At 44.6% G+C, this 144179-nt stretch overlaps 2 protein-coding genes across 4 annotated transcripts in view; one reads left to right on the forward strand and one right to left on the reverse strand.

Annotated features, from left to right (window-relative positions):
• The first annotated feature begins 8843 nt into the window (after positions 1 to 8843).
• On the forward strand, positions 8844 to 74104 carry cog4 (component of oligomeric golgi complex 4). Its single transcript, XM_068049778.1, has 19 exons — positions 8844 to 8983; positions 11761 to 11843; positions 14592 to 14706; positions 22475 to 22649; positions 23837 to 24030; positions 26453 to 26558; positions 30763 to 30920; positions 33859 to 33917; positions 41211 to 41344; positions 42621 to 42739; positions 48459 to 48625; positions 54349 to 54514; positions 55396 to 55458; positions 56401 to 56517; positions 58545 to 58637; positions 59642 to 59725; positions 60994 to 61095; positions 62457 to 62585; positions 70422 to 74104. The coding sequence occupies exons 1-19, from the start codon at positions 8858 to 8860 to the stop codon at positions 70554 to 70556; spliced, it is 2325 nt and encodes a 774-aa protein (XP_067905879.1). The 5' UTR covers positions 8844 to 8857; the 3' UTR covers positions 70557 to 74104.
• A 22573-nt stretch (positions 74105 to 96677) lies between these two features.
• LOC137379101 (L-fucose kinase) overlaps positions 96678 to 144179 on the reverse strand; it is a 322051-nt gene continuing 274549 nt past the window's right edge. For all 3 annotated transcript variants that reach the window (XM_068049779.1, XM_068049780.1, XM_068049781.1), the window contains exons 12-24: positions 144152 to 144179; positions 138306 to 138476; positions 132460 to 132533; positions 125809 to 126173; positions 124050 to 124260; positions 122032 to 122198; positions 119989 to 120216; positions 115252 to 115395; positions 113521 to 113640; positions 105186 to 105373; positions 102679 to 102778; positions 99308 to 99531; positions 96678 to 96898 (exon numbers count right to left, since the gene is read on the reverse strand). The exon at positions 144152 to 144179 is cut by the window's right edge and continues 74 nt beyond it. In XM_068049779.1, coding sequence (XP_067905880.1) covers positions 96815 to 96898; positions 99308 to 99531; positions 102679 to 102778; positions 105186 to 105373; positions 113521 to 113640; positions 115252 to 115395; positions 119989 to 120216; positions 122032 to 122198; positions 124050 to 124260; positions 125809 to 126173; positions 132460 to 132533; positions 138306 to 138476; positions 144152 to 144179 — 2104 coding nt within the window. In that variant the 3' untranslated portion in view covers positions 96678 to 96814. The remainder of the gene's footprint in view (positions 96899 to 99307; positions 99532 to 102678; positions 102779 to 105185; positions 105374 to 113520; positions 113641 to 115251; positions 115396 to 119988; positions 120217 to 122031; positions 122199 to 124049; positions 124261 to 125808; positions 126174 to 132459; positions 132534 to 138305; positions 138477 to 144151) is intronic.

The raw sequence follows: 144179 nt of genomic DNA on the forward strand, positions 1-144179 counted from the left end.
AGTCCAGCATCTCCTTAGGTATTTTCCACTGTCTTTTAAACACAAGTCCTCAAAAAATATTAACAATGGAAGCCAGTTAATGACAATGTTAATACTGGGGATTGGAACACTTTCCATTTGAACCACACTAGCATCAGCGTACTCCCAAGTCAGGTTCAGCATGATAAGATGCAAAGCATTCTTCTCCCAACCATGTGTCTCAGCATCTCCCTCACAATAGCACTATTACACCAGTACGGCATTTTCCTTTGTCCACTTTGAGTGAGATTGTCAATTCAGTACCTGATAGGGTCAAACATAAAGCTTTCCCAACATTACAACTGTGACTACACTTCAAAAGTACTACATTGATTATAAAGCATTTTGAGATGTCCTGAGAGGCTGTTTACAAATGCAGGTTCTTTCCTTTTGATTAAACACCAAATCTTTTTCATCCAGTTTTTATAATTAAAAAATTATAGAAAGCTTTCTTAAAACCTAGGTGTGCAGTCCGAATAATGGCAAACCTAATTGAAATGCAGACCTTCCTCCAATAGGGGATTCAATAGCACAATGTGCATGTTGAAACATTGCTGAGAGTTGTTATTCAGTAGCTTGCAAAGTAATGGGAAAGAGAATTGGTAAAGTTCACTCCAGAGAGGTGACTTTAACTTTAGAGCTAAAGCACTATCACTGATATATTTATTTCAACTAGAAGGTTACATCACATAATTATCCAGGTAAATATTGTTGATATAAGACATAAATTCAAAACACAAATTCAAACTTAAACGTTTGAAGCATTCCGGAATTCCAGAGTCAGCAAGATTTGTAAAACATGGGTCACAAATGTCCTGCTTTCAAGCTTAACTTATGCAATACAAAATATAAACATGTAAAGCTTAAATTCTGCTTTGGAGGTTACACCAGAAAAATTATTAATTTTGAATGTTACATTGAATCTTGAAACAATCTGCAAAAATGCACGGTGAAGTGGTTCCATTTTCATAAATTATTGGGTTTAAGACATTTTTTTCAGTGGGTGGAGGAAGTTTGAAAACAGTCTGTTTGTAAAACATAAATAGTAAAAGGTCGGGTCAAGTCTGTTCTGGAATTGGTAATTCACCTGATCAGACCTGTACTGTACCTGGCAGGAAGATCTCTGATAGCCTCGCACTACTCAGGGATACGATCACCTATGTGCAGGACAGGGGGTGAACACCTGTCTCATCAGCTTGGACCGGGAGAAGGCTTTTGACAGGATATCGCACACCTACATGACGGACGTGCTCTCCAAAATGGGTTTTGGGGAGGGAATCCACAATTGGATCCAACAGCTCTACACAAACATCAGTAGCGCAGTCTCAATTAATGGGTGGGAATTGGAAAGTTTTCCAATCAAATCTGGAGTCAGACAGGGCTGTCCTCTCTCCCCTGTCTTGTTTGTTTGCTGTATCGAACCTTTTGCTGAGTCCAACAGGAAGGATGCAGGCATAAGAGGAGTGACAACCCCTGACAGCGGAGACGTGCAGTTGAAAGCCTCCCTGTAAATGGAATATGTTGCCGTCTTCTGCTCAGATCCACGGACTGTGCGCGGTCCACGGTCTGGCCTATACCCCACTCCTGCGTTCTGGCGATCACCCGAGCCATCTTCTGCTTTATCTGGAGATCAAAAATGGACCGTGTCCACAGGGACACAATGTTCAAACCACTGGATAAAGGGGGAAAAAATGTACCAACGTTGCCCTCATCCTGATGATCAACTTTGTGTGCGGCTGCATCAAGCTGCGTGTAGAACCCCAGTAGGCAAATACCAAGTGTCAGCATGTGCTGAGGTTTTATCTGTCCCTGGTGTTGCGAAGGAGGCGTCTGACCACATTGTCGCGGAATGCTCCATTCAGTTGGATTGTGCCGCACCACCTTTCCTTCGTGGGAAATTTTGTGCAGAAAAACACCTTTGACCACAAATCCATCATGCAGTACTCTGCACAGAATATCCTTAAGGCCCTACGGAAAAAGGAGATGGTGAATCCTGTCGAGTGATTCCCCGAGCAGACTGTCAAGGTCATTTGGCAGAATGCCTCATCACCAGAACTTTCAAACAAGCACCAAGACATAGCTCGACTGGTAGTGAGAAGGGACCTCCCCATCAGATCCTTCCTGTATGCCCGGCGTCTCACTGCCTCCGCATGCTGCCCACGTGGTGGCTGTTGTGAGGAAGAGACCATCGTCCACCTCCTTCTAGAATGTGCCTTTGCAAAGCAGGTCTGGAAAGAGATGCAGTGTTTTTAGTCAAGGTTCATCCCAAGCAACTCCATAACACAGGACTCAGTGTTGTACGGGCTGTTCCCAGGGACGCACACCGAGATAAACATTAACTGTTGCTGGAAGACCATCAACACAGTGAAAGACGCACCTTGGTCTGTCTGAAACCTGCTGGTCTTCCAGTGCAAAGAGTTGTCCACGTCCAATAGTTGCAGACTGGCACATGCCAAGGTCCACGACTACGTGCTGAGTGACGCACTAAAGCTTGGGGCAGTGACCGTAAATGCTTAAAGGGGAAAGGCCGCTGGGCAAGGCCATCTCGCCATAGCAGACGCAGGGGTTGGAATCCATGTAAAACCCCTCGGGCTGTGTGCACCAAAAATATTTTTTCTATGTAATGCAAATGTATATTGCACATAAAATGGAATGGCAAGAGCTGTGAGGCACCTCATGTTCTGCATCGGAGGAATCTGATCTCTATTGTATTTTCCGAAATGTCAAATTTGAACTGTTTTGCAATGTTTTTTTTGCAAATTTTTATGACTAAAGTATATTTTTGGAAAAAATAAATAGTAAACTTCATTAGAAGTGCTGATGTTGCATTAAAAAAATCAGAGTTATTTGGAACTGCTTCAGTTGACTTCGAAGAGATTGAGTTGAGATACTTTTTTGTGGGCTGTGGATAAGGAGGACCAGCTAATTGATTAGGCTAAACTAAATCGGGCTGCAGTTGAGTTGAGCAGAGTTTATGGAATTCATTCCTGCAGCTGTCCCTGCTTTGGACTATTGACAATGTGTGATTTAGGGGTAGAAGCAGCAATTGGCAATGCTGATGTCACTATACATGTCCACCGATTTGGTCTTGGTTAGATACAACAGAATTTAGGTTGTGTTAGGTTCTGTGGGTTTGTTTTTTTATAAACTGTAGTTGAGATGTCTCAATTCATTCCATCTTCGCTGCCTCCGGAGAATACTTGGCATCAGGTGGCAGGACCATATCTCCAACACAGAAGTCCTCGAGGTGGCCAAATCCCCAGCTTATACACACGACTGAGTCAGCGGCGCTTGAGATGGCTTGGCACGTGAGCCGCATGGAAGATGGCAGGATCCCCAAAGACACATTGTACAGCGAGCTCGTCACTGGTATCAGACCCACCGGCCGTCCATGTCTCCGCTTCAAAGACGTCTGCAAACGCGACATGAAGTCCTGTGACATTGATCACAAGTCGTGGGAGTCAGTTGCCAGCGTTCGCCAGAGCTGGCGGGCAGCCATAAAGGCGGGGCTAAAGTGTGGCGCGTCAGTCTTAGCAGTTGGCAGGAAAAAAGACAAAAGCGCACGGGGAGAGCCAGCTGTGTAACAGCCCCGACAAACAAATTTTTCTGCAGCACCTGTGGAAGACCCTGCCACTCTAGAATTGGCCTATATAGCCACTCCAGGCGCTACTCCACACACCACTGACCACCTCCAGGCGCGTATCCATTGTCTCTCGAGATAAGGAGGCCAAAGAACTTGAGATGTGCAGAGTTAGTGGGCCTGCTTTCCCCCTGGTTTGGTTTTGATAGTTTGTAGCTGGGTTCAGCAGACTCAGTGGGATTGGTTTTGATAGTTTGTAGCTGGGTTCAGCAGACTCAGTGGGATTGGTTTTGATAGTTTGTAGCTGGGTTCAGCAGACTCAGTGGGATTGGTTTTGATAGTTTGTAGCTGGGTTCAGCAGACTCAGTGGGATTGGTTTTGATAGTTTGTAGCTGGGTTCAGCAGACTCAGTGGGATTGGTTTTGATAGTTTGTAGCTGCGTTCAGCAGACTCAGTGGGATTGGTTTTGATAGACTGTAGCTGGGTTCAGCACTCTGGGTTTAGTTTTGATAGACTGTAGCTGGGTTCAGCACTCTGGGTTTAGTTTTGATAGACTGTAGCTGGGTTCAGCACTCTGGGTTTAGTTTTGATAGACTGTAGCTGGGTTCAGCACTCTGGGTTTAGTTTTGATAGACTGTAGCTGGGTTCAGCACTCTGGGTTTAGTTTTGATAGTTTGTAGCTGGGTTCAGCACTCTGGGTTTAGTTTTGATAGACTGTAGCTGGGTTCAGCACTCTGGGTTTAGTTTTGATAGTTTGTAGCTGGGTTCAGCACTCTGGGTTTAGTTTTGATAGTTTGTAGCTGGGTTCAGCACTCTGGGTTTAGTTTTGATAGACTGTAGCTGGGTTCAGCACTCTGGGTTTAGTTTTGATTTGATAGACTGTAGCTGGGTTCAGTACTCTGGGTTTAGTTTTGATAGACTGTAGCTGGGTTCAGCACTCTGGGTTTAGTTTTGATAGACTGTAGCTGGGTTCAGCACTCTGGGTTTAGTTTTGATAGTTTGTAGCTGAGTTCAGCACTCTGGGTTTAGTTTTGATAGACTGTAACTGGGTTCAGCACTCTGGGTTTAGTTTTGATAGACTGTAGCTGGGTTCAGCACTCTGGGTTTAGTTTTGATAGACTGTAACTGGGTTCAGCACTCTGGGTTTAGTTTTGATAGACTGTAGCTGGGTTCAGCACTCTGGGTTTAGTTTTGATAGACTGTAACTGGGTTCAGCACTCTGGGTTTAGTTTTGATAGACTGTAGCTGGGTTCAGCACTCTGGGTTTAGTTTTGATAGACTGTAGCTGGGTTCAGCACTCTGGGTTTAGTTTTGATAGACTGTAGCTGGGTTCAGCACTCTGGGTTTAGTTTTGATAGACTGTAGCTGGGTTCAGCACTCTGGGTTTAGTTTTGATAGACTGTAGCTGGGTTCAGCACTCTGGGTTTAGTTTTGATAGACTGTAGCTGGGTTCAGCACTCTGGGTTTAGTTTTGATAGACTGTAGCTGGGTTCAGCACTCTGGGTTTAGTTTTGATAGACTGTAGCTGGGTTCAGCACTCTGGGTTTAGTTTTGATAGACTGTAGCTGGGTTCAGCACTCTGGGTTTAGTTTTGATAGACTGTAGCTGGGTTCAGCACTCTGGGTTTAGTTTTGATAGACTGTAGCTGGGTTCAGCACTCTGGGTTTAGTTTTGATAGACTGTAGCTGGGTTCAGCACTCTGGGTTTAGTTTTGATAGACTGTAGCTGGGTTCAGCACTCTGGGTTTAGTTTTGATAGACTGTAGCTGGGTTCAGCACTCTGGGTTTAGTTTTGATAGACTGTAGCTGGGTTCAGCACTCTGGGTTTAGTTTTGATAGACTGTAGCTGGGTTCAGCACTCTGGGTTTAGTTTTGATAGACTGTAGCTGGGTTCAGCACTCTGGGTTTAGTTTTGATCGACTGTAGCTGGGTTCAGCACTCTGGGTTTAGTTTTGATAGACTGTAGCTGGGTTCAGCACTCTGGGTTTAGTTTTGATCGACTGTAGCTGGGTTCAGCACTCTGGGTTTAGTTTTGATAGACTGTAGCTGGGTGCAGCACTCTGGGTTTAGTTTTGATAGACTGTAGCTGGGTGCAGCACTCTGGGTTTAGTTTTGATAGACTGTAGCTGGGTTCAGCACTCTGGGTTTAGTTTTGATAGACTGTAGCTGGGTGCAGCACTCTGGGTTTAGTTTTGATAGACTGTAGCTGGGTGCAGCACTCTGGGTTTAGTTTTGATAGACTGTAGCTGGGTTCAGCACTCTGGGTTTAGTTTTGATAGACTGTAGCTGGGTTCAGCACTCTGGGTTTAGTTTTGATAGTTTGTAGCTGGGTTCAGCATTCTGGGTTTAGTTTTGATAGACTGTAGCTGGGTTCAGCACTCTGGGTTTAGTTTTGATAGACTGTAGCTGGGTTCAGCACTCTGGGTTTAGTTTTGATAGACTAGCTGGGTTCAGCACTCTGGGTTTAGTTTTGATGGACTGTAGCTGAGTTCAGCACTCTGGGTTTAGTTTTGATAAGACTGTAGCTGGGTTCAGCACTCTGGGTTTAGTTTTGATAGACTAGCTGGGTTCAGCACTCTGGGTTTAGTTTTGATGGACTGTAGCTGGGTTCAGCATTCTGGGTTTAGTTTTGATAGACTGTAGCTGAGTTCAGCACTCTGGGTTTAGTTTTGATAGACTGTAGCTGGGTTCAGCACTCTGGGTTTAGTTTTGATAGACTGTCGCTGGGTTCAGCACTCTGGGTTTAGTTTTGATAGACTGTAGCTGGGTTCAGCACTCTGGGTTTAGTTTTGATAGACTGTAACTGGGTTCAGCACTCTGGGTTTAGTTTTGATAGACTGTAACTGGGTTCAGCACTCTGGGTTTAGTTTTGATAGACTGTAACTGGGTTCAGCACTCTGGGTTTAGTTTTGATAGAATGTAGCTGAGTTCAGCACACTGGGTTTAGTTTTGATAGACTGTAACTGGGTTCAGCACTCTGGGTTTAGTTTTGATAGACTGTAGCTGAGTGCAGCACTCTGGGTTTAGTTTTGATAGACTGTAGCTGGGTTCAGCACTCTGGGTTTAGTTTTGATAGACTGTAGCTGGGTTCAGCACTCTGGATTTAGTTTTGATAGACTGTAGCTGGGTTCAGCACTCTGGGTTTAGTTTTGATAGACTGTAGCTGGGTTCAGCACTCTGGGTTTAGTTTTGATAGACTGTAGCTGGGTTCAGCACTCTGGGTTTAGTTTTGATAGACTGTAGCTGAGTTCAGCACTCTGGGTTTAGTTTTGATAGACTGTAACTGGGTTCAGCACTCTGGGTTTAGTTTTGATAGACTGTAGCTGGGTTCAGCACTCTGGGTTTAGTTTTGATAGACTGTAGCTGGGTTCAGCACTCTGGGTTTAGTTTTGATAGACTGTAACTGGGTTCAGCACTCTGGGTTTAGTTTTGATAGTTTGTAGCTGGGTTCAGCACTCTGGGTTTAGTTTTGATAGACTGTAGCTGGGTTCAGCACTCTGGGTTTAGTTTTGATAGTTTGTAGCTGAGTTCAGCACTCTGGGTTTAGTTTTGATAGACTGTAACTGGGTTCAGCACTCTGGGTTTAGTTTTGATAGACTGTAGCTGGGTTCAGCACTCTGGGTTTAGTTTTGATAGACTGTAACTGGGTTCAGCACTCTGGGTTTAGTTTTGATAGACTGTAGCTGGGTTCAGCACTCTGGGTTTAGTTTTGATAGACTGTAACTGGGTTCAGCACTCTGGGTTTAGTTTTGATAGACTGTAGCTGGGTTCAGCACTCTGGGTTTAGTTTTGATAGACTGTAGCTGGGTTCAGCACTCTGGGTTTAGTTTTGATAGACTGTAGCTGGGTTCAGCACTCTGGGTTTAGTTTTGATAGACTGTAGCTGGGTTCAGCACTCTGGGTTTAGTTTTGATAGACTGTAGCTGGGTTCAGCACTCTGGGTTTAGTTTTGATAGACTGTAGCTGGGTTCAGCACTCTGGGTTTAGTTTTGATAGACTGTAGCTGGGTTCAGCACTCTGGGTTTAGTTTTGATAGACTGTAGCTGGGTTCAGCACTCTGGGTTTAGTTTTGATAGACTGTAGCTGGGTTCAGCACTCTGGGTTTAGTTTTGATAGACTGTAGCTGGGTTCAGCACTCTGGGTTTAGTTTTGATAGACTGTAGCTGGGTTCAGCACTCTGGGTTTAGTTTTGATAGACTGTAGCTGGGTTCAGCACTCTGGGTTTAGTTTTGATAGACTGTAGCTGGGTTCAGCACTCTGGGTTTAGTTTTGATAGACTGTAGCTGGGTTCAGCACTCTGGGTTTAGTTTTGATAGACTGTAGCTGGGTTCAGCACTCTGGGTTTAGTTTTGATAGACTGTAGCTGGGTTCAGCACTCTGGGTTTAGTTTTGATAGACTGTAGCTGGGTTCAGCACTCTGGGTTTAGTTTTGATAGACTGTAGCTGGGTTCAGCACTCTGGGTTTAGTTTTGATAGACTGTAGCTGGGTTCAGCACTCTGGGTTTAGTTTTGATAGACTGTAGCTGGGTTCAGCACTCTGGGTTTAGTTTTGATAGACTGTAGCTGGGTTCAGCACTCTGGGTTTAGTTTTGATAGACTGTAGCTGGGTTCAGCACTCTGGGTTTAGTTTTGATAGACTGTAGCTGGGTGCAGCACTCTGGGTTTAGTTTTGATAGACTGTAGCTGGATGCAGCACTCTGGGTTTAGTTTTGATAGACTGTAGCTGGGTTCAGCACTCTGGGTTTAGTTTTGATAGACTGTAGCTGGGTGCAGCACTCTGGGTTTAGTTTTGATAGACTGTAGCTGGGTGCAGCACTCTGGGTTTAGTTTTGATAGACTGTAGCTGGGTGCAGCACTCTGGGTTTAGTTTTGATAGACTGTAGCTGGGTGCAGCACTCTGGGTTTAGTTTTGATAGACTGTAGCTGGGTGCAGCACTCTGGGTTTAGTTTTGATAGACTGTAGCTGGGTGCAGCACTCTGGGTTTAGTTTTGATAGACTGTAGCTGGGTGCAGCACTCTGGGTTTAGTTTTGATAGACTGTAGCTGGGTGCAGCACTCTGGGTTTAGTTTTGATAGACTGTAGCTGGGTTCAGCACTCTGGGTTTAGTTTTGATAGACTGTAGCTGGGTGCAGCACTCTGTAAACTTGCTTTTCCCCTGTCTGGCCTGCTCTGGATTGTCGAGCTTTGTCAAGTGGATACCGGGTCGTCCTGGGTCCTCGAAGCTGCCCCGGAAGTGGTTACCAGAGGTGACGGAGGAAGATGGCGGCGGGTTCCACGTCTGTTGGCGGCCGGAGCAGCTGCTCGAGTCTTTCCATGGAGTTTCTGGAGGGGCTGACGGAGATCGCGGAGCTACAGGAAGCTTATAGCAAACTGTGCGGCGAGGAGGTGCGGCGCGGGGCGGTGGAGAGGGGGAGCGGGTGGGTGGTAGGGGGCTGGCACTGGGAGCGAGGGTGGGTGGGTGGTCGGTCAGCAGGAGTGGGCGGGGCCGCAGTAACAAAGGGGGTAAATTCAGTTAGATTGGCAGAAAATAAAAACAGAAAGTGCTGGAAATACTCAACAGATCTGGCAACATCTGTGGAGAGGAAAACAAAGTTCTGATGAAGGGTCACTGACCTGAAACGTTAACTCTGCTTCTCTCTCCACAGATGCTGTCAGACCTGCTGAGTATTTCCAGCATTTCTTGTTTTTATTTAAGTTTTCCAGCATCTGCAGTATTTATTTCAGCAGTTAATATATATGTATATGTGTGTGTCGAAGAGACTTAGCAGTTGGCAGGAAAAAAGACAGAGGCGCAAGGGGAGAGCCAACTGTGTAACAGCCCCGACAATCAAATTTTTCTGCAGCACCTGTGGAAGAGTCTGTCACTAGAATTGGCCTTTGTAGCCACTCCAGGCGCTGCTCCACTGACCACCTCCAGGCGCTTACCCATTGTCTCTCGAGATAAGGAGGCCAAAGAAGATACGTGTGTGTATATAAAAACATACACATTTCCGTTGTACATTTTGTATAAATAGTTTACTCTTCAATTTTCTTTTATTCCTTCCTCCTCCTTTGTGCCCTGTCTGCCGTGGCTTAGTCGCTGCCTCAAAGTCAGAAGTTCTGAAGAAGGGTTACTGACCTGAAACGTTAACTCTGCTTCTCGCTCCACAGATGCTGCCAGACCTGCTGAGTATTTCCAACGTTTCTTGTTTTTATTTCAAAGTCAGAAGGTTGGGATTTAAATCCCACTCCAGAGACTGGAACACAAAAATCAAGGCTGACACTCTGGTGCAGAACTGAGAGGTTAAACTTGGAGCCCCAACTTTGCTCTCAGTTGGGTATAAAAGATTCCATGGTACTATTCAGAAAAGAGAACAGGAGTTCTCCCTGATGTCCTGGTCAAAATTCATCCTTCAGTTGACATCACAAGAACAGATTATCTGATCAATATCACTTTGTTGTTTGTGGGAGCTTGTGTCCAAATTGGCTGCTGTGTTTCCTACATTACAATAGGGATTACACTTCAAAAGTACTGCATTGGTTGTGAAGTGCTTTGGGACGTCCTATGTTTGTGAAAGGCGTGATAGAAATGCATGTTTTTCTTCTGGTGGTATTTCCTTATGGGATACAGTTCTGAGAGCCTCTTGTGATTGCTCAGCCGATGGTGATTATTTCACACGTGTAGTTTAATAGTGAATGGCAGCAGGCTATTTTACCATGGAGGGCATCATAACTGAGACTGAACGCATCTAATGTCCAGACACCAACACTTTTCAGCAGCAGATACCAGATGGTGATCAGGAGCAAGAACCGTGGCTGAGTTTTCTTTTGTTCTTCTCCCTCCCTAACTTGGGAGCATAAGTTTAATTGTTGCAACCCAACTGTCACTGTAATCATGTAACTCACCACAGAACTGGAATCAAACTTAGGACTTGCATGGTTTTTATGGCTCAAGTCTTCTTTGGCCTCCTTATCTCGAGAGACAATGGGTAAGCGCCTGGAGGTGGTCAGTGATGTGTGGAGCAGCGCCTGGAGTGGCTATAAAGGCCAATTCTAGAGTGACAGGGTCTTCCACAGGTGCTGCAGAAAAATTTGTTTGTCGGGGCTGTTACACAGCTGGCTCTCCCCTTGTGCTTTTGTCTTTGTTCCTGCCAACTGCTAAGTCTCTTCGACTCGCCACACTTTAGCCCCACCTTTATGACTGCCCACCAGCTCTGGCGAACGCTGGCAACTGACTCCCATGACTTGGGATCAATGTCACAGGACTTCATGTCACGTTTGCAGACGTCTTTAAAGTGGAGACATGGACGGCTGGTGGGTCTGATACCAGTGGCGAGCTCGCTTTGGGGATCCTGCCATCTTCCATGCGGCTCACATGGCCAAGCCATTTCAAGCGCCGCTGACTCAGTGGTGTGTATAAGCTGGGGATGTTGGCCGCCTCGAGGACTTCTGTGTTGGAGATACGGTCCTGCCACCTGATGCCAAGTATTCTCCGGAGGCAGCGAAGATGGAATGAATTGAGACGTCGCTCTTGGCTGACATACGTTGTCCAGGCCTCGCTGCCATAGAGCAAGGTACTGAGGACACAGGCTTGATACACTCGGACTTTTGTGTTACGTGTCAGTGCACCATTTTCCCACACTCTCTTGGCCAGTCTGGACATAGCAGTGGAAGCCTTTCCCATGCGCTCAAGTATTCACTGAATAAATCTTCTGAGCCACAAGGGCACCATTAGTTCCATCAGATCCCCAGTTCAGTTTCTGCTCATTTAACTAATGATTCTGAGAGCATGATTGGTCTTGCTGTGACATTATGGTCATTTGACAGCTTACGGACACTGTCTTGACTTACCAATGCAGAATGGCTACTTAGGTGGAGAGCCAGAGAGCAGCTGTTGGCAGTAGAACTGACTCAAGCAAAACTCAGTGCATTTGGCAAAAGGGAGAAATTTGGGGAAAAAAGACTTGTGGTGAAAGAGTGCTACTGGGCATCTTCGCTCAGTGAGGAGTGTTGTGCATTTCTGTGCCTTTGGAAAGAGTATTAATTGTAAAGGATGTGCATGCCTGTAATCGGTACATATCTGTCAGGTATGTTTATACAGTGCATGTTTGCAATGTCATTCTGGGCACCTGTAAGGTGCTTTTATGCTATTGGCTGATTGGTTTCTTCTGCTCTTTCTGCAGAAGGAGGTTGAAGCAGAGCTTGAGGTTCTCATTGGGCAGCAGAGCAGCCTGGACAGTAAGATGATGGCTCTGCACCGCATGGGGTAGGTACCAATATGGAGAAACAGTGATTAAAGAACTGGAATGCAACAGATTACTGTCAGAGGTTGTGATAACATTTTTTTGGGTCAGAGTCTCAATTTCACTTATTGGATGGGACAAATTGTTTACAAACAGCGTGCTTTGCAGATTTGTCCTTGGATCTATTTAGTGTGCTAGAGTGATAGAGTTATACAGCACAGAAACAGGCACTTCAGCCCATCGTGTCTGTGCCAGCCATCAAGCACCTATCTATTCTAATCCAATTTTCCAGCTCTTGGCCCGTAGCCTTGTATGCTATGGCGTTTCAGGTGCACAGCTAAATACTTCTTAAATGTTGTGAGGATTCCTGCCTGTACCACCTCTTCAGGCAGTGAGTTCCAGATTCCAACCACCCTCTGGGTGAAATATTTTTTTCCTCAAATCCCCTCTAAACCTCCTGCTCCTTACCTTAAATCTATGCCCCTTGGTTATTGACACCTCTGCTAAGGGAAAAAGTTTCTTCCTAGCTACACCCTTCAATCAGGTCCCCCCTCAGCCTTCTCTGTTCCAAGGGAAACAACCCTAGCCTATCCAGTCTCTCTTCACAGCCCAGGCAACATCCTGGTGAATCTCCTCTGTACTCTCTCCAGTGCAATCACATCCTTCCTATAGTGTGGCGACCAGAACTGTACACAGTACTCCAGCTATGGTCTAATTAATGTTTTATACAGCTCTGTCATAACCTCCCTGCTCTGATCTTCTTTGCCTCGGCTAATAAAGGCAGGTATCCCATATGCCTTCCTAACCACCTCATCTACCTGTGCTGCTGTCTTCAGTGATCTATGGACAAGTTCACCAAGGTCCCTCTGACTCTTCTTCCTAGGGTCCTACCATCCATTGTATATTCCCTTGCCTTGTTAGTCCTCCCAAAATGCATCACCTCACACTGCTCAGGATTAAATTCCATTTGCTACTGCTCTGCCCATCTTACCAACCCATCTATATCGTCCTGTAATCTAAGGCTTTTCTCCTCACTATTTGCGACACCACCAATTTCCGTGTCATCTGCGAACTTGCTGATCATACCCCCTATATTCACGTCTAAATCATTAATGTACACAACAAACAGCAAGGGTCCCAGCACCGATCCCTGCGGTACACCACTGGTCACAGGCTTCCAATCGCAAAAACAACCCTCGACCATCACCCTCTGCCTCCTGCCACTAAGCCAATTTTGGATCCAATTTGCCAAATTGCCCTGGATCCCATGGGCTCTTACCTTCTTGACCAATCTCCCATGCGGGACCTTATTGCTATTGCACACATAGAGTGTAGATACCAACATGGACTCATTAGGCTGAACAGCGTTTTTCTATGTTACAGGTTCTATATCATAGTATGTAATACTTTACTTGTAAGAGGAAGTTGTGCTAAACTGATAGAAATCACAGTTAGGTCCCAGCTGGAGTATTGTGTTCAATTCTAGACACCACAGTTTAGGAAGGATGTCAAGGCCTTGTGGAGGGTGCAGAGGAGATTTACTAAAATGGTACCAGAGATGTGGGACTGGAGAAGCTGGGATTGTTTCCCTTAGAGCAGAGAAAGTTTAAGGGGAGGTTTAATAGCAGTGTTCAAAATTGAGAGGTTTTGAGAGAGTAGATAAGGAGAAACGTTTTCCACTGGCTGGAGGGTCGATAACCAGAGGAGACAGATTTAAAATGGTTGCCTAAGAAAGGGGACTGGGGGAGTGAAATTTTTTATGCGATGGGCTGTTATGATCTGGAATGCACAGCCTGAAAGGGCGGTGGAAGCAGATTCAGTCATAACATTCAAAAGGGAATTGGATATATTCTTGAAATGGAGAAATTTGCAGGGCTATGGGTGATTAAGCATGAGAATGAGACCAATTGGATAGCACTTTCAAAGAGCTTGTACAGGCACCATGAGCCAAATGACCACCTACTGTGCAGTATGATTCTGCGATGCTTTAAATTCATCCTTTCAAATTGTTCCCACCACCAGTATAAACATTTTGGTGTTGTGCAGTTCCAAATGATTCTCCAGACACAACTCAAGTATATATTCTTATTAACATCCTGCTGGGTGTTCTTCACAGTTGAAATAGTGATATTAGAACATTTTATTTGCACACCACTATGTCTTACTGAATCCTACTGACAGTGTTGCAAATGGAGAAACCTATGAAGCATAGTTTAGAGGCTTTCAGGAAGATGCAGGAAACTGTGTTTGCTGATTTGAGGCACTGTGTCACCACAGCAAATACTGTTGCTGTATGTTTGTGAGCAACTGGTGGAATTTCATTTAGCTGTCCTAGAGGACAGACAGCTTGATGTTAACACTGGGTTTCTGAAGTGCAATATTGTCCATTTCCTGGTGGTGGCAGTCGTTTACTTTGATCTGAAAATTAACACTTAATTACGAATCCAGTAAATGTAATACTAATTGATTTATGTGTGTGTTGAAATATTTAACTATGGCATTAAACAGGAGAGGAACGTGATGTTATTTGAGGGTTCCTCAGTGCGTTGTAAAAATAAACTACCAAAGTGCTTATTTATCTTTTAGTTTTTGGTTCTTTTGAAGGATATACTTTTGAGATTCTAACTTGTCCTTTCTCATTACTGATGCTGTTTGACCTGCTGTGTGTTTCCGGCATTTTCTGTATTTAATGTGAAGTATTACATTCTGTATATACTTCCTGATATTTACATCGTTCCTTTTTCATGGTTCCTTATTGCTTTCTTCCCCAGTCCGAACTTGCAGCTGATCGAGGGGGATGCCAAACAGCTTGCAGGGATGATCACATTTACATGCAATCTGGCTGAAAATGTAAGCAGCAAGGTTCGGCAGCTTGACCTGGCCAAGGTACAGCAATTACTTTTTAACCCAAGTGCAACTAGTGTGGAAAGTACAGCTGTTAAATTCCTAAATAGTAATGGGACAGTGTCAGTTTTTGAGATGTTTTCCTTGTTGTTTGGTAGTCCCAGCTCCATGCTAAATCTGCCATATTGACCAGTAGATGCAGTAGACGTTCTGTTTTCTGGAGTGCCAGATGTAGGCTCACACTTGAACCCATTTATCCCAGTTTTCTCCCCCTCCCCTCCCCTCTCCTTCTGAATGCGTTGACTCATGTTAGGGTATGACATCATGGCAGAATATTCAACCATGAAGGATATCACAGCCATCTACATTTTCACAATTTCAAGCTAGAGTTGCTCGATAGTGATCAGGTACAGGAACAGAGACTGACATTTTTTTTGAGAAGAATAGACTTATAACAATGGGAGCAGGGACACAAAGCAGCTGGGGTGAGTATACAGGTAAGCTTTTAATTTCATTTAATTTCAATCAAATATAGAATAAGATTTGAATTTATAATGGAGTGAGCAAGAGAGACCCGTAGGGAGTGTATTAGTTCAAATTGGGACAACTTAATACATAAGCTGTATTAAGTATTATTAGCGTTTATCCGTATTTGTAAGGATTACTAATAGTAGTAAGGCTTATTAGTATTGGCAAAGCTTTATTATCATTGGTAAGGTCTATTAGACTCACGGTGTGCAGATTACAAGCTGAGTGTGGAGATTCGAGTTTGGTGAGTGGCGAGTTTGGTGAAGGGGGCTCCATTTTTCTTTATTTTCCTACTTTTTTTAACCCTCCAGTATTTGGTTCTTGCTTCGCTGCAGTGGAAGGAGCTGTTTGGTGAGTACTTGGTAAGTTATTCGACTTATAATAAATCTGTTAAGGTCTGGCAGGGCAGCTCTGCCGAGTGGAATGGACAGCCTGTGGCATGTGGGAAGTCATGGACGCCATGTGTCCAAGACAAATACATCTGCAGGAAGTGTCACCGGCTGCAGAAGCTTGAGCTCCGGGTTTCGGAACTCGAGCGGAGGCTGGAGTCACTGTTGTGCATTCGCGAGGCGGAGGACTACGTAGATAGCACGTTTAGGGAGGTGGTCACACCACAGATTAGGAGCATTCAGGCAAATAGGGAATGGGTGATCACCGGGCAGTCTAAGAGAGCCAGGCAGGTAGTGCAGGAGTTCCTTGATATGATCTCACTTGCTAATCGATTTTCCATTTTGGATACTGGTGAGGGTGATAGTTCCTCAGAGGAGGGCAGTCAGAACCAAGTTTGTGGCACCACAGGTGGCTCAGCTGCACAGGAGGGGAGGAAGGAGTGGAAGAGCAGTAGCAATAGGGGATTCATTAATTAGAGGAACAGACAGGCGTTTCTGAGGCACTAAATGTGACTCCAGGATGGTGTGTTGCCTCCCTGGTGCCAGGGTCAAGGTTGTCGCGGAGAGACTGCAGGACATTCTTCTGGGGGAGGGTGAACAGCCATAGGTCGTGGTCCACATTGGTACCAATGACATAGGTAAGAAGGGGGATGAGGTTCTGAAAGCAGATTTTAGGGAACTGGGAAGGAGATTAAAAAGCAGGACCTCAAAAGCAGTAATCTCAGGATTACTCCCAGTCTCCCGTGCAAGTGAGCATAGGAATAGGAGAATTGAGCATTGAACATGTGGCTGGAGAACTGATGTAGGAGGGACGGCATCAGATTTCTAAGACATTGGGACCAGTGGGACCTGTACAAGGTGGGTGAGTTGCATCTTAGCAGGACTGGGTTGAATATCCTTGCAGGGAGATTTGCTAGTGCTTTTGGAGAGGGTTTAAGAACATAAGAACTAGGAGCAGGAGTAGGCAATTCAGCCCCTCGCGCCTGCCCCGCCATTCAATACGATCATGGCTGATCTCATTGGCCTCAACTCCACTTTCCTGCCCATTCTCCATAACCCTTTAACCCATTACTAATTAAAAATCTGTCTATCTCCTCCTTAAATTTACTCAATGTCGCAGCATCCACCGCACTCTGGGGTAGTGAATTCCACAGACTCACGACCCTTTGAGAGAAGTAATTTCTCATCTCTGTTTTAAATCCGCTACCTGTACCCTAAACTATGACCTCTCGTTCTAGATTTCCCCACAAGAGGAAACATCCTCTCTACGTCTGCATTGTCAATCCCCTTAATCATCTTATATACCTCAATTAGATCTCCTCTCACTCTTCCGAACTCCAGAGAGTAAAGGCCTAAACTGCTCAATCTCTCTTCATAAGACAAACCCCTCATCCCTGGAATCAATCTATATTGTCAAGGGGATGGGAACCTGAGAGGGAGCTCAGATTGGAGGGAAGTAAAACTGGTAACTAGACAGGGGCGTGGGAACCAGGAGCAAGTATTAGAGGAATACCAAGGTGAACAGAATAGTGGGGGAGAGAGATAGCATGGGAATAGTACGGTAGGGTCAAAGTAAGGGAGAAAGTAATAAAGTCTGAATCCGGGTTAATGTGCATGTATGTGAATGCACGGAGTGTGGTTAACAAGACTGATGAGGTACAGGTGCAGATTGCCTTGTGGAAATATGATGTTGTGGTGATAAGAGATCTGGCTCAAAGAAGGGCAGGACTGGGTGTTAAATATTCCTGGATACAAGGTGTTCAAGAAAGATAGGAATAGGAAAAAAGGGGGAGGGGTGGCAATATTGATTAAGGAGAGCATTTCTACCTGGCATCTGTCATAAGCACACTTTTTCTTTTTTATCTTAATCTCTACCTCTTTTGTCATCCAGAGAGCTCTGGATTTGTTTGCTCTACTTTTCCCCTTCAAGGGAACATACCTTGACTGTGCCTGGAAAAGGACAAGGAGCAATCCAGGGTAAGAGTAATTAACTGGGCAAAGCCAACATCGATGGGGCGAATAAATTGGAATCAAAAGCTGGCAGGAAAACTGGTAGATGAACAATGGGCTACCTTCAAAGAAGAGATAGTTCAGGCACAGTCAAGGTATGTTCCCTCGAAGGGGAAAAGTAGAGCAAACAAATCCAGAGCTCCCTGGATGATAAAAGAGGTCGAGATTAATATAAAGAAGAAAAAGTGTGCTTATGACAGATGCCAGGTAGAAAATACTATTGAGAACCAGGCTGAGTATAGAAGGTCCAGAGGGGAACTGAAAAAGCAAATAAGAGAAGCGAAGAGAGAGCATGAGAAGAGACTGGCAGCTAGCATTAAAGGAAATTGCAAAGTTTTCTACAGGCATATAAATAGTAAAAGGGTGGTAAAAGGAGGGGTGGGGCCGATTAGAGACCAGAAATAAGATTTACACATGGAGGCAGAGGGCACAGCTGAGGTATTAAATGAATACTTTGCATCTGTCTTTACCAAGGAAGAAGATGCAACCCAGGAAATGTTGAAAGAGGAGGTAAGTCGGACACTAGAGGGGTTTAAAATTGATAAAGAGGAAGTATTAGACCGGCTGTCTGAACTTAAAGTGGATAAAGCACCAGGGCGGCACAGTGGTTAGCACCGCAGCCTCACAGCTCCAGCGACCCGGGTTCAGTTCTGGGTACTGCCTGTGTGGAGTTTGTAAGTTCTCCCTGTGACCGCGTGGGTTTCCGCCGGATGCTCCGGTTTCCTCCCACAGCCAAAGACTTGCAGGTTGATAGGTAAATTGACCATTGTAAATTGCCCCTAGTGTAGGTAGGTGGTAGGAGAATTGTGGGGATGTGAGAGGGAATATGGGATTAATATAGGATTAGTATAAATGGGTGGTTGAGGGTCGGCACAGACTCGGTGGGCCGAAGGGCCTGTTTCAGTGCTGTATATCTCTATGAATCTAAACCAAGGCCGGATGAGATGCATCGAGGGAAATGAGGGTGGAAATCGCAGAGGCACTGACCATAATTTTTCAGTCTTCCTTAGACTTGGGGATGGTGTCAGAGGACTGGTGAATTGCAAACATTACACCCTTGTTCAAACAAGGGTGTAAAGATAAGCCCAGCAACTACAGGCCAGTCAGTTTAACTTCGGTGGTGGGAAAACTTCCAGCAAAATAATTCGGGACAAAATCAATAGTCACATGGACAAATGTGAGTTAATTAAGGAGAGCTAACATGCATTTCTTAAGGGAATATCATGTTTAACTAACTTGCTGGATTCTTTGAGGAGGTAACAGAGGGTTGATGAGGGCAATGCTGTTGATGTGGTGTACATGGACTTTCAAAAGACATTTGGTACAGTGCCACACAACAGACTTGTGAGCAAACATGTAGCTCATGGAATAAAAGGGACGGTAACAACATGGATATGAAAATGGCTGAGTGCCAGGAAACAAAGAATAGTGGTTAATGAATGTTTTTTGGGCTGGAGGAAGGTTTGTAGTGGAGTTCCCCAGACATCAGTGTTGGGACTCTTGCTTTTTCTGATATACATTAATGACCTAGACCTTGGTGTACAGGGCACAATTTCAAAGTTTGCAGATGATACGAAACTTGGAAGCATTGTGAACTGTGAGGAGGATAGTGTAGAACTTCAAAAGGACATAGACAAGTTGGTGGAATGGGCAGACAGGTGGCAGATGAAGTTCAATGCAGAGAAATATGAAGTGATTCATTTTGGTCAGAAGAATATGGACAGGCAATATAGAATAAAGGGGGTGCAGGAGTAGAGGGACCTGCGTGTATATGTGCATAAGACATTAAAGGTGGGAGGACAGGTTGAGAGAGCAGTTAATAAAGTATACAGTATCCTGGGCTTTATTAATAAAGGCATAGAGTACAAGAGCAAGGAAGTTATGTTGAACTTGTGTTAGATACTTGTTCGGCCTCAGCTGGAGTATCGCGTCCAGTTCTGGGCGCCGCACTTGAGGAAAGACGTGAGGGCATTGGTGATAGTACAGAGGAGATTCACGAGAATGGTTCCAAGGATAAGGAATTTCACTTATGAAGATAGATTGGAGAAGTTGGGACTGTTTTCCTTGGCGAAGAGAAGGCTGTGGGATGATTTGATAGAGGTGTTCAAAATCATGAGTGGTCTGAACAGAGTAGATAGAGAGAAACTGTTCCCACTCGTGAAAGGATCGAGAGCAAGAGGGCATAGATTTAAAGTATTTGGTAAGAGAAGCAAAAGTGACAGAGGGAAAATTTTTTTCCCGCAGCGAGTGGTTAAGGTCTGGAATGTACTGCCTGAGAGCGTGGTGGAGGCAGGTTCAATTGAAGCATTAAAAAGGGAATTAGACAGTTATATGAAAAGGAAGAATGTGCAGGTGGGGAGAAGGCAGGGGAATGGAACTGAGGGAATTGCTCTTTCAGAGAGCCAGTGGAGACACAATGGGACGAATGGCCTCCTTCTGCACTGTAACAATTCTGTGATTCTGTGATCATATGGTCTAAAGTTTAGCCGGTTTGCGAGACCCGGGTAGTGTGTAATTTTCCCTATCCTTGAGTCATTAACCAGGGATGTTTGACAAGTCTGAGTTCCTTATTGGACTGTTCAAGTCTGAGAATGCATCCACAGGCTTTAGTTTTGGCTAAAGATCTAAACTCGGGAGGTGGGCTGGGAAATTCTTACTACTCCCGTGCAAAGTTGAATCTTATGTATCTACAAAAGACTTGTGTATCAAACTGCAAGAAATATATTGCCCGAAATGGTATTTTAATTCATCATGGATGATTTTTGGATTGCTTTTAATTGTTTATTATTTGTTAATTATTTATTATTCGTTATCCAGAGAGTGGTTAGAATTTGGAACTTGCTACCACATGGAGTGATGAGATGAATAGTGTAGATTAATTTAGGGGGAAGCTAGATCAGTAAATGAGGAAGAATAGGCTGATAGGATGAGATGAAGTAGGTTGGGAGGAGACTTGTTTGGACCATCAACACTAGCATAGACAATTGGGCCGAATGGCCTGTTTCTATGTAGCTGTTGCACTCTCAACATCTATCTTGTCTCACTGCTGTGTATTATTCAACCTGAAATAAATCTTGCTATTATAAGAACAGAAAAAGTGCTGGAAATAGTTGGCTGATCTGGCAGCATCTGTGGAGAGAGAAACAAAGTTAATGTTTCAGGTTGATGACCTTTCATCAGAACTGGCAAAAGCTAGAGATGTAACAGGTTTTCAATAAGTACAGTGGCAGGGAAAGGGGTGAGGGGAAGGAAGGTCTGTGATAGGATGGAGGGCAGGAATGATTAAATGACAAAAGGGATGATAGTGCAAGGCAAAAGGGGGCGGCAGAAATGGGACAAGTAAAGAAACAAAAGATTTCAGTTACAAAGGCATTGCTTATAATGTAGTAAACAGGCCGGATAGTTTGGGTTGTTCAACAAGTACTTATCAATTTAAAATGCTCTGCTGATTTCAGGCAAAGTTTGGTGTTCAAGCAGTTTCAAGTCAGCAGTTCACACCTCATTAAAGTACGATTACCTTAGTGATGAGTGTCTGAATGCAGCTGCTAACAATTTGGAGAGGCAGTCACTCAGTGGGCTTTCTGGGTTTTTTAAACTGCACGTTGGCTATTTTGCTATTTGGTTTTATCGTCAATTGTGTTAACACCAACGTGCTCACTGTACGCACTGTTGTCTGTACTGTTCAGCATAGTGCTGAACATTGAGCTAATTACTGTAACAAAAACAAGAAATGCTGGAATCACTCAGCAGGTCTGGCAGCATCTGTGGAAAGAGAAGCAGAGTTAACGTTTCGGGTCAGCGACCCTTCTTCGGACCACTAATTCGGAGCTAATTACTGTGTTGCTTACAAGCCATGCAGGAGCATGAAGCCTTTTAAATGCACTGTGTGTAAATGGGGCTCTTTGTCTGCTCAGATTTTAAAACTTTTACTGGTATTTTGGAAGTTAGGTTTGGTGAAAACCAGAAATCACTGAGCTTGTTTGCAAGATTTTATCCTTCCTTTCCTTTCAATAAGAGATTGTAAAAGGAGCGCAGTATATGAACCTTGCTATAGAATGCTGCCTTGCAGGTATAGGTAAGTTTAAAAATAATTTTGTGCAGGAAAATCCATCAAGGCTCACACCAAGAATCAGCTCAAGCATCCATTTAACATTTTGGATGTTGAATGATTAAAAAAAAAATAGCATAATCTTGTTTTGACACAAGTACTTTAACTTATTACTCCCATGAGGACATTGTCTTCCTGGGACACCATGCCATGGGTGCGGACAGCCTTCAAGTGTCTATTCAATAGCTCTATGAATGCTGTCAGACAGTTACTCCTGGGATATCATCAATATTGACCTTACCCAACGCCCATGTACATGTACTTTCTGTTAATGGGATGGCAATCAGGAGTGGAAATGCTGGCTGGCTTTCTTCAGTGCCCTCCCTTGCCTGGGAGCATTGTGGCAAATAGCAACACTTCAGCCCCCTTTCCCCCGCACCCCCCCCCCCCAACCATTCTCCAACCCAGCTGAGATTCACACATTTGGGATCCTTTCGGAGTTTTCCTAGTCTGTGTGGCCCAGTACCACACCAGGCCATGCTGCTAGTTACTGAGCATTCACAGGAACTACTTTATTTGTTTAAAAACAATGTAAAAAAAGAGGTGAACATGAAGTTCTGAATTAGATTAAGAGCAAACATCTTGGCAGTATTGCAGGTTGAAGACTCAATCATTGTGTTGGTAGAGGCCAGGGAAGTGAGCTTGCCAGTCTGTCTTTTGGGTCAGAGGCTGGAGTGTGATTCAGAGTTGATGAGCACATGAGAGAAAGGGAGGAATAGTAAAAGAGGGGCCGCAGACCCAGTGTAGTAATCATGATCTTATCCATGTGTTGCAGAACAGGATTTACCAGGCCATTCAGCGAGCAGATGACATCTTGGATCTGAAATTCTGCACTGACGGAGTGCAGACTGCTCTGCGCAATGAGGACTACGAGCAGGCGGCCGCACACATCCATCGCTACCTTTCACTTGACAAATCAGTAATTGAACTCAGCAGACAGGGTAAAGAAGGTGAGGACTTAAAATACTGACTCACTTAAACCTCCAGCTATGAGACTACAACGTATTACCCTTTTCACCTCTGGAATCTAGGTTAGAATCTTGCTCAAATTGATTGGATTTAAATTCCCCCCTTCCCTGCGATACACGTTTTTTTACATGAAATATTTTTGTGCAGTATTAATCCAGCTCCTAATGTTGGACCCACAGTTGCTTAGATAGCAGGCAGGTAAAGACACTGTCTGGCTTGAAGGGAGCAAGAGCTTGTTTATGGAAATAGACTTTGGTGCTGAGATGCAGAAAATATGAGAACGTAACAGTTTCTATGTTGCATGACTGCAAAGTCTTGTAGAAGCAACAAGATCCTCCTATACTTGATAAATCCAGAAGGCAAACACAGTCCTCAATCAGCAGTGAATATGCATGAAGATTGCTGAGCCTCCCTGCACAGGTTTTATTTTGTTCCAAGTGTGCATCTGTACTTGTGAGATAACAACATCATTTGCATTTATTTATGATGTGAAGAAACAAAATAATGTGTCAGGAACTTCTACAGTATGTACCCTGCAATTGTGCTGCAGGTGCAGGGTAACTATTGCACCAGCTAATAGTGCTGTGCTACAATGGTCAAGCACTGAGCTAGTCTCAATAAAAGCAGCAGAAGGAGAAGCCTGGAAGCAGGTGACCCACCCTGTATTGTCATGATTTAAAATGCAAAATGGGTGAGTGACATGTTTCCACTGTATCTGCTTGAGCTATAGTACACTTGCAAATTTCACCTGAACTTGGTTTGTGCATGGAGACAGTATCTCAGTTATGTAACAGTGGAATTGTCAATCGGTCACTTTGGTAGGAGCGGATTAAGGCTGTCGCACAAATAGTTATTTGCGTAATACAAAAATATATTGACATATTTGTGATTTTTTTTTCTGCAATATATTGGTACAAGTTCACTAAATAAGCCAAGTGACAATACTTAATTCTGCCCTGGCTCTTGAATGACTGTCTACACATGGCTTGGCATACAGAGATCATCTTGATTGATGAACATAGAAGTTCATTGCAGTCAGTGGCAAGCTCTGTTAGTTAAACTTGAGCATACGGCTGCCGAGCACTTTTTTAAATGGGTATAGTTGAATAAATGCAAAATAGGCATCAGAGGCCCTTCCTCGACTAATTGTAGCTAAATCTCCCAACAGCCAACATCATCGATGCAAACCTAAACCTTTTGCAAGAGGCAGAGCAGCGGTTAAGAGTAATTGTGGCTGAAAAGTTTGATGTAGCCATCACAGAAGGTGACCTGCCACAGGTGGAGCGTTTCTTCAAGACCTTCCCATTGCTGGGATTACATGAGGAAGGGCTGAGCAAGTTCTCGGAGTACCTTTGTAAGCAGGTAAGGAGACCAGGATGACAGAAGGGTTGTCTCTGTTCAGTTTATGGTGTCGGGATTGATTTTCATTTTCAGTTGAGCATTTACATCAACATCTATACCTGAAGCTTCAGATGCGCCATCCCCTATGTCACAGACCGCTGTCCTTTGTCCACTTCTCGTGCTGAAATCGAGACTGAGCATATTGTCTCCTGCTCTAACGCACTTTTTGCTCGAGTGGAAAACTGTGGAACTTTTCTGCTCCATCTTTCCACAATCATCAGGCCTTTAAAACCCTGGGGGTAAAATTGGTTTGCACCATTCACTGGAAACAGGCTCATTACGAATCAGCAGCTCGTTTTTACTGCATGCCCAATTTTTCTTTTCTGTTGAAGTCAATGGAAACGAGAATTAGGTGTGATGTAAATCAGGCTGCTGATTCACTGAGTCTGTTTCATGCTCCTGCTCAAGACCGATTTCACCCTCACCCGATGTCATCCTGGCTGAGTTAGTAGCACTATTGCCTTTGGCTCAGAATATTGTGGGTTCAAGTTCTACAATCTATAAACTGATGCTCAGTTGCAATGCTTGAGAGATTGATGTATTGTTGAAGGCTCTTTGTATGAGACTTTAAATCAAGATGCAGATTGTCACGATCACGTGAAGTGCAGTGATTGAAAATACAGAACACAAATTGAAGAGTTATAAAAATTGACTTTGCTTTTAAAAAGTGGATAATGTGCTGTAAAATGGCTGCTGAAGGTCAAACTGTCTTACTGTCTGGTAAAGACAAAAGGATATATTACAAGCTATGAGTATCAATTATACCCATCCTGAACCCATCAAGAGACATTTTTGAATTGAATGGGTTCTTTTGAAACAAAGAAGGTATGAAGTAGCAGCATCCTGGTCTATTGGTCACCACAGGAAGAGAGATCTGTGTCTCCCAACAGAGGCACCATTTGACCTTAAAAAGTAGCTCTCAGGAGAGAGGAGAGAGAACCAGGACAAACATCATGAAAGCCCGTCCAGCTGAGAGCTGGGATAAAATCCAGCAAAAGCCAAAGAAGGTACCCTGCTGTGAATTCTACATTTCGACTTGTGAAGCAAAGAACTGGAAGTGAGCCCTCATCTCTAGATTGAAGTCTCGGCTGCAAAGAGATCTACAAAACCCAGGCCTGCAACTTTAAAAGAGAAATTGATCTCCGAGAACAGGTTTATCATGATTTCAAACCACTTACCCCTTTTCCTCTCTATCTGTCTCTTCTCTGTGCTCGTGTGTGTGGTTGCGACCATTTCGGGAATGAATATTGCTCAATAAATAGTTAATCTTCTGTTTTAAACCTGCAAGAAAACCTGTTTCAGTCTGTTTATTTAGCAAATAAAACAAAAGGGGTTAAAACCCAACTAACAAAAACACTTGCTGCGGTCAGTTGGAGTTGAACAGTGGGAACCACACACACCCCTTACCATGTGGCCGTAACAAGATAGTAACAATCCCATGGCATCATTGGAAGCAGAGTAGGGAATGCTTCTGGTGTCCTGGCCAACATTCCTTCCTCAACCAGTAGTAATGTAAACTGCAAAGACAACTGATCTTTCATTCTTTGCTGCTGTGGTGCCTTGTTCATTCAGAATGGCTGCAGTTGTCTATAAAACAAAAATTTATTCCTTTGGCCTGTTGCCTGAGCCATTATTTATTCCCCCATGAGAGAAACATTTGCCTAACTTAAATTCTAAAGAGAAAGTGATGGATTGGGAGAAATTTATTTAAATTTCTTTTCTAATAAAAAGATCCTTTTGCAAATGATACTTGCACAACATCCTTCCATACTAGCCATGGCTCTTGCCTCTGGGTCTGAAATTTATTGTTCAAACCCCACTCGAGAGACTTGAGCGCAAAATCTAGGCTGAAATTCCCTGTGCAGTATTGAGGGACTGCTACACTGTCGGAGGTGCTGTCTTATGGATGCGACATTAAACCGAGGCCCCATCTGCACCCTCAGGTGGGCATCAAAGACCCCATGGCACGATTCAAAGAAGAGCAGAGCACTTCTCCCCAGTGTCCTATTCCTCAAACAACATCAATAGAGTAACAAATTGTCTGCTCATTTATCTCATTGCTGTTTGTGAGATCATGCTGTGCACAAATTGGCTGCCATGTTTTGTACATTTCAACAGTGAATACAGTTCAAATTGGCTGTAAAGGGCTTTGGGACGTCTTGAAGTTATGAGAGTTGCTATATAAATGCAGGTTTTCTTTTTTCCTTTCTCGTGCTGTATTGTAGTAAAAAGGTCTGTTATGTCTGCAGTTGGTTGGGGGGGGGGGGGTGGTTTACAAATGGTACAGTGACTGAGGGAACTTGTTGGCGTATCACTGTTTTCGATGTAAATGTGCTTTAGTTAAATCTTTGGTACCAGTCTGATCTGTTTTCTGTTACTGAAGATTGCAAACAAAGCTGAAGAAAACCTTCAACTGGCACTGAGCACTGAGATGAGTGATCGCAGGGCAGCTGTTACCTTTGCTGACACCCTCACGCTACTCTTTGAAGGTAAGACCGTCTCAGTCAGTCTAATTAAATAGTGGCATTAACACAAGGGGTTAGAACAGTGCCTGCCACTGCCTAATTCTAAGTTTGAATCCTGTCAATTCTATGGCATGAAAGTCCTCTTTTTTGCTGCTTCGCTAGCCTGGTGGCTACACCTCGTTTAGAATTAGTGTGCTTGAGCTGAAAAATTTTGAAAAATTCATTCGGGTTTTGGACGACTCTGGCAAGGCTGGCATTTAATGCCTGTCCCTAGTTGCCCTGTGAAGGTAGTGGTGGGCTGCCTTTTTGAGCCACTGGTACCGGTTTCATACAATTGAGTGGCTTGCTAAGCCAATTCATAAGTTAGTTAAGAGCCAGCTGTTTTGCTGTGAGAATGGAGCCACATTTGTGCCAGACCAGATAAGGACGGCAGGTTTCCTTCTGTAAAAGGGCATTAGTGAATCAGTTGGGTTTTCAATGACAATCTTCATCGTCACCTTCACTTGTACTAGCCTTTCCAGATTCGTTTAATCTAGAGTTCAAATTTTCAAACTGCCAAGGTGGGATTTGAACTTGCTTTCTCTGGTTCACGCTAGTCCAGTAACATAACCACAACACTAGCCCAACATTTTGGGATCAGATAATGTCTTGAGTTGGGGTTCAGATACATTGTTGTGGAGAAGCCATTTCAGCTCTGAAACCCTAGGAAGATCTGTTGCCTTGGCTAACCACAGCAATAGATTGGTCAGTGAGCAGGTGGCTCCATAGTAACCGCATGGATCTGTGTTCTTGGTTCTGGATTGTGTCAGAAATCTAATGATCCTGTACTGCATGGGTACTGGTGTGTGTCCAGCAAGCAATAAATTGTGGTGTCTGGTACCAAGAAAGATGTTCAGGTTTAAAACAAAAAACTATAATGCTGGAAATCTGAAATAAAGACCGAAAACCAGGAAATCACACAGCAGGTATGATGCCATCTATAAGGGGAATTTGAAAGTTTCGGGAGGGACCCGTCTGTTCTGGTGATGGGTCTTGCACAAAATGTTAACCTACCTTTCCTCGCTCAGATGCTGATGTGCTCCTGCTGTGTGGGGGTTCATAGAATCATAGAAAGTTTAAGGCACAGAAAGTGGCCACTTGGCCCATCGTGTCTATGCCAGCCGAAAAAGATCCACCTATTCTAATCCCACCTTCCAGCATTTGGTCTGTAGTCCTGCAGATTACAGCACTTGAGCTATATATCCAGACTCATTTTGAATGAGTTGAGGGTTTCTACCTCAACTACCCTCTCAGGCAGTGAGTTCCAGTCCATCACCACCCTCTGGGTGAAAATGTTTTTCCTCATCTCCCCTCTAATCTTTCTGCCAATCACTTTAAATCTATGCCCCCTCGTCACTGACCTCTCTGCTAAGGTGAATAGACCCTTCACCTCCACTCTATCCAGGCCCCTCAAAATTTTGTACGTTTCAATCATATCTCCACTCAGCCTTCTCTGTTCCAAGGAGAACAATCCCAGCCTATCCAATCTTTCCTCATAGCTGCATTTTTCTAGTCCTGGCAACATCCTCGTAAGTCTCCTCTGTACCCTCTCTAGTGCAATTACATCCTTTCTGTAATGAGGTGACCGGAACTACACACCGTACTCAAGTTGTGGCCTAACCAATGAGTTATACAGTTCCAGCATAACCTCCCTGCTCTTATATTCTATACCTCATCTAATAAAGGAGAGGATTAGAGGATTCCATATGCCTTCTTAACCACCCTATCGACCTGTCCTGCTACCTTCAGAAATCTATGGACATTCACCCCAAGGCCCCTTATTTCCTCTACACTTCTCAGTATTTTCCCATTAATCGTGTATTCCTTTGCCTTGTTTAACCACTCCAAATGCATCACCTCACATTTCTCCAAGTTGAATTCCATTTGCCACTTTTCTGCCCATCTAACCAGACTATCAATATTTTCCTGCGGTCTACAGCTATCCTCCTTGCTATCTACCACACGGCCAATCTTTGTGTCGTCCGCAAACCTCTCGATCATGCCCCCTACATTTACGTCCAAATCGTTAATATATACCGCAAAAAGCAGGGGACCCAGTACTGAGCCCTGCGGAATGCCACTGGAAACAGCCCTCCGGTCGCTAATACACCCGTCAACAATTACCCTTTGTTTCCTGCCACTGAGCCAATTTTGTATCCACCTTGCTGCATTTCCCTGGGTCCCATGGGATTTTATTTTTTTAACCAGTCTGCCATGTGGGACCTTATCAAAAGCCTTGGGAAAATCCATGAAGATCACATCAACTGCACTACCCTCATCTACGTTCCTTGTTACCTCTTCAAAACATTCGATCAAGTTGGTCAAACAAGATCTTCCCATAACAAATCCATGCTGACTATCCTTGATTAACCTGTGCCTTTCTAAGTGACAGTTTATCCTGTGTCTCAGAATAGATTCCAATAATTTTCCCACTACTGAGGTTAGACTGACTGGCCTGTAATTATTCGGTCTATCCTTTGCTCCCTTTTTAAACAGAGGTACGACGTTAGCAATTCTTCAATCCTCCGGTACCACACCTGTATCAATTGGGGACTGGAAAATGATGGTCAGACCTTCTGCTATTTCCTCTCTCGTTCCTTTTAACAGCCTAGGGCACATTTCATCTGGCCCTGGTGATTTATCAACTTTCAAGGATGCTAATCCCATGAATACTTCCTCTCTCCCTATGTTTATCACATCCAATACTTCACACTCCTCCTCCTTAACTACAATATCTGCTTCGTCGCCCTCTTTTGTGAAGATAGACACAAAGTATTCATTAAGAACCATACTAATCTTCTGCTGCTACACATAGGTTACCTTTTTGATCTTTTATGGGCCCTACTCTCTCCTTAGTTATCCTCTTACCTTGTACACCAGTCGCTGAAAGCAAGCATTCAGGTGCAGCAAGCAGTTAGGAAGACTAATGGTATGTTGGCCTTCGTTGCAAGAGGATTTGAGTACAGGAGCAAGGATGTTTTACTGCAGTTATACAGGGCCTTGGTGAGACCACATCTGGAGTATTGTGTGCAGTTTTGGTCTTCTTATCTGAGGAACGATGTTCTTGCCATGGAGGGAGTGCAAAGAAGATTTACTAGGCTGATTCCTGGGATGGCAGGATTGATGTATGAGGAGAGATTGGATCGACTAGGCCTATATTCACTAGAGTTTAGAAGAATAAGAGTCAGTCGGTCAGTTCATAGAAACCTATAAAATTCTAACAGGACTAGTCAGGCTAGATGCAGGGAGAATGTTCCCGATGACTGGTGACCAGGGGTCACAGTCTCAGGATATGGGGTATACCATTTAGAACTGAGGTGAGAAATTTCTTCACTCAGAGGGTGGTGAACCTGTGGAATTCTGTACTGCAGAAGGCAATGGAGGCCAAGTCATTAAATATATTCAAGAAGGAGATAGATATATTAATGCCAAAGGGATCAAGGGATATGGGGAGAAAGTGGAAACAGGGTACTGAATTAGATGATCAGCCATGATCTTTTTTGAATGGCGGAGCAGACCCAATGGGCCGAATGGCCGCCTCCTATTCCTATTTTCTATGTTTCTTAATGTATTGATAAAACATTTTTGTTTTATCCCGCTGTGTGGGGAGGGGATGTATCTCACACTGAGAGTACTCCCGCTGTGTGGGGGGGGGGGGGCGTATCTGACACTGACAGTGCTCCCGCTGTGTCGGGAGGGGGTGTATCTCACACTGACAGTGCTCCCGCTGTGTGTGGGGGGGGTGTATCTCACACTGACAGTGCTTCCGCTGTGTGGGTGGGGAGGGGGGTGTGGTGTATCTCACACTGACAGTGCTCCCGCTGTGTCGGGAGGGGGTGTATCTCACACTGACAGTGCTCCCGCTGTGTCGGGAGGGCGTGTATCTCACACTGACGGTGCTCCCGCTGTGTGGGGGGGGGTTGTATCTCACACTGACAGTGCTCCCGCTGTGTCGGGAGGGGGTGTATCTCACACTGACGGTGCTCCTGCTGTGTGGGGGGGGGGGGGTGGTGTGTGTATCTCACACTGACGGTGCTCCCGCTGTGTGGGGGGGTGTACCTCACACAGACGGTCTCCTGCTGTTCAAGTAGAGAAAGGTTTACTTTCCATTTACGCTGCAAAAGGGATTCAGAACTTTGAAGGGTGGTTTTGAAGGTGTAAGGCTTGTATTGTGTGATCTGTCTCACAGGGATCGCTCGAATCGTGGAGACTCACCAGCCCATTGTTGAGACATACTATGGGCCTGGACGGTTGTACACACTTATTAAGTACCTACAGGTGGAGTGTGATCAACAGGCTGAAAAAGTGGTGGATAAATTCATTCAGCAGAGGGATTACCACAGAAAGGTATGTCAGAGCTCCTTTATCTTTGTATACTCTAATATTTTTGCCTCATGTTGTTTTGTGGGGTACCCTCTTTGTCTGCTACTGGCCCCTTAAGGAAGTAATGATAAGTTAATACAACAGAGAAGGAGGCCATTCAGCCTCTGAAAGAACAATGCAATTAGTCTCTCTCCTAGTTTTTCCTTCCAGTATTTATCCAGTTTCCTTTTGAAAGTTACTATTGAATCTGTTTCAGCCCCCTTCAGGCTGTGCATTCCAAATCGTAATAACTTACTGCACACAAAGAATTCTCATCTTCTCACCTCTCCAAAACCAAAACTAGATCAGCCATGACAGTAAGTGGTGTGGGGCCCAGTAACATAGTGCTGGCCAAAGTCAAACCACAGTGGTTGAGTTGAGGGGTAGCAGCAGGTCAGTGAACAGCATCTGTTCAGGGTGAGCATGAATCTGAGACTCAGAATTAGATTTCATGAAAGATCGGAAACTGAACTGTCTGTCAATGATGTATAGGAATGAAGATTCTTTCCTTAGACTCACGATCTACCTCCCTTACTTAAAGCGTAATTTTCCTTTTTAAATCCCAGATTCTCAACCTTGACCTTGGGGCTGGAAGGATATTCTGTTCATTGCCAGCCCAGGATCTGTTCTGATCTAAGTAGTATGAAAAATGTTTCTGTCAGAAACAACATAGGCAAACATTCAAGTGGGCTATTTCTATTTTTAGATAATTTCAATCAATTGACCATGAACTAAAACTTCAAGGCCAAAGAGTGTGACAGCCATCTCCCCCTCACCAGTTTTCTCCCCTCCTGAGTGCAATTTCACAGGTACTATCAATATTTCAATACCTTGCCTGATGAGGTCATTATTTATGTGGGATGCCACTTCCGATTGCTAAGTGATCGCCCCTGCTGAGAATTGTCCATTAGGGTTGACTAGGGTTGTCCAACATATGGTCCACTGGCCAGGATCTGGTCCGCCAAATGTTTCGATCCGACCCACAGATATAAACTGTACTGGGCCTTTTCTCATCCTCACCAGGGGTCCGTGACTGGAGATGAGAAATTTTCCACTCACTTCTTCTTGCAGACCAGCTTTTTAAAAAATTCGCGCTGTCAGTTTCACAGCTGATGGTTGCTAACAGCGGGAACAGTGGTTTCCCAACTGTAGACAGATTGGGGTGTTCCAGCAGGTTCTGTCTTTTTTGCAAAAGGCTCGTTGGAAAACCAAGAATCCGTCTGAGGTTGGGGAACCGCTGATCCTGCTGTCAGCAGCGGTCAGCTGTGAAACTGACTTGAGATTTTTTTTTAAAAACACTGACCAGTCATCTGCTGAGTGTTCCTGCTTTCTGCAACTGTCAGAGAGGGAGGAGGAGTGGGGACCTGAAGAAGGGAGGAAAGCAGAGCAAGAGAGAGAGAAAGGGGGCGGGGGGGGGGGGAAACAGAGCGAGGACGACACAGAGTGGGGGAGAGAGAGAGAGATCAAGATCGCTGCTGACATAATGACGTCTTTCCAGAATACTCCACATTGCTACAAGTGTGCGGGCAAACATTGACTATTTATGCAAGCAAAAGAATGCCAGGTAGCTCACTAAATCAGTGTCCAACATAGTGAAGAGGAAGTAAATCAATAAATTAGTCTTATTTGAAGCTTCTTCACAAAAATGTACATTTGTTGTCATGATTAAAAGTAAGATACATTTTAATGCCTTTATCTTGCCGAAATTGTCTCAGCAGCCCCCTATGTAAGACAAAAACTGTAATGTGACCCCCCACGCAAAAATGTTGGACAACCCTGGGGTTGACTGTAGTGCTATTGCTCAAATAGCCCATCTGTAATGGCAGGCTAGATTCGTACACACATCAGAACAGATGTTGGGCTGGTTATGAGCTTAAGAGCTCAAATTATGAAGACAGTTTTTCTGCCCTTACCCACTTTAGCTCAAGGACACCATGGTCATCTTTAGTACCTTTGCCTCTCACCAACTATGGCTAAGCTCAATTAACTTGGCACAGACCAGAGATCCAACCCCTGTAACCTTCCTGGCTTAGTATCTCACAACATATTGCACCGTGCTGTCAAACCCATAAGGGAGAGAGAATGCAATTTATATCCCATCTGTCATTAATGAGTTATCAGGCTATCTCAGCTTGTGGGATAGAAATCTTAACCTGTGGTTCCTCATCATCTATTTGTGTGTGTGTCTCCTATAAATAGTTCGCTCTAGCTTTGACTTGGCCATCTGGTGTTGTATTCTTTTGGCTAGGTGTGATATACTTCAGTTTCTTTTTTGCTCCCAATCTACAGATGACAGTCACTCTTTCTGGGTTATGGTCCCATGAATGACAGTCCATGGGTATCATGCCCACATAGCCACGGCCAGGTTCAAATCCATTTGAACCTGGACTCTGAGTATCAGTGAGTAGTTTGGCTTTATGGAACATCGCACCCAACTTCTGTTTTACTTTTACCTGTCCTGGTTCAGGGCCAGTTGCAGGATCCATACTAAAATGGTTTAATGCAGTATTATGTGATGCCACTTCTTCCTTTTTCTCACTTCCCTTAAGTAATACCCTGTACCATGAACCATTCTTTACCCAGGAGAGCAGCAGTTAGGGACACTATATAAAATGTCTGCTCTGTGTGTGTGCGCGCGGGCGCTCATGTGGTCACGTGTGGGGCCTGACCTAATTTTACTTCCTTTGTTTACTTTCCCATGGAAAAGCAACTAACCTCCAATTGGCAGAGGCTGGGCGGTACCTTTCGATAGAATTGTGATCATAAACCTGGGTTTAACCTTTCATCAGCATAGTGATGTGGTGAATCGGTGGCCTGGTGCTAATTTTGGTTCTGCAGTTGCTATTTGCAGTTGGATCCTTACCATAAACACTGTATTACAAGCAAGACAAACATTGACTTAATTCATTTTGTGGCTTTGCAGTTCCACCGAGTGCAGAACAGTATGATGAGAAGCTTAACGGTGGATAAGATAGAGCCCAGGTATGCATGTACCCTGAGTAGCTATATATTGTTGTGTATCCTGGTTTTGTTCAGAAGAATTATGATTACACTGTATTATCCGCTCTGTTGTTGACAAATAATGACTCCACTCCTGAAGGCACTGATTCTTCAGATATGAATACCCTGTTCTTCACGTATCAACGCAGGCACAGAAGGAGGCCATTCAGCCCATCATGTCTGTGCCAGCTCTTTGTTAGAGCTATCCAGTTAATACCACTCCCCTGCTCTTTCCCCATAGCCCTATATTTAAAAAAAATCCCTCAATTATATATCCAATTCTCGTTTGAATATTATTGAATCTGCTTCCACCACCCTTTCAGGCAGTGCATTCCAGTTCACAACAACTCACTGAGAAAAATGTTTCCTCTGGTTCTTTTGCCAATCATAAATCTGTGCCCTCCAGTTACTGACCCTCCTGTCAAAGCAAGTATATCCTTCCTTAAATATGGAAACCAAAACTGCGCACAGTACTCCAGGTGTGGTCTCACCAAAGCCCTGTACAATTGTAGCAAGACCTCTTTATTCCTGTACTGTAATCCCCTTGCAATAAAGGCCAACATACCATTTGCCTTTGTAATTGCTTGCTGTACCTGCATGCTGACTTTGTGTTCCTTGTGTGAGTCCACCTAAGTCCCTCTGAACATCAACATTTACAAGTTTTACATCTTCTAAAAATATTCTGCTTTTCTATTCTCACTACCAAAGTGAATAACCTTACACTGCCCCACATTATACACCATCTGCCAACTTGTTGTCGCTTTAGTTAACCTACCTATATCTATAGAACCATAGCAAAATTACAGCGCAGAAGGATTCCAGACACCCACCACCTTCTGGGTGAAAAAGGGTTTCCTCATGTCCCCTCTAATCCTTGTACCAATCACCTTAAATCTGTGCCCCCTGGTAATTGACCTCTCCACTAGGGGAAACAGGTCCTTCCTGTCTACTCAAAATTATTAGAGTTCTTTGAGGATGTAACAAGCAAGGTGGATAAAGGGGAACCAGTAGATGTGTATTTGGATTTCCAAAAGGCATTTGATAAGGTTCCACATGAAAAGTTACGACACAAGATAAGAGCTCATGTTGGGGGTAATATATTAGCACAGATAGAAGATTGGCCAACTAACAGGAGAGTCGGGATAAATGGGGTGTTTTTAGGTTGGCAAACTAACGAGTGGAGTGTCACAGGCACCAGTGCTGGGGCTTCAACTACTTACGATCTATATTAAAGACTTGTCTGAAGGGACTGAGTGAACTGCAGCCAAATTTGTGGACGATACAAAGATAGGTAGAAAAGCAAGTTGTGAGGAGGACACAAAGTGTCTGCAAAGAGATATAGATTGCTTACATAAGTGGGCAACAGTTTGGCTGATGGAGTATAATGTGGGAAAATGTGAGGTCCACTTTGGCAGGAAGGATAGAAAAGCAGAATATTATTTACATGGAGAGAGACGGCAGAATGCTGCGGTACAGTTGGACCTGGGTGTCCTTGTACATGAATCACAAAAATTTAGCATGCAGGTACAGCAAGTAATTAGGAAGGCAAATGGAATGTTGGCCTTTATTGCAAGGGGGATGGACAATAATAGTTGGGAAGTCTTGCTACAACTGTATAGAGTATAGAGATCACACCTAGAGTACTGTGTATAGTTTTGATCTCCTTACTCAAGGAGGGATAGACTTGGAAGCAGTTCAGAGAAGGTTCACTCAGCTTATTCCTGGGATGATGGGGTTGTGTTATGAGGAAAGGCTGATCAGATTGGGCTGATACTCATTGGAGTTTAGAAGAATGAGAGGTGATCTTATTGAAACATAAGATTCTGAGGGGGCTTGACAGGGTAGATGCTGAGAGGATGTTCCCCTCGTGTGGGAATCTAGAACTAGGGGGCAGTTTCAAAATAAAGAGTCTCCCTTTTAAGATAGATGAAAATTTCTTCAATCAGAAAGTTGTTAATCTTGAGAATTCTCTTCCCCAGACAGCAGTGGTGGCCAGGTCATTGAATATATTCAAGGCTGGTTTAGACAGATTTTTGACCTACAGGGAATCGAGGGTTATGGGGGAAGGCAGGAAAGTGGAGTTGAGGCCACATTCAGATTGGCCATAATCTTATTGAATGATGGAGCAGGCTCGAGGGGCTGAATGGCCTACTCCTGTTCCTATTGCAAATGTTACATCTTTGTTCAAGAAAGGTTGTAAGGACAACCCAGCAACTACAGTCCAGTCAGTTTTACCTGAGTGGAGAGAAAGCTTTTAGAAATGATAATTTGGGACAAAATTAATAATCACTTGGCCATATGTGGGTCAATTAAGGAAAACCAGCATGGATTTTTTAAGGGCAAATTCTGTTTAACTAACTTGCTTAAGTTTTTTTGATGAAATAACAAGAGGATTGATGAGCGTAATGTGGTTGATGTATATATGGACTTCCAAAAGGCATTTGATAAAGTGCCACATAACAGGCTTGTCAGCAAAGTTACAGCCCATGGACTAAATGGGACAGTAGTAGCATGGATACAAAATTGGCTGAGTGACCGGAAACAGTAGTTGTGAATGGTTGCTTTTTGGATGGAGGAAGATATATAGTAGAGTTCCCCAGGGGTCAGTGTTGGGGCCACTACTTCTCTTGATATATATGAATGACCTAGACTTGGGTGAGCAGAGCACAATTTCAAAATTTGCACATGACACAAAATTTGGAAGTATCATGAACTTTGAGCAGGATTGTGATGAACTTCAAGAGGAAACAGACAGGCTGGTGAAATGGGCGGACAAGTGGCACTTGAAATTTAATGCAAAAAAGAGTGAAGTGATTCATTTTGATAGGAAAAATGAGGAGAGGCAGTATAATTTTACGGGTACAATTCTAAAGGGGATGCAGGAGCAGATGCAGACGGACCTAGGGGTATATGTGCACAAATCATTGAAGGTTGCAGGGCAGGTTGAGAAAGCGGTTAATAAAGCATATGGGACCCTGGGTTTTATAAATAAGGGCATAGAATACAAAAGCAGGTAAGTTATGATAAACCTGTATAAAACACTGGTTCGGCCTAAACTGGAGTATTGTGTCTAGTTCTGGGCACTACACTTTCAGAAGGATGTTAAGGCATTCCATCTTCATCTTCCATCTTTGGCCTCCTTGTCTCGAGAGACAATGGGTAAGCGCCTGGAGGCGATGAATTGAGACGTCGCTCTTCGCTGACGTACGTTGTCCAGGCCTCGCTGCCGTAGAGCAAGGTACTGAGGACACAGGCTTGATACACTCGGACTTTTGTGTTCCGTGTCAGTGCGCCATTTCCCCACACTCTTGGCCAGTCTAGACATAGCAGAGGAAGCCTTTCCCATGCGCTTGTTGAATTCTGCATCGAGAGACAGGTTACTGGTGATAGTTGAGCCTAGGTAGGTGAACTCTTGAACCACTTCCAGAGTGTGGTCATCGATATTGATGGATGGGCATTTCTGATGTCCTGTCCCATGATGTTCGTTTTCTTGAGGCTGATGGTTAGGCCAAATTCGTTGCAGGCAGCCGCAATCCTGTCGATGAGTCTCTGCAGACACTCTTCAGTGTGAGATGTTAATGCAGCATCGTCAGCAAAGAGGAGTTCTCTGATGAGGACTTTCCGTACTTTGGTCTTCGCTTTTAGATGGGCAAGGTTGAACAACCTGCCACCTGATTTTGTGTGGAGGAAAATTCCTTCTTCTGAAGACTTGAATGCATGTGAGAGCAGCAGGGAGAAGAAGATCCCAAACAGTGTAGGTGCGAGAACACAGCCCTGTTTCACGCCACTCAGGATAGGAAAGGGGTCTGATGAGGCGCCGCTATGCTGAATTGTGCCTTTCATATTGTCATGGAATGAGGTGATGATACTTAGTAGCTTTGGTGGGCATCCAATCTTTTCTAGTAGTCTGAAGAGACCACGCCTGCTGACGAGGTCAAAGGCTTTGGTGAGATCAATGAAAGCAACGTAGAGGGGCATCTGTTGTTTATTTAGAGATACAGCACTGAAACAGGCCCACCGAGTCTCTGCCGACCAACAAGCACCCATTTATACTAACCCTGCAGTAATCCCATAATCCCTACCACCTACCTACACTAGGGGCAATTTACAATGGTCAATTTACCTATCAACCTGCAAGTTTTTGGCTGTGGGAGGAAAACGTAGCACCCGGCGAAAACCCATGCGGTCACAGGGAGAACTTGCAAACTCCGCACAGGCAGTACCCAGAATTGAACCCGGGTTTCTGGAGCTGTGAGGCTGCGGTGCTAACCACTGTGCCACCCTTGTTCACGGCATTTCTCCTGTAGCTGGCGAAGGGAGAACAGCATGTCAATCAATGGTGGATCTCTTTGCTCGAAAGCCACATGTGCCTCAGGGTAGACACGCTCAGCCAGCTTTTGGAGCCTGTTTAAAGCGACTTGAGCGAAGACTTTCCCCACTATGCTGAGCAGGGAGATTCCACGGTAGTTGTTGCAGTCACCGCGGTCACCCTTGTTCTTATAGAGGGTGATATTGGCATCGCGCATGTCCTGTGGTACTGCTCCCTCGTCCCAGCACAGGCAAAGCAATTCATACAGTGATGAAAGTATAGCAGGCTTGGCACTCTTGATGATTTCGGGGGTAATGCCGTCCTTTCCCACTGGCTAGAGAATCAATGGCATCACTGAGTTCTGATTTTGTTGGCTGTACGTCCAGCTCATCGTTGACTGGCAGAGACTGGGCTGCATTGAGGGCGGTCTCAGTGACAACATTTTCCCTGGAGTACAGTTCTAGGTAGTGTTCCACCCACCGGTCCATTTGCTTGCATTGGTCAGTGATTGTGTCCCCTGATTTAGATTTGAGGGGGGCAAATTTAAAAATGTTAAGGCATTAGGGTGCAGAAAAGATTCATAAGGATGCTTCCAGGGATGAGGTACTTAAGTGGATTGGTAGGAGAAGCTGGGACTGTTCTCGTTGGAGAAAAGAAAGTTGAGAAGCGATTTGATAGAGGTGTTAAAAATCATGAGGGGTCTGGACAGAGTAGATGGGGAGAAACTATTCCTATTGGCTGAAGGATCGAGAGCCAGAGGACACCGATTTAAGGTGATGGGCAACTGAAGTGAATTGACCATAAGGAAAAACTTTTTAACGTAGCGGTTGGTTAGGATTTGGAATGCACTGCCTGAGAGTGTGGTAGAGGCAGATTCAATCGAGGCATTCAAAAGAACTTGAGCATTATTTGAAGAGAAAAAATTTGCAGGGCTACAGAGAGAAGGCAGGGGAGTGGGACTAGGTGAGTTGCTCTAGCAGCGAGCTGGCATGAACACAATGGGCCAAATGGCCGCCTCGTGCTGTAACCATTCTATGATGCTAGGTGAAACAAAAAGAATAAAAACTCTTTTCCCCCTCTGCAGCAAATTCCCAACTTAGGACTTGGTGCACAAGGCACTCTGTGCAGCAGCAAACACTGTCTACTTTTAAAGTGCTTATGATTCACACCCAATTTACAACTGCTAAGTCAGCTTCCTGCTACAGTAATTAACACTTATTCAGGGAGCCACTTTCAGTTGATTGACAGTTCACTGCCAGTGCCAGGCAGTTCCTGTTAACTAAGTTTCTTAACTAGCTTGCAGGTTTAAAATTCTAAGTCGGGGTCTGACTGTTAATCTAAATTTACAGCTTGAGAAATACTTACCAGGGAGATCCAACTTAGCACTCGGTCCATAAAACCTCTCTTCCCAGATCACTCTGTGTGGTAGCACAGCCGAGGCCTAACCAGTGTTGTATAAAGGTTTAGCATAATTTCCTTGCTTTTGTACTCTACGCCTCTACAAATAAAGTCATGAATCCCATATGCTTTTTTAACAGCTTTTTCAATCTAGTCTGCCATCCTCAAAGATTTGTGTATGTTTACCCTTAGCTGTCTCAGTTCCTGCATCCTCTTTAAAATTGTACTATTTAGTTCCTATTGCCTCTTGTCATTCTTCCCACCAAAATGTATCATTTCAGACTTTTCTGCATTAAATTTCATCTGTCTGTCCATTTCACCAGTCTTTATCCTCATGAAGTCTGTTACTATTCTCCTCATTGTTTGTTACATTTCCAAGTTTTGTATCATCTGCAAACTTTGAAATTATGCCCTGTATACTCAAGTCCATGTCATTTAAATATATCAAGAACAGTGGTCCTAATACTGACGGCTGGGGAACACAACTGTATAATTCCCTCCAATCGCATAACTGTTCACCGCTACGCTCTGCTTTATATCCCTTAGATAATTTTGTATCCATGCTGTTACTGTCCCTTTAGTCCCTGGGCTTTAATTTTGCTAACAAGTCTGTTATGTGATACTTTGTCAAATGTCTTTTAAAAGTTCATGTACACAACATCAGCCGCACTACCCTCATTAAACTCTCCATTACTCCATCAAAGAACTTGATGAAGTTGGTGAAACATGAATTGTTTTTAACAAATTTAACAAATAAAATTGATGAGCATTTCAAAATTCCAATTAATTTTGTCCTAGGTTATTGTCTCAAAGTTTCTTCACCGTTGCCATTAGGCTGATTAGTTGCCGAGTTTGTCCATCTCTCCCTTTTTTTTTAAACAGGGGTGTAAGATTTGCAATCCTCCAGTCCTCTGACACCATCCCCATATCCAAGGATGATACAAGATTGTGACCAGACCCTCTGCAATTTCCATGCTTATTTCCCTCAGTAATTTTGGATGCATCCCATCCGGACCAGGTGACTTTTCTACTTTGAGGGATGCCACCCTTTTAAGTGCCTCCTCTTTATCAATTCTTATACTTTCCAGTATTACTACTGCCCATTCTTTACTGCTACATTGACAACCTTCTCTTTTCTACATATGCATCCAGTCATTCTTTTTTCCTCCTGCTTCTCTGTCCAACAGAATTCACTGGATAATGTTTAGGAATCGAACCAAGGCTGATTTTTCCTTTCTCTTTCTCTCTTTACCAAACACCCCTCTTTTCTCTACCCCATGTCACTCTGTCCAACAGGACTCACTGGATAATGATCAGGAATCAAACTGTTCCTGATTTTTTCTCTCTCTCTAGCGCAATAGCACTAAGGTGCTTCAAATGCTTGCCTGACCAAGATCAGCTAATTGACCAAGAATGGAACCTGAGATTTTCAGGTCTGTATGGTTTAATACCAAAGCAGGCAGTATACTTAAAAGCCTTAGGAGGAGTGAGTTACTGCCCCATTGTATGTGGGCCAGGATGTGGATGAATAATTTTTATGCTTTTAAGAATTTATTTTTTATTTTCAGAGAATTGGACACTATTTTAGCAGAGGTTACATTGATGAATGCTCGTGCAGAGCTGTACCTGCGCTTCGTCAAGAGAAGGATCACCGCTGATTTTGAGGTTTGCGATGCGGTAGCCTCTGAGGATGTGAAGCAAGGTACAGGAGGCTTCTCTTGGCTATCAATGATGCAATTTCCACGCAACTTTAGAACTGCTTGTGTGAATATAAAATTGTTTGAAAGGGTCCTTTTTTTTTGGTATATTATCCTCCATCCCTTAGTCCAGTCTCCCTTGCCTGCATACCTTTGGTGCCCAGGAGGACAGATGAGTGGGTGACCTGATCGCAGTGCCACTTTGAACAGGCTACTAGGAAATACAGAAGACTGACCTTACTTGCTGCTTCTCCCTCCCGTTGGGGAGGTGCTCAACTGACATTTAAACAGAGAGGGGGAATTGAACTAGCCTTCCACCACTGCAAGATACTGTGCCATGTTTTCTCCCCTTCCCTCCTTATTTCTCCCCTGTTGTCCCTGCTGCAATTCTAGGGTTTCTGGGTGTCCTGTAGTGACTTACACTGATCCTAGGTGGTGAATTTTGGGAGACTGTTGTCCCCAGAGACCATCAGAGGGGAACCTGTCCTTGGCCAATGTCCAAACACAAAGACTTTCCCGCAGGAGTCAGTGGATAATGACCTTAGGAGCTGGAAGGCTGCATGATTCCTACCCACCTGACACAGCAGTGTTGAGGGCAGTTAAGGTGCCTGAACTCCGATGGTGCCTCAGTGAAGACCAGGCATGCAACCAGGGGCCTTCTCTCTCTGCTGTTCAATACTGCACTATGCCATATTTATGAGTCATGTTGATTTAGAGTTGGAAAGTTACACAGTTAGGGATAATTAGAAATAACAAACATGTATTTCTAATAACTTTATAAAGAATGTCAATATACAGCTTAATCTAATCTATTTGTAATGGTTTGGGGTAGAGTATTTCATTTTATGGGTACTAAATGGATGTTTCCACTTGTAGGGGAATCCAAAACTGGGGGCCAGAAATATAAGATAGTCACTAATAAATCCAATAGGAAATTCAAGAGAAACTTCCTTAGCCAAAGAGTGGTGAGAATGTGGAACTTTCTACTACGTGGAGTAGTTGAGGTGAATAGCATAGATGCATTTTAAGGGGAAGCTAGATAAAGATGAGGGAGAAAGGAATAGAAGGGTATGTTGATAGGGCTAGATGAAGTAAGGTTGGAGGGGGCTCACATGGAGCATATACAGCAGCCGAAAAGCATGTTTCTGAACTGTAAATTTGATGTAATTCTACATAAATGTGGTTACGCTGCCTGCAATTTCTCTCTGCGTATTGCTAACTAATGTCTCTGAACAGTTTGTCGACCTGTTTCTGTGATTTGATTACTTGTGCCCAACCCAGAGCATCAGAAGGCACTGGATAAACTGTGTAACCTATGCCTGCTAAGCCGGAATATGCAGGAGCTTATTGGATATTACATCACCATGGAGGAGTACTTCATGAGAGAGATGGTCAACAAGGTATTGTGTAATACAGTCAATATCTCACATTCATTGTCTGCAAAACTGTGATTATCACAGTACAGGCTAGCTTCATAATATTAGAGAGGGGAAACAAAAACAACCAGGATTCCTGCTACTGACCACTGTCTAACAGTCCCAGGACATGGGGGTGAAATGGTCTACTGATACTGTCTAGGCCCAATGTGAAAATGACCACCAGAATAAGGTACCTGAGGGCTTGTAACATACCAACAGTCACCTTCAGGAGAGAAAAGCTGGGGAGAGTGACGTAATGATGATTATGAAGACAAAATATTGGTTAACTCCTAGCACTCAGTTAAATCACATGACATCAATTCTTGGCACCAGGTGGAGGCCAGGCCCCTCTACATATGGAGGAGGGGATGTCGGGGGGAAATGGTTGAGCAAATCACCCCAGGAAACTGAGACCTTCTGGTTTAATTTTTTTTAATTTAGAGATACAGCACTGAAACAGGCCCTTCGGCCCACCGAGTCTGTGCCGACCATCAACCACCCATTTATACTAATCCTACACGAATTCCATATTCCAATAACATCCCCACCAGTCCCTATATATTTCTTTACCACCTACCTATACTAGGGGCAATTTATAATGGCCAATTAACCTATCAACCTGCAAGTCTTTGGCATGTGGGAGGAAACCGGAGCACCCGGAGGAAACCCACGCAGACACAGGGAGAACTTGCAAACTCCGCACAGGCAGTACCCAGAATCGAACCCGGGTCCCTGGAGCTGTGAGGCTGCAGTGCTAACCACTGAGCCACTGTGCCTCCCAGTATCCCAGTGGTTTGTTTGTCTCAGTTTCAGCCCATGCTTCACTATTCAGTGGCATTTTAAAAACATGACCATAGCATGTATTATAAAGAATTCTGGGTGCTCAGTTGTGATTCCAAGGCAGAATAGTGTGATTTATGTTTAGATGTCCGAAGCAAATCTGAAGGTCTGAACTGTATCAAGTTCCAATAGAGAGTTCCACTCCAAACACTAACCTTCCCTTTTCAGGCACTCACTGGTGCATTTCCAACAAGTTTTTGTTTCTGTATTGGCTGTCTCAGCACAGACCATGATTGAACTGCAACCTTCCTGAACCACTGCCTTTGCCAATTTAACCATCTGGGGTGCTCCCAGCTCATCTGTACAGTGTTATAAAAGGCCTTGAAATAACAATCCTGCTTCTAAAAACTACTGAATGATGGCTTCTGTATCATACATTCAGATATCTAGAGTAAACTGATCCCTATCCTCTCAGTAAGGATATGGTAGTGTAGTGGTTATGCTATTGGATTAGCAATCCAGAGGCCTGAACCAGTAATCTAGAGAATGTGAGTTCAAATCCCACCACAGCAGTTTGGAAGTTTGAATTGCTTAAAACAAAAAAGAAAAAATTCTGGAAATAAAAAGCTGCTTTCAGGAAAAGTGACCGTGAAGCTGCTGGATGATTGTTGTAAAAAATCTAACTGATAAACTAATGTGCTTTGTGGAAGGATACTTGTTGGTCTGGCCTATATGTGACTGCAGTCTCACACCAATGAGGTTGACTCTTAACCAGTATTCCCTCTAAGCTGTGCAGCCATGCAGCAACCTGAGAGTCCCTGTGCTCAAGTTGGTCCCTTTAAATTACTTTGTGTCTGCTCAAGAAAACCTAAGGGCCCGTGTACTTAAATAAGTCGCCCCCACACTCCACAAAAAAATTACAGGGTTCGCCTTAGGTGCCGGATAGGAGATAGGTTACCAGCCCTTGTCTTTATTCAAGATTCGCTGTGCCTCACACCTTGTGTATTTGGCTTGTTATGTGATTAGGATCCTGGCTGTTTTTCACTCCCTAGCCTTATGACTCTAGACTGTACACAGACGCTGTGACTAATGTTAGTGCCCAGCTACTGCCCCATCTGTGATCAGTTACCCCAGGGAAACAACAACTTGCATTTATACAGTATTTTTTTTCTTTCACAGGATGTGGGCGTCGCTGGCTAGGTCAGCATTTATTGCCCATCACTAATTGCCCTTGAGAAGGTGGTGGTGAGCCACCTTCTTGAACCGCTGCAGTCCTTGGGGTGTAGGTACACCCACAGGGCTGTTAGGAAGGAGTTCCAGGATTTTGACCCAGCGACAGGGGACTTGCAGGTTGTGGTGTTCCCATGCATCTGCTGCCCTTGTCCTTCTAGGTGGTAGAGGTCGCGAGTTTGGAAGATGCTGTCGAAAGAGCTTTGGCCAGTTGCTGCCATGCATCTTGTAGATGGTGCACACTGCTGCCACTGTGCTTTGGTGGTGGATAGGGTGCTAATCAAGCAGGTAGCTTTGTCCTGGATGGCATAAAGCTTCTTGTGTTGTTGGAGCTGCACTCATAGAACCATAGAAAAGTTACAGCCTAGAAAGAGGCCATTCAGCCCATCATGCCTGTGCCGGTTGAAAAACTAACCACCCATTCTAATTCCATGTTCCAGCACCTGGTCTGTAGCCTTACAGGTTATAGCATTTCAGGTGCTGTTCCAGGTTTTAAACCTTTTAAATGAGTTGAGGGTTTCTGCCTCCATTACCAATCTGGGCAGTGAATTCCATAAACCCGTTACCCTCTGGGTCAAAAAGTTTTTCCTCATGTCCCCTCTAAACCTTCTACCAATCACCTTAAATCTGTGCCCCCATTAATTGACCTCCCCACTAGGGGAAACAGATCCTTCCTGTCTACTTTATCTAGGCCCCTCATAATTTTATACACTTCAATTAAGTCACCCCTCAGTGGAGAGTGTTCTAGCACACTCCTAACTTGTGCCTTGTAGATGGTGGACAGGCTTTGTGGAGTTGGGAGGTGTGTTACTTGCCGCAGAATTCCCAGCCTCTGACCTGCTCTTGTAGCCACAGTACATGTATCACTGGTCCAATTCATTTTCTGATCAATGATAACCCCCCAGAATGTTGATAGTGGGGAATTCAGCGATGGTAATGCCATTGAATGTCAAGGGGAGATGGTTAGATTCTCTCTTGTTGGAGATGGCCATTGCCTGGCACTTGTGTGGCGCGAATGTAACTTGTCACTTATCAGCCCAAGCCTGAATGTTATCCAGTTATTGCTGCATATGAACACGACTGCTTCAGTATCTGAGGAGTTAGGAATGGTGCTGAACATTGTGCGATCAGCAGCAAACGTCACCACTTCTGACCTTATGATGGAGGGAAGGAGATGAAGCAGCTGAAGATAGTTGAGCCTAGGACACTATCCTAAGGAACTCCTGCAGTGATGTCCTGGGAATGAGATGATTGAGGTCCAACAACCACAATCATGCGAGGTGAAAGATTTCCCCTTGACTCCCACTGACTCCAGTTTTGCTAGGGCTCCTTGATGCCATACTCTGTCAAGAGCTGCCTTGATGTCAAAGGCAGTCACTCTCACCTCACCTCTTGAATTCAGCTCTTTTGTCCATGTTTGAACCAAGGCTGTAATGAGGTCAAGAGCTGAGTGGTCCTGGCAAAACCCAAACTGAGCATCACTGAGCAGATTATTGCTGAGTAAGTGCTGCTTCATAGAACTGCTGATGACACCTTCCATCACTTTGCTGATGATTGAGAGTAGACTAATAGGGCGGTAATTGGCCGGATTGGATTTATCCTGCTTTGTGGACCGGACGTACCTGAGCGATTTTCCACATTGCCGGGTTGGTGCCAGTGTTGTAGCTGTACTAGAACAGCTTGGTTAGGGGCGTGACCAGTTCTGCAGCACAAGTCTTCAGTACTATTGGCAGAATATTGTCAGGGCCCATAGCCTTTGCAGTATCCAGTGCCTTCAGCCATTTCTTGATATCATGTGAAGTGAATCGATTTGGCTGAAGACTGGCATCTGTGATGCTGGGGACCTCAGGAGGAGGCAGGGATGGATCATCCACTTGGCACTTCTGGCTGAAGATGGTTGCGAATGCTTTGTCATTTGCACTGATGTGCTGGGCTCCCCATCACTGGGGATATTTGTGGCGCTTCCTCCTCCTGTTAGTTGTTTAACTGTCCACCACCATTCACGACTGGATGTGGCAGGACTGCAGAGCTTAGATATGATTCATTGGTTGTCTGATTGCTTAGCTCTATCGCATGCTGCTTACGCTGTTTGTCATACAAGTAGCTTCAGCAGGTTGACACCTCATTTTTAGGTTTGCCTGGTGCTGCTGCTGGCATGCCTCCTACACTTTTCATTAAACCAGGGTTGATCCCCTGGCTTGATGGTAATGCTAGACTGAGGGATATCCTGGGCCATGAGGTTACAGATTGTGGTTGAGTACAATTCTGCTGCTGCTGATGGCCCACCACGCCTCATGGATGCCCAGTTTTGATTTGCTGGATCTGTTTGAAATCTATCCCATTTAACACAGTGGTAGTGCCACACAACACAATAGAAGCTTTCCTCAGTGTGAAGATGGGACTTCGTTTCCACAAGGACTGTGTGGTGGTGACTCCTACCAATACTGTCATGGACAAATGCATCTGCGACAGGTAGATTAGTGAGCACGAGGTCAAGTAAGTTTTCCTCTTTTGTTGGTTCCCTCATCACCTGCCGCAGAACAAGTCTAGCAGCAATGTCCTTTAGGATTCAGCTAGTTCGGTCAGTAGTGGTGCTACCGAGCCACTCTTGGTGATGGACATTGAAGTCTCCCACCCGGAGTACGTTCTGTGCCCTTGCTACCCTTCGTGTTGCTTCCAAGTGGTGTTCAACACGGAGGAGTACTGATTATCAGCTGGGGGGTGGGTGGCGGGTGCGGTAGTTGGTAATCAGCAGGAGGTTTCCGAGCCATGTTTGACCTGATGCTATGAGACATCGTGGGGTCTAGTCAATGTTGAGGACTCCCAGGGCAACACCCTCCCTCCCATATATCACTGTGCTGCCACTTCTGGTAGGTCTGTCCTGCCAATGGGACCAGACATACCCAGGGATGGTGATGGTGGCATCTGGGACATTGTAAGGTATGATTCTGTGAGTATGACTATGTCAGGCTGTTGCTTGACTAGTCTGTGGCACAGCTCTCCCAATTTTGGCACAAGCCCCCAGATGTTACTAAGAACTTTGTAGGGTCGGCAGGGCTGGGTGTGCCGTAGTTTCTGGTGCCATGTTCGATGTCAGGTCGTCCGTCCAGTTTCATTCCACTTAGGCTTTTCTCTAGCGGTTTGATACAACTGAGTGGCATGCTAGGCCATTTCAGAGGGCAGTTGTAAGAGTCAACCACATCGCTGTGGGTCTGGAGTCACATGTAGGCCAGACCAGGTAAGGACGGTAGATTTCCTTCCTAAAGGACATTAATTAACCACATTTGTTTTTACATCAATGGTTTCATGGTCACCATTACTGAGTCTAGCCTTTTTAATTCCAGATTCATTAATTGAATTTAAATACCCCCAGCTGCCATGGTGGGAATTGCATTTGTGTCCCAGAGCATTAGCATGGGCCTCTGGATTGCTAGCCCAGTGACATTCCCATTACACCACCGCCTCTCCTTTATATCTTTAATGTAGTGACCTTCGCAGAGGAGAGAGCAGATGCAGAGCATGCATGGAGGTGCCTGAAGATGTGGATGGTTGAAGAAGTATGTTTGGAGGAGGCTTTTAAAGATGGGGAAGAAATCAGAGATGGAACTTGGGATTTTCTTGATCTGTACGGCTGAGCTCCTCATTGAATAAATTTGCCGAGGCATCTAAAAGTTGAAATGTTTAATTACAGGCTGTTGCGATGGATGTCTGTGAGAAGGGTCAGCTGACTTCCAGCATGGTGGATGATGTGTTCTTCATTGTGAAGAAGTGCATTGGTCGTGCTCTGGCGAGCTCAAACATCGACTGTCTGTGTGCCATGATCAACCATTCCACCACTGTACTGGAATCAGATTTCAGGTAATCAAGAGATACGACACTCTGCGCACCCTTTGTCATTAATTTCTCCAATGATTTGGGCCTGGAATTGCTCGCTGACTCTACCAGCTGGTGTAGTTAAACTGGCTGAAGCTGCCTCTCGCATTACGGGTCTAATGCCTGCATTATGCCAAGTAAATTTTTCTGCCAGCCAGACCTGTACCAAGTGGGTATTACACTTTTCTTGTGGTTCAGTGGGTTAAATGCCCTGCCTGGCGTTGATACTGGGCCATACAGATCAGAAAGATCCTCAGCCTGTGCTGATTTAGCTGATCCGAACCAGGAAAACATGAGGTATTCCTGGGACTAGGGAGGGGAAAGAGCATAAAAGGATTTCCACCACTGATTGTTGTCCAATTGTCCCTGCTGGAAGGTGCATGTGGGTTGTCTCTGGTGAGAACAGGTCTACATACGAACGTACAAATTAGGAGCAGAAGTAGGCCATTTGGCCCCTCGAGCCTGCTACTCCATTCAATAAGATCATGGCTGATCTGGGCTCAGCTGTGATGCCCCTAACTGCTGAACAGCCTGACTCCTGGAGGGCAGCCTTGGAACTACCCGACAGGAAGCAGCACCTTCAGGAGAGGAGAGTAGAAAATAGTTACCAGCTGACTGAAAGAGAACCACGTGTTTTAACCTTGGTGTGCAGCTTTACAATTTAAACTTAAGTTGGCTAAACACTTTGTGTGTACAAACGAATAGAAAGGAATCCATTAATTACACTATTTTCAGAATCTTCTAGGCCCTTTCAATAAAAGTCAATTAAAATCTTTTCTCTTCAGTATAGGATATCCCTGTCTGTTATTGGCTATTATTTCTGTAGTGTTTGTTAGGGAATGAATCTTGATAGTGATGTGTTGCGTCACTGTGGCCAGAGTTCTCTCAACTTTCCTCCGTTATTCCTTACAACTTCAAATATGTGGTGAAGCAGATTGTTCCTTCTTCCTTCATTCTCAGTGTCGCAATCCAGCCTCATCTGACTCGGACTTCAACTCATTCTTTGTACAATGTCAAAGCTGTGGAACTGCTTACCTCCCCTCGTCTTCCCTTTTTCCAAACAATTTTTAAAATACATTCCTGGGTTGAGGATGTCGTTGACAATGCTCGCATTATTGCCCATCCCTAATTGCCCTTGAGAAGGTGGTGTTGAACTGCTGCAGTCTGTCTGGTGTAGGTACACCTACATTGCTGTTAGGGGGTGAGTTTTGACCCAGCGACAGTGAAGGAATGGTGATATATTTCCAAGTCAGGATGATATGTGACCTGGAGGGGAACTTGCAGGTGGTGGTGTTCCAATGCGCCTGCTGCCCTTGTCCTTCTGGGTGGTAGAGGTCATGGGTTTGGAAGGTGCTGCAGTGCATCTTGTAAATGGTACACACAGCTGCCACTGTGTGCCAGTGGTGAAGGGAGTGAATGTTTAAAGTAGTGGATGGGATGCCAGTCAAGCGGGCTGCTTTTTTTTGGATGGTGTCGAGCTTCTTGAATGTTGTTGGAGCTGCACTCATCCAGGCAACTGTAGAGTATTCCATCGCACTCCTGACTGGTGCCTTATAGATGGTGGAAAAGCTTTGGGGAATCAGGAGGTTAGTTACTTGCTGCAGAATTCATAGCTTCTGACCTGCTCTTGTAGCCACAGTATTTATATGGCTGGTCCAGTTAAGTTTCTGATCAATGATAGCCCCCACGCTGTTGATGATGGGGATTCAGCGATGGTAATGCTGTTGAACGTCAAGGGGGAGATGATTAGATTCTCTCTTGTTTGAGATGATCATCGCCTGGCACTTGTGTGGCGTGATTGTCACTTGTCACTTATCAGCCCAAGCCTGAATGTTGTCCAGGTCTTGCTGTAGGTGGGTCTGGACTGTTTCATTATCTGTTGAGTTGCAAATGGAACTGAACACTGTGCAATCAAAAGCGAACAGTCCCACTTTAAACCATATGATGGAAGGAAGGTCATTGACGAAGCAGCTGAATGTGGTTGGGCCTAGGACGCTACCCTGAGGAACTCCTGTAGTGATGTCCTGAGGCTGAGATGATTGGCCTCCAGCAAGCACAGCAATCTTGCTTTGTGCTAGGTATGACTCCAACCAGGGGAGAGTTTTCCCCATGATTCCCATTCACTTCAATTTTACTCGGCTCCTTGATGCCATACTCGGTCAGACGCTGCCTTGATGTGAATGGCTGTCACTCTCACCTCCATTGTTGGTATTTCAGCACCTGCTGCAGGGCCAGTCTGGCAGGTATGTTCTTCAGGGCTCAGTCTGTAGTGGTGCTACCGAGCCACTCTTGGTGATGAATATTGAAGTCCCCCACCCAGAGTACATTCTGTGTTCTTTCTACACTCAGTGCTTCTTCCAAGTGGTGCTCAACATGGAGGAGTACTGATTCACCAGCTGAGCATGGGGCAGTCGGTGATAATCGGCAGGAGGTTTCCTTGTCCGTGTTTGACCTGATGCCATGAGACTTCAAGGGGTCTGGAGTCAAATGTTGAGGACACCCAGGGCCACTCCCTCCCAAATGTTTACCAGTGTGCCGCCACCTCTGGTCGGTCTGTTCTGTCAGAGCACTGGATGTACCCAGGAATAGTGATGAAGGAGTCTTGGACTTTGGCTGAAAGATATGATTCTGTGAATGTGACTGTGCAAGGCTGTTGCTCTCCCAATTTTGGCACAAATCTCCAGATGTTAATGAGGAGGCCATTGCAGGGTTGATTGGGGTGGGTGCGTCTTTGTCACTTCTGGTGCTTAGGTAATTGCTGGGTGGTCTGTCTGGTTTTATTCTTATTCTTTTGCTTAGTGGTTTTATACAACTGATGGCTTGCTAAGCCATTTCAGAGGGCGGTTCAGAGTCAACCACATTGCTGTGCTTCTGGAGGCACATATAGGCCAGACTGGGTAAGGACAACAGATTTCCTTCCCTAAAGGACATTAATGAACTTGATGGATTTTTACAATAAATCCAGTAGTTGCATGGTCACTATTAATGAGACTAGCTTTTTTATTCCATATTTATTTAATTAACTGAATTTAAATTCCCCAAATCTCATGTTTGGATTTGAACTCATGTCTCTGGATCATAAGTCCAGGCCCTCTGGGTTCTTGTTCAGTAACATAACGTATGCTACCATTTCCGTCAAGATACTTTAAACACCGAAGTTTGGTGTCTGCCATATCCTAGTCCTGATTTATTGCATCTTCTATTCTTTTGAACATTATTTCTGCCCTCATCTATTGTCCTGGGTGCTTCAGCTAAGTTACTCAGCAGTAACAGAGAACCTTGAAAAAAACTCGCCTGTCTCTGCTCTCCCAGGTCCCACTTGCAAATGTCTCACCTGTATTGGTTTTGTAGGTCATCTTAACTCTTGCTTCAACTCCACCGACGTTTCCAAATCTTAAAATATTCCTAGAATTATTGCAACCCTAAAGCTATAGGGTTTTCAGTGGTGAGATTAACAACTTATTCTGTTTTATGGTACATAGTGTAAAGTTTAGATGTATACCATCAAGAAAAAGCGTTAGTCCTTCCCTCGAGAAATTACGGGTCACGCAGCACACAATCATCATCCACAAACACTGAACCCGCCGTACTAAAATTCTAGAAACGCTTAGGTCAGGCAGCATCTGTGGAGAGGAGAGTGGAGGCTTAGTGTTTCAGGGCGATGACCTTTCATGGGTTCTGATAGAATGTCATTGCTGAGTGTTTCCAGCACTATCTGTTTTTATTTCCGATTTCCAGAACCTGCAACATTTTACCTTTTCCATTTGTGGAAGCTGTGCCATGCAACATGAGGCTGTTTAAATATTAATACCTGTGGTAAAATAGCGTCCCTGTTGCTGAGCTGAGTGCCTGATGTGCTACATGTTCCAATTTCCAGAGATTATGCTGCAGCCCTCGTGACTCTGAAGTGCCAGAAATTAGTCAGAGATGGCTTCCTTTGAATTCGACCTTTTCTGGCTCTTCCAGAATAGCCTGTTTGAGATTGTAATTCGGTGCTATGGGGAATTGAGCCCATGTTCCCCACCTGCTATAATGTCATGTGCTGGCCCCTTGCAGCTGCAGAATTCCATCTTTGTTGTATACAGTTACTGCTTCTGATTATTGTCTTGTGACATCTGTTGGAAAGTTCGTATGTGTAAAGGTTAGGCAAGGATTGGATCAGCTGTGATGTTCTTCACAGTGGAATAACCTGGCACTAGGTGGGTTGGAGAGTTGCAAACATCTTTAAATCCTTAATACCAGCCTGGCAAAATACTATAAGAAAGCAGGGAAAAAAATTTGGAGGAGATAGGATAAACACCTCATGATTCAGCTCTTTAAGGCTGCTGAACATTATTTTGTCTTGTTGTGGAATGCATGTACCATAGGTGACCACCAACTGAAGTGATTTCATCATGCCAGATGCCAGCTTTGTTTTATGGGTAGTTTAGTTTAATTTAGTTTAGAGATACAGCACTGAAACAGGCCCTTCGGCCCACCGAGTCTGTGCCGACCATCAACCACCCATTTATCCTAATCCTACCCTAATTCCATATTCCTACCACATCCCCACCTGTCCCTATATTTCCCTACCACCTACCTATACAAGGGGCAATTTATAATGGCCAATTTACCGATCAACCTGCAAGTCTTTGGCATGTGGGAGGAAACCGGAGCACCCGGAGAAAACCCACGCAGACACAGGGAGAACTTGCAAACTCCACACAGGCAGTACCCAGAATTGAACCCGGGTCGCTGGAGCTGTGAGGCTGCGGTGCTAACCACTGCGCCGCCCCAATTAGTTACCAATTAGTGTTACTGAGCGGAACTTTGAGTCATTTAGTATCAGTTACGGTACAGGAGGAATCTGTGGGTCAGTGTCTGTGAGTGCCTGTACAGGAGGAACCTTGTGGGTCAGTGCCTGAACAGGAGGAACCTTATGGGTCAGTGCCTGAACAGGAGGAACCTTATGGGTCAGTGCCTGTACAGGAGGAATCTATGGGTCAGTGCCTGTACAGGAGGAATCTATGGGTCAGTGCCTGTACTGGAGGAATCTATGGGTCAGTGCCGGTACAGGAGGAATCTATGGGTCAGTGACGGTACAGGTGGAATCTATGGGTCAGTGATGGTACAGGTGGAATCTATGGGTCAGTGACGATACAGGAGGAATCTATGGTTCAGTGAAAGTACAGGAGGAATCTATGGTTCAGTGACAGTACAGGAGGAATCTATGGTTCAGTGACAGTACAGGAGGAATCTATGGTTCAGTGCCGGTACAGGTGGAATTTATGGGTTAGTGCCGGTACAGGAGGAATCTATGGGTCAGTGACGGTACGGGTGGAATCTATGGGTCAGTGACGGTACGGGTGGAATCTGTGGTTCAGTGACGGTACAGGAGGAATCTATGGGTCAGTGACGGTACAGGAGGAATCTATGGGTCAGTGACGGTACAGGAGGAATCTATGGGCCATACTTAGCAGTGATGGTACAGGAAGAATCTGTCAACAGCAAGTAGATGTTTACTGCAGATTTTCTTGCTTGTTTAGGGTAAAATCTGGCATGAGCTTGTTCTGAATAAGTCCAGGTTCTGGCAGTCTATGCCTTACTCCATTACTGTGAGCTCGTAGCCAGTTTTTGCTGCTATTGTATTGGTAGTTGTATATCGTCATGTTGCAGCTTCTTGTGCAGTGATGCATTATGAGATATTTCTATCTGTTTCTGTTGTGCAGGGAGGTACTTTATAACAAGCTGCGGATGGGGTTTCCTGCCACGACCTTTCAGGACATACAGCGTGGTGTAACCAGTGCTGTGAATATCATGCACTCCAGCCTGCAGCAGGGCAAATTTGACACCAAGGGCATTGAAAGCACGGATGAAGCCAAGCAATCCTTTCTGGTATGTGTTGCTTTTTTTTTTGCTTGCCTCTGCTTTGGAAGTTGTTTGCCTACTGTGTGCAGGCTCCCTCTTCTGCCAGCAGGCCGCTATTGAAAACCTGGTGCGTGGTGTGTTACTGACATGGCTCTGCATTCTTGCAAAGCATCACTCACCTACAGAGATGATTTTTTTTTGGGATTTGAATTTTTTGCTCAGCCGAGGAATGACACATTTTTTATTTTGCACATCCAGTTCTAGCATCAGGCACTCCTATAAGCGTGGTGTCACCAAGCACCACTGTCCTGAGCTTTGTGATAATTCATCATGATCTCTACAATGGCTTGACATTGGCCAGGGCCTTGTGCTTTTTCAGGGCTGACGGCTCCCCTCCTTCACAGGCTTGTGATTGCGTTCCAGGGTATTTGTTGGTTAGAGCGGATCACTTTCCCTTCAGGCATCCAGTGTTGGCATGGAATGCTCTCAGGTCAGGTATAGCAGAGTTACCTGCAAAGTAAAGCTTGCTCAGCTATGCCCTGTTCTAACAATGTGGCTCATCCCTAATCTGAGTGCCCCCAATGCACTAATGTGACATATCACTTTACCACACTTTTCACCCTAATGTGACTGCAGATTTAGTGCAGTTTTGTGCTGTGGGTCCTTATTAGATTCAGACTTGCTAAACCCATTTCATGTTGGACTTCTAAAGACCATTAGCTTGGACTTGGGTTGTGCCCAGAAGTTGAACCTTCGGTGTCTTACTGAACAACCAGTCCCAGAAATGAGCTTTCTGAACTCTTATCATAAGCCTGATCACAGACTCTCTGATTATTTGCTGATGTGCATCTGTCCTGCTCGTGGTTCTAATTTGCTTATGTGCTGTTAAACTGTCTCATTTTATTTAGGTGACCCTGAATAACGTGGAAATGTGCAGCGAAAATCTTCTGACCTTGAAAAAGAACCTGGAGGTATGAGAATATCCAATTCCAAGGGCAGGCATTTTGCTACAGGATTACCATTTTTCAATTTTTCTCCCCTCCTTTTGGAAAACCCAGACACCTGCTGGGAAACAGTCCGACCAGCAGCTCACCAGTATCTCACCTGAGTGGCCCTTCATTGTATAATCAACCTTATCATTGTGCATTTAGAGACTTTGAGCAGCATCACCGTTAAATCCAATCTGTCATTACCCATCAACTGCACATATGCTGAAGTTCACTGGTACCACGTTGTTATTGAAGATTGAAGCCAGGCTGATAATTGTTCTCTTGCCACATGATTACTATTTATCCCCTCATAGACTAAGGGTGCAGTACACAGTTATACATACCAGCTATTTGAGAAAAGGGGGGAGTGCAGCAGCTCTAGTGGTTGGAGGCTGCATTCTTGTTTAGAAGGCACAAATGTTAATCCTCGCCTCAGCTGACTTTCAAATTCCATTTCCTCCTCCCTTTCTCCATTCCCTCTCCCAACCAAATGAGCAAGTCTCACTGGGCTGCACCGTGGAAACGATTTGGTTTTTGCCAGTTTTCTCCTCATCGCCTGCAGGTGTTGCTTCATACTTGGAACAGTGTTATGGGAGGTGCTAGCCCTTCGGTGTGTTAGCGTCTAATAAGTTCTATTGATGGATGTTAAATACCTAGTAGTTGAAGGTACCAGGGTGAAGAGGTGTCGGGTGTTGATTTGTTAATTGTACTCAGATGTATATATAAAGAAGAGCCAGTCAGCACTGGCTGGAGATTGTGTAGAGCGGCGAAGTAAGCTCTGTGGCAAGCAATAGATAGTCTCCACCAAAGCATCCTAGTCTCAGTGTGTTCTTCACAAACAGGCTTAGAAGTTTCTCTAACAGTGTAGTGGAAGCGGGATTGTAACTGTAATGGTTTGATGAAGTGGTGTATGTTTCTTCACAGAGTGACTGTACAAAGCTGTTCAGCCAAGGTCTGGGAGCGGAGCAGGCACAAGCAAAGATTGACAGCTGCCTGTCTGACTTGGCTGCAATATCCAACAAATTTAAAGACCTGCTGCAGGTGAGTTCATTGAAGACTATCTGTCTAAGCCTCGTCATGTTCAACTGTGGTACAACCAGAGTCAGGTGTACCATTTTAAGGACTCTAGCTTTCTGCATGTGGAAAGTTCCTGGCCAGTGGGTACAGTAAATCACAAATGTTTGCTACTGGGCTGTGGGAATTCCCCTGAGATAGAAGCCCAGTTGTAGGAATCCTGACAACATGGCTCCTTTTAAGTTGGCCGATTGAAATCATCTGAGTTGTATTTGCCATGTCATAATCCAACTTTTGCTAATTTTGTCTTTTGACAAGTTAATTGCTGATCCCAAAACTAATACAAACCATTCAAGCTTGGTGCTTTCACATGTACAAAACTACCCGAAATAAATCGAATGAAAAATGTAACAGTTTATGTGCAGGTATCGGGACCACGGCACTGTAACTTTCTCTGGATTCTACAGGCTCAGGAGGATCTCCATCTGGGACTTGATGGCACTGCAGTTGTTTGTAATTGGAGAACATTCACAGCGTTTCTCCTCCTGGGTGGGATCATCGAGCGACCAGCATTGTCAGCTGGAATCAGGGAATGAGAGGCAGCAGTACTGCTACTGTCGGCTCTTACAGCAAGTTAGAGTTAATGCAGAATTATTATGCTATTTCTCCTAACTCCACAGCACTGACTAACTCACAAACTTACTGACAGAGCTGAGTATCCAGCCTCTCCTGCACCCAGTCTGAAAGTCCTCCCTCCCCCCCCCCCCCCCCCCACTCCTGATTCAAATCCCACTGTCCAAAAGAGGCCCAGGTTAAAGCCAGGCACGAACCAGCTGTTTATGTAGGTGAAACCTCTTGTAGGTGAGTTTATGAATCCTTTAAACCAATAGGATTCCAGAGGACATAGTCAAGTCAGGATACCCAGTGTACCAACAACTGGCAGTAATAGCAAACCATCCAACAACTTCACAAAATACTTAAATTTAGCTGTTTAAAATCTGATTGAAGAATATGAAATATTGGGTGGCTTATGTAAGTTTAATCTTGAATATGACTTCAAAGTAGGCACATAGAAGGAAATCTAAGCCAGTGATCAATAAATGTAGAACTCATCCCAGAAAGATTCTTCACATAGAGGGGAAGAAATGACTGGAACAGGCTGCCAATAGAGGCACAGATTGTAAGGGCTTTTAAAACCGTGGATGTTGGGCTGGGAGAGCTGGGGTACCAGAGGGAGCTGCTTCAATGGGCTTGACATATACTTAGCACATTTAGACATACTACTAAGATATAAGTTATGGTGATGAGTTCCCCATCTTGGCTGCATCTATTACTGAGCGGGGTTAAGTAGAGTACATGAGAAACAATATCTCCATACCTTCAAATCAAGAGTGACGTTGGGAGAAGATTCCCTGCCTCAATGTTATCACTAAAATGTGATTGAAGGGGAATGGAGTGGTAGAATGGTTTCCACCAAGACATGGCTGCATTTTTGGATTTTCTAAGAACTTGCATTTATATAGCACTTCACAGCCAAAGAAGTATTTTTAAAGTGTTGTAATGTAGAAAGCACAACAACCATTTTGTACACAGCAAGCTCCAAGTAACAATGTGATAATGACCAGATAATCTGGTTGAGGCATAAAATATTGGCCAGAACATATTCTTTGAATAGTGCCATCAGATCCCTTAACTGAGGAAGCCTATGGGGCCTTGGTTTAACATCTCACCCAATAGCAGTATCTCCGACAGTGCAACACTTCTCACTATTGCACTGAAGTGTCAGCCTAGATTACGTACTCAAGGCTTTGGGATGTGACTTGAACCCACAGCCTTCTGCCTCCAAGGTGAGAATCCTATCGCTGAACCAAGGCTGACTTCTCCAGCCGTGGTACTAAGGGAGGCCTGCATGGTCAGAAGTGCAGTCCTTTGGATGAGAAGTTGTCCACCGCAGATTCCTTGGTACAGTTGAAAAGCCCAAACAAGAGTGTGTTTGCTGCTACGTTGTCTGGTCTGTCTGTGAGTTCATTAATAACTTGAGCTTTGTCTTACAGGAAGGTTTAGCAGAACTCAACACCACAGCTATCAAACCACAGATTAAGCCTTGGATAACTGGGTTCCTCTCCATCTCCCACAACATTGAGGAGGTGAGAGCATTTAACCTCTTGCAAGCAAAAAGGCAAGTGCCTGCACACGATTACAGACATCTGCTTATGCCACTGCGTGGCGCAATGACACACTGCCCTCAGAGTTAAGGTTGCATGATATAGTATGGGCTAATTGACTGTTATTGTATAAACCTCTACACCAGCTGTAAACCCGATATCTCACTGTCCCATATCCCAGATTGCGTATTTCTGCATCACACAAACTGGAAACCCAGTGTACTGCCGCTCTGTGTTCCAGGTGGACGGTCTATACCTCACCATGTATAAACCCAGTGGCCTGTTGCTCTGTGTGCTAGGTGGACTGTCTATATCTCGCTATCTACAAATCCAGTATCCTACTGCCTGTGATGCGTCTTTTTGTTGTTCTGCCAGTGTCACTAATTACCTTTTTATTATATATAATCTGTTCACCTTAACATTCACAAAAATATCTTTGTTATCCTTTCCCCATGCTGTACACCCTATATAACCATTGTTAGTAAAACCATGAACAAAATATCAGCATCTCTCCATCTGTTTCTCACCTTAGATGTCAGCATAAAATTCCTGGGTCACGGGCACCCTCGGGCTATCAGCAAAACAAAAGTTGAGTCACAGTCACATTCAAAACACAACTGAGAAAGAGAAAACACCTGTGAATAGCATGATTGAGGTACCAGCACGTGAGACTTGGATTGATCTCACCGGTAGCATCCGAAGGCAATGATCTGACGGCCTCATCAATTACAGATATTTCTTTCACATGTATGAAATCCAGTAATACACCAATATCAACCAGCCACCAATACTCTGGGCTCTATAGTTTGCTGCAAAACCTCTGCAGAAGTAGTCTTAAAGTTCTTAAAACTGGCAAAGTTAATTAATATGCGCCTACGGTTAGTCCTAAACAATCATTTGACGAGAGCAAATTCCTGGTGTGTCATTGCCCAAGCTGCCCGCTTTACATCTGTTTGCTTTACACTGTGTGTTTTATCTAATTCCAGGAGGAGTTTAATGATTATGAAGCCAATGATCCCTGGGTTCAGCAATTCATTCTCAACCTGGAACAACTAATGGCAGAGTTCAAGGTATGCATGGAAGGTTTGCTTAAAATTCATTTGGTTCCAATTAAGTTGAGGTCCCTGGCAAGAAATACAGCTTCCCTAATCTTGGACCTTAAATTATAAACTGCCAGCAGCAGTGAGGAATCATATTGTCTCTTAATTGTAGTTTCCCAAAAATCTTGAGTGTGGAACTCCTTACTTCCCCAGTTTTTCCATTTTCTTGCAATTTTTATCCTTTTAAAATGAGCTAACATCATTTAATCACCATACCTTAATTTGCCTTGCCTTCTCTTTTTTCAGTTCTGTGCTAAAGCCTTGGCCATCATTTGTTTGTGTTTAAAAATAAAAAGAGGTAACTTTAGATGGCAACCAGCTAGCTGAGTGAGAGTGGAGTGCATGTGCGACTGAGAGGGTGTGTCAAAATAGCACTTTGCCATAGAAGCCTACCTGACTCAGGTCCGCTTTCCTTGTGATTTTCAATGCCATTATTATACTGCATTAGGTGTGAAGAAAAAGTAAATGAAAACATTTTGCCATCCACTATTCTCCCTGGAAACTGAGTGTAGAGCAGCTCTCTGGTCTCATATCCACTCACTTCTGGTCCTCAAGCCATGAAGTACCACTTGGTTAAGGAGATAGAGATTTGTACAGTTTGCCAGCTAACTGAATCCTTGAGGATTGAGTAGTGCCTGGAGCAGGTCTGGTGGCTCGATCAGTGCACTGCCTGGGGTGGAACTGAGGTACACAGACCGGCGGTCCCAGGTACAATTAGTGCTGTTAGGGTTAGTGCTCTCAGCGAGGGGAAAATTTACCCCTAGTTCCCAATTCTGACAGTGTCCCACTGGTTGGTGTACGTGTGTGGACATCAAATAAGGATGGGCTCCAGTTCGGCTGTGATGCTGCCAACTGGCGGATAGTCTGATTACTGTCTAGTTACAAGTTCTCTTGGGCCTTTTATGGGAGGGTAACTAGTACTGTCGAACCATATTCCAGCAAGACTCGGCTCCTTGAGTACAAAGGGGAAAAGGAGTGAAAATCATGTTACCTGCCCCACTTGTACAGTGGCTCATTGAAGCCTACACAGAACAATCCATCTTTTTTTTTTGCCAATGCTGACTAATTCTATTTTATTAGTTCTCGGAACATGGGCAACACTGGCAAGGTAGAATTTATTGTTCGTCACTATACTGTTTCCAGTATTTCTGGTTTGTCTTTTCACTCTCCCTTAGTGTTGATAGGGTAGAAGGGAAGGTGCAATCATTTCCACACGTGACTGTGTTTGTGTTCTGTAGGTTGGATTGTCCCAGGTGATCTACGATAATCTCACCTGTCTGATGACGAGCCTGATAGCGATTGAACTGGAGAAGGTGGTTCTCAAGTCAACCTTCAGCCGGGTACGAGTGGGAAAGGCCACAAGTATTTTAGCATTACGTACATGTGCTGAAACAAGCTGGGTTGATGGTTCATTGGGTGAAGGTACTGCCCATATGTGGCACTGAGCCATGCAGATGGGTAAAAGGGTTAAATTCTGAGAGAAGACTAGGCCTGTATTCCCTTAAATATCAAAGATTAAAGGATAATCTAATTGTGGTGTTGAAGATGATCAAAGGATTTCATAGTTTCTCTTTATCGACCCTATCTCGAGGGGAGTCCAGGACAAGGGGGCATAGTCTTAAGATTATTGCTAGGCTGTTAGAGGTGATGTCAGGAAGCACTTCATGCAAAGGCTAGGGGAAATCTAGAACTCTCTTCCCCCAGAAAACTGTTAAGATTGAGGGTCAATTGAAAATCAAAAGATTTCTGGTTATTGAGGATGATGGAACCAAGGCAGGTAAATGAAGTCGAGGGACAGTTTAACCATGATCTGATTGAATGGCTCGAGGGCATGACTAGCTCACTGCTGTTACTGCATTGGTATAATCGCAGGCTCAATCCTTGGCTGTGCTGCATGAGCTGACCTCAACTAGGCTGGTAATAGGGCTTGTCAATTGGTCTCAGCAGCACTGGGCTAGACAGGGGAAAAACTGTTCCGAGCCACAGGTGGAAAGTACAGACTGTGGATTGTACAGACGAGGATAAGGGGGAAATTGCAAAGATGGAACAAATATATGTCTTAGAAACTGCAAGGCATGATAAGATGCTAAATGTATGTGCACTTTTTAGTTTGTTTTTTTAAAACCTGAATAAATTGCAGTGATATTCCTTTGGTACAAATCACACTACAGAATGACTGTCACCTTCCACTTTATTTAGTGATCAACCGTTTTTCCAGAAGATGCTGACTCTTGCTGGGTTCGCACAGGCATCAGGTGCCCTCCAGTCATCCACCGCGTCCACCGCCCATAGGAGGGGAGGGAAGGTCACTGGATAGCAATCTGGATGAGGGATCTGACATTTTTTCATTTGCACCCCTCCCCCCAATCTCTGGTCCAGGGGCATTGAGAATGGGTAATAACTCTACGGCTGTAGACTAACTAACAAAGGGAACAACTGATTCAGCACAGAGTGAGACTTTAACATTTAGACAGTTTAATACCATAGCAGGCGCTCCATTTGCCCACAAGGCCATTTGATCGAATAGGAAGGACTCAAAAAAAAAACACTTCAATTATAAAATGGGTTTAAATGAAGCATCCTTTAGTGTTTTTATTTAAATTTTCTCACCTAGCCACTGGGGATCTCCTATCTTAGGAGATTGACTCTTAAAAATCGGCTTTGTGATATCTCCTCCTGACCTTCTTTGGTTACTCCTCAGCTTGGTGGGTTGCAGTTTGACAAGGAGCTCCGATCACTTATCGCATACCTGACATCAGTGATCACATGGACCATTCGCGACAAGTTCGCTCGCCTCTCTCAGATGGCAACTATACTGAATCTGGAAAGGGTGAGTGCGTAGAGTGAGATGAAGTAAAGAGCGTGGGAGGTTCGCGTGAAGCATAAGGAAGAAGGACTTGTATTTATATAACTCCTTTCACAACCTAAGGATGTCCCAAGGTGCTTTACAGCCAATGAAGTGCTTCAGAAGTGTAGTCACTATAGTAATGTAGGAAGCCAGCTGAGTCACTTGTTTCTGCGCTGTAATTCTGTGTATACAGAAGGTGATGGGTAACGGGAGATACATCAAACATAGCTCTTGGAGCAGGCATGTTTGAGAGAGGTCTGAATGATGTGTTTACAGCACCATTCTTGCTTGTAATTCTAATGTGCTGAATATGTGGATAGTGAATGGGGGGTAGGAGAAAGGAAGAAGGTCAGGAGGGAGCAAAAGCAGCTGAGGAGCAGGGTGTTGAGGTTTTGTGGGTAAGGGAGCTGGCAAAGTGGAGGTTGAGGGAAGGAGGAGTTTCTGAGGGTGGAGGCAAGGTGGCTGGAGGCGCAGCAGCTGATGATGGAGCAGCGGAACAAGAAGTAGAGTGCTACTGGAGGAATGGAAGGCGCACACATGGGTACAGGGTAGAGAGGAGAGAGACCACAGACAGATCTGTAGGTCAGAATGAGAATCTTAGAGTACATTCTCTGACCTTGAAACTTAGCAAAACAGAAGATATGGGCCTTTGGGAAGGTGAGGTCAGGGGCATGTCATTCTGGGTGACTTGTAGGTTATTAATTGTCAAACAGGGAGGCTGACGAGAAGATTGTCAAAGAAGTCCCCCCATTAAGAATATAGGGGGTTTCAGTAGTGGTGGAGGTAGACTATTGTAGAGGTGAAAGAAGTCTTTGAAACAGATTGGTTCTGAAGGTAGAAGCTGAACTTGGGGTTGAACACTGTAATCAGGGTTCCAGATCTCTGGGCTGAGCTTGTGGTAGAGAAGCAGATTGAGGTGATAACCACAGGAGCTGATGAGCACTTCTTTGATTTTCGTGACATAAAACTGGAGGAAGTTTTGGCTCAGATAGGCAACCACTAGTTTTAGATTAGATTAGATTAGAGATACAGCACTGAAACAGGCCCTTCGGCCCACCGAGTCTGTGCCGACCATCAACCACCCATTTATACTAATCCTACACTAATCCCATATTCCTACCAAACATCCCCACCTGTCCCTATATTTCCCTACCACCTACCTATACTAGTGACAATTTATAATGGCCAATTTACCTATCAATCTGCAAGTCTTTTGGCTTGTGGGAGGAAACCGGAGCACCCGGAGAAAACCCACGCAGACACAGGGAGAACTTGCAAACTCCACACAGGCAGTACCCAGAATCGAACCCGGGTCCCTGGAGCTGTGAGGCTGCAGTGCTAACCACTGCGCCACTGCGCCACTGTGGAACAGTCACAAGATTGATGGAGCTGGCGAGGTAGAGCTTGATAAAGCACTGCAATGCACTGTTGGATAGCCTTATATGTGAGGTAAAGGTCTGCAAAGGAAACCCGAGCAAGCCCGAATGCCGGATCCGGAAGTGCGACCCAACCTGAACCTGACACATGTTGGGGTTGGGTCGGGTAGCAGGCCTTTACCCATATACTGATGTACAGGCCTGCTACCCCATCTGACCCGACGACATGTGTCGCATTTGAGTTGGGTCACACTTCCGGGTCCGGCATTCAGGCTTGGTTGGGTTTCCTTTGCAGACCTTTAGAGCTCGGTGTTGTCAGCAGCCAAGTGAAAGGTGACCCTGTGCTTCCGATATCCTCGCCAAGGGGTAGCTTGTAAATGATAAAGAGGAATGGATGGAACCTTGAGTTGTGGACAAGAGAGGGGAACCATTTGAGAAAATGTAATAAAAACAGAAAATGCTGGAAATACTCAGCAGTTGTGGCAGCATCTGAAGAGAGAGAAACAGTGTTAACGTTTCAGGTCGGTGATCCTTCATCAACCGAGTGTACGAAGAGATGGAACAGTTTTTAAGTACAGCACGGAAAGGCAGGATGGTGAGGAAAGAACTATAAGCCCACTGACTCCCACTGCTACCTTGACTACACTTCCTCACACCCCACTTCTTGTAAAAACTCTATTCCATTCTCCCAGTTTCTCTGTCTGTGTTGCATCTGTTCTGACATTGCAACCTTCAATAACAGCACTTCCAACATATTTTCCTTTTTCCTTAACTGAGGACTCCCCCTCTCTTCTCTTCCCCCCGCCAACCCTTGCCACCACCACCGTGGTTGACAGGGCCCACGGCTGTGTTTGTTTCATTTCCACACTTCCCCTCCCTCCCAGAACCATGATCAAGCTCCTTTGTCCTTACTTTCACCCCACCAGCCTCTGCATTTAATGGATCATCCTCTGCCATTTTTTTGCTACCTCCAACCTGATGCCACTATTAAACACATCTTATCTCTCCTCTCTCCTTTCAGCACTCTGAAGGGACTGTTTCCTCTGCAACACGCTGGTCCACTCCTCAATCATATAAACTTACATGTGAACATACGAATTAGGAGCAAGAATAGGCCACTCGGCCCCTCGAGCCTGCTCTGCCATTCAATAAGATCATGGCTGATCTGATTGTAATCTCAACTCTGCATTCCCACCTACCCCCAATAACCTTTCACCCCTTTGCTTATCAAGAATCTATCTACCTGTGCCTTAAAAATATTCAAATACTCTGCTTCCACTGCCTTTTGTGGAAGAGTTCCAAAAATGCACGACCCTCTGAGAGAAAACATTTCTCCTCATCTGTCTTAAATGGGTGACCTCTTATTTTTAAACAGTGACCCCTAGTTCTAGATTCTCCCACAAGAGGAAACATCCTTTCCACATCCACCCTGTCAAGACCCCCTCAATCTTATATGTTTCAATCAAGTCGCCTCTTATTCTTCTAAACTCCAGTGGATACAAGCCTAGCCTGTCCAACCTTTCCTCATAAGACAATCCGCCCATTCCAGGTATTAGTCTAATAAACCTTCTCTGAACTACTTCCAAGGCATTTACATCCTTCCTTAAATAAGGAGACCAATAGTGTACACAGTACTTCAGATGTGGTCTCACCAATGCACTGTATAACTGAAGCATAACCTCTCTACTTTTGTATTCAATTCCCCTCGTGATAAACAACAACATTCTATTAGCTTTGCTAGTTACTTGCTGTACCTGTATACTAACTTTTGTGATTCATGCACTAGGACATCCAGATCCCTCTGCATCTCAGACTCTGCAATCTCTCACCATTTAGATAATATGCTTTTTTTTATTCTTCCTGCCAAAATGGATATTTTCACATTTTCCCACCATTATACTCCATTTACCTTATATATCCCTTTGTAGTCTCCTTATGTCTTCTTCAGAGCTTACTATCCTACGTAACTTTGTGTCGTCAGCAAATTTAGCAACCATATCTTCGGTCCCTTCATCCGAGTCAGTTATATAAATTGTAATAAGTTGAGGCCCCAGCACTGGTCCCTGTGGCACACCATGCGTTACATCTTGCCAACTAGAAAATGACCCATTTATGCCTAGTGTTTCCTGTTAGCTAGCCAATCTTCTATCCATGCCAATATGTTATCTCCTACGCCATGAACTTTTATTTTTTGCAATAACTTTTGATGTGGCACCTTATCAAATGCCTTCTGGAAATCTAAGTACAATACATCCACTGGTTCCCCTTTATCCACAGCATATGTAATTCCCTCAAAGAACTCCAATAAATTGATTAAACATGATTTCCCTTTCACAAAATCATGTTGACTCTACCTGATTACCTTGAATTTTTCCAAGTGCCCTGCTATAACGTCTTTAATATTAGCTTCTAACATTTTCCCTATGACAGATGTTAAGCTAACTGGCCAGTAGTTTCCTGCTTTGCCTCCGAGTTACATTCGCTATTTTCCAATCTATTGCAACCTTCCCCGAATCCAGGGAATTTTGGAAAATCAAAACCAGCGCATCAATTATCTCACTTGCCACTTACTTTTAAGACCCTAGGATGAAGTCCACCAGGACCTGGGGCTTGTTAGTCTGCAACTCCAACATTTTGCTCAGTACCACTTCCCTGGTGATTGTAATTTTCTTGAGTTCCTCCCTCCCTTCTATTTCCTGATTTACAGCTATTTCTGGGATGTTAGTTGTATCCTCTATGGTGAAGACTGATGCAAAATACCTGGTCAATTCATCTGCCATCTCCTTATTTTCCCTTATTAATTCCCCAGACTCACTTTCTAGAGGACCAACGCTCACTAACTTTTTTTTTCTTTTTTAAATATCTATAGAAACTCTTACTATTTTTATATTTCTAGCCAGCTTTCTCTTGTACTCTAATTTTTCCATCCTTATTAATCTTAGTTGTTTTTTGCTACTTTTTATATTCTGTCCAGTATTCTGACCTGCCTCCCATCTTTGTGCAATTATGTTTTTCTTTAAGTTTGATACTATCCTTAGCTTTTTTAAATCGCTGTTGACCTATCCCTTAACCTACTTTGCCAGTTCACTTTTGCTAGCTCTGCTTTCATGCCCTCATAATTGCCCTTATTTAAGTTTAAAATACTAGTCTTAGACCCACTCTTCTCTCCCTCAAACTGAATGTAAAATTCAATTATATTACAATTGCTGCTGCCTAGGGACGCCTTCACTGAGGTAATTAATTAATGCTATCTTGTTGCACAATATTGGGTCTTGTATAGCCTGCTCTCTGGCTCCAGAACGTGCTGTTCTAAGAAACTATCCCAAAAACTTTGTGAACTCCTCATCTAGGCTACCTTTGCCTTTCTGATTCTTCCAGTCTATATGTAGATTACAATTGCCCGATTATCGCCGTACCTTTCTGAGAAGCACCCATTCTTCCTTTATACCAGTCCTAACATGAGGTTACTGTTCAGGGGCCTTTACAACACTCCAAGTGACTTCTATTCTTTATCATTTCCCATCTCGACCCAAACTGCTGCTATATTCTGGTTTCCTGAACTTAGGTCATCCCTCTCTATTGTGCTAAAATCATCATTAATTAACCCCTCCACCTTTTCCTAGCTTCCTGTCCTTCCTAAATGCCATGTACTCTTCAATATTCAGGTCCCAACCTATGTCATCCTGCAGCTATGTCTCTGTAATGGATATCAGATCGTCTTTATTTATTTCTGTTTGCCCTCTCAGTTCATTTTGTTTGGTTTCAAATGCTACATGCATTCAGATACAGAGCCTTTAGTTTTGTCCTTTTTATTATTTTTGTGACCTCTAGCCTTGTCTGCTGATTTAGTCCTAGATTTGTACTCACTGTCCCTTCCTGTCACGGTCTGTTTATCTTTTCTCATACCTTTCTCTCTTGCCTTATCTCTAATTTGATTTACCACATCTTCCCAAATTTGATCCCTTGCCTCCATTATTTAGTTTAAAGCCCTCTCTGCATCCCTAGTTATGCGACTCACCCCCAACAACCCTACCCCTTCCCACAGTACCTTTCCATGCAAGTACAGGAGATGCAATTGCCCTTTCATCTCCTCCTGTCTTACCGTGCAAGACACAAACACTCCTTCCTGGTGGAACAGCGATTTATGTTTGCTTCTTTCCATTTAGTATATAGTATTTGCTGTTCATGATACAGTCTCCCCTACATTGAGGGAACCAAACGCAGATTGGTTAAGTGCTCTGAGGAACACCTCTGATCAGTCCACAGGCATGATCCTGAGCTTCTGGTTGCCTGTAATTTTAATTCTCCACCTTACTCCCACTTGTGACATTTCTGTTCTTTGCCTCCTGCAGTGTTCCAATGAAGTTCAATGCAAGCTCAAGGAACAGCACCTCACCTTTGGCTTGGGACTTTACAGCCTTCTGGACTCAACATAGAGTTTAAAAATTTCAGACTATAACCTCTGTCCCCATTTTTCTGGACAGCCGCTGTGATGACTCTGCTTTTCAAATTTACATCCCCTGTCGACACATCTTTTGTTTCTTTCCTTGTCTCATTACCATCTCCTTTTGCCTTGCACTCTCCCCCCTTTTGTCATTAATCTCTCCTACCTTCCATCCTATCACAGTAAGTACATTCAGTTCTGACAGAGTCCCCAACCTGAAATTTTAACTCGTTTCTCCACAGATGCTGCCAGACCTGCTGAGCATTTCCAGCACTTTGTTTTTATTCCAGATTTCCAGCATCCGCAATATTTGCTCGAGAGAATGTAATGTCTGCTGTTGCAATAGGAGAAGTGGAACCGAATTGGATCATGGAGGAGAGACATTCAAGGAAGATGGAGTGGTTGAGTGTAGGATGAGGATGGAGTGATGTTGAGTGTAGCAGGAAGTAATTGAGAGTAGCAGGCAGTAGAGTGATGGAGGAGGATGAAGTGGTGGAGTGGTTGAGTGTCTGCAGCAGAGTGATGGAGGAAGATGGAAGCTTCAAATAAAGTGGTGATAGTTGCAAGGCGACAACAGTGTGGGTCAGTGTAGACCTAAAGCAATGCACTGGTTGCAACAACAAAGTTGCATACGAACTGCAGAATCTCCTGATAAAGAAAAGGACATTGGCCCAGGCTGTTACCTCTGTCTGGAGACAAGTTTCCCTCCCATCAGCTGCTGACCTCCCAGTTCATGGAATTTGTACAAGATCTTGACAGATTTAGATAAGGTAGACAATGAAAAGCTGTTCTCATTACCTGATGGTACAAGGACTAGGGGGACACAGATTTGGACAAGAGATGCAAGGGGGATGTGAGGAAGAGTATTTTTACACAGTGAGTGGTAATGACCTGGAACTTGCTGTCCACAAGGGTGGTGGAAATGGAGACTATCAGTGATTTCAAAAGGAAATTGGATGGGCACTTGAGGGAAATAAATTTGCAGGGCTATGGGGTAGAGTGGGGGAATGGGACTGACTGGATTTCTGTACTGAGAGCTGGCATGGACTCAATGGGTTGAACGGCCTCCTTCTGTGCCTTTATGCCTCTATATTGATGATTCTAACGTCACTTTGATCCTGAATCAACTTGCTTCTCTGAGCGTCTGTTCCACAGGTTCACTATTCTATGGGAGGGAAAATTTGCGCGCTCATTAACCTTGGCTTGTGAATTGTATACTTGTTACTTGTGTTTTAAACTAAATACCTGCTTACTTTAGCAGTTCATTATTTCAACGAGCTGTGTCATGTCTCCCGTTGGTCTTTTCTCTAGCGAAAACAAGTTTATTTTTTTTGTATAAAAACATAAGGTGCTGGAAATGAGCAGGCGCTTTGGGCCGAAGGGCCTGTTTCTGTGCTGTAAAACTCGATGACTCTAGGTCTGGCAGCATCTGTGGAGAGAAAAACAAAGTTGATGTTCAGTTCTGATGAAGGGTCACCACCTGAAACATTAACTCTGTTTCTCTCCACAGATGCTGCCAGACCTGCTGAGGATTTCCAGCATCTGCAGTATTTTGCTTTTTTATTTGTTTGTGCTTTCCTTCATAACTTAGTCCCTAAGACCTGGAGTCCTTGCCACTCTTCCCTGAACTCTTTTGATGACCAAAACTATACATTATATTTCTAGAGTTGGCCTCATCTTTGGGTACAGTGTCAGTGTGACTTGCTTTGATTTTCAATCCAATGTGTGTTCATTATCCAATGTTAATAACTGTCTCAAACTGACCAGGTACTTTGAGGTGTGATCAGTTATTACTGCCAAGTCCCGTCTCTTCAGTCTCTGCCACTCCAGTTGATGCGCACACATTTCTTGTTACCTGTTCCCATAGGCGTTACTCTATCAGGTCAATATCCACCTTTTTATATCTCGGTGAATAACTCCACTCTATTGTGTTTGTCAGTTACTTACATAATGTGTGGGTTTGCAACATATGTCTCACGCCACTTTCTGTTTCTACAGGTCACTGAGATTTTAGATTACTGGGGACAGAACTCTGGACCATTGACCTGGCGCCTTACCCCCGCTGAGGTGCGTCAGGTTCTTGCACTGCGGAATGACTTTCGTAGCGAGGACATCAAGAGGCTTCGCTTGTAGCATATGTGCTTGGGCAATCTTTAGAGAATCGGTTGTTATCCTTCCTCTTGGGCAGCAAGATATAGACTGTGCTTCTTCAGGCAGTGGGGCCTTGTCAAGCATTTTTTAAAAACTTTATTAACATGGTCTGGTATGCACAGGGAATGACTTTCATACTTTTCTGTTGTCTGAAAGGAGCATTGTGCATTAATTGACATATTATTTGAAATATGTCCAGCTTCCATGCCTCTGGGACAGGTTCAGAACCATACAATATTTCCACACCCTGCTACTGGAATGAAGGGTATTACTCCACGACATCTGGGCTGTGCTCTACAAGGTTGTGTTTTATGTTATAGCTAATGAGAGATGGTTTGTTTCAAGGGTGTGATTTCTCAAACTTTTCAAAGTAATCTATTGCTCTGCCCAGTGTGGTACTGAGCCATGCTGACCAGGAAGAGTCCTAGATTCCACCCCTGATCTGTGGTCAGATTCTGATTTTTTGCAGGATTGGCAGAAGGACTCCGTAACCCTGAGAGGTGAAGATGTGACCAATGTCTGGCTCCTGGATTCTATTCAGTGAATCCTGTCGGAAAGTGTGGATATGGATACATTAGCTGAAGTCAGGATTGGACTTGGCTGTGGTAATCCCTGACACTTGAATAGCCTGCCAATACTCACTGCCTAGGCTCCAACATGGGAATGGCCTTTCAGGTGAGGTACCAGAGAGCACAGTTTTAGCTGCAGCTGTCAACGTTGGACAAATCCCCCTCTGTGATCTTTAGGCCCGAGGCAACTCCAGTTAAAATTTTGAAACAAAAAAGACTTATGCCTTTCACATCCTCAGGATGTTCCAAAGCACGTTACAGACAATGAAGTAATTATGAATTGTTGTCACTATGATGTAGGAAATTTGCTAAAATGTTCTTGTATTTCTCTTTTTTTTTGACAGAGGCTGTAGGATTTGGCAGTGTTTTGACTTGCTGGAGAGTGAGACAGAGCAGGAGACTGTGATGGGGTCAGTGCTATCCTGCATTTGTGGCAGTAATGAAAGCCCCCTATCTGGCCCTTGAATCTGCTCATTTGCATTCTCGGGTATTTGTGGCCCAAGTTCATTCTCCTGCTTTCTCTCTCTCTCCTGAGAGACTCTGGCACAATTTGAATGTCAACAGACTGCTGGTTCTGTTTCAACAATACATTTGGAACACTGCCAATTTGTATTTTCGTTATACCTGTCTCTGGTGTAGCCATCCTTAAAGCATCTCCAAATTACTGTTTACTTTCCAAAAAATTCCTGGTATTTACAAAATTGCAATACTCTGTCTGTGACTATTGGTGCCCTGGAGTGGCGAGGAGATGGGACTTTCAGGTACAGAATGAGTGACTGACTATGGAAGATCCAAGGCATAGAACTGATGGGCATCCCAGGCACAGGCTGTGAAGCAAATTGTTCTTGGTGAAGGGTTTTAAGTTTTTTCCTCCCTTTCTGACACTTTCACATCAGAGAATTGGATGGAGATTTATCATGTGTTTAATGTTTCTAAGTTGCCTAAACTAGCCCACCTCTGAACCATGAGAAAAAAAGACTTGGATTTCTAATGCACCTTTTGTGCAAGACGTCCTAAAGTGCTTTACAGCCAATAAAATACTTTTGAAGTGCAGTTTCTGTTGTAGGAAACACAGCAGCAATGAATGAAATTACCAGGTAATCTGTTTATAGGTGCTGGTTGAGGGATAAATTTGGCTAGTCTAGGGAGAACACCAGTGCTGTTTTTTGAATAGTACCATAGTAGATCTTTTACATCCATCGGACAGGGAAAACGGAGCCTTGATTTATTATTTCATCTGAAAGAGGGAGTATCTAATTTTTGTGCTCAAGTCTCTGAAGTGGGACTTGAACCTTCTGACTAAGACGAGTTCTGTCCACTCAGCCACGGCTGACACATAACCCAGTCCAAATTTTACCATCTGTTACACCAGGAGACTAAATCACTGCAGCAATGAGGTGTGACATTGAGTGAGCTGCAATTAAACTCCATTCTAGAAACATCACCGATGAAGTCCAATGTAGCATCTAACATTACTTCATTTAACATCATCTGTGATCACACATTGAACACTGTTGCAACACTATGCATTGAGCAGTGCATAAAGTACTTGGGTATATATTATTAAATGACAGTTTAAATTATTGCAGGCACAAATGTACAGTATCTCAGATTTAACTAGAATAAAAAGAAAAAATGCTAGAAACACTCAGCTGGTGGGAAAGCATTTGAGTGATGAACAAAATTAATGTTTCAGGTTGATGACCTTTCATCAGTTTGTCATTGACCTGAACCACTGGCCCAAAACTTGCTGCCAGAATAATGGTGGGGCTAATAGTGCTCGTCATTATTTATGTGTAAATGTGTAACTTCAGGCGAGGGCAAACGCGCAATTGAACATGGAAATTGAAAAGTTATTGTTGGAAAAGTACCGTTCTGCAGTTAGCTTAGCAAAAACAGTACCTCGTTATCTGGCTCAGCATTGAAATGTCTTGAGCAATGTGAAGTTCCTATACTTTCACAGTAGATACAAAGTAAATTTGCGACAGAAAGTTATATTAAGTCATTTGACTTGAGTACCCTTTTAATGATGATGTAAGTGTTAACTACTGCCAGAAAACCTCTCTGGCACTGAAAATTAATTATTACAAGCATGGAGTGTCATTCCTTCAGGCTTTAGATTTAAAAAAAATCTTTTGTCCTTTTCGCTATCAATTCAATCTTAATTTCTCTTTCTGTACTTAATTTGACATTAAAGTCACCCATTCTAATTTACACTTCCTTCTCAGTCCTTGCATTATTAACTCGATGATCCTTCTGTCTGGTTAAGGAGATTCAGTTTTTAAAAATTCTTTCATGGGATGTGGATGTCACTGGTAAGGTCAGCATTTATTGTTCATCCCTAATTGCCCTTGAGAAGGTGGTGGTGAACTGCCTTCTTGAACTGCTGCAAGTCTATCTGGTGTAGGTACACCCACAGTGCTGTTAGGAAGGGAGTTCCAGGTTTTTGACCCAGCGCCAGTGAAGGAAGGTCAATATAGATTCAAGCCAGGATATTATGAGACTTGGAGGGGAACTACAGGTGGTGATGTTCAGTTGCTTGCCCTGTTCACTTGGATTTCAGGTGCCCTGTAGAGAGTGTGCCACCATTTCTATCTTTAACTTCCAGCAACTTGCAGTGCAAAATATCATGGTGGTTAAACAGCTAAGGCAAGTCTAACTAAACGGCGAATGCTGTTTGTTGACTGGTCACAGCAAATGTGGTGTCGTTAACTCTGTTTCTGTTTCCCCAGACCTGCTGAATGTTTCCAATGCTTTCTGTTTCTTTTCAGATCTCCAGCATCTGAAATATATTGCTTTTGTTTTCAGCATTAACTGAGTTTGTTTTATAACTATATGATATTTCATGTACAGGATTGCAGTATGGCTTAGCAAGGCCAAGTTAACTGTTTATTCTGTCAGTCACAACTTTCAAGCATTATTATTCTCTCAAATATGTATATTAAACATCGCCTCCCCCTGCTCCCCCAAGCTCTGCCTGTTCTGTTTGGTTCCTGTTTGTGATTTACATTTCTCTGGGGTGGATGCTTTTATCAAATCACTGTTCGTGGCAGTTGTCTTCAGTTATCGTTGTCATGATCTGGTTGAATAAACCTTGCATGTATTCATTCTCTCTCTCTATTATCTATACTGTATTCAGAAACATTAATTAACAGCTGCAATACAAGTATTGCTTCTCTTCAATTAAACTCAACATTTATTAACCTTGCAACACTGATTCAACAGCTTCTGCTTTTTGCAAAAGTTCTTTACAAATCCTTTTATCTTTCTGTCCTCTCTAGATAGAATCATAGAAAAATTAGCACGCCAACACTTTCTTGAAACTGAATTTTCTTAACACTCCAAAGTAGAGCTAGGGAAATATGTGGCTTTGTGTTACTATTTATGAAGGACTCTGGCTTATGGAACTGAAACCAAGTCAAGTGCATTAATTCTGTCAAGTTGATCTTTTCTAAGGTGTCATTAAACTGGACTACCTTTTGCTTGCTCATTCTGAAGCTCTTTACTGTTAATCAGATCCATGTTGATGTATACAGCTGAATTCAAGCCCGTTATACAGAATGCCTGAAGTGTGTTTTCTGACAATCTGTTACTGTCAGATTTGCTCTGTACTCCAACCTTCCCAAATCCACATCATAATAAAGAGAGCTTACCTTCAATAAATCAGGCATCATTTTGCTAATGGTTTGGACACCAGGACAATTCTGGAGGATGATGGGAGTTAACGAGAGCTGCAGGGTTAGAGGGAGAGCATCATCCAGTTGCCCTGAAATTCATTCATACTGTAGGAGTACAAAAGATCATAGAATGATGCAGCACAGTAGGAGGCCATTTGGCCCATCGTGCCAGTGCCTGCTCTTTGAAAGAGCCACTTAGCCTCATTCCTCCGTTTTCCCCATAGCTTTACACATTTTTTTTCTTCTGACAAGATTATCTGCTGTTCTTGATCAGTGTATAGCTGAGATGTGTAGCCCAAGCAGATCCCAGAGGAGCGTGGGAATCAGCTGAGTAGGGCATAGGAAATTGAGCGGAAGAGCAGCACAGCAACAAATGAGCAATGTCTGGGTCTGATGCAAGCGGAGGAACATGTAACAATGGAGGTAGGTAGGATAGGGAGGTAGCAAGAATGAGTGCCTGTGGGAGCCCTGCATCCTGGGTACAGAAGGCACAGATTCCTCGCTGGTGCGGATCCAGCAAAGCACACAGAGCAAAGAAAGCATACATTGAGAGCTTAGAAAGTTATGTCCGACTGAGGTAGCTAACCTGAATTGCCCTTCAGCCTCAGAAAACAGTTGCAGCAGCAAAACGATAGAGAGAAAAAACAAGTGAAGGAGGAAAGAGGAAAAGATCATTCAGAGAATTAAACCTGTAGAAGAAATAAACTAGTGGAAGAAGAAATAACATCGTGAAGGAGAAGACAGTTTTTCTTTATGACTCTATGGCCAGCAGACCTAACCACTCTGGGTATACATAGGAATTACCAGGACCCAGCCTGAAATGTTTGAGAACTGCTGACTCCAACAGTTTTGTCCAAGTTATTGTAAAGGTTGACAAATGGCTTCATTCTGCCTCGAGTGGAGTCATGTGAGCAGGCGTCCAGAGTCCAAGGAGGCCAGTGGGATAAAATATGGTAGGGGTGACTAAAACTAGAGGGCATAGATTTAAGGTGAGAGGGAGGAGATTTAAAGGGGATCAAAGGGGTAAATTTTTCACACAAAGTGGGGCGGCACAGTGGTTAGCACCACAGCCTCTCAGCTCCAGCGACCCGGCTTCAGTTCTGGGTACTGCCTGTGTGGAATTTGCAAGTTCTCCCTGTGACTGTGTGGGTTTCCGCCGGGTGCTCCGGTTTCCTCCACAGCCAAAGACTTGCAGGTTGATAGGTAAACTGGCCATTGTAAATTGCCCCTAGTGTAGGTAGGAGAATTGAGGGAAGGTGGGGATGTGGTAGGGAATATGGGATTAAATGTAGGATTAGTATAAATGGGTGATTGTTAGTCGGCACAGACTCGGTGGGCCTGTTTCAGTGCTGTATCTCTATGACTCGATAAAGAATAGTGTGGATCTGGAATGAGCTGTCTGAGGAGGTGGTGGATGCAGGAACAGTAGCAACATTTAAGAGGCATCTGGACAGGTACTTGAATGAGCAAGGCATAGAGGGATAAGGAATTAATGCAGGCAGGTGGGATTAGTATAGATAGGCTTTATGGTCAACATGGACTGGGTGGGCCGAAGGGCCTGTTTCTATGCTGTACGACTGTATGACATGGAGTAATTTTTAGCACATATCTTGTATGAGCCTGAAAAACCAGAATTCCTGGTTATCCAGTAACTCCTGGAGGGTCCTGTGGATGTGCAGATGTCATGTGTGAAGCCCCTTCTATTTGAATAACTTGCCAATGCTCACTGACGAGGTTCATGCAACAGTGGGTAATACCAGACTATAACCAATGCCTCTGGTATTGTACTTTAGAAAGGAGCCAACAACGAGAGTAGAGTTTAAAAATTATATTCAGGAAGGTGGGGAATCACAAAGCCAACTGCTATTGATCTATTTACACCCATGAAGATATGGGAAGGTGTAACTAAAGTCGTCAGTCAGTTTGCAGAAGGGACTGCAGAGTGCCAAACAGAAAGTTGACATTGAAGGGTGAGTGTGGGTACTATGATGGACATGCTGAAGGATGTCCAGATTGAGGCTGAGAAAGCCAGTCGAGCAGTTCCAGAGGCATCAGAAACTGGAAGGATCAAGGGGAGAGTAGTCACAGATGAGGCCATGGAATGGGCTGCCGATGAGGCTACAAGCAGAGACTAGTGGCAGTGGGAAGGAAGTCAGCAAGGGAAAGAGATTTATGGGGCAAGGGATTACTGGACTGCAGCAGCAATACTTACACAGTGGAACTGGAGCAACTTTGGTAACAATAGCATTCACATACAAGGTCGGAAAGATTGAGGCGGGAGCAAGTTTGGTTCCATGGTTGTTGAGCAGACCTACTGCAGACTAAGACACTTGTTTTAAGACAGGCTGTCTTGGCTGGCCACCTCGATGTGAAACGAAGGGCGTTTCAATTGGTTTGAATGATTCAGACCCCCTCAATACAAGTTCAGTTTCAGTTGTGGCCATTGGGACCGAACTCCAATAATACTATAATGGGAAGCAGATTTTCTTCCTGCTGCCAATGATTTCACAATAATCAGCACAGTGCCATGGAAATGTCTGTGGTTTATGATGTCACTGATACTGCTGCCTAGCAACCAACCGCCACATTCATCAGTCCCAACAAAGGATAACAAAAATGGAGTAACCACGAGGATGGGGTTGACCTGCTTCATGTTTTTTTGAATTTGTTTCATGGGATGTGGACGTTGCTGGCCAGGCCATTATTTATTGCCCATCCCTAATTACCCATGAGAAGGTGGTGATGAGCTGCCCCCTTGAATCGCTGCAGTCCATGTAGGGTAGGTGCACCCACAGTGCTGTTAGGGAGTTCCAGGATTTTGATCCAGCGACAGTGCGGGATAGATGATATAGTTCCAAGTCAGGATGGTGTGTGACTTGGACAGGAACTTGCAGGTGGTGATGTTTCCATGCATCTGCTGCCCTTGTCCTTCTAAGTGGTAGAAGTTGTGGGTTTGCAAAGTGCTGCCTGAGTAGCCTTGGTGAATTGCTGCAATGCATCTTGTAGATGGTAAACACTGCTGCCACTGTGCATTGGTGGTGGGGGGAGAATGTTTGTGGACAGGGTGCCAATCAAGCAGGTTGCTTTGTCCTGGATGGGGTTGAGCTTCTTGAGTGTTGTTGGAGCTGCACCCATCCAGGCAAGTGGCGAATATTTCATCACACTCCTGACTTGTGCCTTGTAGATAGTGGACAGGCTTTAGGGAGTCAGGTGAGTTACTCGCTGCAGGATTCCTAGCCTCTGACCTGCTCTTGTAGCCATTGTATTTATATGGCTACTCCAGTTCAGTTTCTGGTCAATGGTAACTCCTAGGCTGTTGTTAGTGGGGGAATTCAGCGATCGTAATGCCATTGAATGTCAAGGGGAGATGGTCATTGCCTGGCACTTGTGTGGTGTGAATGTTACTTGCCACTTATCAGCCCAAGCCTGGATATTGTCCAGGACTTGCTGTATTTCTACACTGACTGCTTCAGTATTTGAGGAGTTGCGAATGGTGCTGAACATTCTGCAATCAGCGAACATCCCCACTTCTGACATTATGATTGAAGGAAGATCATTGATGAAGCAGCTGAAGATGGTTGGGCCTAGGGCACTTCACTGAGGAACTCCTGCGCAAAATCTATTCCCACCGTAGCCAGCCATATGTTATGCTAGGCAATTTAGGGTTAAGACTGTTTTATTTATTTTATTTAGAGATGCAGCACTGAAACAAGTGTCGGTTAAGGCTAGGGGTTGGAGTTAGGGTAAGTGATTAGGGTTTGGGGTTAGAATCATAAAATCTTACAACACAGAAGGAAGTCATTTGCCCATCATGTCTGTGCTGTCTCTTTGAAAGAGCCGTCCAATTTAGTTCCACACCTCAGTTTTTCCTCATAACCCTGCAAGTTAGTCCTCTTCAAATACATGTCCACTTGCCCTTTGCAAGCTGCTGTGGGAGCTGGTTCTAGCTCCCTTTCAGGTAGTGTATTATCATAATTGTGTGAAAAATTCTCTTTTCCTCTTTAGTTTTTTTCAATTATTTTAAATCTATGACCTGTTCCTGATCCACTTGCCAGAGGAACCATGATCCCTACTTTATCAAAACCCCTCATAATTTTGAACATCTTTGTTAGGTTTCCCTTAACCTCTCTTCAAAAGAGAACAGGTTCTCCAATCTCTCCACCTAATTGAAGTCCCTCATTCCTGATATCAGCTTGGTATATCTCCAAGGTACCTTTTCCAGAGTCTTGGACATCCTTCCTAAGGTGTGGTGCCCAGAATTGTACACAATACTCCAGCTGAGGCCTAACCCGTGATTTGTAAAGTTTTAGCATAACTTTCTTGTTTTTGTATTCAATACCCCTATGTACAAAGCCAAGTATCCCTTAGGCTCTAAGTACACAGGAGCAGGAGTAGGTCATTCAGCCTTTTGAACCTGCTCTGCCAGTCTAGATCATGGCTGATCATCTACCTCAATGCCATATTTTCACACTATCTCCATATCCCGTGATTCCATTAGCAACTAAAATCTGTTCTTAAACACCTTATCAACTTTTCATACCACTTCCAAAAATTTGTGAATATGCACCCCCCCCTCCCCCCCCACCCCCGGTTCCTCGGCTCTTGCACCCCCCTCCCCCACTCAATAGTACTATTTATTGTGCTTCTCCATGCTATTCCCCCTCAAGTGAATCACTTAATGACTTATCTGCATTAAACTGTAACTGTGTCTGCCCATTCCGACAGTCTATGTCCTCCTGAAGTCTTCTATCATGTGCCCTATTTACTAAGTTGCTAAGTTTTGTATCATCTGTAAACTTCAGAATTGTACTCCCTATACCCAAATCCAGATCATTGATGTATAACAAGAAAAACAATGATTCTAATATTGACTCCTGGAGGATCCCACTGCATACTTCTCTCCAGTCAGAAAAAATCTGTTCACCACTATTCTCTGTCTCCTATCCCTTTGCTAATTACCTGTTACCGCTGTCCCTTGAATACCATGTGTTTCTATTTTCTAAATATCAGGTTTCACGTGTGTAAATGACAGCCAGCTCTACCTCATCACCATTTCTCTTGACCCCATTCTGTCTCTGGTTTGTCTGGTGTCCAGTCCTGGATGATCAGTAATTTCTTCCAACTAATTATTAGTCTTTGTTCCTCACCATTAACTTCAGCAACTCCATTCCTCTCCCTGCCAATGCGTGACTGGAGAGATGGGACATGAGGGAAGGCATTACATTCCTGGGACACTGGAACTGGTTCTGGGGGAGGTGGAACCTATGCAGGCTGGATGGGTTGCACCTCAACAGGGTTGGGATCAGTGTCCTTGCAAGGTGGTTTGCTCGTGCTATTGGGGCAGGGCATGGAAACCAGGATGTAACACTGGAAAGGAAAAACAAGGTGCACAAAGGATTGGGAGAGACACATAACACTAGAGTATGAAATAGTAAGGCATTAGGTGGGGGGTCAGATTAAGAGGGAATGCAATAGGTCTAAATTTACATTAATTACATTAATTTTACAGTGCATGTATGTGAGCGCACAGAGTGTGGTAAGTAAGGTTGATGAGCTGCAGATGCGGATAGTCATGTGGGAATATGACGTAGCAATAATGGAGACCAGGCTCAAAAAAGAGCAGGGCTGGGCACTAAATATTTCTGGATCCAAGGTGTTCAAGAAAGATAGAGAAGAAAGGAGGATGAGTGGCAGTATTGATTAGGAAGAATATTACAGTGAAGAGAGAGGATGTCCTGGAGGGGTCAAGGACAGAATCTATGTGGTGCAAGTGAAGAGAGAGGCAGCATTACACTACTGGGTGTAGTCAATAGGCAACCAACTAGTGGGAGTGATACAGAGGAAGAAATTTACAAGGAAATTACAGAGAGTTGTGAAAACTATTGAGTAGTTATAATGGGAGACATTAATTATCCTAATATAGACTGGGATAGGAACGTGCAAAGGGCAGAGAGTGGGAAGAGTTTCTTAAGTGTGTTCAGGGAGAATTTTTTAGATCAGTATGTTTTTGGCCCGATGAGGAAGGAGGTATTGCAGGATCTGGTTCTGGAGAATGAGGTAGGTCAAGTGGATCAAGTATCAGGATGGAAACATTTGGGGGGCAGTGATCATAGTATCATAAGGTTTAGGTTGGCTAAGGAAAAGGACAAGGAGCAATCCAAAGTTAATTAATTGGAGGAGAGCCAATTTCAGTGGGGTCAAAACAGATCTGATTCTGAGGTAAAACTGTAATTGAACAATGGGTTGCCTTTCAAGAGATGATTCAGGCGCAGTCAAGGTACATTCCCAAGAGGGGGAAAGGTAGGACAAACAAAGCCAGACGACCCTGGATGATGAAAGAAATAGAGTAAGATGAAACAGAGAAAGGGTGCATATGACAGATGTCAGGTTGATAATACAAGTGAAAACCAGGCTGAATGTAGAAAGTTCAGAGGGGAAGTGAGAAAAGAAAGAATAAAAGCAAAGAAAGGGTATGAGAAGATACTGGCAGCTAACAAAAAAGGGAATCCAAGAGTCTTCTAAAGGCATATAAATAGTAAAAAGGTAATAAAAGGAGGGGTGGGACCGAATGCCTGTCTCTGCCCTGCCTCAGCTCATTTGTGCTGAAACACTCATCAATGCCTTTGTTACCTCTAGGATTGACTGTTGCAAGGTTCTCTTGCCCGACCTCTAATCTTCCGCCCTCCATTATCTTGAACTTATCCAAAACTCTGCAATCTGTTTTCTAAGTTCCACCAAGTCCCATTCACATATCACCCCTGTGCTCACTGATCTACACTGGCAGCCAGCCCACGAACACCTTGATTTTAAAAGTCTCACCTTTTTTCCAAATCCATCCATGGCCTTGCCCCTTCCTATTTCTGTCACCTCCACCAGGTCTACAACCCTCCAAGAACTCTGCATTCCTCCAATTCTGGCCTCTTGCTCATCCCCAATTTTACTTGTTGCACCATTGGCAGCTGTACCTTTAGTGACCTAAACTTCTCTAACCTCTCTCTCCTTCTAGAGGCTCCTTAAACTCGACCTCTTTGATCAAGCTTTGGGTGATCTCTCCTGATAGCTCCCTATCGGGCTTGGTGTCTGATAATGTTTCTGTGAAGCATGTTGGGATGTTTTACGAAATGCAGCTGTGGCTCAGTTGGAAGTACTTTTGCCTCTGAGTCACAAGGTTCTGGGTTCAAGTCCCACTCCAGAGCTCCAGCACAAAAATCCAGGCTGACACTCCAGTGCAGTACTGAAGGAGTGCTGCAGCGTTGGAGCTGCTGAGTTTTGGATGAGATGTTAAACCGAGGCCCCGTATGCTCGGGTGGATGTAAAAAATCCCATGTCACTATCTGGAAGAAGAGCTGGGGAGTTCTCCCCAGTGTCCTGGTCAAGGATCAGCAACTTGTCTGTACACGGACACCAGTGTCCATGGTAAAACATTTTAAGGTCTGTAACTGGTCATTTCAGGGATGAGAAATTTCCCATTGGCTCCTTCTTTATGACCAGAGCAGCTGTAAAAAAAAAAAAAAATCGCACTGTCAGGTGCTGAGAACAGGAACAGCACTTCCAAACTTTGCACTTGGGTGGGATTTTCTGGCTTGTTCCAATTTTTTTTTTATTAAACCTCGTCGGAAAATCCTGAAGCTGTCTGAAGTTCAGACACCGCTGTTCCTGCTCTCAGCAACGGACAGTGAGTGAGGGAGGGGAGAGAGAGGGACAGAGAGAGTGAGATGAGCAGAGAAAGAGGGAGCAGAGAGACAAGGGGACAGAGAGGGGGGAATGACACAGAGGGGAGAACACAGAGAGGGAGGGGGAGAGAGCGCGATCAAGATCATTCCTGACAGACAAACATCTATCCGGAAATACTCAGCCTCGCTACAAGTTTGCAGGCAGACATTGACTACTTGTGCAAGCAAAGAAGAATGCCAGGTATCTTACTAAATCAGTGTCCAACATCGTAACAAGAAAGTAAGTAAGTAAATTAGTCTTTTCATTTAAAGCTTCTTCACAAAAATGCACATTTTTTGTTTTGATTAATAGCAAGATAATTTTTTTAATGCCTTTATCTTTCTGAAATTGTCTCAGTGGCCCCCATGTAAGACAAAAATTGTAATGCGACCCCCCCCTCCCACGCAAAAAGGTGGACACCTCCTTGTCTCTCTGCCCACCCCCACCCACCCACCCAACTCCCTAGCAGCTAGGTTATTTCAAAACACAAGTTTAATGGCAAAAGTCACTTAGGGAATGTCTCTTTCTACACTCTGGCACGCATTACCTTTGCTTGGGACACAAGCTCAGTGACATGTTGAAAGTTGCTGGACTTTTACTTTATATAAATGTCGCAATTCCACTGCTATTCATTTGGAATCACATTGTTCCAGAACTTGAGGGGAAAACGGGCAAGAAAACCCAAGGACTCTTCAGAGGTCAGCACTGTAAGGTCCTCATGAATACAAGACTATGGTGTACTGAGACTGAGAGATATTGACAAAAACAGGATGTTGCGGACCCATATACAATATTTATTAAATGCAATGTAATGGATAGCTTTAATAAACCTTAATCTATGATGAACTGTCAACGATTCCTTAACAAAATCTATGTTGCATCTGCAGTTTTAAAAACTGTCAGGGAAGACATAGTAAAAATTTATTATGTTTCAATGACCATGTTAGAAACAGTCATTAACTGATTTTTTTTGCTGCAAATTGGATTAAAGGACAAGTTTTACAAGTATGTCAAAAATCAGTAACTGCAATGTGCATCGTTTACTATCCAGTTTGAGGGCAGATAACCTGAGTGGCCAATGCCATTTGAAAGTTGTCTATCATATAATTAGGTAATTTAAAAGTGCACCTTTGCTAACAGGTAAGAGATTTGGCTTGGATATAATTTAACCTGGATTACAATCTTACTGATAGTGACTAAACATTTTGTAACTGAATAATACATGCAGTAACAACTGCTCAACCTTTTTCAGAAAAACTTTTTGTTAATTATCTTGTCAGAGCTGAATCAGAATTGACATGTGACTGAGATATAGATATAAGTGCATTTAAGAAAATTGCTTTATTGGAGGAGTTGAAGGGCACTCTATTTGTTATTGTGTTTATCTAATTTTGTCATTAGCTATGGTGAGCAAATGACATTTTGTCCGTGAGAGATTCTGTTGTTTCTGTATTTTAGAATCCAAGAACTAGTTTAACAGCCTGTCAAGGTGAATAAACAAGTCATGGCTATCTACTGTTAATCTCTGTCCCACTCTGCTTTTTCTGTACATGACTCTTCTGAAGTACTATCTGTTCCATCCTATAAAATTCTCCTGAATTGGAGATCACTGCCCTTTTGTTGACTGCCCTGTCTTCAGACAGGTTGGAGCAGCAACTGGATGCACTTAGGAGCATGCAGGTGGCGGAAAGTGTCATAGACAGGAGTTTTAGAGAAGTGGTTACACCCAAGGTGCAGGCAGATAGATGGGTGACCGCTAGAAGGGGCAGGCAGTCAGTGCAGGAATCCCCTGTGGCTATCCCCCTCTCTAACAAGTATACCGTTTTGGATACTGTTGGGGGGGTTGGCCTATCAGGGGAAAACAGCAGCAGCCAGAGCAGTGGCACCACGGCTGGCACTGTTGTTCAGCAGGGAGGGCCAAAGCGCAGAAGAGCAATAGTTATAGGGGACTCTATAGTCAGGGGCACAGATAGGCACTTCTGTGGACGTGAAAGAGACTCCAGGAAGGTATGTTGCCTCCCTGGTGCCAGGGTCAAGGATGTCTCTGAACGGACAGAGGGCATTCTGAAGGGGGAGGGTGAACAGCCAGAGGTTGTGGTACACATCGGTACCAATGACATAGGCAGGAAGAGTGATGAGGTCCTGCAGGGGAGTTTAGGGAGTTAGGTAGAAAGTTTAAAAAACAGGACCTCTAGGGTTGTAATCTCTGGATTACTCCCTGTGCCACGTGCCAGTGAGGCTAGAAATAGGACGATGGTGCAGCTAAACACGTGGCTGAGCAGCTGGTGTAGAAGGGAGGGTTTCAGATATCTGGACCATTGGGCTCTCTTCAGGGACAGATGGGACCTGTACAAGAAGGACGGGTTGCATCTAAACTGGAAGGGCACTAATATCCTGGCTGCAAGGTTTGCTAGCGTCACTCGGGAGGGTTTAAACTAGTGTGGCAGGGGGGTGGGAACCAGAGCAGTAGGACAGCTAGTGAAGTAAATGAGGAGGACATAGTAAATAAGGCCAGTAGGACTAAGAGGAAGAGCAGGCAGGGAGATGTTGCTGAGCACAGCGGAACTGGTGGTCTGAAGTGCATTTGTTTCAATGCGAGAAGTATAACAGGTAAGGCAGATGAACTTAGAGCTTGGATTAGTACTTGGAAATATGATGGTGTTGCTATTACAAAGACTTGGTTGAGGGAAGGGCAGGATTGGCAGCTAAATGTTCCAGGCTTTGGAAGCTTCAGGCGGGATAGAGGGGGATGTAAAAGGGGTGGGGGAGTTGCATTACTGGTTAAGGAGAATATCACAGTTGTACTGCGGGAGGACACCTCAGAGAGGTCATGGAGCGAGGCAATATGGGTGGAGCTCAGGAATAGGAAGGGTGCAGTCATGATGTTGGGGGTTTACTACAGGCCTCCCAACAGCCAGCGGGAGGTAGAGGAGCAGATATGTAGACAGATTTTGGAAAGATGTAAAGGTAACAGGGTTGTTGCAGTGGTGGGTGATTTTAACTTCCCCAATATTGACTGGGACTCACTTAGTGCTAGGGGCTTGGATGGGGCAGAATTTGAGAGGAGCATCTAGGAGGGCTTCTTGAAACGGTATGTAGATAGTCCAACTAGGGATGGGGCCATTCTGGACCTGGTATTGGGGAATGAGCCCGGCCAAGTGGTCGAAGTTTCAGTGGGGGAGCATTTCGGGAGCAGTGACCATAATTCCATAAGTTTTAAGGTACTTGTGGATAAGGATAAGAGTAGTCCTCGGGTGAAGGTGCTAAATTGGGGGAAGGCTAATTATAACAATATTAGGCAGGAACTGAAGAATTTAGATTGGGGGCGGCTGTTTGAGGGTAAATCAACTTCTGACATGTGGGAGTCTTTCAAACGTCAGCTGATTAGAATCCAGGACCAGCATGTTCCTGTGAGGAAGAAAGACAAGTTTGGCAAGTTTCGGGAAGCTTGGATAACGTGGGATATTGTGAGCCTAGTCAAAAAGAAAAAGGAAGCATTCGTAAGGGCTGGAAGGCTAGGAACAGATGAAGCACTTGAGGAATATAAAGACAGTAGAAAGGAACTTAAGCAAGGAGTTAGGAGGGCTAAAAGGGGTCATGAAAAGTCATTGGCAAACAGGGTTAAGGAAAATCCCAAGGCTTTTTATACATATATAAAGAGCAAGAGGGTACCCAGGGAAAGGGTTGGCCCACTCAAGGACAGAGATGGGAATCTATGCCTGGAGCCAGAAGAAATGGGTGAGGTGCTAAATGAGTACTTTGCATCAGTATTCACCAAGGAGAAGGACGGTGGATGATGAGCCTAGGGAAGGGAGTGCAGATAGTCTCAGTCATCTCATTATCAAAAAGGAGGAGGTGTTGGGTGTCTTACAAAGCATTAAGGTAGATAAGTCCCCAGGGCCTGATGGGATCTACCCGAGAACACTGAGGGAGGCAAGGGAAGAAATTGCTGGGGCCTTGACAGAAATCTTTGCATCCTCATTGGCTACAGGTGAGGTCCCAGAGGACTGGAGAATAGCCAATGTTGTTCCTTTGTTTAAGAAGGGTGGTAAGGATAATCCAGGAAATTATAGGCCGGTGAGCCTTACGTCAGTGGTAGGGAAACTATTAGAGAGGATTCTTCGGGACAGGATTTACTCCCATTCGGAAACAAACGAACTTATTAGCGAGAGACAGCATGGTTTTGTGAAGGGGAGGTCGTGTCTTACTAATTTGATTGAGCTTTTTGAGGAAGTGATGAAGATGATTGATGAGGGAAGGGCGGTAGATGTTGTCTGTATGGACTTTAGTAAAGCCTTTGACAAGGTCCTGCATGGCAGACTGGTGCAAAAGGTGAAGTCACATGGGATCAGAGGTGAGCTGGCAAGATGGATACAGAACTGGCTCAGTCACAGAAGACAGAGGGTAACAGTGGATGGGTGTTTTTCTGAATGGAGGGATGTGACTAGTGGTGTTCCGCAGGGATCAGTGCTGGGACCTTTGCTGTTTGTAGTATATATAAACGATCTGGAGGAAAATGTAGCTGGTCTGATTAGTAAGTTTGCGGACGACACAAAGGTTGGTGGAGTTGCAGATAATGATGAGGATTGTCAGAGGATACAACAGGATATAGATCGGTTGGAGACTTGGGCGGAGAAATGGCAGATGGAGTTTAATCCGGACAAATGTGAGGTAATGCATTTTGGAAGATCTAATGCAGGTGGGAAGTATACAGTAAATGGCAGAACCCTTAGGAGTATTGACAGGCAGAGAGATCTGGGCGTACAGGTCCACAGGTCACTGAAAGTGGCAAAGCAGGTGGATAAGGTAGTCAAGAAGGCATACGGCATGCTTGCCTTCATCGGTCGGGGCACAGAGTATAAAAATTGGCAAGTCATGTTGCAGCTGTACAGAACCTTAGTTAGGCCACACTTAGAATATTGCGTGCAATTCTGGTCGCCACACTACCAGAAGGACGTGGAGGCTTTGGAGAGGGTACAGAGGAGGTTTACCAGGATGTTGCCTGGTCTGGAGGGCATTAGCTATGAGGAGAGGTTGGAAAAACTCTGATTGTTTTCACTGGAACGACGGAGGTGGAGGGGCGACATGATAGAGGTTTACAAAGTTATGAGTGGCATGGACAGAGTGGATAGTCAGAAGCTTTTTCCCAGGGTGCAAGAGTCAGTTACTAGGGGACATAGGTTTAAGGTGCGAGGGGCAAAGTTTAGAGGGGAGGTGCGAGGCAAGTTTTTTACACAGAGGGTGGTGAGTGCTTGGAACTTGCTGCCAGGGGAGGTGGTGGAAGCAAATACGATAGCGACGTTTAAGAGACATCTTGACAAATATATGAATAGGAAGGGAATAGAGGGGTATGGGCCCCGGAAGTGCAGAAGGTGTTAGTTTCGGCAGGCATCAAGATCGGCGCAGGCTTGGAGGGCCGAATGGCCTGTTCCTGTGCTGTACTGTTCTTTGTTCTTATTACAAGCAGGTGGAGAAGGTGCATAAACATTGACCATCGCGGGTCAAATTGTCTTGTGACAACAGCAGTGTGAGAAATGGTCCGTCTTCCTATTGCTGATTTTTCTACTGCCTCACCTCAATAACCACAATAACAATCCTCTCCTTGAGTTTCATGGATGAATTTGCACTCCTGACACAGAGGTCATCCGATAAGGTCCATCTACCATCCCATGACATGGTATAGCTAGCTCTATTGTGTCAACAAAAGTCATTTGCATTGCATATTGTTTTGCTTGCTAGCTTCCTAATACAGTTGTGCTGCTCTCCATTGATATTTATAAGCTTAGCTACTTTATCCATCGGGAGAAATGTGTTTTAAATCGGACTGTGTTTTGATGGCATTAGATTGGTTATACACTTTATATGCAGGTTAACTGCCCCCATGTCCATGGCTGAGTCAATAATTTTGTCAATTTTTAAAATTTCGTTCAAGGGATATGGGTTTTGCTGGCTAGGCCAGTATTTATTTCCCATCCCTAATTGCCCTTGAGAAATTGAGTGGCTTGCTAGGCCATTTCAGTTGGCATTTAAGAGTCAACCACATTCTGTGGGTCTGGAGTCACAAGTAGGCCAGACTAGGTATGGAAAGCAGATTTCCTTCCCTGAAGGACATTAGTGAACCAGATGGGTTCTTTTTTACAACAATTGACAATGGTTTCATGGTCACCATTAGACTAGCCTTTTAATTCCAGATTTTATTAATTGAATTCAAATTTCACCATCTGCTGTGGTGCGATCGAACCCATGTCCCCAGAGGATTAGCCTAGGCCACTGGATTACTAGTCCAGTGACATTACCACTAGGCCACTGCCTCCCCCATAATGTCAAATGTCCGTGATGCAACATATCGGTGCCTGTCCCTGGTCCTGGCTAATATTTATCCCTCAATCAATATCACTAAAAATAGAACCTGGTCATTATCACATTGCTGTTTGTGGAGCTTGCTGTGTGCAAATGCTCATTATGGGCTGGGTTTATCTCAGTGCTGTTACATTTTCTGCATTACAACAGGGACTACACTTTAAAAAGTACTTCATTGACTGTAAAGCACTTTGAGACCCCTGGTGGTCATGAAAAAAGCTAAAAAATGCAAGTTGTTGCTATTGTTGATTTTCTCAGAATGAGAATATTCTGAAAAAGAAAACCTAGAAGGAACACAGCTCAAATTTGAACCCTGGCTTAGTCATAATTTGATGGGGATCAGAACCAACCCCAATACCATAACTCCACAACAATATTGGCAAGTAAAACAGCACAAGAAGGAATAGAAAGAATGAGCCCCAGTGAAGCAAAGACAACAACTTGCAAAAACCTGTGAAATAAGAATACAAACAGAAGAGGGGAAAACCACCCTCCTGCCCACAAACCCTTAATCCCAAACCTAAACCTTAAAACTAAATCATGTGCTTCAGCAGCAACTGCATTGTCATTGTAACATTATGGATGATGCAGGCTGGCTGTGTTATCTATCGATGCTCTGATAAATTTGATGGGTTATTTATTGAGGTGGCATCAATATCATTACCATGTTATGGACTTTGCATTGTTATGAAGTTATGTTAATGATGTCGCAATACTGCAGACAAGTAACATCATTTTATGACTCGTAATGCTGTAGTGCCTAGCAACCTGAACAATGCTCATTATAGGCTGGGTTTATTTCAGTGCTGTTGCAAGATTCTGGGAAGAGCTTATTGATTTTCCTTAAAATAGAACTCGCTTTTGTTGTTTTAATAAAAAACACTTGGACAATCTTAAATTATTATTTAAGCAGTGTGGGGGATAGCATAATATTAAGCTCTGCTCTGCTAACAGTACCATCTCACCATCAAAAGAAATCTTCAGTTAATAGGTGATCTACCCACTTTATTTGGTGATTTTAATTGAAACAATTACCAGTCTCAGCAGCAAATTATCAATCCCATAAAACCACAAACAGTCCTTTGGTCCATTGTGTATGTGTGGTTCTTTGCTAGAGCAATCTGATACTACACATGTAGTGTCTCCCACCCGCCCTCCTCCTCTAACCAAAAAAAAAGGACTCCGGTGTGTTGATAAGGTAAGCTTTTTTATTTCTTCTGTATCGTGTGATTGGTTAAAAATTTACTTTCTTTTTTTACTTACTTTTTTTGATTTATCTATTAATTGGTTATTTGAAAAAGACCATAGCAGAGAAGTATCAGAAAGTATCTAACTCATAAATTTATATAAAGTAATAAAGTAATTCACTAAGTGGAGATGGCTGGGCAGGTGATGTGCTGTAGCTGTATGATGTAGGAGCTGGCTGTCCCCATTGTGAACAGCAGTGACCACATCTGCAGCAAGTGTTGGTTGCTGGAAGAACTCCGGCTCAGAGTTGATGATCTGGAATCTGAGCTTCAAACACTGCGGCACATCCGGGAGGGGGAGAGTTACCTGGACGTTTTGTTTCAGGAGGCAGTCACACCTGCTAGATTAAGTAATTCAAATTCAGTTAGTGATCAGGGACAACAGGGTGTGATTGCAAGTGAGACAGGTAGGGGGATCCTGAGTTCAGGAGTGGAGGAGCCTCAGCCTTTGACCTTATCCAACAGGTACGAGATACTTGCTTCCTGTGTGGATGAGGAAAAGGGCTGTGGGGAGGATGAGCCAACTGACCATGGCACCATGGTGCAGAAGGCCATTCAAGAGGGGGGAGCAAAAAGACAAGTGGTAGTTATAGGAGATTCTATAATTAGGGGGATAGATAGTATCCTTTGCAAGCCGGATCGGTAGTCCCGCATGGTGTGTTGCCTGCCCGGTGCCAGGGTGCAGGACATCTCTGACCGGCTTGAAAGGATATTGGAGCGGGAGAGGATCCAGTTGTTGTGGTCCACGTTGGGACTAACAACATAGGCAAGGCTAGGATGGAGGACCTGTTTGGGGATTATAAAGCACTAGGAACGAAATTAAGGAACAAGTCCTCGAGGGTCATAATCTCCGGATTACTGCCCGAGCCACGTGCAAATTGGCTTAGGGATAAGAATATTAGGGAAGTAAACACGTGGCTAAGGGAGTGGTGTGGGAAAGAAGGGTTCCATTTCATGGGGCATTGGCATCAGTTTTGGAACCGGGGGGATCTGTACCGATGGGACGGTTTCCACCTGAACCGATCTGGAACCAGTGTTCTAGCGAAATGGATAAATAGGGTGGTCTCTAGGGCTTTAAACTAGTGACTAGGGGGGAAAGGAAAGGGAAAACGACAGGGAGTATGATGATAAATAAAAAGGTAAGCAGCAGGCTAATGTGTGCAGGAGGGTTTAAGTTCAAGGCAGACTATGAAAGAAGCAGAAAGGAAGGTTAACTCAGGATTTATTATTAGAGATGTTGGGAATCATGAGGGTAAGAAAGCTAGCATAAAGGCACTTTACCTGAATGCTCGTAGCATTCGTAACAAGGTTGATGAGTTAACGGCACAAATAATTGCGAATAAATATGATTTAGTAGCCATTACGGAGACATGGTTACAGGTTGGTCACGACTGGGAGTTAAATATCCAGGGATGCCAGACTATTTGGAAGGACAGACAGGAAGGTAAGGGAGGTGGTGTAGCTCTGATATTCAAGGACGACATCAGGGCGGTGCTGAGAGATGATATAGGTTCTATGGAGAATGAGGTTGAATCCATTTGGGTGGAAATTAGAAACTCTAAGAAGAAAAAGTCATTGATAGGCGTAGTCTATAGGCCACCAAATAATAACATCACATTGGGGCGGGCAATAAACAAAGAAATAACTAATGCCTGTAAAAATGGTACGGCAATTATCATGGGGGATTTTAATCTACATGTAGATTGGTCGAACCAGCTCAGTCAGGGTAGCCTTGAGGAGGAGTTCGTTGAGTGTATCCGTGATAGTTTTCTTGAACAGTATGTAATGGAACCGACGAGGGAGTAAGCTATCCTAGATCTAGTCCTGTGTAATGAGACAGGAATAATTAATGACCTCATAGTTAGGGATCCTCTTGGAAGGAGTGATCACAGTATGGTTGAATTTAGAATACAGATGGAGAGTGTGAAGATAAAATCCAATACCAGGGTCCTGCGCTTGAACAAGGGGGACTACAATAGAATGAGGGAGGACTTGGCTAAAGTAGACTGGAAACAAAGATTTTACAGTGGGACAGTTGACAAGCAGTGGAGGAGTTTCAAAGCAATTTTTCAAAGTGCTCAGCAAAAGTATATTCCAGTGAAAAGGAAGGGCTGGAAGAAAAGGGGTAATCTGCCATGGGTGTCTAAGGAAATAAGGGAGGCTATCAAATTGAAAGAGAAGGCATACAAAGTGGCCAAAAGCAGCATGAAACTAGAAGATTGGGAAAACTTTAAAGGTCAACAGAAAGCTACAAAAAGAGCTATAAAGAAAAGTAAGTTAGAACATGAGAAAAAACTAGCACAGAATATAAAGACAGATAGCAAAAGTTTCTATAAATATATAAAACGAATTAGAGTGGCTAAAGTAAACGTTGGTCCTTTAGAGGATGAGAAGGGGAATTTAGTTATGGGATATGATGAAATGGCTGAGGCATTGAACAGGTATTTTGTATCGGTCTTCACAGTGGAGGACATTAATAACATGCCAGTAATTGACAAAGAGACGAACGTAGGTGAGGACCTGGAAATAATCATTATTACGGAAGAGGTAGTGTTGGGCAAGCTAATGGAGCTAAGGATTGATAAGTCTCCTGGCCCTGATGGAATGCATCCCAGGGTACTAAAAGAGATGGCGGGAGAAATAGCAGGTGCACTGACGGTAACTTTCCAAAATTCGCTGGACTCTGGGGTAGTCCCAGCTGATTGGAAAACAGCAGATGTGACGCCACTGTTTAAAAAGGGAGGTAGACAAGAGATGGGGAATTATAGACCGGTTAGCTTAACCTCTGTAGTGGGGAAGATGCTTGAGTCTATTATCAAGGAAGAAATAGCAGGGCATCTCGATAGAAATTGTCCCGTTGGGCAGACGCAGCATGGGTTCATGAAGGGCAGGTCATGCTTGACAAATCTTTTGGAATTCTATGATGACATTACGAGCAAGGTGGACAATGGGGACCCAGTGGATGTGGTGTACCTAGATTTCCAAAAGGCCTTCGACAAGGTGCCGCACAAGAGGCTGCTGCATAAGATAAGGATGCATGGCGTTAGGGGTAAAGTATTAGCATGGATAGAGGATTGGTTGACTAACAGGAAGCAGAGAGTGGGGATTAATGAGTGCTATTCTGGGTGGCAGTGAGTCACTAGTGGTGTGCCTCAGGGATCGGTGTTGGGACCGCAATTATTTACAATTTATATAGATGATTTGGAGTTGGGGACCACGTGTAGGGTGTCAAAGTTTGCAGATGACACTAAGATGAGTGGCAGAGCAAAGTGTGCAGATGACTGTGAAACTTTGCAGAGGAACATAGATACATTGAGTGAGTGGGCAAAGGTCTGGCAGATGGAATACAATGTTAATAAATGTGAAGTCATTCATTTCGGTAGGAGTAACAGTAAAAAGGATTATTACTTGAATGGTAAAAAGTTGCAGCATGCTGCTATGCAGAGGGACCTGGGTGTCCTTGTGCATGAATCGCAGAAGGTTGGTCTGCAGGTACAGCAAGTAATTATGAAGGCAAATGGAATTTTGTCCTTCATTGCTAAAGGGATTGAGTTTAAAAGCAGAGAGGTAATGTTGCAGCTGTATAAGGTACTGGTGAGGCCGCACCTGGAGTACTGTGTGCAGTTTTGGTCTCCTTACTTGAGAAAGGATATACTGGCACTGGAGAGGGTGCAGAGGAGGTTCACTAGGTTGATTCTGGAGTTGAGGGGGTTGGCTTATGAGGAGAGATTGAGTAGATTGGGATTATATTCATTGGAGTTCAGAAGAATGAGGGGGGAATCTTATAGAAACATATAAAATCATGAAGGGAATAGATAAGATACAAATAGAGAGGATGTTTCCACTGGCAGGTGAAGCTAGGACAAGAGGGCATAGCCTCAAGATTAGAGGGAGCAGATTTAGGACTGAATTAAGAAGGAACTTCTTCACCCAGAGGGTTGTTAATCTGTGGAATTCCTTGCCCAGTGAAATAGTTGACGCTTCTTCAGTAAACGTCTTTAAAGCTAAGGTAGATATCTTTTTGAACAATAAAGGAATGAAGAGATACGGTGGGAGCGCGGGTAAGTGAATCTGAGTCCACGAAAAGATCAGCCATGATCTTATTGAATGGCGGAGCAGGCTCGAGGGGCCAGATGGCCTACTCCTGTTCCTAGTTCTTATGATCTTATGATAATTCCACAGCGCTTCATAACAACTCTTTACTTACAAGAATTACAAAGTATTTACAAGACAGACAGAAACAAATCATTCAACCCAAGAGATAGATGCTGGTGTTTATACTCCACATGAGCCTCCCATCACTCTTCATCGAACCCCATCAACATATCAGAATGAAACCAATTCCTCTTCCAACCTAAAATCTGCCCACCTATTGCACAGAATTCCAACTTATCAAGAAAGTATGGGAGACTGGGAAGAAGCTACGGCAGAGTGGCTAGAAGAGGTGGGAAAATGACAAGCAGTCATGCAAAAGAGGAAATAATCTGTGGAAAGTGGCAAGAAACCTTGGGAGAGTGGGAAACAGCTGCAGGACAGCTAGACTGGAAGAATAAAGGCCACAGCCCATGTTCTCTTCACTCTCCAACCAGTGGCATCCTTTAGAGAGGTAAATCAGCTCTTGAGAGCCAATGGAAAAAATATGTAGACATTTGCGTAGTGTGTGCATGTCCATGCAGAAGAACATCACTATCTTCTTGATTAATTGTCTTTCTCATTAATTTTAACATTGGTGGTATACCATACTATGGATGTTGGGTTTTCACCAAGCATGTCTGGGAATGAGGATCATGGAATTATTAGAGACAAACTCATGATAAATTGTGAAGCTGTGAAACGAAGCAGCAGTGGTGGATTCAGCACCACTGACTGATCCTCATGCTCGTCAATCTCCAAAAACCTCTCCTAGTTGAAAGTTGCAAGGTTTGAAATGTTGATGCTGAGGGCTGGGCATTGCAGGATTCCACCAGGATGAGCGATCTGAGCAAGATTACTGATTGGTGACAATAAGGCTCGCACATAACCCCACCCCCCAGTACATCTGTAACAGGTTGAATCATTTGCTCTTAAATTGCAACAAAGGCATTATCCTTAGTTACGTTTGTCCAAGTGCAGTTTAACCTCAAGATACATGGGAAAGTGCCTGCCCTGTTGTATCTTGGCAACTAAGTGCAAAATGATTGAAAATGGGGGGAAATTATCACTTAGGAACTGCCCAGTCAGTGACTGCATAACATCACCGTACTGTATGATGGAGTTGGGAGGCAGAGCGGGGGTGGGAGGGAGGAGCAGAGGTTGGGGAGGGAGATCTGGGGGAGGGTGTGGCAGGGGTGAATGAGGAATGAGCAGGGGAAAGCAGGGAAGAGGGGGCAATGTGCTCCGAGTGATGGGCATCAAAGCAGCATTTGTGGAAGCCTCAGAGCAGGTCATCTGCCTGTCCCGGGAATGTCTGCAACGCAGTTATCCTAATAAGAGGGTTAAGATTTTGGTAATCTAATGGTTATGTTACTATACTAGTAATCCAGATAACAAGAATTCAGATCCCATCAGGGCTGCTTGAAATCAGTTAAAACATTTTGGAAATAAAAAGCTGGTTATTATTAAGTGACCATGAAGGATTGTCATAAAAACACAACTGATTCACTGATGTCTTTAAGGGAAGGAAACATGCTGTCTTTACCTGGTCTGACCTGTGTTTGATTCCAGTCGCATATCAATGTGGATGACTCTTAACTTTCCCCTGAAGTGGCCTAGCAAGCCACTCTCTCATATCACACCAGGACAATTAGGGATGGGCAGTAAATGCTGACCTTGCCAGTGATGCCCACATCATAGAATGGTCCCATGCCCCTGCCTTTTCCCCATAGTCCTGCAAATGTTTTCTCTCCAGATAATTATCAAATTCTCTTTTGAAAGCCTGCTTTCACCACACTTTCAGGCAGTGCAATCCAGATCCTAACCACTCACTTAATAAAAAAAGTTTTTCCTCATGTTGTCGTTGCTTCTTTTGCCAATTACCTTAAATCGATGTCCTCTTGTTCTGGAGGATCCTTCTGCCAGTGGGAACAGTTTCTCTCTATCTACTCTGTCCAGACCACTCATGATTTTGAACACCTCTATCAAATCACCTCTCAACCTTCTCTTCCCCAATCTGTCCACGTAACTGAAGTTCCTCATCTCTGGAACCATTCTCGTGGATCTTTACTGCACCCTCTCTAATGCCTCCACATCCTTTCTAAAGTGTGGTGCCCAGAACTGAACACAATAATCCAGTTGAGGCCAAACCAATGTTTTATACAAGTTTATCAAAACTTCCTGTTTTTGTACTCTGTGCCCCTACTTATAAAGCCCAGGATACCATATGCTTTATTCAAACTTCATCCCTACAGTCACAGCATCATCGGAAATCTCAAGGAAGTAACCGTTTCAGGTCAATACCAACACATATATTGGAATGATTCTGATCCATTTGTCTTCATAAAAATAAACTTTACTGTCAAAAACATTGAGGTACCTCCAAAGATTTGAAACTCTCTCAAATGTAATCAGGTCCTTTATTATACCCAGGGATTTCTCCCTGATTTATCCACGATAACACAAGGTTTGTGCATGATAGAGGTTTAACCCAAGTCATTTGATCAGGCAGGAGTTGGCATGTTATTTAATCCATGTAGGACTCATTGTCCCTCTGTTCCAGTCAGACGCACAGTGATTCCAGTCTCATCTACCTCCACCGCATGGACAATGAAGTTCCCCAAATTCTGTAAGAAGGTCAGAATTCAGATCTATTAACATCTCACCCTCCTCTTCCCAACAAAAGACCAATAGCTCCCTGGAGAGAGTGAAAGCTGGGATTCTGGCCAGGAGGAGATAAGGAACCTGGCACAAAATCTAGTATTTCTCTTGCCGATGATAAAAATTCATCGAGAGCCTTCCTAACCTCAATGACAATTGGCTGCAGAGCAGGAGGAGGTGATGAAATAAAGAGAAGTTTTTGATATTTAGGTAACATTTTTGAAATTTCTGGGCAACCATTCAAACTACTCATTATGAGAGGGGGAGTGGCAGAGCTCACTGGAAATGGTGGGTGTCTCCAAAAATCTGAGATTAGGCTCAGGTTCTGTGGGCTAAGAGAGCTCCTAAAAGGTAGGAAATTACCTTTTCTGTTAACTGCACAGCGAGGTGCTCCCCCTGCACTTACCTTCCAGCTCTAAGGTTTAAAGGCAATTCCCATATGTATTCCATAGGATGAGTAGTCCATTCAGCCCCTCAAGCCTGTTCTGCCAATCAATTAGATCACAGATAATCTGTATCTCAATTCCATTTACCAACTTTGTTCTGTAACCATTAATACCCTTCTGCAACAAAAATCTATGAATCTCAGTTTTGAAATTTGCAATTGACCCCCAGCCTGAACAGCTGTTTGGGGGACAGAGTTCCAGATTTCCACTATCCTTTGTGTGATGAGTGTTTCCTGACATCATCCCTGAATGGCCTAGCTCTAATTTTAAGATTATGCCCCCTTGTTCTGGACACCCTACTAGAGGAAATAGTTACTCCCTATCAACCCCATCAACATCTTTAGTATCCTAATCATCTCAATTAGATCCCCCCTCAATTTCCTATACTCAAGGGAATACGTCTAGTCTATGCAACCTGCCCTCATAATTTAACCCTTTCAGCCCCGGTATCATTGGTGAATCCGTGCTGTCGTCCTGTGCGACCTCTGCCCTACAGGAAGGTGGTGAGTTGAGGAGTCACCTTTCCCTGCCAGTGCCAGGGAGAATATACCCAGCTGCTCCAACACCATCTGTCAGCAACTGAAGAGTGGAGTTACAGGGCTCGAGGAGCAGATCTCCCCTCTCACTTGGGGAAACAGGAAGTGATGTGTGGGAGGATCAAAATAACAGAAAGTAAAAGAACTCTTAAGTGACCAGAACAGGTTCTGGTGTCATGGATTGCCTCATTAGTTCAGTGGGTAAAGGCACCATCTGTTGTAGTACTGAGCCAGGTTAACTCCGTGTTGAGTTAACAGATCCAGCCAGGACGGCAGTAGGAAGACTAGGGAAGAGGAAAAGTTGATCAGGGTTCCCATTCCTGCCACTATCCAGTGCTAGAAAGTGCAACATTTTTGAACATCAGTTGCGGACAAGCTCAGGCTCAGCTGTGATACCACTCACAGTTGAGCAGCCCGCAAACTTACACTGTCTCAGCTCATATGTGACTCGGATAAGGTTGTTTACACTTGTAGAGCATCCCGAGCCAGGTCCGGTGCCTTCAGGAGAGGGGGCAAAAAGAAACTAAAACCTTTCTTTGTCTGGTCAGCTGGAGAGTCTGGTTGGACAGAAACTGTCACCAAACTGAGCATTAACCAAACCAAGGTACACAGAAATTCCCATAGAAAGAGTTTTGTTGGTTTGATATGGACAGCATAGACTCTCCCTGTAGGGACAGACCCACCTTAACCAAGTCTATATAACTTAGCCACAGGTTGGTAAAGGCTAAGGCTTACAGACTCCCAGGTGTACTCAGGGCTACTAGAACATGGCACTAACAAGCTTGCTAGTGCTTGGCCAGGGAGGACCTCACCTTACCTGGCCTAGACTTGCAGTGACATGTCTGTCACCAGCTCTCATAAGTGAGGCAGACTAGCTCAGCAGGCAGTGCCCTGGAGTGCAGTAGACTGGCCTAATTCAGGTAAGGGATATCAGAGGAGAAACATATGTAATGAAAGGAAAATATTAAGCAACACAGTAGAGGTGTCTAAAACAATAACACTCCCAAAGCTGGGCACCTTGGGGTGAAATTGGTCTATTTCAATGGAAATTCAGACTGACTGGTAAATCGGGCTCCTGATTTGATAGGAGTCCATCTTGCACCACTGGCAAAGACCAATTTCACCCGCTCCCTTATCTTCCACAATACATACTATTTTCCACCCCAAAGTATTCAAGGATTGGTTTAGATCACCTTACTGTAAACAGTAATATCAAAATTCCTGCTCCTCTTAATCTCAAAATCATAGTGCTGGGAATGTGCAACTGAATTCTCAAAGAATTGAAGCAGTTTGGGATTCCACTGCAGCCAAGGATTGTGATTGGAGCTTTGTGGGAAACAGGGATGCCATGACGGTACATTGTGGGGTTCTCAGTAAAGGCTGACTGTCCTACCTCACTCGTTCTCAGTATCCTCTCGATTGCCTCCTTCTGTTGAGGTTTCTTGGTCAGGAGGTAAAGGAAACCTCCACCGCCTGCCCCAGCCAAGCTCTGCCCATGTACATGGGGGTGTAGGACCGCCATCATCTGTCGGACTGCAGACGGCTCACACCCGGGCGCCATGCACTTCTTCTGCTGCCAGTAGGTGTTCAGGCACTGCCCAATCCAGGAGAGGTCACCTGTCAAATGCACAGATTATACTTTTCAAGGTACACTTTTTTTCTGTCCCTCTTCTACAGGCATGTAAATAGTAAAAGGGCAGTAAAAGGAGGAGTAGGACCGAGTAGGGTTCAAAAAGGGGATTTATGAATGGAGGCAGAGCTACTAAATGAGTACTTTGTATTTGTGTTTACCATGGAAGAAGATGCTGTCAAAGTCATAGTGATAGTGAAACAGGAAGTAATTGAGACACTGGATGTATTAGAAAGGCTGGCTGTACTTAAAGTTGATAAGTCACCAGGACCGGATAGCATGCATCCAAGGACAGTGAGGGAAGTGAGGGTGGAAATTGCGGAGGCACTGGCCATAATCATCCAATCCTCCTGTGATACAAGGTGGGGGGGGGGGGGGGGGGTAGTGGTGCCAGAGGACTAGAGAATTGCAAATGTGACACCCTTGTTCAAAAAAGGGTGTAAAGACAAGCCCAGCAACTACAGGCCAGTCAGTTTAACCTCGATGGTGGGAAAGCTTTTAGAAATAATAATATGGGTCAAAATTAACAGTCACCTGGGCAAATGTGGATTAATCAGGGAAAGGCAGCATGGATTTGTTAAAGGCAAATTGTGCTTAATTAAGTGATTGAGTTTCTTGATGAAGTAACAGAGAGGGTTGATGCGGGTAATGCAGTTGATGTGGTGTACATAAACTTCCAAAAGGCATTTGATGAAGTGCCTCATAACAGGCTTGTCAGCAAAGCTAAAGCCCATGGAATCAAGGGGACAGTGGCAGCATGGATATGAAGTTGGCTGAGTGACAGGAAACAGAGAGTGGTAGTGAATGGTTGTTTTTCAGACTGGAGGACTATACCGTGGGGTTCCCCAGGGGTCAGTATTAGCATCACTGCTTTCCTTTATCTATATTAATGAGCTTGATTTGGGTGGCAGGGCACAATTTCAAAATTTGCAGATGACACAAAACTTGGAAGTATTGTGAACTACGAGGAGGATAGTGATAGACTTCAAGAGGAAATAGGCTGGTGGAATGGGCGGACAAGTGACAGATGAAATTAAATGCAGAGAAGGTGAAGTGATTCATTTTGGTAGGAAGAACAAGGAGAGGCAATATAAAATAAAGGGTACAATTCTAAAGTGGATGCAGGAACAGAGGGACCTGGGGGTATATGTGCACAAATCATTGAAGGTGGCAAAACACGTTGAAAAAGTGGTTAATAAGGCATATGGGATCCTGGGCTTTATAAATAGAGGCAAAGTGTGCAAAAGCAAGGAAGTTATGGTGAACCTTTGTAAAACACTGGCTCAGGCTCAACTGGTGTATTGTGTCCATTCTGGGCACCGCACTTTAGGAAGGACATGAAGGCACCTGAGAGGGCGCAGAAACGATTTACGAGAAAGATTCTAGGGATGAAGGACTTCAGTTACGAGGTTAGATTGGAGAAGCTGGGGTTGTTCTCCCTAGAGAAGAGAAAGTTGAGAGGAGATTTGATAGAGGCGTTCAAAATCATGAGGGGTCTGGAAAGAAAATCTGTTTCCATTGGCAGAAAGGTTGAGAACGAGAGGACATCATTTAATGTGAATGACAAAAGAAACAAAAGCAATGTGAGGAGAAACCTTTTTATGCAGCATGTGATTAGTATCTGGAATGCATTGCCTGAGAGTGTGGTAAGACAGATACAGTCCTGTCTTTCAAAAGGATATTGGATAATTATCTGAACAGAAAAAATATGCAGGACCATGGGACTACTGAGTTGCTTTCACAGAGAACTGGCACGGACACAATGGGCCGAATGGCCTCCTCGTGTGCTGTAACCATTCTATGATTCTTCTCTCTCTCCCTCTCCTGAAGCTGCTGACTCCAGCTGCGTCTGAGAGAAAAATTTATGTAGCACTTGTTATATCCTCAAACTAACCTGAAGCAGTTCAAAGCTATTGAAGTTCCACTGAAGTGTTGTCACCGTTGTATTGTAGAAAAACATGGCAGTTTGCACCCAGCAAGGTTGCACAATTAGCAATGAGATAAATGTTTTGGTGATGTTGGTTGAGGGATAATTGCTAGCCAGGATACTGGAAGAACTCTTAGAAATAGTGGCATGGGATCTTTTCCATCCACCCGGACTGCAGTTTAACGTCTCAACCAAAAGATAGCACCGCCGACAGTGCAGCACGCCCTCAATACTGCATCCGTGCCAGTCTATATCACGTGCTCAAGTCTCTGGTATAGGGTTGAGCCCACAACCTGCTGACTCAAAGTGCTACCACTGAGCCAAGGCTGATACTGGGAGTTAGATGTAGTAGGAATCATAATTGCACATTGGGCCCCCTCGATAGCTTAGTCCTGTTTAAAGCCATTGGCCCACAATAATACTAAACCATGAAGACCAGAGGTTCATTATGGATACATAGGCATTGGCTGATCTACTGTACCTTACCCAAGTGGCCATTCTTCATGCATGATCCCAGGTAGGGAGTGTCAGACAGCTAGTCGACCATCAAAGCAATGGTCGGAACCTGTCCTCAACTAATCTCCACATGTACATCCTCCAGCAGGGGTCAGTGAAGAGTGATTAGGAAAAGGAACCCCATTAAATCTCCCCCATAGCCCAGGAGCACAAAGTCCAGTTGTAGCTCCAATGACTGTTGACCATTCAAAGTGGGTTTTTTAAATTATCTAATAATTTGAACTGAACAACAAAAATAGACATGACAAAGTAGGAATCCAGTGCAAAAGTAAAATGGAACTATCAAATAATATGAATTGAGGAAGATTAGCTATATCAGAGATTGAATCGAACCCAGTCCGGGTCAGAGACTGAATTGAACCCAGTCCGGGCCAGAGACTGAATCGAACCCAGTCCGGGCCAGGGACTGAATCGAACCCAGTCCGGGCCAGAGACTGAATCGAACCCAGTCCGGGCCAGAGACTGAATCGAACCCAGTCCGGGCCAGAGACTGAATCGAACCCAGTCTGGGCCAGAGACCAAACCTGGGACCTCCTAGTCTGTGTGACTTAGTATCACTGAGGGAAGTGGTTTTATTTGGAATTTTACCTGGCACTTTCTGGTCCGTACCACACAAGGTGGTGCCTTTCCCACAGGAAGAGTCTGTGGCAATGCAGATAACAGCTGGTCCTTTTCTTGCAGCCTTGCTTACCTTTGATAAAAGCTTGTGCACATTCCTCTGTGTTCCTGACCAGTGCGTCAGCGTTTTCCACAATACTGGGCAGCCTGGCATACCAATTCCTCAGCACATCCTGCGAAGCAACCAAAACAATCTCAGAAACTGGGATTGGTGCTACTTCTAGATTGTTCACCTCTATCTGTCTCAGGCCAGGAGCTTCTCACTTGCTTCTACTGTTGCCACTCTGTCACTGGTGACTGGGAGCTCCTGGTCCCCAGGTTAATCCTCTTTCCAATTTACCCTGCCTGAGAAAAACGGCCCAGTGGAACTTTAAAAAAATATTTTTTATTCATTCAAGAGATGTGGCTTTCACACATAAGGCTATTTATTGCTCATCCTTAATTGCCCTTGAGAAGATGGTGCTGCGATGCCTTCTTGAACTGCTGCAGTCCAGGCGGTGAAGGTACAGCCACAATGCTGTTAGGTAGGTAGCTGCAGGACTGTGACCCAGCAACAGTGAAGTAACAGCAACATTTTTCCAAGTCAGGATGGTGTGTGGCTTGGAGGGCAACATGCAGGTGGTGGTGTTTCCATGTGCCTGCTGCCCTTGTTCTTCTAGTAGAGGTCGAGGATTTGGAAGATGCTGTCAAAGGAGCCTTGGTGAGTTGCTGCAGTGCATCTTGTATATGGTACACACTGCTGCCACTGTGCGTCAGTGGTGGAGAGGGTGAATGTTGAAGGTGGTTGGTCTGGTGCCAATCAAGTGGGTTGCTTGTTTTGGATGACGGCGCTTCTTGAGTGCTGTAGCTGCACGTATCCAGGCAAGTGGCGAGTATCCCATCACACTCCTGACTTGTGCCTTATAGCTGCTGGAAAACCTTTAGGGAATCAGGAAGTGAGTCACACGCTGCAGAATTTTCCTAGCCTCTTAACTTCTCTTTTAGCCATAGTATTTACATGGCTGGTCCATTTAAGTTTCTGGTCAATGGTAACCCCAGGTTGCTGATGGTGGGGGATTCAGCAATGGTAATGCTAATGAATATCAAGTGGAGATGGTTAGATATTCTCTTGTTGGAGGTGATCATTACCTGACACTTGTGTGGTGTGAATGTTACTTTCCACTTAACAGCCCAAGCCTGAATGTTGTCCAGGTCTTCCTGCATGTGGACATGGACTGCTTCAGTATCTGAGAAGTTCCAAATGGAGCTGAACACTGCGCAATTATCAGTGAACATCCCCACTTCTGACCTGGGGCTTTGTGCTAGATATGACTCCAGCCAATGGAGAGTTTTCCCTCTGATTCCCACTGACTTCAATTTTACTAGGGCTCCTTGATGTAGTAGTGGTGATCAACCCAAGAGTAGTTCTTTTGCTCATTTCTCCTCACCTCACAGTCCTGTGCTTTCCTCTTCAGTTGCTCGTAACAGCCTCCCATATTTTAACTCCCATGAGAAATGAGCAATAAGATTAGAGAAAAGATACATGATGTGGTTTCCCATTGCCTTCCTCATGTGTGTTATTAAAGGAAACACAAGTCCTGTTCCCGAAGGATCCTCCACCTGTAAGCAGCCGTTGGCCCTTGAAATTCTAGCTGTCCGGCCATCACCACTGAAAATTTGCTTGTTCTGCCGTTGGCCATGACACATAATCCTGAGCATGGTACCCTTACCTGGGCCTGGGATGACTCGCAAAAGGGCAGGGACGACCACCCCCTGAGGTCTCAAATGACCCTGTTTGGTGCCACTCAGTGAAATGCTGCCTTGATGTCAAGGGCAGTCACTCTCACCTCACCTCTGGAATTCAGCTCTTTTGTCCATGTTTGGGCCAAGGCTGTAATAAGGTCTGGAGCCAGGTAGTTCTGGCGGAACCCAAATTGAGCATCAGTGAGCAGGTTATTGGTGAGTAGGTGCCACTTAATAGCATTGCTGGCAACACTTTCCATCACTTTGCTGATGATTGAGATGAGGCTGATGGAGTGGTAATTGGTTGGATTGGATTTGTCCTACTTTTTGTGGACAGGATATACCTGGGCAATTTTTCACTTTGTCAGGTAGATGCCAATGTTGTAGCTGTACTGGAATAACTTGGCTAAAAACACAGCTAGTTCTGGATCACAAGTCTTCAGCACTACAGCAGGGATGCTGTCTTTGCTGAATCCAGTGTGCTCAGCCGTTCCTTGATATCACATGGAGTGAACCTCTAATAGTGCAATGCTAAGAGAAGTGTCAGTCTAGATTATGTAGACGAGTTTTGGAGTGGAGCCATCACCTTCAGTCTCAGAGATGACAGTGCGCCCACTGAATTGGGTGAGGATTGTTCCTGGAACCTTCCTGGTCTTATGGTTCAAATCAGCTGCACCAATGCAAGAGCCTATGTCTGTGAACTTAAGCCAGCAACACAGTCTCAAGTTCCCCATGATATTTTCTGCTGGGAGTTCCCGAAGGGCAAAGCGTATCGTCTACACCTGAAAGATAGGAGTATTAGAAACCTGATAGAGGCTGCTCCTGAGGCCACCACTGTTATGTGACAAGTGGTCTAACCTGTAGAAGGTTGCGTGCAAGCCGTGTTTTCCCTGTGTACACCAGCAGCAGGTGATCATTCAGGGTCTTCACAAACTCATCCGTCACTGCAATGCGCTCAACGTCTACTCGCAGGGGCAACTGGGGTTTGGACCGACCGATCTTGATACCGGGCACCAGACCTCCAACTTGATCCTGCCAGCCTCCACCTAGAAAAGTAAGGAATATTAATGAGAAAGAAGGACTTGCATTTATACAGCACCTTTCATGACCACGGAATGAAATGCAGCAACCAATTTGTGTGCACAGTGCTCGGCGACACCCTAGTGTCCACTCCTCAGTTACTCCAACACCCACTCCACTTCCCACAGCACCTTTCCATGCAAGAGCAGGAGATGCAACACCTGCCCTTTTACCTCCTCCCTTCTCACGGCACAGTGGCGCAGTGGTTAGCACTGCAGCCTCACAGCTCCAGGGACCCGGGTTCGATTCTGGGCACTGCCTGTGTGGAGTTTGCAAGTTCTCCCTGTGTCTGCGTGGGTTTTCTCCGGGTGCTCCGGTTTCCTCCCACAAGCCAAAAGACTTGCAGGTTGGTAGGTAAATTGGCCATTATAAATTGTCACTAGTATAGGTAGGTGGTAGGGAAATATAGGGACAGATGGGGATGTTTGGTAGGAATATGGGATTAGTGGAGGATTAGTATAAATGGGTGGTTGATGGTCGGCACAGACTCGGTGGGCCGAAGGGCCTGTTTCAGTGCTGTATCTCTAATCTAATCTAATCTAATCACTGTCCAAGGTCCCAAACACTCCTTACAGGTGAAGCAGTGGTTTGTGTGTACTTCTTTCAATTTAGTATACTGTATTCACTGCTCACAATGCGATCTGCTCTACACTGGGGAGACCAAACGCAGACTGGGTGACCACTTTGAGGAACACTTCCATTCAGTCCGCAAGCATGATCCCGAGCTACCAATCTCCTGTTGTTTTAATTCTCCACCTTGCTCCCACTCTGACCTTTCTGTCCTTGGCCTCATGCAGTGTTCCACTGACACTCAATGCAAGCTCGAGGAACAGCACCTCATCTTTTGATCAGGCACTTTAAAGCCTTCCAGACTCAACAATGAGTTCAGCAATTTCAGACTGTAACCTCTGACCCCATTTTGTTTCCTTTTTTTTTTACTGGTTTTGATTTTTGTTTTGCTTTCTGACGGCAGCTCTTCATCATTCTGCCATTTATACCTCCTCCAGATACAACTTTTGTTTCTTTACTTGTCTCATTACCACTCCCTTTGGCCCTGCACCATCAATTCTTTTGTCATTTAATCTCTCCTGTCTTCCACCCTATCACAGACCTTCCCTTATGTTCTTTTCCCCCCTCCCCCCTTTCACTTGCTCAAAATCTATTCCTTTCTAACTTTTCCCAGTTCTGATGAAAGGTCATTGACCTGAAATGTTAACTCTGTTTCTCTCTCCACAGATGTTGTCTGACCTGCTGAGTATTTCCAGCATTTTCTGTTTGTATTTCAGACTTCCAGCATCAGTAGTATTTTGCTTTTGGAGATAATGAAATAAATGACCCGATCATGGGTAGAAATTCATCACAAAATGGTGCCCTGGGATGGGCCGCCTGTGATACTCTCCATTGACTGCAATGGAACTGAATATTGTACAACGAGCAGTCAATGCTACATTCCTGTTTTATGTCACCACACAAGATGAATCTCCACGTTCATGTTTTAAGCGTTGGTTGAGGGACAAATGTTGTCCTGGAAACTGGGAATAATGCCCCTGCTCTTCTTCCAATAGTGCCATGGGATCTTTTATGTCCACCTAAGACGGCCTCCATTCAACATTTCATCTCAAAGGCAGTGCAGCACTCCCTCAGTATTGCACTGAGATGCCAGCCTAGGTGAGCAGCTCACATCTCTGCAGTGGGGTTTGAACCCACAACATTTTGACGCAAGTGAGAGTGCTACCGATTGAGCCACAGCTAAACAGCCAAGGAGGCCTACTGGAGACCTCAACCTTCTTTTTGACATTGCATTCTCTCAGCTGCCATCCAGCTGACAACTGTGAGGCATCCAACTATCTGCACAGTGAGAATGAGCTTTACCTGACCTGGGGAATGGGTTGTTATAAGATTTATTTTTTAAATTAAGAGAGGTCAGTGAAGAGTCAAGGCCTATAATGCAGGGTAATATTCAGGTTGAAAAGGAGATACAAGTGGTAAGATGATGCCAAGCTTGGATTTTAAAAGCCTGCAGTTTGTGAGAGGAGGGGTGAGGTTGGAAGTCCCACAGTTTTCAGGTGCACTGTAACAGAATACTCCTTCCTCAGGTAACAGAAACACTGACTGTCCTTTCCCCCCTCATAACAAAGGCATCCTCATTTGGTTAATCAAAGAGTAGCAACAGTGGCCTGCTTGGAGAAGTCCTTCAGATATCTTTGAGCAACTCAGTAAGATTCATTTCCCTGTGCTAAACATATACATGAGAGGCTCAGTGTAGAGAGGCACTGGCCAGTCTATCATCAAGCTACACAGACCAGAAGGTGCCTGGTTTTATCCCTAGTTTGTACTTATATAGCTGGTCTCTGCTCAGACAGCAGGTGGTATTGCACAATAGGCCTCAGCACCCCTAGGGAAGGGCGTTCCCCGTCAGATTCTTCCTGCATGCCCGGAATCTCTCAGCTTCCACACGCTGTCGTCCAGGTGGCTGTAGTGGGAAGAGACTGTCATCCACTTCCTTCTGGAATGTGCCTTTGCAAAGCAGGTGTGGAAAGAGATGCAGTGGTTTTTGTCGAGGTTCATCCTGAGCAGCTCTGTAACACAGGACTCTGTGCTCTATGGCTGTTCCCAGGGACGCACACCCGAGATAAACATCAACTGTTGCTGGAGGACCATCAACTCGGTGAAGGACGCACTTTGGTCTGCTCAAAACTTGCTGGTCTTCCAGAGCAAAGAGTTGTCCACGACCGAGTGTTGCAGACTGGCACATTCCAAGGTCCAGGTCAACATGCTGAGGGATGCACTAAAGCTTGGGGCAGCCACTGCAAAGGTTGAATGGGGAAAGACCACTGTGTAAGGTCCTCCTGCCATAGTGAACTGAGGGGCTGGAACCTGCGTAAAACCCCTCAAGTTGTATGCACCAAAATGTTTTATGCTATGTAATATCAATTTACATTGCATTTAAAATGGAATGGCAAGAGTTGTGAGGCACCTCATGTTTCTGTATCGAAGAAATTTGATCTCTCATGTACTTTCCGAAATGTCAAATTTGAACTGTTTTGTAATGTATTTTTGCAATTTTTTATGAATAAAGTATATTTTTGGAAAAATAAACCCTGTGTTAGAATGGGGTAAGGTTTGCTATGCAATGACTCCTGCTGGTAAGCATTTATACATAGACAGTGAGTGGGAATTATATCCCATGAAGAATGGGATTTAGTTTTTTTTAGTTTAGTTTAGTTTTAGAGATACAGCACTGAAACAGGTCCTTCAGCCCACCGAGTCTGTGCCGACCATCAACCACCCATTTATACTAATCCTACACTAATCCCATATTCCTACCACATCCCCACCTGTCCCTATATTTCCCGATCACCTACCTATACTAGGGGCAATTTATAATGGCCAATTAACCTATCAACCTGCAAATCTTTGGGATTGCTGGTAATATATTAGTATGGATTGAGGATTAACAGACAGAAGATAGAGCGAAGGAATAAATGGATCATTTTCAAGATTCTATATCAATGAATTAGATGAGGGGACCGAGTGTAATATATCCAAGTTTGTTGATACAAAGCACGGGGGAAAGTAAGCTGTGAGGAGGATACAAAGAATCTGCAAGGGGTTTACAGACTGCTTCAGTGTTTGGGAAATAAGGTGGCAGATGGAGTATTATTTGGGAAAATGTGAAATTATCCACTTTGATAGAAAGAATGGAAAAGCAGAATTTTTTTTAAAAGGTGAGAGTCTAGTAATTGTTGGTATTCAGAAGGATTTGGGGTTTTTGTACACGAATCACAGAAGGTTAACATGCAGTCACAGCAAACAATTAAGAAGGCAAATGGTATGTTGGCCTTTATTGCAAGGAGATTGGAGTACAAGAGTAAGGAAATCTTACTTCAAGTACATAGAGCCTTGGTGAGACCACACCTGGAGTACTGTGTATAGTTTTGAAGGACATACTTAGGGAGTGGGGGTGCAATAGATTGATTCCTGGGATGGAAAGCTTCTCCTATGAGGAGAGATTGAGCAGAATGGGCCTACAGTGTCTGGAGTTTAGAAGAATGAGGGGTGATTTCACCTGTGGAGATAGAGTCAACACGTCAGGTCGAGAGGTCATTGATCTGAAATGTTAACTCTTATTCTCTCTCCACAGTTGCTGCCTGACTTGCTGAGCATTTTCTGTCTTCATTCCAGATTTCCAGCATCTGCAGTATTTTGTTTTTGTATGAGAGGTGGTCTCAGTGAAACATATAAAATTCTTAGAGGACTTGACAGGGTAAATGCTGAAAGGCTGTTTCGCCTGGATGAAGAGTCTAGAACTAGGGTTCTTAGCCTCATGATAAGGGTTTGGCCATTTAGAACAGAGATGAGAAGAAATTTCTTCACACTTGACAGTTGTGAACTTTCGGAATTATCTACTCTAGAGAGCTGCGGATGCTCAGTCGATGAGAATATTCAAGATAGATTTTTGGGCATTAAGGGATTTGGGGATAAGGTGGGAAATGGGAGTTGATGTAGAAGTTCAGCCATGATCCTATGGAATAGTGGAGCAGGCTCAAAGGGCTGTATGGCTTAATGCTGCTCCTATTCCTATGAGGTTTCATGGAGCTGTATCCCAAACACAATGATGGATAAGGGGAAGTTTTAGAGAGCTATATACCAGAGTCAGTGCCTTCAGAGGGTGAGGACAGAAAAGGAGAGAAAATTGAAATAAAAGTCAAAATTCATATTTAGATCGAGCGACTAAAGAATTATTGCAGTTGAATAATATTCCCTGTGATATACTGCAAGATCATCATGCTCTCTCTCCTCTCTGTTCACTACTGTCCTACCCTCCCTTAATCACTCCCTCCATTTAAACTCCCCAACCCATTTTCATGTCCTCCTGCATGCTGCCCCTCGGTGACATCATGCGCAAACACAGCATTAGTTTCCACATGTACGCTGTCAACACCCAGCTCTACCTCATCATCATCTCTCTTGATTCCTGCACTGTCTCCAAATTATCAGACCGCTTGTCTGACATCCAATACTGGATGAGCAGATATTTCCTCCAATTAAATATTGGAATGGCCAAAGCCTTTGTCTTTGATCCCTGCTACAAACTCTGTTCCCTAGCTACTGCCTCCATCCCTCTACTTGGCACCTGTTTGAGGCTGAGTTAGGCTGTTCACAACCTTGGTGTTTTATATGACCGAGATGAGCTTCTGACCACATATTCGTGTCATCATTAAGGTTGCCTATTTACATCTGTTATGTCATCTGACTGCACACCTGCCTCAGCTCATCTGCTGCTGAAACCCTCATCCATGCCTTTGTTACCTCTAGACATGACTACTCCAACGTACTCCTGGCTGGCCTTGAGGTCACCCAAAACTCTGCTGCCCATGTTGATACTCACACCAAATCCCATTTACCCATCAACCCTGTGCTTGCTGACCTACATTGGCTCCTGGTTAAGCAACGCCTTGATTTTAAAATTCTCATCCTCGTTTTCAAAACCCCCTCCCCCATGGCCTCGCCCCTTCCTATCTCAGTAATCTCCTCCAGTCTTACAACTTTCCAAGATATCTGTGCTCATCTAACTCTGGTCTCTTGAGCATCCCCAATCTTAATCGCTCCACCATTGGTGGCCATGCCTTCAACTTCCTAGGCCATAAGCTCTGGAATTCCCTCTCTATACCTCTCCACCTCTCTAACTCTTTTTCCTCCTTTAAGACACTCCTTAAAATCTACCTCTTTGACCAAGCTTTTGGTCATCTGCCCTAATAACTATTATGTGACTCAGTGTCAAACTTTGCTTTAATTCTCTCCTGTAAAGCACCTTGGAGCATTTTATTACGTTAAAGGCACTATAAAATACAAGTTTTTGTTGTTGATCTTGTAAATGACAGCCTGGTTGGACAGTCTAACTCCCAGGAATCAGACAAGGAACAAGAATTTTCAGAAAGACTAACAGAATTGTCCCTTTTGATAAGAACACAGGAACAGAGGAAACAGGAGCAGGCCATTCGGCCACTCGAGCCTGCTCCAACATTCAGCTAGATCATGTCTGATCTTCTACCTCAACGCCATTTTCCTGCACTATCACCATATCCCTTGATATTTTTAATATCTAGAAATCTGTTGATCTCTGTCTTGACTATACTCAATGACTGAACCTCCATTGCCCTCTGGGGTAGAGAATTCCAAAGGTTCACCACTGTCTGTGTGAAGAAATTTCTCCTCATCTCAGTCCTAAATGGCCAACCTCTTATTCTGAAACTGTATCCCCTGGTTCTAGACCCCCCAGCCAGGGGAAACATCCATCCTGCATCCACAGGGCGGCGCAGTGGTTAGCACCACCGCCTCACAGCTCCAGGGACACGGGTTCAGTTCTGGGTACTGCCTGTGCGGAGTTTGCAAGTTCTCCCTGTGACCGCGTGGGTTTTCGCCAGGTGCTCCAGTTTCCTTCCACCACCAAAGACTTGTAGGTGATAGGTAAATTGGCCATTGTAAATTGCCCCTAGTGTAGGTAGGTGGTAGGGAATATGGGATTACTGTAGGGTTAGTATAAATGGGTGGTTCTTGGTCGGCACAGACTCGGTGGGCCGAAGGGCCTGTTTCAGTGCTGTGTCTCTAAATAAATAAATAAATAACCCCATCAAGCCCTGTAAGAATTTTGTATGCTTCAATGAGATCACCTCATTCTTCTTAACTCCAGAGAATATAGGTCCAGTCTTCTCAATCTCTTCCCCTAGGTCAATCCCACCATCCCAGGGATCAGTCTGGTGAACCTTTGTTGCATTGTCTCTATGGCATGTATATCCTTCCTTAGGTAAGGAGACCAAAACTGTAGACAACACTCCAGGTGCAGTCTCACCAATAGAGCATGGCTACCCGACCCGAACCTGACGGGACCCAATGACATGCGTCGGGTTCGGTTCGGGTCGGATCGCTCTTCTGGGTCTGGCATTCGGGCTCGGGTCGGGCCGGGCTGGGTCGGACACAGTGACAGCCAGGACGTCAAGGCGGGAAACACTCCGCACTAGTCCGCAGTGAGCAATTCCACCCAAGGTAGAGCACAACCTCTTCAATAAAGTTGATTATATTCCTGTGGTCGGGTTGGGTCAGGTCGGGCGCGGGAAAAAATGAAAGGACGTGGGCCGGGTTGGGCTCGGGTCAGATGTGGTTCTGTCCGGCTCGGGTCAGGTTTCTTTTGTAGACCCGAGCCAGCCATTACTCACCAAGGCTCTATACAAAAGCAGCAAGACTTCTTTAATCTTATACTCAAATCCTCTTGTAATAAGGCCCAACATACCATTTGTCCTCCTAATTGCTTGCTGCACCAGTGTGTTATCTTTTAGTGATTTATGAACAAGGACACCTAGGCCCCTTTGGAAACCAACGCTTCCCAATCTCTTACCATTTAGAAATATTCTGCATTTCTGTTTTTCCTACCCAAAGTGGATAGCTTCACATTTTTCCACATTATATTCCATCTGCCATGTTCTTGCCCACTTGCTTAGCCGTCTAAATCCCCTTGAAGCCTCTTTGCATCCTCCTCACAACACACATTCCCACCTAGTTTTGTGTCATCAGCAAACTTGGAAATATTACATTTGGTCCCCACATCCAAATCATTGATATAGATTGCGAATAGCTGGGGCCCCAAGCACTGATGCTTGAAGTACCTGACTAATCACAGCTTGCCAACCTGAGAATGACCTGTTTATTCCTACTCTCTGTTTTCTGTCCTTTAACCAATTCTCAATCCATGCCAGTATATTACTGCCACCCCCACCCCCCCCCCCCCCCCGCCCCCAATGTGCTCTAATTTTGCTTACTAACCCCCTGTGTGGGACCTTATCAAAAGCCTTCTGAAAATCCAAATACACTACATCCATAATGAGCCTTAATTACACCTACCCACTTATTCAACATCTCCCTCAATCCCTTCTCTCCCCAGCTAACTTGTTCCACAACTTTCTGGATGAATATATTCTCCAAATCCCCATCCTACTCCTAATTGTTAACCTGTGTTTCCTGGAATTTGATTCCTTCACCACATAAAACCATTTGCCCAGATCAATTCCCTTGATAATCTTGGAGCTTATAGGTCTGGGATGTTCCCTATAATTACCTGTTGTCAGCATTTGCTCCAGGTGAAGGACAGCATGGATCAGGGAAGTGGTGTCGCAGGACTTTCCAGCTGCTGTGATCAGGGCTGCCATCACTGCCCCTGCCAGGATGCTGCTTGTACCTTAAGGAAGCAATGACTAACAATGAAATATCCAGAATGCCATAGCAATGTTTTACTGAGGCCTTTGAGCATTACTTGTAACTTATGAAAGATGACAACTACAATTACTCATATCCTCACAGGACAAGATTCAATCTCTTGCCTGTACCAGGCCAAGTGACCTTTGTAGGGGCAGTGGAACTCAGGTGGTTTCAGCACACAGCAGGCAAAAAGGTATAAACAGCAGTCAGGGTTCCTGCACTGATTGCTATCAAGTGACACCTGCTGGAATTGTCTGTGAGTGTGAGTATCTGAGGCCGGAATTTTACGCCCCCCCCTCCCAAAGAGCAGGAAGGTAGAGGGGGGTGGGGGAGTGTAAAGTGGAGCGGGAGGCTCAGGGAGCCCTTCCCGACCCGCTCCCGCCTCCACTTTACGCAGGACGGCAGCGGCAAAATACAGCCCGCTCGCCCCAGGCCAACCAAGTGCCCTTAAGTGGATTTTACCCATGGCTGGTTGGGCAGCCCAGGTCCCAAGAGAAGCCACCTGACAAAAGCAGATGGCTTTCTGACAGCTTGGGAGTGGGGTGGGGTTCCTCATGATCAGGCACCCTATGCCCGACAGAGGGCCGCCCCCCCTGCCCCAACCACTCCCAGCACACCCCCGTCCCCCCAATTGACCACCCTTGCCCCACCGGGGCCCGACCGATCACCCCCGGCGAGGCACCAAAAACTTACCTTGGTTCCGGGGCGCCCTGACATTTTCTTATGGAAACTGGGTTGCAGTCCCAACAGTGGCCACCGCTCCCCGTGGCACTGCAGAGACAGAGAACTGTCAGTCCACTCCAGCAGCTCTATTAGGCAGGACTTCTTGTCTCAATGAGGTGGAAGTCCTACCTCAGACCAATTAAAGGCTTGGGGACCGCAAAATGTGGATCGGGTCCCCAGGCCAGGCAGAGGCAGGTTCACCACCGATTTTTCAGTTGGTGGACGGCTCCTGTCCGCCAAGGGTTAAATTCTGGCCTAAGTGTGTGAATGAAAGTGTGTGTGTGTGTATGTGTGGGCATGCATCACTCATTGTGTAAGAGTCACACATCTTAATTGAGAACCTCAGGTGAAGAGCCAAGTGCATAGTAGAGCAAGACAACACCAGAGTAAAAGAGCAGACGATTAAGTAGGAAGGAGTGTTTGGGTGACAAGATTGGGGGCTTCGCAGGCCTGACAGTTGGAAGTAAAGAGCGAGGGAGGTAAGATGTTCCTGGGAAAGTAAGAAGGGTGAGAGATGGTGCTATGAATCTTGATCTCAACAGTGTGAATTTTAAAAATGGGACAATAATAGAAAGCTCTTTTTCCTAGTTGGCTTATCAGAGTAAAGATTGTGAATCAAAAATGATGTTCTACCCTCATTATATATCAGACTGTTCAGCAGCCAAGTGCTGGGAGCATTAGAACAAGAGCCACAAAAGAGTAACTGTGACAGAAGTGTGCCCCCTTGTGAATCAGCAGTGGCTGTGTCGATGGGCGGGAATGTGGGAAGGGAACGGACAAATTGCAATGCAAACAGTGAAGGAAACAGAATTTATTTTTTGACAATGGAAAATGTTGCTATTCCCAGGTTTATCTTGCAGTAACTCACCCAGGCCAGATCCATGTGGGAGACTGGACCAAGTGCAAAGCTCAAAGCCACCACCAAACCCAGCCATCAACTGATCCCGCAGCGATACCTGGGAAGGGTAGCAGATAATTTCCGTGCAGATAAAAGCTGCTTTCAACAAGGCTCCTGTCAACAAATGGTACATTTATTAAACAACAGAACAACAAAACCAATGTAATGTTCTACAATAATATACTCATGGGCAGACTTGTTTCAATTTACATAGGAAGAAAGTATTAGTAAAATTAACCATGAACATTACCATAAACGGATTCATTATGTTGTAATGATCTAGAATGCACTGCATGATAGGGCGGTGGAAGCAGATTTAACAGTAACTTTCAAAAGGGAATTGGATATGTACATAAAAAGAATCAGAGGATTGTGGATTCAAGCCTCAGAGAGTTGAGCCCATAATTAAGGTGACAGTCCAGTGCAGTACTGAGGAAGAGCTGCACTGTCAGAGGTGCCAGTGCATTTCACCCCACTGGGTTTGAGACTCCCCTTATTTTCCATCCCATTTTAAACTGAAAAATTAGTCCACCGGATTATTCTCTACCTGATATCCAGTTCCCACACTGCCCCTTCCTTCCTAAAAGAAGCTCCTACCACTTAGAATATCCTACAATCTTACAGCACAGAAGGAGGTCATTCAGCTCACCATGCTTGTGCTGGCTCTTTGAAAGAGCTATCCAATTCGTCCCACTCGCCTGCTCTTTCCCCATTGACCGGCAGACATAGTCTCGGTTTAAGTATCATGAAAAATGGCACCTCTGACAGTGCAGCTCTTCCTCAGTACTGCACTGGACTGTCACCTTAATTATGGGCTCAACTCTCTGAGGCTTGAATCCACAATCCTCTGATTCTTTTTATGTACATATCCAATTCCCTTTTGAAAGTTACTATTAAATCTGCTTCCACCGCCCTATCATGCAGTGCATTCTAGATCATTACAACATAATGAATCCGTTTATGGTAATGTTCATGGTTAATTTTACTAATACCAGCTTTTTATTTCTGGATTTAAAACAAAACAGAATTCAAACTGATATGGTGGATTTGAACTCATGTTCTATGGATTATTAGTCCAGGCCTAATTCTTTCTTTTGGGCCTCCTTTTCTCGAGAGACAATGGATACGCGCCTGGAGGTGGTCAGTGGTTTGTGAAGCAGCGCCTGGAGTGGCTATAAAGGCCAATTCTGGAGTGACAGGCTCTTCCACAGGTGCTGCAGAGAAATTTGTTTGTTGGGGCTGTTGCACAGTTGGCTCTCCCCTTGCGCCTCTGTCTTTTTTCCTGTCAACTACTAAGTCTCTTCGACTCGCCACAATTTAGCCCTGTCTTTATGGCTGCCCGCCAGCTCTGGCGAATGCTGGCAACTGACTCCCACGACTTGTGATCAATGTCACACGATTTCATGTCGCGTTTGCAGACGTCTTTATAACGGAGACATGGACGGCCGGTGGGTCTGATACCAGTGGCGAGCTCGCTGTACAATGTGTCTTTGGGGATCCTGCCATCTTCCATGCGGCTCACATGGCCAAGCCATCTCAAGCGCCGCTGACTCAGTAGTGTGTATAAGCTGGGGGTGTTGGCCGCTTCAAGGACTTCTGTGTTGGAGATATAGTCCTGCCACCTGATGCCAAGTATTCTCCGAAGGCAGCGAAGATGGAATGAATTGAGACGGCTGGCATACGTTGTCCAGGCCTAATACTAATCCAGTAACATAACCACTACACCACTGTTTTCAATGGGTATAAAGACTAATGGGAGTAGTTTTAGTTCAAAGTATCCCTTGACCGCTATTCTTTTTAGAAAATAATCCTCTAACATTTTTCCTTTTTGTTGTTGAAAATGTTGATTTAGTTGTCACCACGAAGCCCTACATAAGGGTTCCTAATCCTCCTGGGCTGTGCAGTGACACTGGGTACATCACACATCCCATGAGAGCTGGAGAAGCTCTCTACCAAACAACAGGGGTGTGACTTTGAACTGAGATTTCTAAGAGCTGCATTGGAGCTGGCTGACTCGAGGAATCTACAGCAAGGCTGGGAATGTAAATCTGTATGATATACTACAGAACGTTTTATAAGAAGAAACCAATTGTATTCATCTTGCCAGAACCAGCACTGTGTCTAATAAAGTCTACAGAGATTTTTACATTCTGTTGAAGTCTTTATTATGAAGGGTAATTGCTGCATCATGCCAAGGTGTCAGCAGGACTCAGTTGGTAGCACTTTCGCCTCTGAATCAGAGGATTGTGGATTCAAGCCTCAGAACTTTGAGCCCATAATTAAGCTGATAGTCCAGTGCAGTACTGAGGAAGAGCTGCACTGTCAGAGGTGTCATTTTTCAGATGGCAATTAAATCGGGACCGTGTTTCCCGCCTCAAGTGAAGATAAATGATCCCAAAGGACTGTTTTGAAATTGAGCGGGGGAGTTCTCTTGTGTCCTGGTCAACGTTTTTCCCTTAACCAACATTAATAAGAAACAGGTTATCTGGCCATTACTGTCCAAGATGAATTTCTACCCTCCGGTTTGATCATTTTTCTCATTGCTGTTTGTGGGATCTTGCTGTGTTCAAATTGGCTACCGCCTTTCCTACATTCTAACAGTGACTACACTTCAAAAGTACTTCATTGGTTGTAGAGCGCTTTGGGACGTCCTGAGATTGTGAAAGGTGCTAAATAATTGCAAGTCTTTCTTTTTGTCCTTGAATGTATGAAGAAATGTTCAATCCAGTAATGAGATTACAACAAGTATAAAACTGTTATCCTCCTCAGGTGCACATCACTGCGAGAACAGAGTATAGAAATGATACATCTGGGCCATAGTCGGTAACATCCGCTTATGGGAACTGTTGCTAAATTGTTACATATGAAGACATTTCTACAAAATCCGAAGAGTGTAGAAGTGGCTGAAGTGGTGACACTGATTGTACTGGTCCTCCAGCACATTGCAGCATGGACAGCGAAACATGTAGCTTCTTGTCCTTTCCCCTGATGACTAATTCTCAGTTCTTGCCTTGCCTGCGGGGGTGAATCTAGGTGCAGGAGGGAGGGAACAGTGAAGGTAGGCAGCCAATAAAGCAATAAATCAACAAAGACAAATTCCAGGGAGAGGGCAGAGAAGGGTTTAAGTCGCCATTCACTTCAGACGTGGGTTCACATTTTCATGGCTCTCACAAATGTTTTAAATGTGACAAACGCTCATCATAAATTTACCATCATGTCTAGCCTCTGATCTTCAACCTTATGTTGGAAGATAAAATCTAAATTTTTTTTTAGCAAGTGTTTCCCTTCCTCTGTTTAAAGCTCTCAATTTTTCTGCAATATGACTCCTTTTGTAGCTTAAGTCCTCTGGCACCACTCAATCAAGTGAATATTCTTGATGCATGATCTAGACACTGCGGGGTGGATTTTCCCAGGCCCGTGTAGGTGGCTTTGAAGGCGGATGAGCGGGGAAATTTAGAATGCAGCACACGTTCCCGTCTCAGTGCACTTTTCACGGAGGCAGGTTCCCAGCAGTAGGCAGCCAATTAAGGTAAGTAAAAGGGCAATTAGCCCCTATTTTTGCACCTCAATGACATTTTATGAATGGTGCACAGGCCCCATACTGTGTTAGGAGCCTGGGAGGTGGCTTCATGGCAGGCGGTCAGAGCACCATCATATGATTTTGAACACTTGTGTATAAAGGAGCAGAAAGGTTGTATGTGGCACATCCACAGCCAAATGTACTAATCTGGAGGCATTTTCCCTGCAGATTGATTTGGTAACCAGCCTCTTATGTGGCATTTTGCCAAAGGCTTTTAAAATCCATATAGACAATATCCATTACTTTCCCTTCCTCAACCTTTTCTGTTACTTCATCAAAAAAAATCAATTAGATTAGTCAAGCCCCATCTGCCTTTTACAAATCCATGCTGGCTCTCCTTAATTAACTCAAACCTCTCCAAGTGCCTGTTTGTTTTCCCTGATTATTGTTTCTAAAACCTACCTACCACTGGTGTTAGACTGACCAGCCTGTAGTTACTAGAAATGTCCTTACACCCTTTCTTGAATAAAGGTGTCACATTTGCCACTCTTCAATCCTCTGGCCCCTAATTAGATTCCAAACAGACTAAATAATGTAGACCATGACCAACTTTCACCCAGAACAGCAGACCCAGCAGCATAGCCTGTGCTTGAAGTGGTTTAAATTCAAAACTAATCTGTGGAAACATTATTTCATTGAGTGAGTGGTCAATCTAGCGAATGAGTGGTCAGTCTATTGAACAGGGTGAGGGAGACAGTGAAAGCAGTTTCAAACAAATGTAAATTAGATAGGTTTCTTTCACAAAATACCATCTTAGGTTACAGCAAATGAGTAATCTGAGACATGATGTGTGGTAAGTGTAGCATGTTTGGAAGGAAGAGGTAACTTTAGCCTTATGGTTCCCAAAGCTCTCCACTACTGAGGTTTAACCTCACCTCATGTCTGAATCTGTTTTAGACTAACTGAGGATGGTAGAAGGCAAACTAGATAGTCTTTTTTTTCATCCAGCAATTCCGATGATGTTTCCTCTCTTTAATCTGAAGCCAATTTACAGTACATTTTCTACTGCCTTGACTGTGATTAAGCCAACTGAGTATGGAGTGGGGATAGACCCCTGGACAACCCAGCTCTCTGTGGTTTAGTACCACAATAGACAGTGTATCTACCACCCTCTCTATCAAAGATACCTGGCGCATGTGGCTGACAGTAATCCTGCAGATCCTCCAGACTCTGGCACACTATCTCCATGGCCAGTCCTTGTTCTCTGCCTCCACTGTTCAGGACTAAGTGCAGTTTAGGCTCTGTGATGCGACGCACCTTCGCGCCAATCGGTTTACGTTTGTCCACTAGAACGGCAATATCCAGCACCGCTCCCCCATGCTCGTATGTTATTGGAGGCGTGTCACTCCAGCCACCTGTAGGAAGGAGTTACATATCTGAGGCTTGAGCACCAAGTTGGGAGGGGGAGGAAGGGATAAAAATTACAAAAAACTTTAGAAATGATTCCAGTAGCAAACTCTCCCAGACAACCCAGACAGACTTAGGGAGGAAAGCCACACTCCCAGCAGAAAATCACTCTCACAAGTTCAGAGATAGAGCTATAGCACTGAAGCCCTGAATCTCCAACTTGTGCTCCCTACGAGTGCGGCTCTCCACAGGGAGAGTAGATTTAACCCTTTAAGATAGTATTCCTTCTGTTCTTCCCCACACCACCACCTCCCCACACCAACCACCACCACCCCCCCCAACCCCCTCGCCACCCCCCATATTTGGGGTGATAATCCAACCTATTTGTATTAAAGTGTTGGAAAACCTTCATTGACCAGCTGAGCACAAAGCTGCATCTTCTGAAATGTAGTATCTTAATTTATGATGGGGGAACTTTGTCAAATATTGACAGAGGTTAATGCACAGAAGTTACAATTCAGCCCAACCCAGTCCTGGTCAGTGTTTACCCTCCACATGAGCAAATAGTCCTACTCATATTTACTCACCCTGTTCCCATATCCCTTCAACCCCTTTCCCTTCATCCACTTACCCAATCAATTACTGAATGTTCATTGTTTCTGCCTCACTCACCCACCCTGGGAGTGAATTCCACAGCCTCACAACTCGGTGTGTGTAGTGTCTGTATGTGGTGTCCCTTATCCACTGGAAACAGTTTGCTTCTATCTACCCAGTCACATCTGTTCATAATGTTAAACATTCCTATTATAATATTCTGTAATTGGTGTTCAAATGAAAAAAAGCTCTTCTTTTTATTTGTATTTCTTCAAACCTGGCAGAATCCCAGTGAATTGTAACCTCTCAAATGCCTCAATATCCTTCCTATAGTGTAGAATTCAACACTGCACGTAGTATTGTAACTAAAATCTATTTAAGATTTTTATAGAGGCTCATCAATACCTCTTTCATATTCAATACCTCGTAAGGTAAGACCTAGAATTCCAATACAGTCTGATCAACCTGAGGTGCTGCCTTGAATATCCTGTGATCTTGTAGCCCTAAATGCCTCTGCTCTTCCACAGCACCAGACCTACTTCTGTTCAGACGATATTTTTTTAAGCAAACTGCCTTTTGAAAGTTTAGGTAGAACATGTTATGTGCTTCCACACAACAGGCAGAGGGTAGAAGAGACAGTCTATAATGTACGTGTTCATCATTCTCATCCTTGTTTCCAAATCCCTCCATGGCCTCGCCTCTCCTGATCTCTGTAACCTCCTCCAGCCCTACAAACCTCAGATATCTGCACTCCTCCAATTCTAGTTTCTTGCACAACCCCAACTTTTATCACTCCACCATTGGCAGCCATGTCTTCAGCTACTTAGGCCCTAAGCTCTGGAATTTCCTCTCTAAACCGCTCCGCCTCTCTCTCCTCCTTCAAATTGTTCCTTAAAACCTACCTCTTTTACCAAGATTTTGGCCATCTGTCCTGATACCTCTTTACATGGCTCAGTGTTAAACTTTTTATAATAATTGCTCCTGTGAAGCATTATGGGATGTTTTACTACATTAAATGCACTCCCTCGGCCCTTCACTGGAGAGGCAGTCTAGACTGGAGAGAGAGTTTCAAATTTCTGGAGAGAAAGCCTTCGGAGGTGCTACCAACTAAGCCGTGACCGACAACACTACAGCATCCTCCCAATCTGCACAGTTGATCATAACTTGACCTTAAGGTGCTCAAACAGAGCACAAACAGTAAGCTTTACCAGTGAGAGGAGCACAATTACCTGAGATATCGATACGGGCAGGACACTCGGCCACCACCCACTGATTCATGGGAGGGAGCTCCAACTGTCCCATCGAAATGAACCCACGCGCTGACATCACGGCCTGTCGGATCAGGATCTGCTCCGCCCCCTCATAGTGACGGGCGGCCCTCACCAGAAGGTCTGGTCTGCGGTACACAAGACAGAGAGATGCATCATAGGCTTGATGGGAGTTAAATGAACATGAGACGACTTGCTTCAAGGTGATTTAGTCCAGGGGTTTTCAAATGGGAGTTTGTGAGGCCCTCAGGTTTCTACCCCTCTGGAGCCATGTATATATCTCCAGAATTAGATATCCTTTCTATTTTGCTGCTGTAAACTAATAAAGGTTTAAAATCTTTTTTAATGACACCACTGTTTGCCTTGGAGTAGCTGACATTTGGTTGGATGTTTGGACAGGGAGCCTCCAGTAATAGTTTAATATTCGCCCATACTCTGATTTAGCTCACCTCTGCCAATCTACACTTGGGTTGAAAGCAGCCCAATCACTTATTAAAATAATCTTACACCTCCACTGAACTGTCCCCCGTTTCCTGGATACAGATCCATGGGCAGTAGCAGTCCGCTGGTATATCACTCAAGAAGCCATTTATGTTTGAGCCCAGACAGCAAGTACCAGCAGGCTATTCAAACAGAGGGGGCATCACAGCCAAGCCAGAGTCTGTCCTCACCCAGCATACAGAGACACATCTGCACACACACACAGATAGGCACATCTACATGTACGGACACACACAGACACACACAAACAAACAGACACATATTTATACACATACACATGCACAGACACAGTCACAGACAGGGCAGACAGACACACACAAAGATACACATAAACACACGCTGCAGAATCATCAGTAATCAGGAGCAGGCATATTGGCTGATTTACCATTCCTGAGGCCAAAAGGTACCAGAGCTTGACTGTAGAACATGGCTACCCGACCCGAACCCGACGGCCACCCGACGACGTGTGTCGGGTTCGAGTCGCTCTTCCGGCTCCGACATTCTGGCTCAGGTCGGGTCAGGCTGGGTCGCACACGCTCTATCACCACCTCCGGTACGTGGCTCCAATGTTAATGTACTTCTTGGACTTGAAAGGTTGTTTAGTTACGGTTTTTTTAAGCTTGTGCAGATAAGCAACAAAGTGAAAAATAGAAGCTAGGTTAACTGATGGTCGGGTCGGGTGCGGGAAAAAATTAAAGGACTCGGGCCGGGTCGGGCTCAGGTTGGATGTGGTTCTAACGGGCTCGGGTCGGGTTTCATCTGCAGACTTGACTGTACCCTCTGGTACCTGTAGCTTGTTCCCTGTGCCAATTTGCACTGAAGGACCAAGAGAGACAGATTCTTAACATTGGTTCACAACTCGATCATTTATGTGTGCAACACAGGCACTTAGTCGACAGTTTGTCACCCTTTCTGATCTGAGACTCTCACTCCTTAAACTCAAAGCTAAAATCTAGCCTAGCCTCCATTATCATGCAATCTACATTCTCTGTGCATAGAGGAGTTTCAATAGGCCTTGGGTATGTTTGCTGAGGGGTATATTTGTTTTTGCAGTGGAAGAATTCTCTGAATAGTGAATCTACTGCTGAGCTCCTATCCCATAGGCACCAACAACATTCTTGCATGAGTCTAAACTTAGAAGGATATGCTGATGGGGTGAGATGAAATAGGGTGGGAGGAGGCTCATGTGTAGCATAAACCTTGACCAGTAGCGCTGAATGGCCTGGTTTGGTGATTTAAATTCTATGTAAACATCTATATTAGCAGTTTATTCAATTGTAGTGGCATAACAATGGAGCCCACAGACCACACTTCTGGGATTGGTCAGGTATAGAGCAATGAAACAAAAAGCTCTCAGGTGTTGTGGCATTGGGGCTTTCTGGGTGAGAAAGACAGTGCTATAATCAACTGCCACTCAAAAGAAACATGGTTTTGATTATCCAGTAATTTGTTCATCCAAAATGAAGTTCCATCCTCACCTGCTCAGCCATTTACCCCGCTCCTCCGTCAGCCTCTGCACTCCAAGCGCCACGTTCCCGCTTTCCAGCAGCTGGAAAGCATCAGTCCATGCCCAATTGGCAGCAGGACCACTACGGAGCCCTCCCTGCCCTCTGGCCATACAACCCAAGACATCGGCAACACAGGCGAGGGTGCGGGCTGCGACCCCCAGGTCCTCGGTGGTGGCAGCCACTGTAAACCAACAGAACAGGTATATTGTCAAACTCAAAAAAACCAGGGCACCTTCACCAGGGCTGAAATTCAACTGAGCAGGGATGTGAAAAGCGAATGAGCTGCCGTTATATACCCACCCATTACACACCCCACCCATTAGACACCTTGCCGTTACACACCCACCCGTTACACACTCTGCCGTTACACACCCCGCTCATTAGACACCTTGCCGTTACACACCCTACCCATTAGATACCTTGCCATTACACGCCCCACCCATTAGACACCTTGCCGTTACACGTCCTGCCCGTTACCCTGCCATTACACACCTTACCTGTTATACACCCACCCGTTACACATCCAGCCCGTTAGACACCCGCCTGTTATACACCCTGCTCGTTATACACCCGTCTGTTACACAGCCCACCTGACCATCTATTCAGCTGGTTGGGTATATAACAGGCGGCTGATCTTCCACCAACCATGCTGCACCACCTCCTGCAGTTGTATTTCACCCCCATTATATCTAAAAAAAAAATACTTGGCTCCCCTGCACACTTTCTGACACAGTCACCTGGATGCAGTTTAACTTATGTCTGATTTACTAACATCTGCTTGGCTCAGTATGAAACAATCCCACCTTAGAGACAGAAGGTTGTGTGTTGAAGTGGACTTGAACTCGCATTCTAGGCTGATACTGGAGCATAGTACTGAGGGAGTGCTGAATTGCCAGAGATGCTATCCTTTAGGTGAGATGTTAAAACGATCTCATCAAATGTGGCACTAAATTAGTCTGGGCACTTCTAGGTTAGGGAAGGAGAAAAGCCCCAGATTGGTTAGTGTGTGGGTGAGTATTAGGGTGAGGGCAGGATTGGGTATCAGGTCCATTCTGGTCACTCACTTGCTGTCTGGGCTTACGTGTAGAAAAGTCACGTATGAATGGCCTCTGTTCCCACACCTGCCCTCCAGTGGGAGTCAGCACCTTCTGAAGGGCAGAAAAGGGGGAAAAAACATATGTTCTGATATTTTAAAAATTAAGTTATTTTGATTGATGCTTCTCCAGAATATTCCTTTAGCATAACTGTGAAAAACATCTAAATAAAAAGAAAAAACTTGCATTTATCTAGCTTCTTAATACATGACCTCAGAACATTCCAAAGTGCTTTAAAGCCAATTAAGTACTTTTGAAGTGTACTGTTGTTATGTAGGAAATGCATCAGCCAATTTGCACATGAGTCAAATGACCAGATAATCTGTTTTTAGGTATTGGTTGAAGAATAAAAATTGACTCGGAAAGCAGGTAGAACTTCCCTGCTCTTCTTTCAATAGTAATACGGGATCTTTTACATCCGCCCGAGAGAGCAGACAGAGCCTCAGTTTAACCTATCATTTACAAGACAGCACCTCTGACAGTGCAGCACTCCCTCAGTATGGCATTGGAGTGTCAACCTAAATTATGGGCTGATGACTACAGTGGGACTTGAACCAAGAAGCTTCCAACAAAAAAGTTTACAAGCTGCAAATAAGTTTCCAGTTATATTGAACCATAAAGAAGAGAGCTCTCACCTGTATCGAGAGTGTTGAGTATCTGTTGCTCATGACCCTCACAGACAGCTGCCCGGATCAGAGGCCAGAGGCTGTTGTCTTTGCGAGCAAGCAGCGTACTCTGTACTTTACGCTGAGCCTGGGTGAGGAAGAGCTGCTGTCGCCAGGCGAGCTCAGCCTGTTGGTTCAGGCAGTTCAGGACCTCCCGTATTGACAGCCGCCAGGCCGACTGCCACTTCCTCAGAAACGGTCCTTTCTCTGATCCGAGGAACCACAGCACATCCTCCATCCCGATGGGCTCGGACATGTGGAAGACTGGGAAGAGCTGAGCATTCAGCAGGCACTGGTCATCTCCAAGAATGCCGGCATCCCACACCTCTTCTTTCCTATGAAAAGCAGAGGCATTTGACTCACTGTCTTGCATTTTTCCCTTACACCATTTCTCATGCGCCACTTGTTGGCTTGGGGGAGGACAGTGGACCTGTGCCCATACCATTCTGTAAGTACCTCCCCCACCAAGGCCGGCCAGGGTGACGTTCTCTTTGGTTGACCATCCTCTGTGTCAGCGATATCGGGCTCTAATTGATGCATCCTTCTGGTGATATAGCAAGAATCAGAATCAGACTGCACAGGAGTCATTGGTACAATTCCCTTATGTTGGAACATAGGAATTGCTAGATGAAAAAAAGACCACAGTCTGTCTTGTTTGCCTTCAACCATTCTGGTAGTCACAGCATGTATTGATGATGCAATAATTGTCTAATCATAGAAATCAATCCAGTGATGGACAGCTTTGGGAACCATAGGTCCAAAGTCACCTCTTCCTCTCAAACATGCTATACTTGCCTTGCATCATATCTCAAATTACTCATATATTGGATCCTGAAATATTATTTTCGGAAGGAAATCTATCGAATTTGCAGTGCAAATGTGCCAATAATTTATAACATGGCAGGGTTACCTCGCTATTTGGGCTCAATATTCACCTGACAGAGTGAGCTCAAAGCCCATGTCCTGCCTGCAACCCCGCCAGCCTGTGCTTCCTGGTACTTTTCACTTGTCTGAAATAATAACTTACGATGATATATCTCCCATCTTAGAAGATTGTTTTCTTTTTCAAAGCTTTCTCCACACTCCGCCGCCCACCCCCTCCCCTCCCCAAGCCACCACATTGATGTTCTCCTCTCCAGTACTACAGGCATTGACTCCTTTCTGGGGTATGACTCCATGGGCATCGGCAGCCCTGTGACACCTTATGTAAGTGGCCAATCTTTATTCAAGTCCAAGCTGTATTGGCAGGCTATTCAAGTGTAAGGGAATCACAGACAATCCTCACTCAACATTCATATATATGTCCCTCCATACTTGCATCTTGGCTGAGCTCAACTAACCTGGATCAGACCACAGATTGAACTGGTACCTTCTGCTCTGTATGGCTTTAGTACTGTGCTCGGCAGTCCCTTTACCCATTAGCTTGTCCTGGGGCTGGTAAATTCTCTGATAGGCCCTAATCAATTAAGAAAAACCCTAAGTTTGGCTTTGGATTCTTACACTTGCATTTTATGCAGCCCCTAATCCTTATCCCTTTTCACTCTTGTTTACAGGACTGGAATAACACTGAACCAGTGCACTGAACATAGGAACAGGAGTAAGCTATTCAGCCTCTTGACCCTGATCCGCCATTCAGTTATATCATGGCTGATCTGTACTATAACTTTTTTAACCGGCCTTGGTAAATATAATACCCTTACCTAACAAAAATCTATCCATCTCAGTTTTGAAATTTTCAATTGACCACTCACCTCAACAGCATTTTGTGGGAGAGAGTTCTAGATTTCCACTGGTCTGTGTGTGAAGAAGTGCTTCCTGACATCACCCCTGAAGACCCAGCTCTAATTTTAAGGTTATGCCCCCTTGTTCTGGACTCCTCGCCAATACTTTCTCCCTATCTACCCCAATGCATCAGCTCAGTGAGGAACTGCATTGGTCTTAATGCACAGTAAAATAACAGATGGCTTTCTCCTTTTTTCTCATCAAGGATATCTTCCTTCTTTTTTTGATTATATCCTTTTTAGTCCCCTTTGGCCATCTATCAATAACCAGGCGAGCTCCCCTCCCCCACACCAGGCCTTTGCCAAGATTGGTCTGAATTAACCACCATGATGTGCATAATGGGAGCCTGCAAATCTCTCTATCTGATCTCTCCTCCTGCTTTGGGGGATATGCCTAGCCTTCACTTTACACTTCACCAAGGCAGCACTGCTACTACTTAAAGGGATAGACAGGGTAGATACAGCTAAGATGTTTCCCATGGTTGGGGAGTCTAGAACCAGGGGACACAATTTCAAAATAAGGGGGAAGCCACTTAGGACAGAGATGAGGAAAAATTCCTTTAGTCAGAGGATTGTGAATCTTTGGAATTCTCTACCCCAGAGGGCTATGGAAGTTCAGTCATTGAGCATGTTTAAAGCAGAGATTGACAAATTTCTAAATACAAATGACATAAAAGGGTGGGAAAAAGGCATTGAAGTGGATGATCAGCCATGATCGTATTAAATGGTGGAGCAGGCTTGATGGGCTGAATGGCCTACTCCTGCTCCTATGTTCCGAAGATAGGGAACTCAACAGAGCGAGGGACTGAATCCACAATTGCCTGTTGGGCACCTTCTCTAACTCAGGGGACCAAGGATATATTTAAATCAGCAAATTATCCAAGTGACAAATTACATCCTATGTGACTGTAACAAAGGTAAACTTTCCCTCCTCATCCTTCTCGACCTGTCTGCAGCTGTTGACTCAGTTGACCTCACCATCCTCCTCCAACACCTCTCCACTGTCATGCAGCTGGATGGGACTGCATTCGCCTGGTTTCATTCTTATCGGTCTAATCATAGCCAGAGTATCCCTTGCAATGGCTTCCTGCTCTTGCACCGTTACCTCTAGTGTCCCACAAGGATCTATCCTTGGCCCCCTCCTATTTTTCATCTACATGCTGCCCCTTGGTGACATCATCCAAAAGCACAGCGTTAGTTTTGACATGTACACTGATGACACCCAGCTCCATCTCACCACCACTTCTCTTGACTCCTCCACTGTTGCTAAATTATCAGACGGCATACCTGACATCCAGTACTGGATGAGCAGAAATTTCCTGCAATTAAATACTGGGAAGACTGAAGCTTTTTTGTTTGGGCCCGCTCCAAACTCCATACTCCATTCTCTAGCTACCGACTTCATCCTGCTCCCTGATAACAGTCTGAGATTAAACCAGTCCGTTCGCAACCCTGGTCTCTCATTTGACCCAGAGATGAACTTCTGACCTCATATTCACGCCATCACTAAGACTGCCTATTTCCACCTCTGTAACATTGCCCGACTTTGCCCATGTCTCAGTTCATCTGTCGCTGAAACTCTCATTTATGCCTTTGTTATCTATAGACTTGACTATCCAACACTCCTGGCTGGATTACCACATTTCACCCTCTGTAAACCTAAGGTCATCCAAAACTCTGCTGCCTGTGCTATGACTCGCACCAAATCCTGTTCATTTATCACCCTGTTCTCGCTGATCTACACTGGCTCCCGGTTAAGCAACGTCTTGATTTTAAATTCTAATCCTTGTTTTCAAATCCCTCCATGGCCTCACCTCTCCCTATCTCTATCTCTGTAATCTCCTCCAGCCCCACACCCCTCGCAGCTACCTGAACTCCTCTAATTCTAGCCTCTTGAGTATCCCTGATTTTAATTGTTCCATCACTGGTGGATGCGCCTTCAGTTGCCTAGGCCCCAAGCTCTGGAATTCCCTCTCTAAACCTCTCCGATTCTCTACCTCGTTTTCCTCATTTAAGACGCTCCTTAAAACCTACCTCTTTGACCAGGTTTTTGATCATCTGACCTAATATGTCCTTATGTGGCTTGGTGTCATATTTTGTTTTATAATGCTCCTGTGAAGTGCCTTGGGACATTTTATTATGTTAAAGGTGCTATAAAAATCTAAGTTGTTATTGTAGCAGAGAACACTGAGAATACAAATCTAATGGATTAATACCTATCTTCCAGCCAACACAAAGAAAATCTCTTACACTAAAACAAGTAGCCCTCCAGCCCCAAGAGATTCCGTTTAATCAGCGAGTAGCTGAGCCATACTGATCAGGATTGTTCGAACTAATACGCCAGGTGTCCAGTGATGTACCGCAGGGACCGGTGCTGTGTCCCTTGCTGTTTGTAGTGTACATTAATGATTTAGATGGTGAACATAGGAGGTATGATCAGTAAGTTCGCAGATGACAGGGAAATTGATGGTGTCGTAGATAGTGAGGAGGAAAGCCTTAAATTACAGGATGATATAGATGGGCTGGTAAGATGGGCAGAGCAGTGGCAAATGGAATTTAATCCTGAGAAGTGTGAGGTGATGCATTTTGGGAGGACTAACAAGGCAAGGGAATATACAATGGATGGTAGGTCCCTAGGAAGTACAGAGGGTCAGAGAGACCTTGGTATACTTGTCCATAGATCACTGAAGGCAGCAGCACAGGTAGATAAAGGTAGTTAGGAAGGCATATGGGATACTAGCCTTCAGTAGCCAAGGCATTGAATATAAGAGCAGGGAGGCTATGATGGAGCTGTATAAAACGCTAGTTAGGCCACAGCTGGAGTACTGTGTACAGTTCTAGTCACCACACTATAGGAAGGATGTGATTGCACTGGAGAGGGTGCAGAGGAGATTCACCAGGATGTTGCCTAGGCCGGAGCATTTCAGCTATGAAGAGAGACTGGCTAGGCTAGGGTTGTTTTCTTTAGAGCAGAGAAGGCTGAGGGGGGACCTGATTGAGGTATACAAAATTATGAGGGGCATAGATAGGGTAGATAGAAAGAAGCCCTTTCCCTTAGTGGAGGTGTCAATACCCAGGGGGCATAGATTTAAGGTAAGGGACAGGAGGTTTAGAGGGGATTTGAGGAAAAACCTTTTCACTCAGAGGGTGGTTGGAATCTGGAACACACTGCCTGAAGGCAGGAACCCTCACAACATTGAAGAAGTATTGAGATGAGCACTTGAAATGCCATTTCATACAAGGCTACAGGCCAAGTGCTGGAAAATGGGATTAGAATAGATAGGTGCTTGATGGCCGGCACAGACACGATGGGCCTGTTTCTGTGCTGTATAACTCTATGACTCTACAAGGGGACTACAATGGCCTCAGTGCCCCACTGTCAGGGAGGCAAAATAGACCTAGAACCTGATGAAAGGTTATTGACCTGAAACATTAACTCTCTTTCTCTCTCCACCATTGCTGCCTGACCTGCTGAACATTTCTGGCATTTACTGTTTTTATTTCAGATTTCCACAGTATTTGCTTTTGTAGACCTAGGACCTGCTGCTGATCATTACCCAGTAATTCCTACTGGGACGAGCGAGCTTCTGGGTGAAGACAGGACGAGGAGCAGCTTAGATGCCCACTATGGCCTTGGCTTACACATGTATAATGGTTTCTTGTGTGAGGTACCAGAGAGCACCTGTGAAACTGCACTCCACCAAGGAGTCAACAAATTTTAGAAATGGAAAGGGCATGAGCAGGGACCAAGACTTGTGTCGGGAAAAGGAAAATGTAAATGAAAATAAATATTTTGCCAGTGGTCAGTGAATCATTTTCCTGGCCTGTGCCAAGACAGTGGGAGCCAATTGCAAATGGCAGTCTCTCTCAAAGGTGGCACTTCGCTTCTCTCTGGATGGAATGCTCCCTTTCTCAGTCATGTTGTCAGACTCAGTCCTGAATGGGAAGAGAATGGTAAATCAGGTCTTTCATGCGTCAGTCTCAGGTCTTTGATAAATCTGCAACCTTTCACCACCTAGAAGGACAAACGCAGCAGGTGCCTGGGAATACCACAACCTCCTGGTTCCCCTCCAAAGCACACAACATCCTGACTTGGACAGATATAACCGTCCCTTTATTGTGACTGGGTCAAAATCCTGGAACTCCCTACCTAACAACACTTTGGAAATACCTTCCCCACATGGACGACTACGATTAAAGAAGGACCACCACCACCTTCTCAAGGGCAACGAGGGCTGGGTGATAAATGCTGGCCTTGCCAGCAATGCCCACATCCCAAGAATGAATTTTTAAAAAAAGTTATGGAACACAATTAATAGCACCTTATCTCTAGTCATCTTTGACTATAGTATGCTGATTGCCAAAGGAAACCAGATGAAGAGAGACATTTAAGGGTAAGTTTAAGGAAATCTTGATGAGCACTGTACTCCAGGAACACATAATCGGAAACTACAGGTGGATTGCTGGCGGTTTTCCAATGTGAGTCCGTTCTTCACAAGGCCCCAACTCACCAAATTGCCCCTTTAAGGTAACTGGCAAAAGAACCAAAGGGGGAGATAGAAGTGTTTTTACACAGCATGTTGTTGTGATCTGGAATACACTGCCTGTGAGGATGGTGCATTCAATTACAACAGTAACTTCCAACAGAGAATTGGATAAATACTTGAAAAGGAAAAATTAGTAGTAACATAGGGAAAGACCAAGGGAGTAAGACTGTTCCATGAAGGGCTGAATGGCCTCCTTCTGTGTGCTGTACAGTTCTATGATTTTACCTGTAGATCTTCCAACATTTTTTACAAACAGTGCACAGCAAGCAAGGGAATGCATGGGTCAGCCTTACTTTATTCCCGTCCTTTCAAAGAACCCGGCCCAAGGAACGTTCAGGAAGGTTGAGGAATCACTGGTGATAGGCGCCTGTTAGAGAACAGCACAAAGTACGATTAGTTCTACGTTTCAGAACAGTTCAGGGCAGGCTAAGTAAAGAGTTACAACACGTCCAGAAAGGGTTGGACTTGTATTGAGCAGATTGAGTTCATAGAGACCTAAAGGTGAAATAGTAACAGGCACTGCGATTGATTAAACGTATGGGTACCATATTTAGCTACATCCAAAACTGCAGCAATTTAGCTCTAGGGTTTCAGTCCAGGAGTGAATTTTCAGTTCCATGCTACTATCTCTCTCCTTAACATCTTACTGTCTGCATTTCAGGCTCATACTCATGTTAAACTAGCAAAGAAAGTAATTTGAGGGGAATGCTTTAGCTGGTGTACTGGAAATAGACCCGTCCATGTTTTCTTCACTGCTGATGAAAATTCTTTGAAACCCCACGTTGTCATGGTCCTGTAGTTTTTTTTCCTCCGGGGAATATGCAGTTTGCCTTTAAGGCTTGCAAAGGATCAGTATTGCTTTAAGAACTAGCAGACCTCCAGAGTTACCAAGAATGTGCACTTTCGTTACCTTGGATACAGCTATTTGGAGATTGCAATTCAAAGGGTGCATTCTCATTACCATGGATACAGCCACTGGGATTGAGTATCAAGCGATACATTTGTTACAATTCAATTTTGAACTGGATTTTTAGTTGAAGACAGCCTGTTCTAACAGAGTACACAGACAGACTGCTGGGGTTAGCACCTGGAAAAAGAGCTCTGAACCATTTAAACTGAAGGAGAGAATTTTAGTCTGTTTAATTATTACAACCTCTCAAAATTCCCCCAAAAAGTCAAGCCAAAACAGAGATCTCTGATAATTTAAACTGAAGGAGGGGAAGTTAGACTGTGACAATTTTTTATCCCTCAAAAACTCTAAAGTCAGATTTATTCTAATGAAAGTGTCTGCAAGTTGTTAATTGTTGAAAAGGAGAAGGAAAGCATCACTTACTGCTGGAATTAGACTACGGATTGTTCTACTGTTAAATAACTTTTTTTCCCATCGGATGGCTGAGGATTTCAAGCAACATTGGACTGTAAATTTGCAAGGACTCTAATTTTTTCAATTTTAAATGTTGTTTATATCTTCATAGTGTTTAAGAATTTAGTTTTTTAAATTAAACAGTTAATTTTTTGATTTAAAGACACCTGGTTTGGTTAGTCTTTGGAATTCTCTTCCTCAAAAGGCAGTGGAAGCAGAGTCTTTGAATATTTTAAGGCAGAGGCAGATAGATTCTTGATAAGTAAGGGGGTGAAAGGTTGTCAGGGTAGGTGGGAATGTGGAGTAATCAGTTCTGCCATGAACTTATTGAATGGTGGAGCAGGCTCGAGGAGTCGAGTGGCCTACTCCTGCTCCTAATTCGTATGTTCGTATCTCTGTCTTAAAAGGGAGACCCCTTATTTTGAAACTGTGCTCTCTTGTTCTAGAGACATCTACCCTGTCAAGCATCCTCCGAATCTTATATGTTTCAAGAAGACCACCTCTCATTCTTCTAAACTTCAATGAGTATAGGCCCAACCTGCTCAACCTTTCTAAACCCTTCATCCCAGGAATCAGCCTAATGAACCTTCTCTGAATTGATTCCAATGTAAGTATATCCCTCCTTAAATACGGAGACCAAAACTGTACACTGTACTCTAGGTGTGGTCTCACCGATGTCCTGTACAGTTTTAGCAAGACTTCATTACTTTTATACTCCAACCCCTTGCAATAAAGGCCAACATTCCATTTGCCTTCGTAATTACTTGCTGTAAAGAAAGAAACAGTGGAACAACAGAGAAAGGGGGTGAATTACTGTCAAACCAGCCACAGAGAGACAAAGAGAAGTGAAGAAAAGATTGGACAAAGAGAGAAAAAGAGACAAAGGAAAAGTAGGAAAGCAATGTAAAAAATTTAAAACATGGCATTTTTAAAATCTCCAATAATTTACAACATGTAGGCATGAGACTTTAAAGATTAAATTGCTCACTTTCTGGGCCAGAGAGGTTGAATGGCATTACATTAACAGTTATTCATGACAAGGGTACTTAACGCTGTTAATTATGAGCCCTATATTTCTGTGGCAAGTTTAATGGGCAATCAATGTGCAAATCCAGCAAGCGCTTAAAAATAACAGAGAGGCCAAGGATGAAGGAAGTGGTGGAGCAGAGTAAATCAACATGCAAGTTTTGGAGATTTGCAACTCATGACATACCTCTTAATCTCCTGAATTCGTTGGCTGATTTGCACATTAATAAGTGTGAATGGTTAGCAGCTTATTTTTCCAGCAAGAAAATTGGCCCATTGTGTATGAAATAAACAATGGTGTTTTGAGGTGAAGGAAAGCTGGAGCCATACGATGTATGCTTCAATACAAGATTCTTTCCCTTCAGATTTTGTCCCCTTTCCCCCCTGAACGTACCACCCCTTTGCTGGACTGTAGTCTTACTGGCACAGAATCAGGGGTCAGCAACGTGTCCATGGTGAAAATTTTGAGGTCCATAACTTGTAATTTAAATGTCTTGCTTCAAGGCTGCATGGTTGTCCAACATAAGGTGCACCAAAGGTTTCCATCCGACCCGCGGACCAAAATCTGGTCTGCCAAAGATTTCCATCTGGCCCATGGACCAAAATCTGGCATGCCAAAGGTTTCCATCCGGCCCGCGGATGGAAACTGTTGGAATGTCAGGCACCTTGGTGGGCAGCTACAGGTTTGTGAAAACCCCGTTCCCAAAAGACATGGCTGCACCCAGCGGAGAGGCAGTGTTCACAGCCTGCTTCTATTATCTGCATTTATGGTCAGTGCACAGGTGGGGAGCGGGGAACAGGGAGACACATAGAACAAGAGCAAGGAGAGAGACAGAAAGTGGGCGGGGGAGAGAGACACAGGAAGAGAGTGAGGGAGAGTGACACAAGGAGAGAAGGGAGAAAGAGACGGGGGGGGGGAAGAGAGACACGGGGGGGGGGGGGGTGCGGAAGAGAGACACGGGGGGGGGTGGAAGAGAGACACGAGGTGGGGAAAGAGACACAGGAAGAGAGTGGGGTGGGGGGGGGAGGGAAGAGAAGCACAGGTGGAAAGGTGGGGAGAGAGACACAGGGAGAGAGGGGAGAACAGGGACACAGAGAGGGAGGAGGAGAGTCACAGGGAGAGAAGGATGAGAAAGATGGGGAGAGAGACATGGGTGGGGGGCGAGGGAGACACAGGGATGGGGGGAGAAAGACACGGGGGGAAAGAGACACGGGGAGAGAGACAAAGGAAGGAAGGGGGGAGAGAGGAGAGAGAGAAACAGAGGGATAGCACAGGGAGAGACACAAAGGGGACAGGGAGACAGAGAAAGGGGACAGGGAGACAGAGAGAGGGGAGAGAGAGAGAGAGAGGAGAGAAAGAGATCAAGATCACTCCTGACAGATGGGCATCTATCCGGAATACTCTGCATCTTTACATCAAGTGTGCAGGCAGGGATTGAGTACTTGTACAAGCAAAGAATGTGAGGTATCTTACTAAATTAGTGTCCAACACAGTGACGAGAAAGTAAGTCAATAAATTAGTCTTCTCATTTAAAACTTCTTCACAAAAATGCACATTTGTTGTTGTGATTAATAGCAAGACAAATTTTTAATGTCTTTATCGTTCCGAAATTTTCCCACTGGCCCCCTATGTAGGACAAAAATTGTAATATGGCACCCCCATGCGAAAAGTTTGGACCCCTGCTCCAAGCCTTTAACCTATTGTTTCAAAATACCCTAGCAGCTAGATTATTTTAAAACACAATTTTAAAGGCTTGTGTTATGTAAACTCATTTAAAAATGGTAAAAGACACTTAGGGAATGTCTCGATTTCTATGCTCTGGCATGCATTACTTTCACTTGGGACACAGCTTAGTGACATGTTGAAAGTTGTTGGACTTTAACTTCTATATAAATGTCGCAATTCCGCCGCAATCCATTTGGTATCACATTGTTCCAGAACTTGTATTGAGGGGAAAACAGGCAAGAAAATCCAAGGAATCTCAAGAAGTCAGTACTGTAAGTTCCTCATGAATACAAGAGTACAGTGTAATGGGGCTGAGTGACATTGGCAAAAACAGGATGCTGCTGACCCATATAAAATAATAAGTAAATGTAATGTAACAGATCGCTTTAATAAATCTTAATCTGTGATGAACTGTCAACGATTCCTTAACAAAATCTATGCTGCATTTGCAGTTTTAAAAACTGTCGGGGAAGACAAAGTAAAAATGTATTATGTTGCAATGACCATGTTAGAAACTGTCAATAACTGATTTCTTTTGCTGTGAATGAAGTTAAAGGACAAGTTTTACAAGTATGTCAAAGATCAGTAACTATCCAGTTTGAGGGCAGATAACCTGAGCAGCTAACATCATTTGAAAGTTGCCTGTATCATACCACTACATTACTTTAAAAATGCACCTATGTTAATAGGTAAAAGATTTGGCTTGGACATAAATTGGTTAGTCTGGAGTACAATCTTACAGATAGTGACTAAACATCTTGTAACTAAAGAGCATGTTAGAGCTGAATCAGAACTGACAGTGATAGACTGAGATATAAACATAAGCGAATTTAAGAGAAGCAGTTTATTGGAGGAACTGAAGGGCGCTCTTTATTTGTAATTGTGCTTATCTAATTTTGTCACTAGCTTTGGTGGCCAAATGCCAATTTTTCCATGAGAGATTCTGTTGTTTCTGTATTTTAGCGTCCAGGATCTAGTTTAACAGCCTGTCAAGGTGAATAAACTAGTCTTGGATCCCTGCTGATAATCTTTCTGTCCCACTCTGCTTTTCTGTTCTACATGACTCTTCTGAAGTACTATCTGCTCCACCCTATAAAATTCTCCTGATTTGGAGATCACTGCCCTTTTGACAGGCTGCCCTGTCTTCAGACACATATTACAAGCAGGTGCAGAAGTTGCACAAATATTGACCATCACGGGTTAAATTATCTTGTGACAACAGTAGTGCGGGAAATGGACTGAATTCCTATTACTGATTTTTCTTCTGCCTCACCTCATTAGCCACAATAACAATCCTCTCCTCAAGTTTCGTGCTTTATTGGATGAATTTGCACTCCTGACACAGTGCGAATCCACAGACGTTATCTGATCCATCCACTGCCCTGTGACATGATGTAGCTAGCTCTATTCTGTCAACAAAAGTAATTCTCATTGGCATTGCATACTGTGTTTTGCTTGCTAGATAGTTAATACATTTGTGCTGCTCTCCTTTGATATTTGTATGTTTAGCTACTTTATTTATCGAGAGAAATGTGTTTTAAATCAGACTGTGTTTTGATGATATTAGGTTGGCTATACACTTTAAATACACATTAACTGCCCCCATGTCCGTGGCTGAGTCAATAATTTTGTCAAATGTCCATGGTGCAACATGTCAGTGCTTATCCCTGCGCAGAAACCTTTCTGAGCCTCATACACGGATGCCCCAGAAAGCACGTGCCACCAGATAAGCTGACTGTGGAAAGCATCACAATGCTGTCCTCAGATATGGACACATGGGCACAAATGGGAGACAATTTGGCACTAAATAGGTCACATGAATGGGAGAGTTGGAAATGCCATTTTTGGTGCAGTATGGGACACTATTCTGAGTTTAGGGGGTTCAGGCAGGTTGTTGGAGTAGAGAAAATTTTACTCTGCATCCAAGTGCACTATGGTACTGAATGTTATAAATAATGACATCCTTCACCCCAAACACTGCAGGATTCTTCAAGGTCCAGTTATCTGACTAGCACATACTACACCTGCAGATCATCCTGGCGTCCCATGATGCTGAAAATCTTCAGTTTCAGGTCTCTCAGCTTGATGTGGTGCCCCTGGATGATCACATCACAGAGCTGGTACTGGCAGAGTACAGCTGACGACATTCGATCCACTCCCGAAAGAAGACAACCAGAGCTTAAATTAATGGACCCCTGGCAAAAAACAGCAAGGATTATCCTTAGGAAAGCCATTGAAAACAGCTGTCTCAATATCATAATTTCCTTAGCAGTGTCAAACACCCTCCTATTTTTAATGCCTTTATTTTGTGTTATTTGCTGTTTTATTATTACCCCAGTTCCTCTCCTTTTCTCATCTCCTTTCCCCAAAGTGCTGAATAACACTGTGATACCATTGTGTGTAGGCTACCAGCCTCCCAGCACTTCACCAACATGGTCATTCTCCATGTGCGAGCTCAAGCAGCGAGGGTTAACTAGCTGCTCAACCACAGGAGGGAGCATAGGGGAGTGTCACAACAATGCCTCATCCCGTCTTCACACACTTGCATCTTCCAGCAGAAGTCAATGGCAGCAGTGAGGAGCAGGAGCCAGGTTGGTTTCTCCCCTCCCTACTTCAGGGTTACTGAGACCAACTGTGACACCTTTAGAAGGTTGTGGGTTCAAGTCCTAATCCAGAGATTTCAGCACAGAATCTGGGCTGATATTTCAGCACAATACTGAAGGATGAGACATGAAACTAATTTTGCCCTCTCAGGTGGATGTAAAAGATCCCACAGCACTATTTTGAAGAGCAGGGGAGTTCTCCTTGGTGTCCTGGCCAGGGGTCAGGAACGTGTCCATACACAGACACCAGTGTCTGTGGTAAAAATGTTGAGGTCTGTGGTTTCCATCCAGCCCACCAATCCAGTGACCGAGCTTTGATTGACAGCTCTCCTATTAAAGTGTACTTCAGGCAGAAGGGGTAGGCAGGACCTGCATCTGATGGACAGCAGATACCTGTCTGTGATTGGTCACTGTCTGTGACTGACAGCACGCTGCTTAAGCAGACTGAGTGATCATTGGCAGTTTGCAGCGCAAGCGCGTTGGGATCGGTCGCCCCTGCTGTATTCATGCGGTTTAGGGAGTGAGCGGGATCAGCTGCTGTGAGGGAGAGAGAGACCGAGGGGAGAGCAGGAAATGGGCCAGCACATAGCCGTGGGGCAGAGTGACGCTGAGGGAGCAAGCTGAGAGTCAGGCAGCCCTTTAAACAAGCTCAGGCCCGGAGACGGAGGGAGAGCGAGCGCGGTGGGGTGGGGGGAGGGGAGAGATTGGGGGCCGGCAAGAAAGATGGACGAGGGGGGAGGTAAGCGAGATGAGTGAGAGAGATAAACACAGAGGGGAGTGAGAGAGGGGGGAGAGGTAGACACAGAGAGGGGGAAGAGAGAGATAAACACAGGGAGGAGGCGAGAAAGACACACAGAGGGAAGAGAGGGGGTAGAGAGATACAGACACAGAGAGAAGGGAGAGAGATATGCACAGGGAGAGAGGGGAGATAGACACACAGAGGGAAGAGAGATAGACACACAGAGGGAAGAGAGAGGGGGTAGAAAGATACAGACACAGAGAGGGGGGAGAGAGAGATAAACACAGGGAGGGAGGAGAGATAGACACACAGAGGGGAGAGAGGGGGTAGAGAGATACAGACACAGAGAGGGGTTACAGATACAGACACAGAGAGGGGTTAGAGATACAGACACAGAGAGGGGTTAGAGATACAGACACAGAGAAGGGGGTAGAGATACAGACATAGAGAGGGGGTAGAGATACAGACACAGAGAGGGGGTAGAGAGATACAGACACAGAGAGGGGGTAGAGAGATACAGACACAGAGAGGGGACAGAGAGATACAGACACAGAGAAGGGACAGAGATACAGACACAGAGAAGGGACAGAGATACAGACACAGAGAAGGGGTAGAGATACAGACACAGAGAGGGGGTAGAGATACAGACACAGAGAGGGGGTAGCGATACAGACACAGAGAGGGGGTAGCGATACAGACACAGAGAGGGGGTAGAGAGATACAGACACAGAGAGGGGTTACAGATACAGACACAGAGGGGTTAGAGATACAGACACAGAGAGGGGACAGAGAGATACAGACACAGAGAAGGGACAGAGAGATACAGACACAGAGAAGGGGTAGAGATACAGACACAGAGAAGGGTTAGAGATACAGACACAGAGAAGGGGGTAGAGATACAGAAAGAGAGGGGGGATAGAGATACAAACACAGAGAGGGGGTAGAGAGATACAGACACAGAGAGGGGGTAGAGAGATACAGACACAGAGAGGGGGTAGAGAGATACAGACACAGAGAGGGGACAGAGAGATACAGACACAGAGAGGGGGTAGAGAGATACAGACACAGAGAGGGGACAGAGAGATACAGACACAGAGAAGGGACAGAGAGATACAGACACAGAGAAGGGACAGAGATACAGACACAGAGAGGGGGTAGAGAGATACAAACACAGAGAGGGGGTAGAGAGATACAGACACAGAGAGGGGGTAGAGAGATACAGACACAGAGAGGGGGTAGAGAGATACAGACACAGAGAGGGGACAGAGAGATACAGACACAGAGAGGGGGTAGAGAGATACAGACACAGAGAGGGGACAGAGAGATACAGAGAAGGGACAGAGATACAGACACAGAGAAGGGTTAGAGATACAGACACAGAGAGGGGGTAGAGATACAGACACAGAGAGGGGGTAGAGATACAGACACAGAGAGGGGGTAGAGATACAGACACAGAGGGCTGAACTTTATTCTCGCACCGCTCGGAGCGGCGGCGGGTGAAACAAATGGTGGCCCGCATGCACGGGCTGTGCACTGCCATATCGCTGCGATCTACCACCCGTGGCTCAAGATAATACGCCAGTCGGGCTGCCCCCACCCGCCCCCGCCACCAAACAATCATGTGGTCGGGGCGGGCTCTGTGACGCTGGCAATATCAGCAGCTGCCTGTGCACAGGCGCTGGTGCCATTTTTAAAGGGCAGCCAGACCTGCTAACTTTAAATATTTAAAACTGTACCCTATAATACACAGCAATAAAAAATATTGCCCCCCCCCACCAAATAACACTTACAGATAATAGTTTCCCTTCACCCCCCAGCAAAGACATATGCAAGAATTGACCTCCCCCCGACCCCCAAACTGTTCAAAGTGCAGAGGTTACCCCTTTGTGCCCTCTCCTACACTATTAGTGCACATTTGGCCCTGTACCAACACCCCCCCCCCCACAACACTACACTGAAAATCCTACGTACCCCCCTTCCCCACCTCAGTGGCGCCAGCCTTTCCTAAACAGGAAAGTGAAGGGACGAGTGTGCTGGCTGCCGCTCAGAAGATCCCGGGCAGTAGGTAAGATCGCTGACAATTTTATTTAAATGTATCCATTTTCCTAATTTACATATTCAAAGCTGGGTCCTATCGCCCAGTGGCGAGAGTGCCGCCATGGAGCCTCGCCACTGCTGGGAAGATCGGGCCCAGCATTCTTGGCTTTGGGCTCCATGGCAGACCGCTGCCGGTACAATCTTCCAGGCCCCCCAGTCATGGATCTCGATGTCGGGACCTCAACAATATTCAGCCCAGAGAGTGGGGAGAGAGATGGACACAGAGAGGGGGAAGAGAGAGAGGGGATGAGAGATAGACACAGAGAGCAGAGAGAGAGATAAGCACGGAGGGGAGAGAGAGATGGACACAGAGTGGAGAGAGAGAGATGGACACAGAGAGCAGAGAGAGAGATAAGCACAGAGGGGAGAGAGAGATGGACACAGAGAGGGGAGAGAGAGATGGACACAGAGAAGGGAGAGAGAGATGGACACAGAGAGGGGAGAGAGAGATGGACACAGAGAAGGGAGAGAGAGATGGACACAGAGAGGGGAGAGAGAGATGGACACAGAGAGGGGAGAGAGAGATGGACACAGAGAGGGGAGAGAGAGAGAGAGAGAGGGGAGAAAGAGATAGACAGAGAGGGGAAAGAGGGAGGAGGAGAGAGAGATAGACTCCAGAAGAGGGAGAGAGACAGAGAGGGGAGAGAGAGGAGAGATAGACACAGAGAGGGGAGAGGAATGGACACAGAGAGGGAGAGAGAGAGAGAGGAGAGAAAGAGATCGAGATCACACCTGATAAATGGACATCCATCTGAATTCTCTGCATTGCTACATCAAGCATGTGGCAGACACTGACTACATGCGCAAGCGAAAACAATGCCAGGCATCTCACTAAATCGGGAAAAATGTGACTTCGGTGGCATTCGGTTGGCTATACACTTTATACACAGATTAATTGGCCCCATGTCCACGGCTCAGTCAATAATTTTGTCAAATGTCTGTCTACAACATGTTGGTGCTTATTCCTGGTCCTGGCCAATATGTGTCCCTCACACAACATCGCTAAGACAGATTATCTGGTCATTATGACCATTCTGTTTGTGGGAGCTTGCTGTGTGCAAACTGATTGCCATGTTTCTTTAAAAACAATGTCTTTAAAATTATGAAAACGTTTGATAGGGTAGATGTACAGAAGATGTTCCCACTTGTGGGAAACCCAAAACTAGGTTTCATACAGATAAGACTTTTTAAAATTCATTCACAGGATGTGGGTATTGCTGGCTATGCCAGCATTTATTGCCCATCCCTAATTGCCCTTGAGAAGATGATGGTGAGCTGCCTTCTTAAACTGCTGCAGACCTTGGGGTGTAGGTACACCCACAGTGCTGTTAGGAAGGGAGTTCCAGGATTTTGACCCAGCGACAGCAAAGGAACGATGACGATATAGTTCCATGTCAGGATGGTGTGTGGCTTGGAGGGAAATTTGCAGGTTGTGGTGCTCCCATGCATCTGCTGCCCTTGTCCTTCTAGGTGGTAGAGGTTGCAGGTTTGGAAGATGCTATCGAAGGAGCCTGAGTGAGTTTCTGCAGTGCATCTTGTAGATGGTACACACTGCTGCCACTGTTTGTCGGTGGTGAAGGGAGTGAATGTTGAAGGTGGTGGCTGGGGTACCAATCAAACGGGCTGCTTTGTCCTGGATGGTGTCAAGCTTCTTGAGTGTTGTTGGAGCTGCACCCATCCAGGCAAGTGGTAAGTATTCCATCACACTCCTGACTTGTGCCTGGTAGATGGTGGACATGCATTGGGGAAACAGGAGGTGAGTTATTCACCGCAGAATTCCCAGCCTCTGACCTGCTCTTGTAACTGCCTTTATGTGGCTGGTCCAGTTCAGTTTCTAGTCAATAGTAACCCCTAGGATGTTGATGGTGGGGGATTCAGTGATGGTAATGCCACTGAACATCAAGGGGAGATGGTTAGATTCTCTCTTGTTTGAGATGGTCATTGCCTGGCACTTGTGTGGTGTGAATGTTACTTGCCACTTATCAGCCCAAACCTGTATGTTGTCCAGGTCTTGCTGCATATGGACATGGGCTGCTTTAGTATCTGAGGAATCGTGATAGTCACCAATAAATGCAATTCGGAATTCAGGAGCAATTTCTTTATCCGGACTGGTTAGAATGTAGAATTCACTATCACATAGAGTGGTTGAGGCAAATATAATAGATACATTCAAGGCAAAGCTGAATAAGTATATGAGGGAGAAAGGAATAGAAGGATATGCTGATAGGGTCAGGAGAAGTAATGTGGGAGAAAGCTCACGTGGAGCAGAAACCTGTTGGGCTGAATGGTCTGTTTCTATGCTGTAAATTCTATTTAATTTAAATATATGTGAGTAAATACGGAGTGAAATCATTGGGGACTTATAAAAGAATACACAGGAACATTTTTCTCTGATGGGAATTGGAGAGACTCGGTCACAGCCAGAGTTTACCTGTAGGTGGCAGTGTTGGATAACACAA

The sequence above is a fragment of the Heterodontus francisci genome, chromosome 17 (genome assembly GCF_036365525.1).
Source record: "Heterodontus francisci isolate sHetFra1 chromosome 17, sHetFra1.hap1, whole genome shotgun sequence".
Lineage (NCBI taxonomy): Eukaryota > Metazoa > Chordata > Chondrichthyes > Heterodontiformes > Heterodontidae > Heterodontus > Heterodontus francisci.

Coding starts and splice junctions, on each gene's coding strand:
- cog4 (XM_068049778.1), top strand. CDS start 8,858: ATGGCGGCGGGTTCCACGTCTGTTGGCGGCCGGAGCAGCTGCTCGAGT. Junction 48,626..54,348: donor GTACTGGAATCAGATTTCAG/GTAATCAAGAGA, acceptor TCTGTTGTGCAG/GGAGGTACTTTATAACAAGC. Junction 54,515..55,395: donor AAGCCAAGCAATCCTTTCTG/GTATGTGTTGCT, acceptor CATTTTATTTAG/GTGACCCTGAATAACGTGGA.